At 38.3% G+C, this 141,922-nt stretch overlaps 10 protein-coding genes and 5 pseudogenes across 36 annotated transcripts; 12 read left to right on the forward strand and 3 right to left on the reverse strand.

Moving 5' to 3' along the window:
• Window positions 1-5,086: 5,086 nt before the first annotated feature.
• Window positions 5,087-8,665, forward strand: LOC148918833 (G-type lectin S-receptor-like serine/threonine-protein kinase SD1-1). The gene is made up of 7 exons (XM_089048173.1): window positions 5,087-6,490; window positions 6,672-6,806; window positions 7,032-7,189; window positions 7,265-7,475; window positions 7,592-7,829; window positions 7,902-8,052; window positions 8,154-8,665. Exons 1-7 carry the CDS (start codon window positions 6,310-6,312, stop codon window positions 8,457-8,459), a joined length of 1,380 nt encoding a protein of 459 aa, XP_088904299.1. The 5' UTR covers window positions 5,087-6,309; the 3' UTR covers window positions 8,460-8,665.
• On the forward strand, window positions 5,198-6,179 carry LOC148918834 (G-type lectin S-receptor-like serine/threonine-protein kinase At4g27290 pseudogene; annotated as a pseudogene).
• A 2,107-nt stretch (window positions 8,666-10,772) lies between the features above and the next one.
• LOC103326305 (G-type lectin S-receptor-like serine/threonine-protein kinase At4g27290) lies at window positions 10,773-14,832 on the forward strand. Of its 3 annotated transcripts, none has more exons than XM_089048175.1 (8): window positions 10,773-10,892; window positions 11,502-12,716; window positions 12,865-12,981; window positions 13,204-13,352; window positions 13,434-13,644; window positions 13,768-14,011; window positions 14,112-14,259; window positions 14,345-14,832. In XM_089048175.1, exons 2-8 carry the CDS (start codon window positions 11,633-11,635, stop codon window positions 14,645-14,647), a joined length of 2,256 nt encoding a protein of 751 aa, XP_088904301.1. In that variant the 5' UTR covers window positions 10,773-10,892; window positions 11,502-11,632; the 3' UTR covers window positions 14,648-14,832. The 3 variants fall into 3 exon arrangements, with proteins under 3 accessions (XP_088904301.1, XP_088904300.1, XP_008226742.3); XM_089048174.1 differs by lacking the exon at window positions 10,773-10,892 and adding an exon at window positions 11,037-11,164; XM_008228520.3 differs by lacking the exon at window positions 10,773-10,892 and having other exon boundaries at window positions 11,295-12,716.
• Window positions 14,833-22,827: 7,995 nt separating this feature from the next.
• Window positions 22,828-50,548, forward strand: LOC148918835 (G-type lectin S-receptor-like serine/threonine-protein kinase At4g27290; annotated as a pseudogene).
• A 2,853-nt stretch (window positions 50,549-53,401) lies between these two features.
• Window positions 53,402-58,281, forward strand: LOC148918836 (G-type lectin S-receptor-like serine/threonine-protein kinase At4g27290). 10 transcript variants are annotated; one of them, XM_089049135.1, is made up of 9 exons: window positions 53,417-54,571; window positions 54,748-54,837; window positions 55,135-55,950; window positions 56,138-56,251; window positions 56,484-56,632; window positions 56,723-56,933; window positions 57,048-57,291; window positions 57,389-57,539; window positions 57,626-58,281. In XM_089049135.1, exons 3-9 carry the CDS (start codon window positions 55,137-55,139, stop codon window positions 57,926-57,928), a joined length of 1,986 nt encoding a protein of 661 aa, XP_088905261.1. In that variant the 5' UTR covers window positions 53,417-54,571; window positions 54,748-54,837; window positions 55,135-55,136; the 3' UTR covers window positions 57,929-58,281. The 10 variants fall into 10 exon arrangements, with proteins under 10 accessions (XP_088905256.1, XP_088905254.1, XP_088905255.1 ...); XM_089049134.1 differs by having other exon boundaries at window positions 53,417-54,335; XM_089049136.1 differs by having other exon boundaries at window positions 53,417-54,284.
• Window positions 58,282-60,016: 1,735 nt separating this feature from the next.
• On the forward strand, window positions 60,017-62,574 carry LOC148918837 (uncharacterized; annotated as a pseudogene).
• A 2,351-nt stretch (window positions 62,575-64,925) lies between these two features.
• On the forward strand, window positions 64,926-67,721 carry LOC103326353 (G-type lectin S-receptor-like serine/threonine-protein kinase At4g27290; annotated as a pseudogene). The gene is made up of 5 exons (XR_016125526.1): window positions 64,926-66,319; window positions 66,510-66,623; window positions 66,911-67,059; window positions 67,152-67,362; window positions 67,477-67,721. The product of XR_016125526.1 is annotated as a G-type lectin S-receptor-like serine/threonine-protein kinase At4g27290 (transcript).
• Window positions 67,722-71,523: 3,802 nt separating this feature from the next.
• On the forward strand, window positions 71,524-75,739 carry LOC103326354 (G-type lectin S-receptor-like serine/threonine-protein kinase At4g27290; annotated as a pseudogene). The gene is made up of 9 exons (XR_016125527.1): window positions 71,524-71,727; window positions 71,759-71,921; window positions 72,323-73,654; window positions 73,804-73,917; window positions 74,156-74,306; window positions 74,402-74,604; window positions 74,696-74,959; window positions 75,057-75,207; window positions 75,294-75,739. The product of XR_016125527.1 is annotated as a G-type lectin S-receptor-like serine/threonine-protein kinase At4g27290 (transcript).
• A 2,311-nt stretch (window positions 75,740-78,050) lies between these two features.
• On the forward strand, window positions 78,051-81,493 carry LOC148918838 (G-type lectin S-receptor-like serine/threonine-protein kinase At4g27290). The gene is made up of 7 exons (XM_089049138.1): window positions 78,051-79,468; window positions 79,594-79,716; window positions 79,888-80,021; window positions 80,119-80,329; window positions 80,460-80,697; window positions 80,797-80,947; window positions 81,038-81,493. The coding sequence occupies exons 1-7, from the start codon at window positions 78,181-78,183 to the stop codon at window positions 81,338-81,340; spliced, it is 2,448 nt and encodes an 815-aa protein (XP_088905264.1). The 5' UTR covers window positions 78,051-78,180; the 3' UTR covers window positions 81,341-81,493.
• A 735-nt stretch (window positions 81,494-82,228) lies between these two features.
• Window positions 82,229-85,664, forward strand: LOC107880789 (G-type lectin S-receptor-like serine/threonine-protein kinase SD1-1). Of its 3 annotated transcripts, XM_089049144.1 has the most exons (9): window positions 82,229-82,554; window positions 82,748-82,969; window positions 83,150-83,263; window positions 83,662-83,819; window positions 83,924-84,134; window positions 84,233-84,470; window positions 84,605-84,755; window positions 84,836-85,173; window positions 85,298-85,664. In XM_089049144.1, exons 1-8 carry the CDS (start codon window positions 82,395-82,397, stop codon window positions 85,139-85,141), a joined length of 1,560 nt encoding a protein of 519 aa, XP_088905270.1. In that variant the 5' UTR covers window positions 82,229-82,394; the 3' UTR covers window positions 85,142-85,173; window positions 85,298-85,664. The 3 variants fall into 3 exon arrangements, with proteins under 3 accessions (XP_088905270.1, XP_088905269.1, XP_016648542.2); XM_016793056.2 differs by having other exon boundaries at window positions 82,242-82,969; XM_089049143.1 differs by lacking the exon at window positions 85,298-85,664 and having other exon boundaries at window positions 82,241-82,969; window positions 84,836-85,255.
• Window positions 85,665-87,152: 1,488 nt separating this feature from the next.
• On the forward strand, window positions 87,153-94,651 carry LOC103326355 (G-type lectin S-receptor-like serine/threonine-protein kinase At4g27290). Of its 4 annotated transcripts, none has more exons than XR_016125523.1 (12): window positions 87,153-87,311; window positions 87,498-88,745; window positions 88,988-89,101; window positions 89,916-90,073; window positions 90,172-90,382; window positions 90,509-90,746; window positions 90,882-91,032; window positions 91,107-91,473; window positions 91,757-91,812; window positions 92,205-92,517; window positions 92,618-92,932; window positions 93,012-94,651. XR_016125523.1 is itself a non-coding variant. In XM_089049139.1 (8 exons), exons 2-8 carry the CDS (start codon window positions 87,755-87,757, stop codon window positions 91,428-91,430), a joined length of 2,187 nt encoding a protein of 728 aa, XP_088905265.1. In that variant the 5' UTR covers window positions 87,153-87,311; window positions 87,498-87,754; the 3' UTR covers window positions 91,431-91,556. The 4 variants fall into 4 exon arrangements, 1 of the variants encoding a protein (XP_088905265.1); XR_016125524.1 differs by having other exon boundaries at window positions 92,205-92,298; window positions 92,424-92,517; window positions 92,618-94,651; XR_016125522.1 differs by having other exon boundaries at window positions 92,618-94,651.
• On the reverse strand, window positions 91,855-94,413 carry LOC103326306 (uncharacterized). The gene has a single exon (XM_008228521.3). The coding sequence runs from the start codon at window positions 94,411-94,413 to the stop codon at window positions 92,026-92,028; it is 2,388 nt and encodes a 795-aa protein (XP_008226743.2). The 3' UTR covers window positions 91,855-92,025.
• A 623-nt stretch (window positions 94,652-95,274) lies between the features above and the next one.
• LOC103326308 (G-type lectin S-receptor-like serine/threonine-protein kinase SD1-1) lies at window positions 95,275-99,543 on the reverse strand. Of its 9 annotated transcripts, none has more exons than XR_001677616.2 (8): window positions 98,397-99,540; window positions 98,030-98,146; window positions 97,165-97,322; window positions 96,863-97,073; window positions 96,491-96,728; window positions 96,258-96,408; window positions 95,770-96,179; window positions 95,275-95,654 (listed from the first exon to the last, which is right to left on the reverse strand). XR_001677616.2 is itself a non-coding variant. In XM_089049140.1 (7 exons), the coding sequence occupies exons 1-7, from the start codon at window positions 99,322-99,324 to the stop codon at window positions 95,966-95,968; spliced, it is 1,851 nt and encodes a 616-aa protein (XP_088905266.1). In that variant the 5' UTR covers window positions 99,325-99,543; the 3' UTR covers window positions 95,275-95,965. The 9 variants fall into 9 exon arrangements, 5 of the variants coding, with proteins under 5 accessions (XP_088905266.1, XP_088905267.1, XP_016648821.2 ...); XR_001677614.2 differs by having other exon boundaries at window positions 95,275-95,689; XR_001677617.2 differs by having other exon boundaries at window positions 95,275-95,572; window positions 98,397-99,539.
• Window positions 99,544-114,175: 14,632 nt separating this feature from the next.
• FQR1 (flavodoxin-like quinone reductase 1) lies at window positions 114,176-118,150 on the forward strand. The gene is made up of 4 exons (XM_008228533.3): window positions 114,176-114,334; window positions 116,284-116,377; window positions 117,232-117,494; window positions 117,590-118,150. The coding sequence occupies exons 1-4, from the start codon at window positions 114,312-114,314 to the stop codon at window positions 117,819-117,821; spliced, it is 612 nt and encodes a 203-aa protein (XP_008226755.1). The 5' UTR covers window positions 114,176-114,311; the 3' UTR covers window positions 117,822-118,150.
• Window positions 118,151-121,554: 3,404 nt separating this feature from the next.
• On the reverse strand, window positions 121,555-124,448 carry LOC103326311 (basic helix-loop-helix (bHLH) DNA-binding superfamily protein). The gene is made up of 7 exons (XM_008228534.3): window positions 123,929-124,448; window positions 123,125-123,725; window positions 122,833-122,940; window positions 122,642-122,707; window positions 122,371-122,436; window positions 122,240-122,290; window positions 121,555-122,140 (listed from the first exon to the last, which is right to left on the reverse strand). Exons 1-7 carry the CDS (start codon window positions 124,243-124,245, stop codon window positions 121,988-121,990), a joined length of 1,362 nt encoding a protein of 453 aa, XP_008226756.2. The 5' UTR covers window positions 124,246-124,448; the 3' UTR covers window positions 121,555-121,987.
• Between the last annotated feature and the right edge of the window lie 17,474 nt (window positions 124,449-141,922).

Below are 141,922 nucleotides of genomic sequence, written 5' to 3' on the forward strand. Positions count from 1 at the left end.
AACATAGAAAAAAGCATTCTGCAAGCATTTCATATTGTCTGAGAGGAAAACAAACAACGTTTGCTAGATTCTAAGTCCGAGTGCTAGGGCTTAGAATACAGATAGTTGAATCCTGGGAGGCAGTCACCTGTAGAACTTCAAGCACCGATAAGGGGTGAAATTACTGTCTCTTGGACATTGCATCAAATCTGCAAGCCTCTATCTCAAATTCAAGTCAGTTTTATTTATTGTTTATATATTGTATTTGTGTTACAGATTGTTATAAATTCTATTTATATAATTGTTTTAATCAGTCATTGATAATTGTTTTTCCAACAAACCCATCAACAGCTTGAGTCAACGTCCCCTTTTTGAGATGTATTCCATAACTCTTTAGGCCCTACATCCTGCGAAAGTCAGACATAGTAGGTCTGCGTTTAGGGATTTGCAGACTTGTCGGTCCCGAAACATTGCAGTGATGAGACACGCAACCATCTTGGACAAGTCATCTCCTTCGACCCATTGGTTCCTTGTCTTTACCTCGATTGAGTTGACCATCCATCTCACCACAATTTCCATACAGTCCTCCTCCTACCTTTTCCAACCGGTGGCTTGCAGTGCGACCGATCGATGCCGCCGGCTGAAATTTGCTTCTTTCTTGGCGGGAACAAAAAACTGGACTTCTTAGAAGTAGTTAGGGCTCTTAAGCCATCATCATATCTCCACCCCTCTGCCTCCATTCTCGAATTTGGGCTTTTTGGACATCCTCTGAAGTGACCAAGCCATCCACACCTCGTGCAAAAATCTCTCAAGCCTTCATATTGTAGCCTTATTTTCCCTTTTCCCAAGATTGGGCAAGGCGTAAAAAATCCAAGAGGGAGCGGCTTAGTTGCATCAATGTCAATCCTCAACCTTATGAAGCCTCTAAACCCCACTGTGTCAATATTCTCCACTTCTAGGACGACCCAATCCTTTCACCAAGTTGCCTTGCATTCGTCAAAGTACAAAGGTTTCTTGGCAACCCGTGAGCTTGGACCTAGAAGATTGCCCTGTCTGACATGATTTCATCTTGCGAAATATAGTTGGGCCATGGTTTGATCGTAAAGGTGTTCCCTTTTATGAACCAAGGGTTGCCCTCCATCAATCTTCGAGCATCCTCCTCCTCACCTACAGTAATGGAGTAGACGTTCTTTTTAGCATAAAGAACCTTCACAACACCCATGTTGCCCTATGTTGCTCTCAAGACGTCTTTCACCATAGACTCTGGTGGTTCATGGTCAGCCACCAACAATCCCACCATTGATATCTTGTTTTCTATTCTCTCTTTTATAGATCTGAACTTTCATCTAACCTGATGGAGAACTCATCTAGCATCAGTCCATCTGCTTGTTTCTCAGCCCAATCCATTTGGGAAGAGATTAGAGGAGCACCACTCTGTAACTTGGTCACAGCACACAAAACAGATTTTGATTTATCTGCACATAACTCTCACCAAAGAGCACCCTATGGGGTTTTTGTTTAGAATGAGAATATATGAACAAACTGATGGGTGGAATTGGAGCATTATGGATAGTCGCGTGATGATGATATAAAAAGATAGAAAAAAGAAGAAATGGTTTTCATGTCTGACATTTTCTTTGCTACGGAAGAGAAGGTTCTTGGGAGAAAGAGCGATAGAGGATACACATAAACAAACCCAAATTACAGAAAGTTGAGAGAAAAATAAATAATAATAAAAGAACTTTGAGAAGGTTGAAGAAGGGGCTTGGGAGAAAGAGCGATAGAGGATACACATAAACAAACCCAAATTAGCAGAAAGTTGAGAGAAAAATAAATAATAATAAAAGAAACTTTGGGATTCAATTTTGATCTGCTTCTGCTGGTAATTCTTCTTATTATGCTTCTGCTTTGTTCTCACTTTTGAAAGATAGGAGTTTCACAAAAGTAAAAGGTCTGATTGGATTGATTTCCAAAGATAAAAAATAAAAAAAATAAAAAAAGTTATTTGTACCAATGGTCCCTCAACTATACTCGGAGTTACATTTGGGTCACTCAATTCAAATATTAGTTGTAGAGGTCACGCAATTGGGTGTTATGTTGCACCATTAGTCCCTACCATCAAGTCTCTCTAACGGTAGGGACTAATGGTGCAACACGACACCTAATTGAGTGAACTCTGTAACTATTTTTGGAGTTGAGTGACAAAAATGTAACTCATAGTATAATTGAAGGATCATTGCTACAAATAATCCTAACTTAAAAGTCACATTTTCCCATCAATAATCTAAGAGATGCTTGTCATGTCTTCATTTTAAACAAAAAAAGTCACAGACTTAACAATAGGGACTAATGGTGCAACAAAACACCCAATTGAGTGACCTCTGCAACTAATATTTGAGTTGAGTGACCAAAATATAACTTTGAGTATAGTTGAGGGACCATTGCTACGAATAACCCCCCCAAAAAAAAAAAATCTTTTGATTTCCAAACAAAAAAAAATGTGTGTTTTTATTTCAAAACCCAAAATTTTATATATTCTATCTTTTGATAATGTTTAAAACCAACAAAGGTAATTGAAGAGCATTGAAGTACAGCTTGTTCCAAATGTTGTTTCCAACTCACCTTTGCGTTTTTTTTTTTTGGGTAAGAAGCTCAATCCTTTTGTTATCCAAACCATAACTCTGTTTTCTTTTGGAAAGTGTAACTGTACAAGATTTTGCTTCTTGCCATCAATTAATTCCATTTGTAGTCATAGAACTCATGATTTTGGCAATCTTGTTTGGATTGTTTGTATTGCTTGCAAGGTTTATAATGTCATTGTTTGCAACTATTCTTAGCCATATTGATATGGTTGAAAACTCTTCACCATTTAAGCCAAACAATATCTCTATTCAAGTCACTTGATTCTAATATCAAAAAAGCCTTTGTTGAGCAATTGCTCAGTGAAAATGCTTGAAGGAGGCAACATCCGATAAATTGGAAACACCACAAGTAGCTACTATTGCTTTTGTGTTTTTTGCTTTATTAGTGTCAGTTTGGAATTATGGATGTTTATTTTTATATGTGGGTTTTTGGTTGATTATTATTATTGTTAGTCTGTGAGCTTGTGGAAAGTAATATGTGAACTTGAATTTGTAGTTTCAAGTCATGCGGATGACTTTTACATATATATATATATATAATATCTAACGTTTGCATCTATAAATATTATATGACTTTTGCTTGATATGATGTTGGGATGGTTTGGAGCTTGTCTCACCATGAACAAAGAAAGGAAGAATAAAAGGTAGAGGTCTTGTGGCTAAAGGTTCGGCAATTGACAAACAGACATTTTGTTTTTGCAAACTATGATGGCAATTGCATGTTGTGTTTGCAATTACTTAATGACGATTTGGCAATTTGCATAAGGGAAGTGTTCTTAAAATATAGGCAAGTTTTGGAAAATTTAATACCAATTTTTGGCCTTGGAATTATAATTAAAATAGTTGATAATTAAAATATTATCATTTCAAAGAAAATTTTAAAAATTTTGTCCCAGTCCAAGCATAAACCAAACACAGGATAGTATTATTTTCGTTATCCAGTTTCTTAGTCCGACGCAGCACCAAAGCGTAGGTCAGTACTTAATCCAGCTTAGACCAAGCCAAGCCAATCCACAATAGTCCCAGAATTTAGTCCCGTCTATAACAGTCTGCCGTACCAAACGACCCCAAAGAGTGTTAATGAGCTCTAGTAGTTTCATCCGAAAGGGTTCCTTTCCCCTTATGGATCGGCTCACAAGGACAGATCAACAGCTGACTTTGGATAGCATCCAAGTATCCTCCTCCAGCTTTCATCATTAGGGACTCTTTCCTATAAATATAGAGGCTCTACAGGCACAAGAGGGCTCTCTCTCCAAAATCAAACGCAACGTCTTGTAAACACTTGAACAAACTTCAAAATTTTTTGAAATATCCAATTTGCTGCCTAGATAACCAATTGAAAACTCCTGCGTTTATCTTTTTATTGCTCTGCCATCCCTATGGTATGATTCTTGTTTAAACACTCAATATAGTTCTCTACTAAATAGCTGAAATCTATACTGATTGGATAAGAGAAATCTCTAGTCTTTTCAATATTGTAATTTGTTCTTGAAGAAACAACTAAATGGAGAAATTTTTGGCTTTTATTTTAATATGTTATCATGCTGGGGTTGGATAGAGAAATCTCTAGTTCTTGGAAGTTGTACTTTCTTTACAGCTTACATTAATCATATTCTACATTATTGTCATTTACCATTTGCATCATACATTCTGGCAATTTGCTTTCCTATTTCTTTTATATTTGAACCTGTTGAATATAACTGCTCATTTCTAAATAGACCAACAATAAGGGTTTTAGGTCCAAACAGGGCTTTGTTAGCTCGAAAACAAGGGCTTGCCTTGGCCCGAATCATACTATTTGGCCCAAATTAGCTAAATCTTGACCTAATATAGGGCCATCTTGGGCGCGAAATAGGTTTCTAAACCTAATCAATGGAGCATTAACCTCAACATTGGATTCCTTCTTTTTTGGTCAAGTATCATCTGTATATGTTAAACCAACTGCGCACAATTGAAAGAATATTGAAGTCCTCTTAATTGAGGCATAGAAAAGAACTCATCCAAGCGAATACCCCCACTTGGAGCACAATGGCTTGATCAGAGGTCCAAAACAAGCGCAAGTACATTAAAGAGACACTCTACATCACATATACCAAGTCTATTGGACTAGTCTCATCCCCAATAGTGGCACGCCTACACAACCTACGATCAGGACGTAAGAAACAAGTCGTCAGGGCCCAGCTCGAGCTCGCCCACTCTTTTCAACATGATCCAACTTTCAATTTTATCTGAAATTGAAGGAGTCCTCTCAAGAGGTAGAAATCCAATCGGGCAATGGTGTTGACTTGACTCCTTCCTATTCTCCGAAGCAGATTGACCTGAGGGAGGGAGGCAAAAAAAGGACCAACAGCTCCAGCTGCTTGTATTAAAGCTATCTACAAGATTATTGCTTGATTTTCCTCATTGACAACCCTATGATTTTCTATATGTCCAAGATTTGTTGGGAGCTTTAATGGAGGCATTGAATGCGCCTGAAATATTTGGTTAGCTTACAAGAACAGCAGAGTCAAGAAATTTCCTAAAATATTTCACTTATTTGAAACTTGAATTCTCCTACTCATGCAGAAAGAAGAGCTATGGAAATCTTTACAATGCTCTTTGTCTTTACGTCACTTCTGTTCTCCATTCTAAGTATCTCCAACACCAAAGACATCATCACTCCAAGTGTATCGATCAGATATGGAGAGACCCTTGTTTCCTCCGGTGGAAGCTTCCAATTAGGATTCTTTAGACCTGGCAATTCGAGTAACCAATACTTGGGAATATGGTACAATGAAATATCTCCTCAGACAATTGTATGGGTGGCCAACAGAGAAAATCCACTTACTCATCTCTCAGCAGGAGCTTTGAATATCACTGATCAAGGAGCTCTTGTTCTTTTAAGTGACACAAATAGAAATAGCATTGTTTGGTCATCCAACACTTCAAGAAAATTCATAAGGAAACCAGTTGCTCAGCTCCAAGAAACAGGAAATCTTGTTGTGAAAGATGGAAATGAGCTTGTGTGGCAGAGCTTTGATTATCCAACTGATAATTTGCTACCAGGAATGAAGCTTGGCTGGAACTTGAAAACCGGGCTAAACAAAGTTTTGTCTTCTTGGAAAGATGCAGATGATCCAGCTCCGGGCGAATTCTCATTTTCCATAGATCGTAGTGGATACCCTCAACTGGTGGTTAAGAAAGGTCCTAGAGCACAGTATAGGTTGGGTTCATGGAATGGCCTTGGTTTTACAGGGAGTCCTGAACTTGGATCTGGGAATGAATTATTCAAATTCGACTTCGTGTCGAATGAGAGTGAGGTCTCTTACAGGTTTGAGCTCCTGAAGGATGCATTGCATTCAAGATTACTGCTGAACTTGTCCGGTGGCTTGCAGCGGTTCATGTGGGTTGATAAATCACAGAGCAATAACATAATTTACTCTGCTCCGGTAGATCGGTGTGACACCTATGATTTATGTGGTGCATATGCATTTTCTCTCTGCAAGCTTGGTGCTGATCCTAAATGTTCATGCTTACAAGGTTTTGAACCAAAATCTCCAACATACAAGAGCTCCTTGATCAGAATTCGAAAAACGCATCTTTGGGGTGTGTTCCTAAAACTCCACTGGGTTGTAGTAATGGAGACGGATTTCAGAATTTCACTAGGGCAAAATTACCGGATACATCTTCGTCATGGATCAATAGTACTATGTCCCTCGAGGAATGCAAGAAAATATGTTTGAGAAACTGCTCTTGCACAGCATATGCAAATTTGGATATTAGTGAAGGAGGAAGTGGATGTTTGCTTTGGTTTGGTGACCTCATTGATATAAAAGAATTCGACTCTGGTGGGCAAGACCTTTTTGTCCGGACAGCCCTCTTGGGATTAGGTACTTGGTTTTGTTTCATGTTCTTTCAAGTTAGTTTCTTCCTTACTTTTTTTCTGGTCTTGTTTATAGGATGTTATGTTGAGCACAAGGGAAAGGCTGCACTAATGATTAACAAATTATTTGATTTTAACTTTTAGTTGTAACTTGGAACACATCACTAAATCTACGTGTGATCTTTCAGATGACATCAAGACAAGCAAGCCCTCTGGTGTAAAGAAAAAAGTGGCAATCATAGCCAGCGTTGGGCTGCTAGGCATGGGAATGATAATACTAGGATTGGTTTTTTACAAGCGGAAGAAGAAATTGAAAGCACAAGGTAGAAATTAATTAACATCACCATTTTGTTGATCATGTGTTACACAGAGTTCTCTGTGTTTTCCTTTCTGTGTTTTTTTTTTTTTTTTTTTTTTTTGGGTTGTCATGCTTTTCACTAAGAGTAGGAGAGGACAAAATTCTGGAAGGTGACAGATTTTTTTTTATCCTCCCTTCCTCTTCCTGTTTTGGAAGAATCATGAACTTATTGCTTCATCAACTGTCTCAGGAAAAATGAAAAACATACGTGAAAAGAACTTTGATTTTGAATTCGGAAACGAAGACTTGGAGCTGATAACATTTGATTTGGCCACCGTATCTAGAGCCACTGATAATTTCTCAAACAATAACAAGCTGGGAGAAGGTGGCTTTGGACCAGTATACAAGGTAACAAAAGTATAATGTGATGTATTATTAGTTCAAAAATATATCTCTCAACTGACTGGAAATGATGCTTTCTAGGGCATACTGATAGAGGGGCAAGATATAGCAGTCAAAAGGCTTTCAAAATGTTCGGGGCAAGGAATTAAAGAATTCATGAATGAAGTAATATTGATTGCTAAACTTCAACACAGAAATCTTGTAAAGCTTCTTGGTTGCTGTATTGAGGGAGACGAAAAAATGTTAATTTATGAATACATGCCCAACAAGAGCTTGGACTACTTCATATTTGGTTTGAACCTCCATCAACTATGCTAGCACTCCCATCAGTCTTTTCATAATTCATCTTAAATTTTTTGTTCTAAAATTAAGTGTAGATTAAACTAACTTTTATGATCAATTGGTCAGATGATACAAGAAGTAAATTCCTCGGTTGGGATCAACGCATCAATATCATCGGTGGAATTGCTCGAGGACTTCTTTATCTTCACCAAGATTCTAGACTGAGGATAATCCATAGGGATCTTAAAACCAGCAATGTTTTGCTAGATAAAGATATGAATCCAAAAATATCTGATTTTGGCACGGCTAGAGCATTCGGGGCAGATCAAACTGAGGAAAATACTAATAGAGTGGTTGGAACTTAGTAGGTAGCTCTGAATTTGTCTCATACATTTTACGTTGTTGGTGAACTCGTAACTCCAACTTCATTTTGCAGTGGCTACATGTCTCCTGAGTACGTAGTTGATGGAATCTTCTCAATCAAATCCGATGTCTATAGCTTCGGTGTCATGGTGCTGGAGATAGTGAGTGGGAAGAAGAACAGGGGATTTTATCATCCGGACCACCAGCTTAACCTTCTAGGACATGTAAGCTTTATTAAAGCACAACTTGTTCAAGCTTACTTCGTACGTATTTTTAACATGGGAAGGAAGGAAGAGCATTATAACATAAATTTGATTAATTTCAGGCATGGACTCTATGGATTGAAGGAAGGCCATTGGAAGTACTGGATGAGGTGTTAGATGGCTCGTGTCCTCTACCAGACGTGTCGCGATGCATTCACATAGCTCTGTTGTGTGTGCAGCAACAACCAGAAGATAGACCAAACATGGCATCTGTGGTGCTGATGTTGGGTGGTGAGGGTTCATTGCCTGCGCCCAAACAACCTGGTTTCTTTACTGACAGGAACCCAGTTGAAGCAGATTCTTCATCCATCAACCGTGAATCTCACTCAATAAATGAGATGACTGTAACGCTGTTGGAGGCAAGATAGAACCTCTTTAGCTCAAATACGATATGGACCTAATAATTATATACATTTTGTTTTTTTTTTTTTTTTTTTTGGTGTGGAAATTTGCACAAATACAATATGGACCTAAAAAATTTCTTTTTTACAATTTACCACCTATATTTATTCCAAATGTACCATTTCCGTTGAATTTTATGTTAAGTGAAGTCACATGAATCATATCAAGCAAATGCTATTTTCTACAGATATTTTATCAAAATAGTGAGCAGAAACAAAATTGCCTGTCATTTCATATGAATGCTCATTTTTAGTTTTCAAAGCAAACAAGGGCACATTTGTAACTTACTTGAGAAATTAAAGTACTCATAGTAAAACTTAAGAACTCATATGCGGTGTGCTCGCTTTCTACAGTCGAGTTAGTTCAATTCACCAAAATAGAAATTCGTTTCTTCTTATTTTCGAGCACTTTTTATGATGGGTATGGTCTATTTCTATGATACCATTTTAAAATCATCTGTCTAAATAGAACTATTACAAGCAAATCGATAAATTTATTATTTTCATTAAATACTGAAATGGCCAAACTACTAATTAAATAGCTGAACTAGTTTTTTATTTTATTAGTTTTTTCAGGAATGATGATTATAAAAATGTAAAAAGACTTTCATGAAACGGGAATATCACATTTCTATTTAAACCATGCACTTCTCTTTGTTCACTCAATGTTCTAAGTTCACCTCAACTTCTAATTCAAATTTTTACAATTTCTAAGAAAACCCCGCACTTCCTAAATACACACCCAGCAAAAACAAAAAAAAAAACAAAAACTCATCAACCTCACACCGCAGGTTATAATTGATTCACAACCTTTGACAGTAGCTATACTTGAGGCCTTGTTCTTCGGCGAGAACATTGCGTTCCTTGGAGCTATAGGCCTTGTTCTTGGTGTAATTGGACTTTTACTTCTTGAGGTAAATCTTTTCTTTTCTTCCATGGCGTTGTCAGTTTCATTCCATTGGCTTTTGATTATTCTAGCCAATGCTTGCTTATTGCGATTTCAAATCTTGAATTCATAACTTTAATTGCAAACCAACAACATGTGAATGCACAACTTTTATTTGTTTGACAAAGACTGTTTTCTTCCCCAACGGAAAATGCTTCCCAAGCGTGTTGAATGTTTTGTCATCATCAACTGTTAATTCTTTATGATGTATTGTTAATTTGACATTGTAACGACCCGGTCCTAAATAATTTGGCGAATATTAATTTATTCAAATAAAAGGACCATTTTGCCCCTAGAATATTTTATGAGGTTTAAAGTTGACTTTTTGACCGGAGAATTCGGGGCGGGTCCTGTCAGCTTGGTATCAGAGCAAGCATCAACTACTCGGGTTCCCACGTTTCATCCTCCACAACATGTAGGCAGCCAAGCCAATAGCTCCATCCAAACAAGCAGAGGAAGAGAAGTCTTCTTCTTCCACTAAGAATATCCTTTAATAGCTGTTGTAATGCTTAATCTTCCTCTGAAAGCTAAACGCTTCCATTTGTGATTTGATTCTCTTCTAGCTCTCCCATGAAGAGAAGTCCAAACTCTTTGGGGTGACAAGTATGAAATTTCGGCGACGAAATTTTTATAAGGGGGTAGTCTGTAACGACCTGGTCCTAAATAATTTGGCGAATATTAATTTATTCAAATAAAAGGACCATTTTGCCCCTAGAATATTTTATGAGGTTTAAAGTTGACTTTTTGACCGGAAAATTCGAGGCAGGTCTGTCAGACATTACTCTATAGAGAGACTTTCCTGAATTGGTAATTCTAATAGTTATCATAAGCTCTTCTGTCAGATACAATTGTAAGGCCATAGACAATGTTTTGTTCATTTCTTCATCGTGGATTTTCATGGGGTTGATCTTGATGCTAGAATAGTTTAACTTGTGCAGTTAGGTTTGTGGGGGAACTTCTCACATTACATACCTCAAATGACAGGCCACAAGTCACTATTTGCATACCATTTGTAAAAAGAAGATTAGAGTGTAGTAGGTTTCTTGGATTGAAAGAGATAGTAATCCAGCAATAGGGTGTAGAGAAGTTTGTGTTTTTCTGAAACTTAATATAAAGAGTGTTGGGGTGTGTGTATAGATGTACTGCGATTAAGTATTAAGTTAGATAAGATTAATGATTTAAGTATTGGAGTAAATAAAGAAAAATATGGGGTTTAAATAGAAAAACTCACCGGGGATAGCAGCCGTCATTTTCTTCCCTTTCTACCTTTTTAACTCTTTGCTTTCGATATTTGCAACCGCTCATTTTTAAGAGAAAAGTTGCAACGGGATATTTGTTAGTTGGTTTCAGACCATTGTGGAAACACAGATTACACTGATGATATTTGGATGCCGCAGATGAAAACAACAATGCCGCCACTGTTCTCTGTCTTTGACGATCTGCAAGTGCCAAAAGTTAAGTACCCACCAAATTTTCTCTTCTTTGAATTCTCTTTTGAAATTTCAAAGTCGAACGAACTAAATGGGCAAAGATTCTGAGAGAAAAAGCTCAAAATTCTTTTAGCTAAGGCAGAAGCAATGTGAAGTCTTGGGTTGATTTTCGTCTGATGTGAACTGATAATGACTGGGATTTCTGTACACAAGAAATTTTGTACAAGAAGGAACCCAGCAGTAAAAGAATGGAAAACTTTTAGTCCAAACCGCGTTTTGTATTCAACTGATGACAGGTAGGGCCTCACTATTGATGGACTGACTCATGTAGCAAACTCATGCGTGAATTAACAGTAGTACTATATAGATGAAGCAGGTGGCAAAGAAAAATCTAATTTTGCCTTGTGAATATACCTACCCATTTCACAATTTCCACAATTATTTGACGTTTGGATGAGGCTGGTTATAATATTCTCAATTATCAACCACAAGCATCTTTTCTTTCTAATCTTTAACTTGAAGGAAACCTCTCGCAAGGACAGAGAAAAAATAAAAATTTATTAATGGGTGGTCTTTGTTTTCTGCTTATTAGTACTAATTTGCTCTTTCTGTTTTTCACAATTTCCTCTGCAGTTGACAGCATTAGCCTCTCGCAGTCTATCAGTGACAACAGGACGTTGGTTTCTAGTGATGGAAGCTTTGAGCTTGGTTTCTTCAGTCCTGGTAGCTCCACGAATCGTTACTTGGGAATTTGGTACAAGAACATGAACATCCCAGGTAGAACTGTTGTTTGGGTTGCAAACAGATGCAACCCCATTAATGATTCTTCCGGCATGTTGATGATAAACAGCACAGGCAATCTTGTGCTGTTTGGTCAGAACAAGAGTGTTGTTTGGTCCACAAGCTCAGTTAAACGTGTTGAAAATGCAATGGTACAGCTTTTAGATTCTGGAAATTTGGTAGTAAGAGATGCGAAAGATGGAATTTCAGGACCCTATTTGTGGCAAAGTTTCGACTATCCTTCTGATACATTGTTACCAGGAATGAAGTTGGGATGGGACTTAAGGACGGGTCTGAAACGACACATATCGGCATGGAAAAACTCAGAAGATCCCTGTCCAGGAAATTTCACGTATGGGATTGAAATGGAACGTCAAGCATACCCTGAGGCATATATTCGCAATGGCACTGCGAAAATTTATCGTGCCAGTCCGTTTAATGGCCTCACTTTCTGTGGTTCATCAGAGAAACATCCTGCTCGTTACGGTTTCAGCTTTGTGTACAATGATGATGAAGTGTACTACATGTACAAACCTACCATTAAGTCTATAACCTCAAGAATAGTTTTGAACCAAACCACCAGTTCATGTATTCGGTTTCATTGGAAGAAAGAAGATGAAGCTTGGACTGCCCATTTATCAAGACCTAGAGATGTGTGTGATCATTATGGCTTCTGTGGAGCGAATGGAAATTGTATTGGTGAGAATCCAGTCTGCCAATGTCTAAAGGGATTCAAGCCTAAGTCTCAAGAAAAATGGAATTTGGCGGACTGGTCTCTAGGATGTGTGCGCAATAAACCCTTGAGCTGTCAGAAAACAGATAAAGATGGGTTTCTCAAACTCGTTGGCTTGAAATTGCCAGATACTACGCATTCTTGGGTGAACAAAAGTATGAATCTCAAGGAATGCAGAGCCGAATGCTTGAACAACTGTTCTTGTATGGCTTATAGAAGCTCAGACATCAGAGGAGGTACTGGCTGTGCCATCTGGTTTGGTGATCTAATAGATACCACACAGGCTTTGACTTCTGGGCAGGAAATATATATTCGAATGTCAGCTTCGGAGTTAGGTATGAAACTTTGTAACGTAAAGTTGCTTGTTTATGTCACCAGTGCATTTTGCTTTTATCAAAGTTAAAGAACTGACCAATCTTTTTGAATTTTTTTTGTGGCTGCAATTTAACTGTATTTGCTTTACTACATCATTCAACAATGAAGAAGAAAATGACGGTAAGCTGAAGACTGCATTGATAGTTGTAGCTGTCATAGCAGTGGTGTTTTCTGGAGTGCTGTTAGTTGCCTATTACATTCACCGGAGAAGGAAAAAATTAAAGGGTAGATTAACTCACCCTGACCATCTTTCCAAGTATTTATTTATCCATGTTTTTAAACTCTGTTTTGATGACTATTTGAGAGAAGTTTTATCTAGTTTAAATTTGTTCGAAAGTATATGGTTGAACCAATATGTATTTCATCTGCGGATAAAACCTTTTGTTCACTTACTCCTATTGGCTATAGCTAACATGATGTCCATTTCCCCTGCGTGAGAGAAAACAGAAATAAGAGACAGAAATCAGGACAATGAGGGGGCACCAAAGGAGGACCTGGAGCTCCCGCTCTTCGAATTGGCCACTGTAATTAGTGCCACAGATAACTTTTCAAGCAATAACAAGCTGGGAGAAGGTGGCTTTGGACCAGTTTACAAGGTAAATTTGTAACTTGTATAATAAGGGGCATATTAACTTGCTTTTCAGGGTAGCAGTATTTGAAATAGTGTGAATTTACAGGGGACGCTAGCAGATGGACAAGAAATTGCTGTGAAGAGGCTTTCAAGAAGTTCTGGCCAAGGAATGAACGAGTTCATGACTGAAGTTATACTGATTGCCAAACTTCAGCACCGAAATCTGGTAAAACTTCTTGGTTGCTGCGTTCAAGGAGACGAGAAAATGCTGATCTATGAATACATGCCCAACGGAAGCCTGGACTCATTCATCTTTGGTTTGGACTTTTGAAAACCTTATTAATTTGCTCAAAATTAATGCTTAATAGCTATAAAACAAATTCATATTTAAGCAATTTTCTATAGAGAGTTGAAGTTGGATTTGCATTCAACTTTGCCAGATCAAACGAGTGGAGAACTACTGTTAGATTGGCCTAAACGTTACCACATTATTTGTGGAATTGCTCGTGGTCTCCTCTATCTGCACCAAGATTCCAGGCTAAGGATTATTCATAGAGATCTCAAAGCAAGTAATGTCCTACTTGATAATGAAATGAATCCAAAAATTTCGGACTTTGGCTTGGCTCGAACATTGACTGGGGGAAATCAGACTGGAGGAAATACAAACAGAGTGGTTGGAACATAGTAAGTTTGTCTTTTAATATTTTCTGTAGGTACACTTTTAATCCTGATCAATGGTTTCTGTTGTGATCTCACTTCTCCATGATGTTTCTGTTTTCTACAGCGGTTACATGGCACCCGAGTATGTTATTGACGGTCAATTTTCTGTAAAGTCTGATGTCTTTAGCTTTGGTGTTTTGGTGCTGGAGGTCATTAGTGGAAGGAAAAACAAGGGATTCTACCATCCAACCAGCCCTAACCTTATTGGACATGCAAGTATCAAGAGTAAACTTTCTTCTTGCTGCATATATTCGCCGAATAGATGGTAATTGATGAAGGATTTTTGGCATGTTTCAGGCATGGAGATTATGGAATGAAGGAAGGCATTTAGAACTGATTGATACATATTTAGGAAGTGCATCTACTCTATCAGAAATGTCGCGTTGCATCCATGTTAGTCTCTTGTGTGTGCAGCATCATCCTGAGGACAGGCCAAGCATGGCGTCTGTGGTTATAATGCTGGGAAGTGAGATGGCTTTGGCTCAGCCCAAACAACCTGGTTTCTTCATGGAAAAGGAATCACATGAAGCAGGTCATTCTTCAGAAAAGCAATCATCTTCAGCCAACGAATTATCCATTACGGTTTTGGAGGCTCGATAAGGTTCGATTATATATGTTCTTGCTGCTATCTTGACATGTTCATATATTTCCAAAACATGCAAGTTTGTAGATTCAAGTGGTTCTGTACTTAGTTCAAGCATTGAGGCTAGATAAATACCACAAAGCTATTCATCTCATGCTACGTCTATTTTTCTGTATATATTCGTTCAGTATATTTCCTTCGATCCCTCTCCTTTTCTGTATGAGATTCCATTCCCTCTCCATTTTTTTTCCCTTTGGTGCAAATTGCAACAATTTATAAAGTGATATTCTAAACCATTCTAATATACGGATCCAATTAGATACAAAAGGGCGGGCACATTTTTCATGCTTCATGTCCATAAGAACACAAGAGAAAAGATTGATGATGCTCGATATGCTTCATGTCTTGTATGCGATATATATATATATATATATATCAAGAAAATAAGGTTTTTATTATATCAAGATCTGATTTTTTTTTTTTTCCATCAATAAAGATGTGCTTATTACTATGTAACTTATAAGAGAAATGCTAGCAACTTTCTCTCTAACATTCTATTTTGAACCTTCTCCCTTCTCCTCATGACAAGTGTCACTTTCCTTATACTTAAACTAAAACAATATTATTAATGCATAACACAAGTTAGTTTTTGTTTTCTAAGTTTACCCTTATTAAATGTATTACCTTTTATATTTCCTTCAATTCATCCAAATTTTGTTACAACTTCCTTAACACATTGTTAAAAATTAAATTTTTTTTTTAAAAAACAACATTTAAAAAAATTAAGATAAAGTTTGTTTCATGACATTGTTATTATGAAAGTGATATCATCATTATTTTGTGTTTAACAAAACATACGTCCTCTTTGAGGAAAAGAAAAAAACTTTAGTTTTTATTTTCTTATTTAATTTTTTAACAAGGTAGTAAGAAAGTTGTAAAAACACTAGCTTGTTAGTAATAAAATGAGTTCATACATTCAATAAGAGTAAACTTGGAAAACAAAAACTAGTTTGTGTGATGTATTAATAACAGTGTTTTAAGTCTAAGGAAAGTGATACTTGTTATGATAAAAATGGAAAATATCCAAAAGAGAATATTAGAGAGAGAGTTGCCAGCATTCCCCAACTTATAATCCTAAGTTCCACAATTATGATAATGGGTTATACCTCTCTATAATCTTAGCTTATAGATCTTGGCAAAAACAAAAGAAAAAAAAACAAAGGTCATATGAATCTTCCCAAAAATTGAAAAAATAAAATAAAATCTGACGGAGCATCAAACACAATATAACTTAGTCAGACTATTTATCCAGAATAGTACCAAACGCTTTATAATTTTATGAATAAATAGTCAGTCATCTGCAGAACAGATTAATACTATCCTATAGAAATTAGTTAGCACAGTTCAACGTACCAAACAAACCCTTAAAAACATGTATAGTTTACATTGCAATCAAGGTTAAGAACTAAAATTTAAAATTTTAAAAAAAAGATATTTAAATAACTAAATTTTGGAAAAAAATAACGAGACCCGAATTCCTGAAACCGGAGGCGAATCCCGTCTTTTGCCAACATCACCCGATGTCGGGCCCACTTACTAAAAACCAAGACTTTCTACCAAAAATTTGGCAGAGTCTCCCCTGTAATTATGCACAAACCCAACAAAATTCAACCTGCATAATATACATAATATGAATCCTAACGGCCAGCATGCTTTCAACATTTCACTAAACATACTAAATGGCCTCCGACCTCAAGTAAAAACCTAACATGGGCAATAACAGAGCATCTAATAGAATTAGTTTACAACAACAGTTGAGTAGAAGGAAATTACACAGATCCTAACTAGGAAAGTAAACGGTTCAGCCTCGAACATAGCTTGCAAGTTTCCAAAACCAACTACTGTCTAGGAGGCACAAAACAAAAATATGTGAGTGGACAAAAACAAAGTTTGTATTTAAAACAACATAATAACCCCACCGTGTAAAAATAATGCTCAAGTCATGCAGGTTCACAATTCATAAACCAAAGCTCAAAAACATTAATCTCAAAAATCCATTAAACCCCAAACTCTCCAACCACAACTCCAATCCCAAAACTATCCTGCTCTTACCAACCCACTACATACATACATATATATATATATATACATACATAATTATAAATATAACATATACTTCTCTCACTACTAATGTACCGGGAAAACAATCCAACCAGTTGTTTGGCTAGTGAGAATTTCTAAGCACTATCTTGCGGCTAGGGATGAGCGGTCCAACCGGGGGATGAAACTCTATAGCTCACACACTGGCACTACCAACGACATGTGTAGCTCACAAACTCATAACCAAGTCCTACGTGCGCAGACCACACCATCACACACCGGCACGACCAACGACATATGTGATGATTCCAAGCAATATACATACTCTTCCCATACACCGCGCCAGCAGCAGCGTATGGGAAGTGTCTCACCGACACGCCAGCGACACGTGTAAGACCTACAATCACATGTTCTTCCCTGCGCCCGACGCCAGCGACACGTGTGGGAAGCTTAGTAATCAGGGGATAGTACTAACATAGTGTAATCTTACATTTTCTCTCAACACCCCTTTCATACTCAAATCTCTCCACAATCTCACATCAACAACTCACATATCTCACACATAAACCATATATACAATATAGATAGTATTTCCCAAAATCCACACACATGCTCTCAATACTCAAATATGTTGAACCCACAATATATTGCCAAAGCGCTATACAAACATCAAATTCAGCAACCAAATATATATTATATCACAATTACCACTTAAAATATATGCATAAATCTTTTGTCAATAAAACCATGCGTATGATTGAAAACAAAGTCCACTCACGAGTAATCCCAAACTGCTCGACCCTGAGAAGGTCCTGTCTGCTGAGTACAATCGAACTGAGCACCTATTTCAAGATACGAACCCTGAATTAATATAAAATCCCTTTGAAACGGAAATCCCAAAAGAAAATACTTAAATCCCCAAATTCTCGGTGCGTCTACGTAGAAAGAGGTATCCTAAGGTCCGGTTTCAGGTTTAGAAATCGCTCACAAAAGGACGGTTCTCGCTAACCACAAACTTTGAATTATTGAATCGGAACATCCGGGTCTCCGATTCACGGTCCGCGAATTCCTATACAACTCTAAGAGTGCCTAGAACAACATACCTCAATTTGGAAACGATCCAACTGTCAGAAACTAGGACAACGCACAAAATGCGAAATACATACGTTCGTGAGATCCGCGAAATCCTACGCACTCATGACAACACTGAGGATCTCATCAGGACATTTTGCAACTTCCCACCTTTGCCCACACTCCGCCACCGCGCGTTAGCGGCATGGGTGTGTAGAATAATTTCGGCGACGGAAAACTCCACACCACAGCTCACCCTTTCAATCCTAGATACTACCGAGGCAAGGATCACTTCCTTCAACTACGAGGAGGTCAATTCGTAAGGCAACTGGCGAATTTCACCTTGAAATTCGGCCAACTTGGCACCAGGCTGTTATGCTTGGCGGTGAAATCTACCAATCGCCAACATAGGGTGAGGCCCTCGGCTGTAACCCGATCCCGATCCCACCTCGGCTGGAACCGGCGTCCGAAGACCCTAGGGAGAATCGCCAGCAGGCCGAACACATGGAGGACCTCGAAGTCACTCTTCACGAGGACATCCGGATCGCGAGGTTCGGATCGGCACCTCCTTTTCACAAGAGCTTCGCTCTGATCTTGTTACTTTCCTCCGCCTCAACTCGAAGTCTTTGCTTGGTCTTACAACGATATGCCGGGCATATCACCTGACGTCATCTCCCATAGGCTAAGCATTAATCCTGTCGTCCGACCCGTTGGCGAAGCTTCGTGCTTATGACCCAGAGCGATATGAGGCCATGAAGGCCGAGGCCTATAAAGCGAGCACCATTGGATTCATCAAGGAGGTGGATTATCCCACCTGGCTAGCCAATGTGGTAATGATCGTAAACCAAGGAAGGGTGGCGTGTATGTAGACTACGAATCTCAGCGGGCTGCCCAAAGATAGTTTCCCCCTACCCGTATTGACCCTAGTAGCGCAACTGGCGCCACACCCTCCTCGACTTCATGGATGCTTACTCGGTACAACAGGATCTTCATGCACCACGAGGACCAAGCTCATACATCCTTCATCAGCGGACCGTGGCCTTTACTGCTACAAAGTCATGCCCTTCGGCCTCAAGAATGTCGGGGCTACGTATCAGCGTCTGGTGAACAGCATCTTCGCTCCACTAATTGGCAACACCATGGAGGTTTACGTTGATGACATGCTGGTCAAGAGTCGCACTGCTGACCAGACATCCCAACCTCTCTGCCATGTTCACCATTTTGAAGCAGTATAGGATGCGGCTCAACCCTACCAAGTGTGCTTTTGGAATGGCCTCCGGCAAATTCCTTGGCTTCATGATCAGCCAAAAAGGTATTGAGGCCAACCCAGAGAAGATCCGAGCTATCTTAGACATGCGATACCCAAGGCAGTCAAGGACATTGAGCCTTACACAGCCCTAACCAGATTTATCTCTAAGGCCACTAATCGTTGCGCCCCATTCTTCAAGGCACTTTAGGGTAGCAAATGCGGCATTACCTGGAATGCCGAATGTGAGGCCTTGAACTCAAGGCATACATGGAGGAGCCCTTTATTGTCAACCCGAGTGCGGGGCGTCCTCACCATCTACCTCTCTGTCTCGGCCACGTAGTTAGCTCGGTGCTCATTCGACCACACGAAGGTGCTGAGCATCCGGTGCACTATGTGAGCAAAGGATTACAAGATGTGGAGGCTCGGTACCCAGACATTGAGAAACTTGCTTTAGCATTGGTAGTCTCGGCTAGACGCCTCCGACCATACTTTCAAGCTCACACTATCCATATCTTAACCAACCAACCACTGCGGCAAGTGTTACGAGCGAGACTTCGGGAGGTTAGTTAAGTGGGCCATTGAACAGCGAGTTTGATATCACTACAAACCCTTAGACAAGCGTGGCGACTTCATATCTGAATTCACCGAACCCCATACTATGGCGGTTTCAGCCTACTCTTACCTCAGGCAGCACCTAGACTTGGCTCAGCCCTTATGGACCTATGTAGATGGCTCTTCCAATGCCTAGAGATGTGGAGTGGCCTCGTTCTCATCTCCCCAGACAAGGTTGTCTTTGAGTACGCCCTCACTTCAAATTCCACGCCTCCAAGAATGAGGCGAATAGGAAGCACTTTTAGCCGACCTTCGGCTAGCCAAGGAGATGGGTGCCAAGCAAATCCAAATATTCAGCGACTCGTAGCTTGTTGTCCACCAAGTCAACCAGGACTTCACGGCCAAAGACGTCTCCATGACGACCTACCTCCAACATACCCGTCGCTTGCTTACAAATTTTAATGCTTATCTCATAGGCGGTGCCACGTTGAAACAGACCATGCGATGCGTTAGCAAGGCTAGCCTCGGCGATGGAACAGGCAGAGGTCGCAACATCCACATCAAGTTCTTGGGCGGCCCGGCACACGGGCACCACTCATCGTGTCATCGATCACAGCCCTACATGGATGGACCTATCACTCGTTCTTGCGAACCAGACACTACCTGCGATCCTGCTGAAGCGCGGCGTGTTCGCTATCGTTCCGCTCGATACTTGATCATCAATGGCGCCCTATATAAGCGCGGCTTCAACCTTCCTACCTTGGTGCACCCCAGAGGAAGGTACCCACGTCCTAAGGGAGATTCATGAGGGCATCTGTGGCAACCACTCAGGCGCTCGCTCCCTAACACACAAGGTCATTCGGCAGGGATACTTTTGGCCATTACTTCACACCGATGTCCAAACCTTCACCCAAAAGTGCGATAAGTGTCAGCGATTTGTCAATATCCCTCAACTCCCAGCCGAGCCATTGACAGCCATGGTCAGTCCTTGGCCATTCACACAATGGGGACTTGACCTCATTGAACCTATGCCTGAGGGTAAAGGCCAAGTCAAGTACGCCGTCGTGGCCGTCGACTACTTCACTAAGTGGGCTGAAGCTGAGGCCTTAGCCACCATCACTACAGCTCGCATTGAGGCGTTAAATGCGGCAAAATATCGTATGTCGCTTCGGCATCCCCAACACCATCGTCACGGACAACGGCCGACAATTTGACAATGCCAAGTTCAAACAATTTTGTTCCAACCTCAAGATAAAGCTTTGCTTCGCCTCTCTAGCCCATCCTCAATCTAATGGCCAAGTGGAAGCCGTGAACAAGATCATCAAGAAAACTCTAAAAACCAAGCTTGACAAAGCTCAGGGTTGTTGGCCAGAGTTACTCCTAGAGGTTCTCTGGTCCTACCGCACCACCTTTCGTACCTCAACGGGAGAAACACCGTTCTCCCTTTCCTTTGGTATTGAAGCCGCGGCACCAGTGGAGATTGGTCAGCCCACATACCGAACCTCCACTTATGAGGCCGAAGCCAATGACGAGCAGCTAGCCCTGAACCTCGACTTCATTGATGAGCTTTGTGACCAATCCAACATGCACAATGTCGCGTACAAACAGTGCATCGCTAAGTACTACGACTCCCGAGTCAAGCCCCGTGCTTTCAAACTTGGAGACTGGGTCATGCAAGGTTTCCTTGGCCACCAAGAATCCCACTGAAGGTACCTTGGGCCCAATATGGGAAGGTCCTTATGAGGTTACCAAAGTCTGCTGCCCCGACACTTATCAACTTCGTGATACCAAGGGCAAGACCTTGCCTCATCTTTGGAATGCTGATCACCTCAAGTACTACTATAAGCAAACATACCTAGATCCTTAACTCAACCAATTCTTGTACTTTTTGCCTTCCGGCATATATTAAATGAACGCCCGACCCTGGCTCATTCTCATCAATCACATGGTTCTCATTTTGCTAAGCACAATTGATATCAAATGACAAAAGTCTAATATCATAGCAAATCAAGGTAACCTTGCCCTAGGCAAGGCAAAATGTTCATACATAAACAAATAAACATCAAGTGTTTAAACTAAAAAGCTAGAATACATAAAGAAGGCAACGCCTTCAGGACTCGGTAGATGGAGCGTCCGTGGTAGCTGGCTCGCTCTAGGTCTGGAGCGGCATCAGTGGTGGGACTGGATGAAGGAGGCTCGCCACTCGTGTCAAAGTTAATCTCTACCGAAGGGTTGAACATCACCATCCTCTCCTCCCAATGCAGCTGCATCGCTACCATCTGATCCATGATGTAGCTCCTTAGCTCCTCCAAACCCCGAAATGACTCAACTGTTTCGACTCGGTCAGCAGCTACCTCCTCGGCTCTCGACCGCTTCAGCTCTTCCATCTCCTTGGCCATCGCCGCTTTCTGCAGCACTAGGGTGTTCTTCTCTTGGATGGCCTCATGCGCCTCCGCTATCTTATCCTTGGCCATCTCATTGCGCCTCTTCAACCTCTGGATCTCCTTATCTACCTTAGCCATATTCACGTACATCTCGCCATAAGCCTGCAACACAAAGCATGATCAGTCAAAGGCAAATTCGAATTATATGAACAAATTCTTAAAGTAGGACAACTTACATAGGCCTAGGTAAGGAGCGTCTTCTGGGCCCGATCTGCATAGGAGGTAGTGGGGTCCTCGCGAACCTCTGGTCACTCTTCACGCCTTCCAGAAGACATTTACAAACCTCCTGCCGATGCATGGCAGGTTCACCTCCTTCTTCTGCGACGCAACCTGTAGAAGTCCACCTTCTCCACCCATCGGCGTAAACATCATCCATACCAAAGAGGAGCTTGGCGGCACTGTGGGTCAAAGGGAGGAAGCCTCGGCCCTGTCCCCATCACGCTCCGATGAGTTTCCTCAGCGCTCTCTTCTTTCCTGCACCGGCAGCAGGCCTTCATCATCTCTGGGGACGCCTCCCATAAGACCTGAGCACCTCCCTTTTCCACCCTCTTGGCCCGAGACTCCTCAGTTGCATCTCGGGATCATCAAGATCCATGGCCACCTTCGCGCTTCCCCTTATGATACCTGCCACTGCACATCAAAAGCCAAGTTAGTCTCAACTACGAAAAGAATCATAAGACAAACAACAAAGTGACCAGTACTTACTCCCTTGCAAGAGTCCGGACTCGTCAGGTTCTTCAGGGTGACTAGGTTTTGCGCTCACGCTGGGTCTCCAGACAACAGTGACCTCACTCTCTCAACCTCGTCTTCTCACTCCTTGGAGATCGGTCCCCACTTCACCGAACCTGCACCACAGTTTAGATATCAACTCGGCCATTTATACTTGCACAAGCAAAAAATGAAGACCCAAGAGTCAAAGCACAAGTAAAAACACTACAAAACAACTAGTCTTAAAGGATGGGGCTAAGGACCTATAGACAGGAAGTGGGTTGGAATGTGTCTGGAGACGGTCTTCCCTGGAGGACACTCCCAATCACCATAGGCTAAGCACCATCTGTTCCGCCAAGACTTCTGCGTACTCGACTTATGCCCAATAAAATAACCTCTCTCATTTGCCTTTCGGCAATTGGCTTGTACCCACCAAAGGTTCCCTATTGCTTGGATGGAACCAGTAGGAAGGGATATACAAAACAAAAATTAAATGGGTCGTCTTTGTTTTTCGTTTATGATTGGTTCTAATTTGCTCTGTCTGTTATTCACACATTCCTTCGTAGTTGACAACATTAGTCCCTCCCAGTCTACACGCGATGGAACGACCTTGGCTTCAAGAGGTGGAAGCTTTGAGCTTGGTTTCTTCAGTCCAGGTAGTTCCAAGAATCGTTACTTGGGCATTTGGTACAAGAACATCCCAGTTAGAATTGTTGTTTGGGTTGCAAACAGATGCAACCCCATTAATGATTCTTCCGGCAGGTTGATTATGAACAACACAGGACATCTTGTGTTGTTAGGTCAGAATAAGAGTGTTGTTTGGTGGATAAGCTCAGTTAAACATGCCCCAAGTGCACCAATAAAGCTTTTAGATTCTGGGAATTTAGTACTAAGATATGCAGGAACCTATTTATGGCTAAGCTTTGACTATCCTTCTGATACGTTGTTACCAGGAATGAAGATGGGATGGGACTTGAGGACAGGTATAAAACAGAGTTTATCAGCATGGAAAAATTCAGAAGACTCGTGTCCAGGAGATTTCACCTATGGGATTGAAATAGAACTTAATAAATATCCTGAGGCATATGTTCAGAAAGGCACTGCGAAATACTATCGTACTGGCCAATGGAATGGCCTGAGATTCAATGGTTCACCAGAATTAAGGCCTAATCCACTATATAGGCTCAACTTTGTCTATAATGACAATAAAGTGTACTACATGTACAACCTTCAAAGTAAGTCTGTAATCTCAAGAATAGTTTTACTCGTGATGGCTTTACATGGATTGAAGCAGATCAAACTTGGAGGGCCTATTCATCGGTACCAAGATACTTGTGTGATCATTATGGCCTCTGCGGAGCCAATGGAAAGTGTGTCATTGGTGAGAATCCTGTCTGCCAATGTCTAAAAGGATTCAAGCCCAAGTCTTGAGAAAAATGGAATTTGACAGACTGGTCTCTAGGATGTGTGCGCAATAAACCGTTAAGCTGCCAGGAAAGATATAAAGATGGGTTCGTCAAATTTGTTGGCTTGAAACTGCCAGATACTACACATTCTTGGGGTGAGCAAAAGTATGAATCTTAAGGAATGCAGAACTAAATGCTTGAAAAACTTTTCTGTATGGCTTATACAAGCTCAGATATCAGAGGAGGAGGTACTGTGCCATCTAGTTTGGTGATCTAATAGATATCAGGCAGTTTGTGGCTAATGGACAGGATCTGTATATTCGTATGCCAGCCTCAAAGTTAGGTATGGAACCTTGTAACACGAGCTGCTTGTTAAATACTTTTTATGTGACATGTAATTCGATTGTTGTTTCCAGTGTGTTTCATTGAGAAGCCCATTTTGCTTCTAAGTTAGATAATTGACCTTGATTTTTATTTTATTTTTTTTGCTCACTACTACAAAAAAGGCCAAAGACGACGGGAATTCACCGTCGTGTATTCGGTTTTCAAACCGTCGTGAAATCGACTGCCATCTATTTGAGTTTCAAACTACGACGGCTTTTCACCGTCGTTGTTTATCTGTAAAGACGACGGTTTTTAAAGAAAATCGTCGTTGTTTAGAGGTAAAGATAGTTAATTATCGGAGGAAAGACGCACTGTTTTTAATAAAACCGTCGTGTATTGTATGTAAAGATGACGATTTTTTTATGAAAACCGTCTTGGATTGTTTATAAAGACATCATCTTTACATACAATAGACGACTTTTTTATATATAAAAAGCGTCATCTTTAAGTACAATAGACCACCTTTTTATAAAAAACGTCATCTTTACGTACAATGAGACGACGGTTTTTTATAAAAGCGTCATCTTTACGTAGAATAGACGACCTTCTTTATAAAAAGCGTCATCTTTACGTACAATAGACGATTTTTATAAAAAGCGTCATCTTTACGTACAATAGACGGCGGTTTTATAAAAAGCCTCATCTTTACATACAATAGACGACGGTTTTTATTAAAAAGCGTCATCTTTACGTACAATACGACGATTTTTATATAAAAAGCGTCATCTTTACGTACAATAGACGACGTTTTTATAAAAGTGTCATCTTTACATACAATAGACGACGGTTTTTATAAAAAGCGTCATCTTTACATACAATAGACGACGATTTTTATAAAAATCTTTACGTACAATAATGCTTTTTGATTTACTATGATGCTATACAACGATTTTAACTAGAAAACCAACCATAATGCTTTATCAAAAATAGTTTCTATCATAAAACTTGAAGATTCAATAGTTATTACATAGTTAACCAATCTTTATTCTACAACAAACATAATTCCTAACAAGACCTACGTACTCCTAATCCAAGCATTCCTTATCCAAACATACAAATGATGCACAACTGAAGTCTCCTCCATCATTCCTGTAAATAAATCAAAATGACAAAGAGAGAAAAAAAGAAGAAGCTAAGATTATAAACATAAAAAATTAGGTGGAAGAGAAATTTTACCATTAGTCCATATTTCCATAGAAAACTTGTAAAATGAGCATAAAAAAGACCATCGAGAACCTGCAAATTTTCAACAACAAAAAAACATACGGCTCACATAGAAAACCTGCAAAAGAAAAAGTTATAAATCTGCAAGCTTCCTCCTCATCTCCTGATAACCAAATCAGAAAATCTAAAAAGAAACCAGAAATTAAAAAAAAATATGTAAACAAATCAGACAAATCAATAGAGACAAAATCTGAAATTATGGAGACAAAAAACATACCAAAAACGCAAAGATACTAATCCAGAATTCACTAGCAAAATATAGAAGGGAATTAAGAGATTAGGTGACTTTCAAATCAAACCTTTCAACCAGCTTTGATTCTCAAATACAGAACATCCCTCTACATCTTATGGATTTGCTAAGACCTCAATCTCTCAACTCCTTTATTGATATCGATTTTTTGATGATTTTGTAGAGAGTTTCATGAGAGTGTTTTAGAGAGTGCGGGAGGGTTTGAAGGAGGGAGAGATAAGGTTTTGAGACGGGAAAAATCGGAAAATTTGTGGCGCGAATTCACTTAGCGACCATTTTTAGCGTGTTTTAAAAGACGCACGCTTTTTAAAAAAATTCGTCATCTTTACATATAATAGACGCGGTTTTTTAAAAGCGTCATCTTTACATATAATAGACGACGGTTTTTATAAAAAGCGTCATCTTTACATACAATAGATGACATTTTTATAAAAGCGTCATCTTTACATACAATAGACGCGGTTTTATAAAAAGCGTCATCTTTACATACAATAGACGATTTTTTACCGCTACACTCCTTGACCCTATATGAATACAATGACTGAATTTGATTTTCAATTTAAAATATTTACACTAGTGGATACTACAAAATCTTATGTTATATTTAACGAAAGTATAAATAAACTCTTAATTGTTAGTGAATATTTTTTTTTATGGCATACGCATTTTAAGAAACTAGTTTCAACGATCCAACCGTCAAAATTGTTGGTTTATACTTCGAGATCACATACGCCAAAAATAAGAAAAAATAAACATTCAGAGATCAAGTAACGAGACAAAAAATTTCAACTATAATAAATGAAAAATCATCATTTAACGATTATTTTAACTCCGATTTTGATGATTTTTTACCGCTACACTCCTTGACCCTATATGAATACAATGATTGAATTTGATCTTCGATTTAAAATATTTACACTAGTGGATACCACAAAATCTTATGTCATATTTAACGAAAGTATAAATACACTCTTAATTGTTAGTGAATATATTGTTTTGATGGTGTTTGGGCCAAAAATTGACACATCCAAGGAGGCCCATAACAAACAAAGCTGAGTTAGGCCTCGGACCCAACATAATAGGAAGAGGGAGTCCACAAGAGGAACAAACCCACATGGCAGCCTCAGGATAAAAGTCAGCAATGGCGGAAGTCGTGAGGATGAAAAGTCGACAAAGCGCAGGATGAAAAAGTCGACAATAGCAGCGCCATAGAAGAAGTGACTGAAGGGTTCGTGACATCAAGAAGAACTGAAGATTAAATCCCCCTTATATATGTATATCTGAGAGATTTTTTCCTGTCTTTCTGAGAGAAGGTAATTCTCCCAAGATAGATAAGCGGTTACAATCTCGAGAGAGGATAGCGAGGGGAGCTGTCAGGAAGGGCGGTGAAAAACAGGGAAGTGATCACCTATCTGAGAGCCTATCTGCCAGAATTGAAGAAGAAGAGGAAAAGGGGGGAAAATATCTTTGCCGCCCAATAAAAAAAACACAATCACCCTACTCGCAGAGAAAAGCAGTTTTCTATAAATACAAGAGAGTGAACAGGTAGAGGACACTCAAAAACCAAAAATCAATCAAAAACAAAAACTCAAAATGACTTCAAAACACTTTGAAGCAACCAAAGCTCATTGAGCCAAGACACAAACAAACAACTCAACGAGCTCACTTGAATTCCAAGTGAAAACCACTTTAGATTAGAATTCCCAAGGTTGGACTTAGAAAATAAGTCATTCAAATTTATGATCAGATCTCTAGCCCAGAAGTCCTCAAGAACGACCACTTACGCCTCTTACAGAAGAAGCGCGATTCGCTGAAGCTTCACAAAAGCTTAAAGTACATTGAAGCTCGCAGAATCAACCTTTGGTATCGATTTAAAGTTGAAACTTAGCAATCGAGTTGTCAACATTCCAGTCGGCCGGATATTTCGATCCGGCCGGGCAGTTCGATCCGGCGGACATTTCGTCCGGCCAGCGAGCCTCCCATCCGGCGAAATGGGTTCCAATTGTATCTTCATCTCTCTAGCATGAGTATTTATTGTCATAGTTTTGTAAAAGCGATTACGCAAAAGCGATTCAAATTCCATCGATTACGCTAAAAGCAGTTTAAATTCCATCGATTCAAAAGCAGTTTAAATTCCATCAACCATTCGGCGAGAACAACTTATACTTGAGATAAATTGTTAAAGTCCTCACCGTCTGAGGCAAGAAAAGAACTTACTTAGGAGATATTCCTCACCCAAATTCAATCGTTTGTTTGCGAAATCAGTAACTTAGGCGCAAGTTATCTACTCCAAACTAAGTCTGCTAGAATTTTTATTGCTAGCTTGGCACGCTCGACACCAAAGAAAGCTGACTTGTCGACAGTTTATGGTTCTCAAGCGGTGGGAACTTTGCCCTTCCATCACAGGAGTGAGAACGCAAAAGCGGGCAAACAATTTGGCACGCCTGGGACTTCTCGGTATACATTGTTCTTTACCGGTCCATGAATATTGGAAGCTCTGGCAGAACCCACACCACGACATGGAAATAAACCAAGTGGCCCTCGGGGAAGGATTGGAATCGGAGGAAAGTGATGCGGCATTGACAAAGACATGGCAAGCCAGAAGCGAGGAGGTCGGGGCCGGCTCGAAGGATGAACTCGAGGACTGCGTATTCACGACAAGAGGTCACAACACAAAGGAGCCAAGAGACCCTAGATAATATGGCAGCCATGATGCGATGGCGGTGAGCAGCAATTCGGGAAGGATCGGGAGGTCGCCATGGCGTAATTCCCAATCCTAATGAGGTGGTCGACAAAGAATGGACCTTCCTATGGTCCCCACCGGGATTAGCATGGCCATGTCAAGAGAATCCTCTCGGTGCAGGTGGCGGGATGTCGAGCGGGGAGAAATCAGTGGACACGGAGTGGTTGTTCACGGCCAAGCGTATGGCCCCAATCGGCCGGAAGTTCTGCGCCGAGACAAGTCCGCAGAATCGGCCCGAATCGCGACTTGTTCCGCGGCAAGCGGCCCCACAAGATCTCCTATGGAAATTCACGAACATGCAGCAATATTACCTACAGCCGTAAGGATGGACCCTAATCCGTTTCCTCCACGCAAGAGGAAGGAGAGGCAGAGGGGGAAATTATCCTTATGCCAATAACGTGTAAAGCAGGCGAGGGGGCAAGCGGAGGAACCACCGGACTGGAAGAGGAGGAGCACGGGGAAGAAGTTACGCCTAGACCATATAGGCGGAACCACGATTTGCTCGGCGAACCACGATTTGCTCGGCCCAAAGCGATTTGCTCAACAAGCAGGACAAAACCTCCTCCCGTCAATGCTCTAAATGGCGTGGGGCATTGCAGAGGATGATCAGGAAATGATGGAGCTGAAGCCAGGAGGGGGAAAGGCCCACCTATAGGAAGCCATATCCACCTTACATCGATCAAATACCCTTGTCCCAGGTTTTAAAGTACCAAACTTCACTTTATTCAATGGAGAGGATCCTCATGCTTCATCAGTTGAGCATGTAGGCAGATTTTCCACCCAATGCATAGCCATAGAGAGTAACCCACTGTTAAAGCTAAGACTTTTTGGGAACTCTCTCTGGACAAGCTTTCACTTGGTACACTAACTGCCCGGCAAAATTACATTCGGACTTGGGAGCAAATGGGAGCGTCTTCCATGACTACTATTACGAGATTCACGAAGTCACCATCAAGTGACCTTCTCGCTCTCAAGCAGAGCGAAGATGAACCTGCCCAAGATTTTATAATGTTCAGGAAGCTCAAAATGAAGTGCCGCATCCCCATCGAAGAAAGACACTTCATCCAAATGGCTCAGGCTGCCCTCAAAATTTCTTTGAGGAAAAGATTTGATGGGATGTTCTTTGGAGATCTGGCGGAAGCGCAAAGCAGCAAGTACGAGGAATTGCTCAGAGAGGAACAGCAGAGGAGAAACTCTTCCAAAGGCACGTATTACAAATCCCCTTCTTCCTCAATACATATGATTGAAGTGGAGTCAGAAGAAGATGCAGAGGAATCGGAGGAGAGAGAGGTTGCTGTTGCGGAAATGGCAAAATTAAAGCATCCCATCAGTTGTAAAACCCTTACAAAGCCTCCAAGGGATCAAAAGCCGCCACCATTCACAGGAGGGTTCGTTCCAAACAAACCCATGCGAGAACAAGGTGTATTCTTTCGATCGACCAAAGTAGATGCTTTGTTTGATGAAATGTTGCTACAGAAAGCAATAGAGATGCCTCACTGAATGCCCAAACCAGAAGAACTCAAGGGCGATTGCAGATGGCACAATTCTTGGAATCATTCTACCAATAGTTGTGTTGTTTTCTGAGATGTTATCTGAGAAGGAATATGTTAGCTGAAGTCTAGCGAAAAGCCTCCATCCGTCACCACAGATCCTTTCCCGCCACAAATTAATATGGTCAACCTAAATTGGCGGAGAATGAAAAGGGACGATAAACTCTGAGTGACTCAGTGCAGGCGTAATAGTTTCAAAGAGACTATGGAAAGACCAAAAGCAACCATTTCATTGGAATAGTGCTCGCAGCGGAGTGCAAGTGTGAGGTGGTGGAGGTAACCTGGAAAAGCAGGATCCGCCACTCCAAGTGTTTTGACCGGATTGGAACCACGCCCGTGATAAGGCGAGACAGAAACTACCCAGGCTTGTCAATCCAAAGAAGAATGACTAAGCGGCAGGAAGAAAAATCAATAAGGTTGCCCATAAGTGATAAACCTTGGGCAGCCATCATTGAAGGCGGTGGTATTTTGTCGGAAAGTGGCGTAACAACAATGTAGTTGACGGAACCCAAAGGAGGAGGTTTAGAGCGATCGCACATTCCTCAATAACGAAAACGCATACCGCTTCCAGAGGTCAATTCGCCCAAAAAGGGAAAGAGCGAAATATTTCCCAGGCAGAACAAGCAATCTCTCAACCACGGTTGGAAGAGCAGAATCCTCAAAGAAACCTTCTATCCATTACGCCTCCGCCTCGAGAAAATCTACTTAAAACTCCCGACTGCCAGGAAAAAACCGATCATATTCCAAGAAGGGCAAGTAGAGTGGGTTGAGGAGTATGAAGAGGAGCAATGGATTATGAACCATCTGCGGATGACTGAATGCGCGCCCTGAATGTAAGAACTAGGAGAATGGGCGGAGGAGTATGAGGAGAGAATCAGATGGATTATGACGGAGAATTGGATGCGAAATTGAGGCCTTGGTTGGAGGACTTGTTGAAGGTCTTGACCTAGGCATCAATATGGTGTTCATTCATGCCGAAAAGTTCGGGCGAGAAGGACAGAGAGCACTGGATGGAGACGTATTTTCCCAAGAAAGTTTTGAGTGCAAAGGTTGGCGTAGCGAGAAGAGGGCGAGCGCAAGAAGGCAGTCCCAGATGTATGAACAACTCACAAGTTGGCTACAGATCGCTTTGCTTCTCCAAACCAACCAAAGAAATGGCAAACCACCCTGCACCCTTTGTTTATAACAACAAACTTTGGGGTGTTCCTATTCCCAAAACTATGGTAGATGGAGGTGCAGCCATCAACCTTCGCCTCACGAATCGAGTAAAATGGGCAAGTAAAGGGACTTAATTCCAACCGCCTTTGACCGTCACCAATTTCGCAGGAGGCATCACCAAAACCCTTGGGATCCTAGATGTGGATGTTGTAGTAGGAAGCAAGAAGCTGAAGGTTGCATTCTTTGTGGTAGAAACTACCTCTACCACTTACAATGCATTACTTGGCAGAGACTGGATTCACCAGAGTCTATGTGTTCCTTCCACTCTTCATCAACAGTTAGCTTTATGGAATGAAGAAGGCTACATGGAGATAATAGAGGCCGATCCACGGCCATTTCTACCTTCTGCCATGTGTTGTGAGGCAAGGTATTATCATGATGACCTTGGTCCTTTCACCTTCTTTGGAGTCAACCAGAGCGGCCGCCCCCATGGTGTCACGGCCCAGAGGCTCATTGAAGAAGGTCTAACCAATTCCTTGGAGGATTGGAACAGACCTTTTGTTCTAAATTTCCATAGCACTAATGTCTAGTCCCAATCAACAGAAAAGGATCGAGCTGCAACAATCCGGTCCATTACAAAAAGATTGTTGATATACTGGGAGGAAAAGAAGTTTTTGAGCAGAATTCAGCCATCAATATGGCAGAATTCACTCATGAAAGCACGGAAAGCCAGGAGGAAGAAGAACTACAGGAGGAAGTGCTAGATTTTGCACCAGCCGCACTGGATGACTCTCTGCCAGAGGTAGAAGATCCTTTGCAGGAAATAAACTTAGGAACAGGGGAGGATCCAAGGCCTACCTTTATCAGCGCACTATTGAAAGAGCCACTTAAGAAGGAACTCGTTGCACTTCTGCAAGAGTTCAAAGATTGTTTTGCTTGGCATTATCATGAGATGCCAGGAGTTAGGACAGGGAATTGGTAGAACACAAGCTGCCAATCAAAGAGGGATACCTACCAGTCAAGCGAGGCGGAAGGAGGATGTCCATGGACACAGCTGAAAGTCAAAGAAGAAATAGAAAGGCTGCTCAAGGTAGGATTCATCAGGCCTGCCATCTATCTTGATTGGCTAGCTAACATTGTACCAGTTCTAAAAAGGAAAATCGCTGGCGTCGGAGCGTGGATTACGTAAACCTAAATGAAGCCTCTCCCAAGGATGAGTACCCTATGCCAATGGCGGACATGCTAGTAGATGGAGCTGCCCACAACCAGATGTTATCTTTTATGGATGGCAACGCAGGTTACAATCAGATCATGATGGCAGAAGAAGATATCCACAAGACAGCCTTCATGTGTCCAGGGCATATAGGTGCTTTTGAATACACTGTAATGCCTTTTGGCTTGAGAAATGCAGGGGCTACCTATCAAAGGGCAATGAATTCTATTTTCCATGATATGATTGGACATTCCCTGGAAGTTTATATTGATGATGTTGTGATTAAATCACCAGAGGAGGGAAACCACATGACAGATCTAAGAAGAGCATTCCTAAGAATGAGGCAACATAAACTGAAAATGAACCCAAAGAAATGCGTTTTTGGAGTTCAAGCGGGAAATTTCCTAGGATTCTTGGTCCACCAAAGAGGCATAGAGATCGACAAAAACAAAGCAAGATCCATCATGGAAGCTTTGCCACCTAGGAACAAGAAGGAATTGCAAAGTCTCTTAGGAAAAATTAATTTTTTGAGGAGATTTATATCCAATTCTGCAGGAAAGATCCAGCCTTTCTCTTCTTTGTTAAGATTAAAACAGGAACAAACCTTTAAGTGGGAAGAACAGCACCAACAAGCTTTTGAGGAAATCAAGCATTACCTCTCAAATCCACCAGATTCTGTCCCCACCAAGGAGAGGCAGACCACTCAAGCTCTATATATCTGCATCAGAAGTATCCATTGGAAGTTTATTGGTTCAGGATAACAAGGAAGGAAAGGAACAGGCGGTTTATTACCTAAGCAGAACTCACGTATGGAAAGAAAATATTCTGCAATTGAAAGACTTTGCCTAGCCTTGTACTTCACTGCTGTAAAGCTCAGACATTACATGCTGCCATACACCATCTATATCATTGCCAAAACAGATCTGATCAAATACATGCTAACAAGACCAATGCTGAGGCGAGGTGGAAAATGGACCTTGGCCTGATGACAGAATTTGCCTTGGATATGTTCCTCAGAAAGCCTTCAAAGGACAAGCTGTGGCGAGACTTCCTAGCAGATCATCCCGGAGAGGAGATTGAAAATATGGACTCTCTAGACATAGCAAATGCAGATCTATTGACCAGAGCTCACACCTGCCTCAACAATCCTATCTACTCAGTTCATCTTGCACCTTGGAAGTTATACTTTGATGGATCAAAAACTGATATAACTTCAGGGGCAGGAATTGTCTTGGAAGAACCACTTGGAATCGACACCTACTCTTTCCAATTGGATTTCCAATGCACCAACAACAGGGCAGAATATGAGGCCTTAATCATTGGCTTGGAAATACTGGTAGAACTAGGAATCCAATCTGTGGAAATTCTGGGAGATTCCATGCTAGTTTTGAAACAAATTGCTGGAGAATACAAGTGCCTAAGCCCTTCTTTGGCTGTCTACTTGGTGGACTAGGAATCTTCTGAAATTGAGAAGCCACTTGGGAACATATCCCAAGGGAAGAAAATTTTGCAGCCAATGAATTGGCCCAGGTGGCAACAGGTGTACAAATGCCCCAAGACTGTGTACAAAGAATCATCGAGGGTAGGAAAGAAAAGCCTACCATCTTCGGCCAGAGGGATGGAGATAGATGTCAATTCATCGCCACACAATCACTGAAGATGATTGGAGAAATCCTATCATGACCTATCTACGATATCCAACTTTGCCCTCTGAGAAAGAGTCAGAATCATGGCTTTAAACTACCTTATGTGGAATGAAGATTTGGTCCGAAAGAGCAAGGATGAGGTGCTTTTAAGGTGCCTCGGAAGGAAGAATACATGAAAGTTATGGGGAAACCCATGAAGGAATCATGGAGCACATCAAGGTGGGAGAAAAATGTGCTGGTTAATTAGGAGATATGGCTACTCTGGCCAACCATGATGAAAGATTGCATTAACTATTCCAAGGGGTGTGAATCTTGTCAAAGACACAGTCCAAAGAGCTCCATCGAGTTCCATGAATCAGTGGTAAAACCATGGCCCTTTAGAGGATGGGCAATGGATCTCATTGGTAAGATCTATCCAGCCAGCAAAGACTCGCTTTATCATTGTTGCCACAGACTATTTCACTAAGTGGGTGGAAGCCAAGGCTGTTAAATCTACTACATCTCAAGAGATCATCACTTTCATAGAAGAGCAGATTATCCAAAGATTTGGCATCCCAGAATCAATCACAACTGATAGAGGATCTTCCTTCATATCCAGAGAAATGCTGGACATGGCAGAGGCATTCAAATTCAGACTGCTCCAATCCACTCCTTATTATGCCCAAGCCAATGGACAGGCAGAATCAAGCAACAAAGTGATCATCAACATTATCAGGAAAATGCTTGAGAAGAATCCGAAACAATGGCATGAGAAGCTGTCAGAAACTCAGGCATATAGAACTTCAAAAAGAGAAGCGATGGCATGACTCTATGCGTTAACCTACGGTCATGATGCAATTCGCCTATGGAGATAGCTGTTCAGTCCCTCGTAATTGCTCACCAACATGACTTAGTAGGAGAAAACTACTCCCGGCTATCTTTCTTTGGAACTAGAAGGATTGGATGCAGGCGAATAGACACTCTCAACAAACTCTGGCGGGAAAACAGGTCAGTATCAAGGGCCTACAACAAGAGAGTCGGTGACAAGAGTTTTGAAGAAGGGGAGATAGTCTGGAAGGCAGCTTCGCCTCGGAACCCATGTGGCTGGTTATGGAAAATGGTCACCTACATGGGAAGGCCCTTTCATAATCAACCAGATCCTCGGAATGGGGGCATACAGGTTGCAGGATAGGGATGGAGAAGTTCATACGGCCCCAATCAATGGCAAATGGTTAAAAAAGTTTTATCCAACCATGTGGGATGCGCAGGCTGTACAAACAGACTCGGGATAGACACAAGATTACACTAGAAATCTTTTGGTTCCTTTCAAAATTACCCTTGTTTCTACTTCCGTCTTTTAAGTTTGTCCCTTTTTTGTTGTACTTCCACTTTAAGTTTGTCCTTTGTTTCTATACATGCTTTAAGTTTGTCCTTTGTTTCTATTGTCTTTTAAGTTTGTCCTTTTTGTTGTACTTTTACTGCTTTCCGTTAACTGGGAATTTACCATGCGCCAATTTAATGGCCATGACATTTAAGTCGAAACCGTTCCAAAAACGATTCAAACTTAAGGGGGCATTGTTTGGGCCAAAAATTGACACATCCATTCAAGGCCCATCGAACAAACAAAGCTGAGTTGGGCCTCATGCACCCAACATAATAGGAAGAGAGTCCGAGGAGGGAACAAACCCACATGGCAGCCTCAGGATAAAAGTCGACAATGGCGAAGTCAGCAGGATGAAAAGTCAAAAAAGGCAGCCTCTGGGATGAAAAAGTCAGCAATAGCAATGCCATAGAAGAAGTGGATGAAGGGTTCGTGACATCAAGAAGAACTGAAGATTAAATCCCCCTTATATATGTATATCTGAGAGATTTTTTCCTGTCTTTCAGAGAAGGTAATTCTCCCAAGATAGATAAGCAGTTACAATCTCGGAGAGGATAGCGGAAAGCGAGGAGCTGTGGGGAAGGCTGAAAACAAGGAAGTGATCACCTATCCGAGAGCCTATCTGCAGAATTGAAGAAGAAGAGGAAAAGGGGGAAAATATCTTTGCCCCAATAAAAAAAACACAATCACCCTACTCCAGAGAAGAAAGCAGTTTTCTATAAATACAAGAGGAGTGAACAGGTAGAGGACACTCAAAAACCAAAAATCAATCAAAAACAAAAACTCAAAATGACTTCAAAACATCAGCAACCAAAGCTCATTGAGCCAAGACACAAACAAACAACTCAACCAGAAGCTCACTTGAATTCCAAGTGAAAACCACTTTAGATTAGAATTCCAAGTTCAGACTTAGAAAATAAGTCATTCAAATTTCGCAGCATAGATCTCTAGCCCATCAAGTCCTCAAGAACCCATCGCCCTTACAGTGAAGAAGCCGCATTCGCCCACTGAAGCTTCACAAAGCTTAAAGTACATTGAAGCTCTGCAGAATCAACCTTTGGTATCGATTTAAAGTTGAAACTTAGCAATCAGAGTTGTCAACATTCCAGTCCGGCCGGATATTTCAAATTATCCGGCCGGAATTCCGATGGACATTTCCAAAGTCCAGCAGAGCCTCCCATCCGGCAGAAATGGAGTTCCAATTGTATCTTCATCTCTAGCATGAGTATTTATTGTCATAGTTTTGTAAAGCGTTACGCTTAAAAAGCGATTCAAATTCCATCGCTTCGCTAAAAACAGCTTTAAATTCCATCGATTACGCAAAACAGTTTAAATTCCATCAACCATTACTGGCGAACAGCGACTGTTATATCTTGAGATAAATTGTTAAAGTCCTCACCCGTCTGAGGCAAGAAAAGAACTTACTTGGGAGATATTCCTCACCCAAATTCACAATCGTTTGTTTGCAGAAATCAGTAACTTGGGGCGCAAGTTATCTACTCCAAACTAAGTCTGCTAGAATTTTATTGCTAGCAGTGGCACCTTCGCACACCAAAGAAAGCTGACTTATCGACCAGTTTATGGTTCTCAAGGCAGTGGGAACTTTGCCCTTCCATCACGAGAGTGAACGCATAAAGCGGGCAAGCGGATGGCATACGCATTCTAAGAAACTAGTTTCAATGATCCAACCGTCAAGCGTGTTTGTTTATACTTCGAGATCATATCGCCAAAAATCAAAAAAATAAACATTCAGAGATCAAGTAGCGACACAAAAAATTTGGGCGGTTATAAATGAAAAATCATGATTTAACGGTTATTTTAACTCGATTTTGATGATTTTTTACCGCTACACTCCTTGACCCTATATGAATACAATGGCTGAATTTTATCTTCAATTTAAAATATTTACACTAGTGGATACCACAAAATCTTATGTTATATTTAACGAAAGTATAAATAAACTCTTAACTGTTAGTGAATATTTTTTTTTTGATGGCATACGCATTTTAAGAAACTAATTTCACGATCCAACCGTCAAACTTGTTTGTTTATACTTCGAGATTATATACGCCAAAAATCAGAAAAAATAAACATTCAGAGATCAAGTAACGACACAAAAAATTTGACGGTTATAAATGAAAAATCATGATTTACGGTTATTTTAACTCGATTTTGATGATTTTTTACCGCTACACTCCTTGACCCTATATGAATACAATGATTGAATTTGATCTTCAGTTTAAAATATTTACACTAGTGGATACCACAAAATCTTATGTTATATTTAACGAAAGTATAAATAAACTCTTAATTGTTAGTGAATATATTGTTTTGATGGCATACGCATTCTAAGAAACTAGTTTCAATGATCCAACCGTCAAACTTGTTTGTTTATACTTGAGATCATATCACTCCAAAAATCGGAAAAAATAAACATTCAGAAATCAAGTAACGAGACAAAAAATTTCGATGGTTATAAATGAAAAATCATCATTTAACAGTTATTTTAACTCCGATTTTGATGATTTTTTACCGCTACACTCATTGACCCTATATGAATACAATGACTGAATTTGATCTTCAATTTAAAATATTTACACTAGTGGATACCACAAAATCTTATGTTATATTTAACGAAAGTATAAATAAACTCTTAATTGTTAGTGAATATATTGTTTTGATGGCATAGGCATTCTAAGAAACTAGTTTCAACGATCCAACCGTCAAACTTGTTTGTTTATACTTCGAGATCATATACGCCAAAAATCGAAAAAAATAAACATTTAGAGATCAAGTAACGAGACAAAAAATTTCAATGGTTATAAATGAAAAATCATGAATTAAAAGTTATTTTAACTCCGATTTTGATGATTTTTTACAGCTACACTCCTTGACCCTATATGAATGCAATGGCTGAATTTTTTTTTCAATTTAAAATATTTACACTAGTGGATACCATAAAATCTTATGTTATATTTAACGAAAGTATAGATAAACTCTTAATTGTTGGACGATGATTTTTTTATAAAAAGCGTCATCTTTACGTACAATAGACGGCGGTTTTTTATAAAAGGGTCATCTTTACATACAATAGGACGTCGATTTTTTTATAAAAAGCGTCATCTTTACATACCATAGCGGACGTTTTTATAAAAGCGTCATCTTTATATATAATGACGGCGATTTTTATAAAAATCGTCATCTTTACATACAATAGACGACGGTTTTTATAAAAGCGTCATCTTTACATACAATAGATGACCTTTTTATAAAAAGCGTTATCTTTACATATAATAGACGACGGTTTTTATAAAAAGCGTCATCTTTACATACAATAGACGACGATTTATAAAAGATTCATCTTTACATACAATAGACGACGATTTTTATAAAAAGCATCATCTTTATATACGATAGACGACGGTTTTTATAAAAAGCGTCATCTTTACATATAATAGGCGACGGTTTTTTATAAAAGCGTCATCTTTACATACAATAGGCGACGGTTTTATAAAAAGCGTCATCTTTATACAATAGACGACCTTTTTATATAAAAAGCGTCATCTTTACATACAATAGAGAACTTTTTTTATAAAGCGTCATCTTCACATACAATAGACGACAGTTTTTATAAAAGCGTCATCTTTACATACAATAGACGACGATTTATAAAAAGAGTCATCTTTACATACAATAGGACGGTTTTATAAAAAGCGTCATCTTTACATCATCTTTACATACTAATAGGCGGCGGTTTTTATAAAAAGCGTCATCTTTACATATAATAGGACGGTTTTATCAAAACAACCACGTCTTTACCAAAAAATGACACTTGATTTTTAAAAGCGACACTTGTCATACCGCAATGCGTTTTTTGGTCGATTTTAACTCAAGAAAACCTTTTTAATAAGACGACGCTTTTTTATTTGTGTGCGTCGTTATAAAATAATATTCAACAGACCTCTGGTTTTTAATTATTTAAGTCACTTATCCACGACGGTTTTTTGTTACCGTGTCTTTTAAATACAACGGTGGTTTTTTCTTCTACCGTCGTCTTTTTCTGGTCGCCTTTTCACTTTTTGTAGTAGTGGCTACGCTTTTTTATATATCTTCTCTACTGCTTCATACAACCATGATGAAGAAAGTGGAGGTAAAGTGAAGACAGCAATGACAATAGAAGTTTATGTAGCAGTAGTGTTTTCGGAGTGGTGTTAGTTGGATATTACCTTCACCGAAGCAGGAGAAAATTAAAAGGTAGAGGAACTATTTTACAAAATGTTCGTTGGTGCTGTTTGATTATATTTTGATGAGTTTTTTTTTATAGAAAGTGTTTTAAACCTCTATTGAATTCAATTTGGTTACAAGAGATATGGTTACTCTTACTTATATCTATCGCTAACATGAATCCCATTTCTACTATATGAGAGAAAACAGCTATGGACGAAACAAATCAGAACAATGAAGGGAACCAAAGGAGGACTTGGAGCTCCCGCTCTTCAACCTGACCACAGTAATAGGTGCCACAAATAACTTTTCAAGCGATAACAAGCTCGGAGAAGATGGATTTGGACCCATTTACAGGGTAAACTTGTAACTTGCTTTATAATAAAGCCAAACTAACAAAAAATCAGTTCACCCAGTGTTTCAGAATATTTTGAACATCTGTAAATCTCCGGGGGACACTACCAGATGGACAAGAAATTGCTATGAAGAGGCTTTCAAGAAGTTCTGGCCAAGGATTGAATGAGTTCGAGAATGAAATTATACTGTTTGCCAAGCTCCAGCATCGAAATCTTGTAAAGCTTCTTGGATGCTGCCTTCAAGGAGAGGAGAAAATGCTAATTTATGAATACATGCCCAACACAAGCCTGGACTCCTTTATTTTTGGTTTGGACCGTTAATTGCTTTGAAATCATTCATATACAGTTTTTTAAACAGATTCGTATATAGAAGCTGAAGTTGGATGTGGATTAAACTTGCCAGATCAAATGAGGGAAGAATTACTGTTAGATTGGCCTAAACGTTTCCACATTATTTGCGGAATTGCTCGGGGTCTCCTCTATCTCCATCAGGATTCCAGGCTAAGGATTATTCATAGAGATCTCAAAGCAAGTAATGTTTTACTTGACAACAAAATGAATCCAAAAATTTCAGACTTTGGCTTGGCTAGAACATTAGTTGGAGGAGATCAAACTGGTGGAAATACAAACAGAGTGGGTGGAACATAGTAAGTTTTCCTTTGAATATTTTTCCACGATCTACTATTCATCCCCATCAATGGTTTATTATGTTCTCACTTCATATGATGTTTCTACTTTCTACAGCGGTTACATGGCACCTGAATATGCTATCTATGGGTTGTTTTCTGTCAAATATGATGTCTTTAGCTTTGGTATTTTGGTGTTAAAGGTCATAAGTGGAAGGAAAAATAAGGGATTCTACCATCCAAACCATCATCATAACCTTATTGGACATGTAAGTATCACTAGTAAAATTTCTTCTTGATACATATTCGACCTATGAATAGCAATTAACCACAAAGGAGTTTTGACATGTTTCAAGCATGGATATTATGGAATCAATGGAGGCCTTTAGAACTAATTGATACGCGTTTAGGAAGCTCATATACTCTATCAGAAGTGTTACGTTGTGTTGATGCTCTTTTTCGGAGAGGGTCAACCGAGGGGGAAAAAAAAGTGTTTGCCTTCAGCAGTGGAGAAGGTGAGGACCTTCTGTAAGGATTGAGCCTGTAGAAGACAAAGTGGAGAAGCAATCGTTCTGACACCGGTGTGGTGTAGGCCGAAGGCTCTCCGATGCTTAAGTCTAAGAGTAGTAACTTTAGCAGAGTATGAGTAAAGGTAAAAAGTAGTTACCCTTTTACTAGGCATGCTCTATTTATAAGGAAGTGAAAGTGGGAGGTTCGTGCAGATTTTCGATGTGGGACTTTGTGCAAATCACTTGGTGGTGGCACGTGTCGTGGAGATTAGGATTGGCGGCTTGAGAGCTTCGTAGTTGGGAGTTTTGGCAGTGTCCGCACCTTGAAGAGTGTCTTCCTTCGCAAGGGAGAAGGCGTGTCTGCCTTTGGTGCTAGTTGTTTTGAGGCTGGATATGCTCGGTTGATTATGGTGTAAACAGTAGTCTCCCAAGTTCTAGGTTAGGAACTTGTTAGATTTTTGTGTAATCATGACCGAGCATTCTAGGTTCAATGGGAGCCATAGGGCATTCCCTAGTCTCCCAAGTTGGCAAGCTAGAAGTTGCGTGAACACTTGAAAAGTATTGCAACTGTGTGAGCTTCTAAATTGTTGGTAGCTGGACCTGGGCATCTAGCAAAGAGAAAGTTAAGGATCGGGCCTTTGAAATCGGTTTCTTAGTGCTTTTGGCAAGAAAGTGTGATTCTTTTTCTAGGTCTTTGGTCGGAGAATTGTAAGGGCCTTGGTGTGGGGTTATAGCCAAAGCACATGCCTTGCAGTTTTTTTTTTTTTTTTTTTTGGGCAGCTTGAGGCTTCTTAGTAAAGAGTGTATGGCCCTTGCGTTCGCAAGGGACAAGATGGGCCTAGAATAAGGGCTAAGCTTCGCAAAGCTTACGAAGAAAGAGAATTTTGGGTTTTGGGCCGCTGGGGCATGTCAAGGTTTGATTCTTTTGAACTTGGGCTTCGCACATGTGAGGGCTAGGTGTTTAAGGGGGTTATAAATTGTCTTCACAAACCTAGCGCTCGGCAGGGGCATTCTAAAGGGCATTCGGTGAGAAACCAAAGATGAGAGTTTAAGAGCTAGGGTGTGGAATTGTGAGGAGAGTATAAAGGCTTCGGCAAGTAGAGGCTGGCGCCGTGTGCAAGTGTCCTCAACAAGTGATTTCCAAAAGCTTCACATTTGGTGAGCTCTCCTTTCCTTCGGCAAGGGTGTTGGGTTCCAAGGCATCACCAAGGCAAGGCTGAGCTGGACTTTGTGGGCTGACCGATCGGCAAGGTTCCATGAGTTGGGTCTTTGGTGTGAGCTCCGTGTTGAGGTGGTCCCTTTTTCCAAGTTCAGCCAGGGGCTGATTGAAAGTGTTTAGATCTTGTAGTGCTTGGTGTCGGGTCTCTTTGAGCTGCGGCAAGAACCCTGGTTTGGAAAAGGAGACTTCGTGTTATTGGTTAGAGGCACGGAGCCGGATCTGAGTTAGAGCTTCAGCCTTGCAAGCGCTATGTTCAAGAGGGAAGACCGCCTCCTGACAAGTTCCGTGCTAAGGTTAGAGCTTGATATTATGGAATCAAGGGAGGCCGTCAGACATTTGGTGAGAGTTGGGCCTCAGATTTGGGTTTAGGCTAGTGGGAATTTTGTAACCTTCTAATTGAATCTGCATGGTCCTTGCCGTTCCGCAAGGACATTTCTAACTAGTCCTGCCTGCTTGTTGTGTCGACAAGGCTAGTCTGATGATAAATGTGGTTGACTTTGATTTGTTGCAGCCGGGTCTTTGGAGCCTGGGAGTTGAGTCTTGAAGGCAGTGTTCGAGTTGGGCCCTAAGGGCAAATTTGGAATCCTTGAGGCTGGGCCCGTCGTGGTGTTGGGTTTTGGCAAAGTAGGCAAGGCTTTATCCGTGCGTGCCCCGGGTGGTTTAGCTCAAGTAAGCTTGGAGCCGAAGCTCCATAGGCCTTGCCGTTCGGCAAGGTCCTTCCAAAGTATTTGGCCTAGGTTATCTTTTTTTCTTTTCTACTTTTTTTTTTTTTTAAATCTGAAATTTGAATTTCTAATGGTTGCAGGTACAAGGGATATTGGGTGGGAAGGTGAAAGGGTGCTAGGGTTTCTCGTGTACCCTTAGGACTTTATAAATAGGAGCTTGGGGTTACAAAGGCTTCACACTTGGAGAATTTTGAGAGAAATTTCCAGAAAGTGAGAAGGAGAAAAGAGATTTCCGGCAAGATTTTGGTGGTGGTGCCTATGGCCAAGGTAATTTCCGGCGTCATTCCGTGGTGGTGCAAAAACAAGGTTAGACCTCATTTCCCTTGAACTTTTGAATTGAAATTCTGTTTTTGGTATGAACATATTGAAGATTAGGATGAACACCTTAAATATGAGTATGAATATGATGAACACCTTGAACCTTGAGATGGACTTGTTGAATGTATGCGTCTAGATCAAAAAGCATGTAGATGCCATCCAATTTTGTGTTCTTGTGTTTGGATCCTCCTTACATGTGCATTAGTTCCTTTTTCTTGTTTCTGCATGTTGTAGATGTCTGAAAGTTCTGATAAAGAAAGTCCTGACCCCTTGCCTTTGGTGGGGATGATACTAAGAGTGAAGAGGCCAGTGAATATGTTTGTTCTGAAGATGAGAGTTCCCAAACAGAGGGTTTGGTAGAAGGTCTTGTAGAAGCTAGGATGGTAGTTCATGAGAGTGAGAGGAGTGAACCACCAGTAAACTTTGGGTCAGAGTCATATAACGAGATGCTGAGGAATTATAAAGTGTTAGTGGCCATAGCTGATCGGGTTCTAGCTATGCCTCGTTCACTGTGAGGTAGGCTCGAGCAACCTGTGCATCACCATCGAGTGGTCAGTGGGTATAGTCGTGGCTTCAGCTTGAGGGGTGGACATCCGGTTGGTGTCCCTTTGGCTAGGCGGAATATTTTTGTATAAAGTTGGTGAGCTTCGGACAAATTATAGTGTTCCACCTTATGGGTTTGAGGTTACCCACAGAGTCGATGTGGTCGATACCCTCTGAGGGTTCGTGATGATTTTTACAGACATGTATCAAGATGGCTTCGCATCACCGTTGTATACTTGGGTGCAGATGATGTTAGCTGCTAGGTATGCGCCAGGGCAGTATAATCTCAACTTTGGCTTCTTCTTCATGGGGTGTACATAGCTTGGTGGTTGGTTGGGTTGGGGGAGCCGACATTTGAGCAGTTTATGTATCTCTACTCGATCTCCAAGCAACAAGGAAGTTTTGGCTGGGTGCAAGCCAATTGTCGAAAGGCAAAGGAGAAGGGTTACTTCATTGGTCACAAGCCTTCTACTCAGAAGTCTTGGAGAAACAGTGGTGCCCGCCTATGGTAATTGGGAGTGTCCGCCTGAAGACCGTCTCCCGACATCGTTCCAACCCACTTCCAGTCTATAGGTCCTAGCCCCATCCTTTAAGACTGATTATTGTTTTGTAGTGTTTGTACTGGTTTAGACTCTTGGGTCTCTATTTTGCTTGTGCAAGTGTAAATGGCTAAGTTGTATCTAACCTTTGGTGCAGGTTCAGTGAAGTGAGGGCCGATCTCCAAGGAGCAAGAAAAGGAAGTTGAGAAGGTGAGATCACTGTTGTCGGAGACCGAGCGCGAGTACAAAAACCTAGTCACCCAGAGGAATTTGTTTGAGTACAGCCTTTTGCAAGGGAGTAAGTACTTGGGTCAAATTAGTTCTTTGCCTTTCGATTTCTTTTGTAGTTGTAACTAACTTAGCTTTTGATGTGCAGTGGCAAGGTATCATAAAGGGAAGCAAAAAGTAGCTATGGATCTAGATGATGCCGAGATGCGAACGGCTTATGGAGTCTCGAGCGCAGATGGCTAGGAAGGGTTGCAAGCGATCGAAGCGCGTCCAGAGATGATGATGAAGGCACCTTGATGTCTTTGGGAAAGAAGAGAGCCTTGGAGGAAGCTCACCGGAGTGTGATGGGAACAGTGAGGCTTCTCCTTTAACTTGCATGCGCCGGCTCCCATTCGGTATAGAGGACGTTTATGTCAAAGGGGTAGAGAAGATGGACTTCTCCAGTGCTGCATCGGCAGTAAGAATGAGGTGAACTTGGCCATGCATCGGCAGGAGGTTCCCTGGTGAACGCCTTCTGGAAGCGTGAAGTGTGACCCAGAGGTTCTAGCGAGGACACATGCCACTTTCTATGCAAATCAGGCCCAGAATACGTTTCTTACCCATGCCTATGTGAGTTGTCTTGCTTTATGAATTTGTTCTTATCATTCGAGTTTGTCTTTGACTAATGATGCCTTGTGTTGCAGGCATATGCCAAGATGTACGTGAACATGGCCAAGGCAGATAAGGAGATCCAGAGGTTGAAAAGGCGCAACTAGATGGCGAAGGACAAGATAGCGGAGGCGCAGGATGCCATCCGAGAGAAGAATGCCCCGCTGCTTTGTATGCAGGCCAGCGTGGAGGAGCCGGGCGGTCGAGGGTCGAGGAGGTGGCTGCTGCGGCCGGCGAAATGGAGAAGAAGGCCAAAGAGATAGCTACTGCTGCCAAAGCGATCGAGTCGTTTCGTGGTTCGTGAGGAGTTGCGGAGTTACATCATGGATCATATGGTGGCTATGCAGCACGTTGGGAGCAAAGGTTAGCGAGGTTCAACCCTTCGGTGGAGATTAACTTTGATACGAGTGGCAAGCCTCCTTCACCTAGTCCTAGCACCGATGCCACTCCAGAGCCGAGCCGGGGCCAGCTACGACGGATGCCACTTCTACCGAGTCTTTAAAGCGTTGCCTTCTTTATGTACTGTAGTTATTTATTTAAAACACTTTATGTTTCTTTATGTTATGTATGAACATTTTGCCTTGCCTAAGGCAAGGTTATTTAGATTTGCTATGATATTAGACTTGTGTTGTCATTTGATATCAGTTGTGCTAGCAAAATGATAATCATGTGATTGATGAGAAGTAGCCAGCGTCAGGCATTTCATTAAGTAGGTGCCAAAGGGTAGAAGGTACAGAGTCATGGCTCAAAACCATAGTGTAAGAAAATATAATGTCCTAGGGTCTAGGTATGTTTACTTATAGAAGTACTTGAGATGATCAGCATTCTAAGGATGTGGCAAGGTCTTGCCCTTGGGATCGCTGGTCGATACACTCGGTGGTCAAGCACTTTGGTAACCTCATAAGGACCTTCCCATGTAGGGCCTAAGGTCCTTTAGTAGCATTCTTGGTGGGCAAGAAAACCTTGCGCATGACCCAATCCCCAATCTTGAAAGCACTGAGTCCGACCCGGAGTCATAGTATAGCGATGCACTGTTTTGTACTGACGTTGCATGTTGGATTGGTCACGGTTCATCAATGAAGTCAAGGTTGATGCTAATCGCTCGTCATTAGCCCGGCCTTATAAGTGGAGGTTCTGTATGTGGGCTGGCCAATCTCCACTTTGGTGCCACGGCTTCAGATCAAAGGAAAGAAGAGCAGTGTTTCTCCTCTTGAGGTACGAAAGGTGGTGCCGTATGACCAGAGAACTTATGGGAGTAGCTCGCCAGAACCCTTAGCTTTGTCAAGCTTGATCTTTAGAGTTTTCTTGATGATCTTGTTCACGACTTCAACCTGGCCATTGGGTGAGGATGGGCTGGGGAGGCGAAGCAAAGACATATCTTGAGGTTGGAACAAAATTGTTTGAACTTTGCATTGTCAAATTGTCGACCATTGTCTGTAACGATGGTGTTAAGGATGCCGAAGCGACATACGATATTTTGCTAAACAAAAGTTTCTATGCGGGCTGCAATAATGGTGGCTAAGGCCTCAACTTCAGCCCACTTGGTGAAATAGTCTACCGCCACAACGACATACTTGACTTGGTCCTTTCCCTCAGGCATAGGTCCAATGAGGTCAAGTCCCCATTGGGCAAATGGCCAAGAGCTGACCATGGCTATCAATGGTTTAGCCGGAAGTTGTGGGATGTTGGCAAATCACGACACTTATCGCGGGTGAAGGCTTGCGCATCCGTATGAAGTAATGACGGCCAAAAGTATCCTGTCGAATGGACTTGTGTGCTAGAGAGCGAGCGCCTGAGTGGTTGCCACAAATGTCCTCATGAATCTCCTTTAGGATATAGGTACCTTCCTCCGGTCAGGCAGAAGGTAGGGGAGGCTGAAGCCACGCTTGTATAGGGCATCATTGATGATTAGGTATCGAGCGGAGCGATTCTGAACACGCCGGTGCTTCCAAGATCGGCAGGTAGTGTTTGGTTTTGCAAGAGCTGAATGATGGGGTCAATCCATGTAGGGCTGTGATCAATGGTGCAAATGAGTGGTGCCTGTGTGCTGGGCTGATCCAAGAACTCAATGTGGATGTTGCGACCTATGCCCTACTCCAAGGCCGAGGCTAGCCTAGCCAGAGCATCAGCATGGCTATTCTCTGAGCGTGGCACTTGGCTTATAAGATGAGAGTCGAAAGTTCCAAGCAAATGACGAAGGTAGGCTGTCATAGAGATGTCCTTCGCCGTGAAGTCCTGGTTAACTTGATGGACAACGAGTTATGAGTCGCTGAATATCTGAATTTGCTTAGCGCATATCTCCTTGGCCAGCCTAAGGCCAGCTAAGAGTGCTTCGTATTCGGCCTCATTGTTGGAGGCGTGAAATTTGAAGCGGAGGGCATACTCAAGGACAACCTTGTCTAGGAGTTAAGAATGAAGCCGACCCCACATCCTTGGGCATTAGATAAGCCATCCACATATAAGGTCCACAAGGGCTGGGTCAGGTCGAGGTTGCCATTATTGGCGGCTCGAAGGAACACTGGTTGGTTATGACAGGTAGAGGTCAAAGCTTGGGGATCTGTGAATTCTGATATGAAGTCAGCAATAACTGGCCTTGGAGTTCCGATATGTTAGGCATATCGTTGTAAGACTAGCAAAGACTTCAAAGTAGAAGGGCATCTGAAGCGGTGAAGGATCAAAGAAAAGGATTACGGGCCTAGGTGGCTGGGCTACACTTGGAATTGAAGTACTCACCTTGAATCGCGTGGGCCGCTTCATCATTTCGGCATATGTGTTCCAAGGTTCGTGGGACCAGTACCGAAGTTGGACTCTGATGCCACTCTTGAAGGCGTCGAAGGCACGGTCATCGGTCTCGGGCAGCGAGTATTCATGGCTGAACCTAGTCGCATACTCCCGAAGGGCTCTTCCTCACCTGCCGGCATGTACAGGTCGTCCGCGGAGTATAGGCGATCGATTGGATCATGAAATGGTCCGTGAAGGCTTGCTTCGCAAGTGAGTTGATGGTGCAGGGGTTCAACTCGCAGAACCAATTAGGCAGCGCCATCGAGGGTCGAGGGAAGAGGAGGCATATGCCTTCGCTCAATGAGGCCCTTACACAGGCGGTGGAAAGAATGTATGTGGGTGAGAGGATCCTCTGCTGCAGTAGAAGGCGCGCGGAGCGGCGGATGTCTTTCTCGTGGTAATTAAAGATGCATTCGGTAAAGGGCCCAGGTCGTGGTTTTGCCCGGAGGGGTTGGTGGTTGCGCTGTTGTTCGCTCTCCAGAGCCGAACCTTCTCGAAAGAAGCCTCATGGCCGGGTCGGCATGAGGGAGGGCTCAGGTCTTGAAGGCCTGAGGTGTGGGTGGCAGGGGAAGGTTCCCACTCTTCGAACGCCTATAAATGATAAGACTCGTAGTCTTCAATAGTCGCCCTAATTCTCTGAGTCACTGCACCTTCTCCACGGTAGGTGGGTGGGTTTTGGTGGGGGCCTAGGTGTGTCACCTTTTGGGTCTTGGAGATTAACGAGGATAGGAATAAGGTTTGGTGACGGTCCAAGATACGGTCCTTGCAATCCCTGTAAACTCTCATTGGTTCATGGGGCCGGTCCTTGGAGGGCGGATGCGAAGGAGTCGCGACTTGGTTGTCTCTGATAGAGGGGCATTTACCCTTGCTGGGTTTAGGCTGGATTGGGGCACCTTGTGGTGAGAGGGCCGGCTGGTTTGGTACGCCAGTTCCTGGGTAAGGCCACGTTGGGAGCCACGGGCTGATTCATCTCCTAGTTACGCTTCACGTGCGATAGTCATGTTCGAGCTCAATGTTCTTGGCATGAAGATGGTCATATTTCTAGGACATCTTGGTGACACTGGCGCGGAGGCTCTCCACCCACTTGAGATTGGCATCCGCAAGGTTTCCTCTACGAGGTACCACCGTGAGGGGTATGGTGCTGAGTCCAGTGGCTATCCTCGGTAGGCATAGCTGAATGTGGAGTGAAGAAGAGGCGACGAGGCCGGATATAAGAAAGAACCAGCTGGGCTAATAGAGGAAAATGGGATTCAAGTATCGATTCCCACAGACGGCCAAACCTTGATGCTTGCTTTTGGAAGGGTCAACTTAGGAAGAAAAAAAAGGTTTGCCTTCAGCAAGTGGAGAAGGTGAGGACCTTCTCAGTAAGGGTTGAGCTTGCAGTAAGACAAAGTGGAGAAACAATCATTAAGCTTTAGACACCGGTGTGGTACCGGCCGAAGGTTCTTCGATGCTTAAGTCGCCTAAGAGTAGTAACTTTAGCAAAAGTAAAGGTAAGAAAGTAGTTACCCTTTTACTAGGTACTGTTCCCTATTTATAGAAGTGAAAGTGAGAGGTTTGTGTAAATTTATGTGGGACTTTGTGCAAATCGCGTGGTGGTGGCACGTGTCATGGAGATTAGGTTTGGCAGCTTGAAAGCTTCGCAGTATCGCACCTTGAAGAGTGTCTTCCTTGGCAGGAGAAGGCGTGTCTACCTTAGTGCTAGTTGTTTTGCGGCTGGATATGCTTGGTTGATTATGGTGTAAACACGTTGCATCCATGTTAGTCTTTTATGCGTGCAACATCATCCTGAGGATAGACCAACCATGGCATCTGTGCTTATAATGTTGGGAAGTGAGATTCCCTTGGCTCAGCCCAAGCAACCTGGTTTCTTTATAGAAACGGAATCACTTGAAGCAGGCGTTCCTCCAAGTAATCAATGGTCAACAAACAATATATCGATTACACTTCTGGAGGCTCGTTAAGGATCAATTAATTTGTGGTATATAGGTTCATACTGCTTGGCTCAATTGTTGTGCATACTTCCAAAACAAGTCACTTTGTTCATAGATCGGTGTCAGTTTTTGAACACTTAAATTAAAGCATGAATATGTGAATTCTTTTTTTTATGGAATTTGGTTAATATCCCTAATTCCATAAATCTCATGAACTCATGAAATAAATTGATTGACGTGAGTATATGTGTGAACTTTTAGTCACAACATGTGAGTAACATGCTCTGGGTTTTTTTTTTTTATATAAACGATATTTTACTTTAGTCTAATTTAAAGATACCGGCTTCAGAAAAACCAAAGTCTAGAGTCAATGCGATAATAATAAGGTAGAGAAAAGAATTGAAAAGAAATGAACTGTGTGACCTGCTTTATCAGCCATGGCGTACATTTATGACTGAGTTTGAGGTTAGATATAAAATTAAAAAATATTTTGTTAAAGGACTTTAGCATATTGACATTAACTGCATTCTCTCAATCACAACAACAACAACAACAACAACAACAAAAACTTACATGTAACACGGATATCATTGTTTTGCTATTTCTGACTAATAACATAATGACACGTGGAAAAGCCTGAAGAAACTGGCTCCAATTAAAATTGTTGATTAGGTAGGTGGATTATAATTGCATATGTACAGCCATTAAGGGAGTGCATTTTCCAGAAGCTTGTCGGCTTGTAAAGACAAAAAAAGAAACACCCATCGCAATCCACAAATGATCAAAATCCATTGTCTATTTGATTTAAAGAAATTTTTATAATTCATTCTTGTCATGGTTTAATATGCTTTAGTACAATATTTCTTGAAAAGACAAAATAGTACAAATAAAGATAATAATTTACCATACGTGAGATAATAGAAGTCCTACTCTCTTTTGAAAATATTTTTCACCACCTTTGACCTTGTTGCATTACCGCCATCTCACTTAAGTTGTTGCATGTGTTCTACCTTTGGTTAAATTTGTGATAACTATAAGTAACTATGTACAATGCTAAATGGACCACATTAGTTTAGAATAAAATGTGGTTTAGGTCAGCTACGTACTTTTAGCATTCTCATACCATGATAATAGGTGGAGAGCCCATGACATTACCTAATGTCATTCAATACTTGAATTTCCTATTTCATATACTACTTTTGACATTTCGAAATATGAAGTGATTGGCAATCTAAAAAGGTTATTATGTTAGTATTTTTATATAAGCGATAGTTTAAATTATCATAAATTATCTAATATACAGAGAGGGGACTCGAACTTGGGTGCAACCCTTAATCTTTTGTTTTAAAATTTAATTAGCAATATTAAGAGAGGGGGGAATCAAACAAAGGACCTCGGATGTAGAATCTTTTAACCAATTTATATACCTCTTCCACTTAAATTTAAATTTGCATTATGTACAAGTTGAACAATTAGAATGTCATTTTGGTACAGTAGCATTTCATTTCTTTCACGTACATAACAATTAGGGCCTATTAGTGCTTTTAGAATGGCTACAAGCGCATGTTTATCTCGACAACCAAAAGTGTTTCGGACAAAGTGTTTGACAGAAAAGTTTAGAAGTGATTTTGGCTCATGGAAGTGCTTTCGGAGAAGCGAGTGCTTTTTCAGAAGCACTTGGATTCTTATGAAGATTTCGGCATATTTAGGAGTGCTTCGAAAGGCTAAAAGCGCTTACGTTTGGCATAAAAGTTTAGAAGTGTTTATAGATCATAGCGCTTTCGGAGAAGCACTGCTATGTCCTTCTTCAAGAAGCACTCCCAAGTGTTTTTTCATAAAGCACTTGGATTTTTTATGAAAATTCAAGATTTTCATAATAAAAGTGCTTATGAGCAGAAGTATTTCCTAAAGAAGCAGTTACAAACGACCCAACATCTTTATAATAAAAACGCTTTTTCTAGAATGCTTATGAGCATAAATGCTTCCTAGAGAAGCAGTCCCAAACGGTCCCTTAGTCATATCTTATTTTTTATTCTCTTCTCAAAGCAACAACAATTAATACATTAGAGGTATATTGCATAATTAGCTTTTGTATAGAGAAAATTTTCATAGGTCTTTTATTTTATTAAAAGGATACTGCTTGCCTCCCTTCCAAGATACTCTTCTCCTTTCTATAAATTACGGTTTAACACATATGCCAAAATAATTCATCAAAAATACAAAAATAAAAACTTCCACACACATATCAAATTTCCATTGGCAAAATTGTAGGAGTTACTACTTACAAGAGAATGATGAGAAATTTTTGTATGTTTCAGATACAATAGTTGTTGTACCATTCAATATACATGGGACATGTGGAAATATTTTATTTTTATGTCCTATATGTATTGGAGAATATCTCCACATATCTCATATGTATTGGATTGGATGGTACTTGGAACATACATAAATTATTTATTCTGGAAAGATCACTAAAATGAGCAGTTTTTTATTTTCGGTCTGAAAAATGAGTCGTAAATAGGAAGAAAAAGGAAGAAGCCAAAAAGTTTTAAAGTGGAAAATGGAAGAGGGGAGCCCAAGTACTTATTTGTTGTTTCGTACAATCAAAGGAGAGAATGTTAATTTTCGTTCAGAGTGTTAAAAGTTTGTATAGGAAAAGTACATTTTCTTTTAGTCCCACATTGGAAGGGAGTCATTTTCTTCCATGGTTTATAAACACCAACACTTTCGAAATACTAAATTCTATCTTTTGAAATTTTTAACGTCAAACAAATTCAAATAGGCCAAGATTGAGCCAAAAAGCTCTCAAATTTCTTTTAGATTAGGCAGTACCAATGTAAATCTTGGGTTCATTTTCGTCCAAGATGGAAACTTCTACTCCAAAACGCATTTTGTGTTCGGCATTGATGGACTAGCGTAGCGAATTGATGTATGAATTGACAGTACTACGCAGATAAAGAAGAGGAAGCAACAAAAAATCTACTTTTGACTTGTCAAAAACCAACCACTTCGCAATTTCCACTATTATTTGACGTTTGAATGAGGATGGATATAATCTTCTCAATTATCAACCACAACCATCTTTTCTTTCTAATTATGTATTTAACTTGCAGGAGACCATTAGGTAGGGGACATCATTAGCCCCTCGAGGTCTATCCGGGACAACACGACCTTGGTTTCAAGTGACGGAAGCTTTGAGCTTGGTTTCTTCAGTCCAGGTATTTCCACGAATCGTTATTTGGGGATTTGGTACAAGAATATCCCAGTTAGAATTGGGCTGTTCCATATTTGTAATCTCTGTGCTTCCTCCTTAAATAGACAAGTAGGGAGCTTCCATTCAGCTGCTACCTCATCTTGCCAGCCACCTAGAATTACAACAACATACTGTAAGTCACACCTAGAGCTATTACAAATCAATTCCAACAATCCCATTGACTTTGGGGTTACAAACTATTTGGAATGGGAACTGAAAACACGTGAAAAACCAAGCCGAAATGCGTGAAAAAGTCTTTGTAGAACCTTTGCTCCAGACTTAGCCTCCTTACATCCTTTGGGGAGCCAATTTTCCCAAGAAAAAGCTCTCCACATACAAAAGGGGAAGAGGGCCGGTTTATTGTTTCCGATGATGAGGTGGTCCCGGAACCCTCTTTTAATTCTCTTTTCAAATTTGAAAGTCAAATGAGTTCAAAGTCTGGAAGAAAGAAAAAGGAAAATTGGACCGAAAAACTCAAATTTCTTTGTCAGGCTTTTTATTTCCCGAGACTCCTTTGTTGATTGTGTGACCTTAATTACCAGAACTGTTAGCTGGAGAATGAACCGCAAGACGCAACCTGTGAATGTGAAAGGAGGGAAATTCTTTCTTCACTGAAACAAATTTTTGGTCTTTCAATTGCTGATTGGTGGGGCCCGAGACCAAGCATTGATGCGCTCATTTGGCCAACTGGTATGTACCATATCTCTACACAGTTACGTGATCTATCGATCAAGACAGAAGGTAACAAAAAAAGTTTCAATTTTGACCTGCAATTTTTCCACCATCGTTTGATGTTTGAATGAGGATGGCATTGGCTGCTTAGCAGTCATTTGGGTTATCAGTCTTGCAATTTTTCCACCTGCAATTCCAGCATATAATGTTCTTTTCTTGATAAATACATCAGCATTTTGTAAAGATCAGAAGTTGCCAGTGTTTTCATACGTACTACTTACCAGTCAATTGTCGTGTCCTTCACGGTACGTGCAGGGTCTTCTCAGTTAACAGTCACAAGGGTGTTCTCTAATTCTATCCTTAACTTGAAAGGAACCAGTAGGAAGGGAGATCCAGAACAAAAACTAAATGGGTCATCTTTGTTTTTCGTTTATGATCGGTACTAATTTGCTCCTTCTGTTATTCACACTTTCCTTTGCAGTTGACAGCATTAGTCCCTCCCAGTCTATCCGTGATGGAACGACCTTGGTTTCAAAAGGTGGAAGCTTTGAGCTTGGTTTCTTCAGTCCAGGTAGTTCCGAGAATCGTTACTTGGGAATTTGGTACAAGAACATCCCAGTTAGAACTGTTGTGTGGGTTGCAAACAGATGCAACCCCATTAATGATTCTTCCGGCATCTTGATGATAAACAGTACAGGACATCTTGTGCTGTTAGGTCAGAATAAGAGTGTTGTTTGGTGGATAAACTCAGCTAAACATGCCCCAAGTGCAACAGTAGAGCTTTTAGATTCTGGGAATTTAGTACTAAGAGATGCAGGAACCTATTTGTGGCAAAGCTTTGACTATCCTTCTGATACGTTGTTGCCAGGAATGAAGATGGGATGGGACTTGAGGACAGGTATAAAACGGAATTTCTCAGCATGGAAAAATTCAGAAGACCCGTGTCCAGGAGATTTCGCTTATGGGATTGAAATGGAACGTGATACTTATCCTGAGGCATATCTTCGGAAAGGCACTGCAAAATACTATCGTACTGGCCCATGGAATGGCCTGAGATTCAGCGGTTCACCAGAATTAAGGCCTAATCCACTTTATAGTTTCGAATTTGTCTATAATGATGTTGAAGTGTACTACATGTACAACCTTCAAAATAAGTCTGTAATCTCAAGAATAGTTTTGAACCAAACCACCAGTACTCGTGATCGCTTTACGTGGATTGAAGCAGATCAAACTTGGAGGGCCTATTCATCAGTACCAAGAGACTTGTGTGATAATTATGGCCTCTGCGGAGCCAATGGAAAGTGTATCATTGGTGAGAATCCAGTCTGCCAATGTCTAAAAGGATTCAAGCCTATGTCTCAAGAAAAATGGAATTTGATGGACTGGTCTCTAGGATGTGTGCGCAATAAACCATTAAGCTGCCAGGAAAGATATAAAGATGGATTTGTCAAATTTGTTGGCTTGAAACTGCCAGATACTACACATTCTTGGGTGAACAAAAGTATGAATCTCAAGGAATGCAGAACCAAATGCTTGAACAATTGTTCCTGTATGGCTTATACAAGTTCGGATATCAGAGGAGGAGGTACTGGCTGCGCCATCTGGTTTGATGATCTAGTAGATATCAGGCAGTTTCCAGCTGCTGGGCAGGATCTGTATATTCGAATGTCGGCTTCAGAATTAGGTATGGAACTTTGTAACATTGGCTGCTTAAATACTTTTTATGTGACATGTAGCTTGATTTTTGATTCCATGTTGTTCTGATAGAAATCCATTTTTCTTCAAAGTTAAATCATTGACCTGATATTTCCTTCATTGCTTGCTGCAATTTTTATTCATCTTCTCTACTGCATCATACAAACATGATGAAGAAAGTGGTGGTAAAGTGAAGACAGCAATGATAATTGCAGTTTCCGTAGCAGTAGTGTTTTCTGTAGTGCTGTTAGTTGGATATTACCTTCACCGAAACAGGAGAAAATTCAAAGGTACATTAACTACCTTGACCATCTTTGCAAAAAATTTGTGGGTGTTGTTTGATTGTATTTTGATGAATATTTGACAGAAAGGGATTTAAAGTTGTATGGAGTTTAATTTCGTGAAAAGAGATGGTTAAATTAATACATAGTCCGTTTGAAAATATAAGTTTTTGTTTCCTTTACTCTTACTTGTAAGCCATCACTGACATCAACCCCATTTCTACTACATGTGGGAAAACAGAGATAGGTGAAACAAATATGAACAATGGAGGGGAACCAGAGGAGGATCTGGAGCTCCCGCTCTTTGACCTGCCCACGGTAGCTAGTGCCACAGATAACTTTTCAAGCGATAACAAGCTCGGAGAAGGTGGATTTGGACCCGTTTACAGGGTAAATTTGTAACTTGTATTTTAAGGGCCAAACTAACAAAAAAACTACATCCAGAGTTTCACAATATTTTGAAATACTGTAAATTTCCAGGGTACACTACCAGATGGACAAGAAATTGCTGTGAAGAGGCTTTCAAGAAGTTCTGGCCAAGGATTGAATGAGTTCAAGAATGAAGTTATACTGATTGCAAAGCTTCAGCATCGAAATCTTGTAAAGCTTCTTGGATGCTGCGTTCAAGGAGAGGAGAAAATGCTGATTTATGAATACATGCCCAACAGAAGCCTGGACTCCTTTATTTTTGGTTTGGACCTTTGGTACCTTATGAATTTAGGCAGAATCAATTGCTTTAAAATAATTCATATGTAGGTTTTTAAACAGTTTTGACCTGAAGTTGGATTTGGATTAAACTTGCCAGATAGTGTGAGAGGAGAACTACTGTTAGATTGGCCAAAACGTTTCCACATTATTTGCGGAGTTGCTCGGGGTCTTCTCTATCTCCATCAGGATTCCAGGCTAAGGATTATTCATCGAGATCTCAAAGCAAGTAATGTTTTACTTGATAATGAAATGAATCCAAAAATTTCAGACTTTGGCTTGGCTAGAACTTTAATTGGAGGAGATCAGTCTGGTGGAAATACAAACAGAGTAGTTGGAACATAGTAAGTTTTTCTTATAATATTTTGCATGATCAAGTTTTCTTCCTCATCAATGGTTTATTATGTTCTCACTTGCATATGATGTTTCTACTTTCAACAGCGGTTATATGGCACCTGAATATGCTATTGATGGGCTGTTTTCTGTCAAATCGGATGTATTTAGCTTTGGTATTTTGGTGCTGGAGGTCATAAGTGGAAGGAAAAATAAGGGATTCTACCATCCAAACCACAGTCATAACCTTATTGGACATGTAAGAATCAGCAGTATAATTTCTTCTTTATACATATTAGGCCTGTGAATGGCAATTGACTACAGAGGAGTTTTGACATGTTTCAGGCATGGAGATTGTGGAATCAAGGAAGGCCTTTAGAACTGATTGATACGTGTTTAGAAAGCTCATGTACTCTATCGGTCGTGTTACGTTGCATCCATGTTAGTCTCTTATGCGTGCAACATCATCCCGAGGATAGACCAAGCATGGCATCTGTGGTTATCATGCTGGGAAGTGAGATTGCATTGGCTCAGCCCAAACAACCTGGTTTCTTCATAGAAAAGGAATCGCATGAATTAGGCTCTTCTTCAGGTAATCAAACATCTTCAACAAACGAAATATCAATTACACTTTTGGAGGGCCGTTAAGAATCGATTATCGATTACTCTTTTGGAGGGCCGTTAGGAATCAATTAATTTGTGGCATACTTTCAAAACAAGTAACTTAGGGACCCTTTCATAACCATTCCAATTTTAGCTTTTAGTTTTCATTTTTTGTGCTAGAGTATAGAGGAAAAAGAGGGAGAATGAAAATGAGAATGAAAGTGAAGACGGAATTTTCTTAATATCCCAAGTTCCATGGATCTCATAAACAGACTTGTGTTAGTATTTTTCCATCTGTTATTCTTTCCAACAGGCCCAATAAAAGGACTTAGGCCCATCCAATGACGAATATTCAGGCTTTAGCCTACGTTAGTTATGGAATTTAGCATTTATTTTCATTCTTTTTTTTATTATTCACCTTGGTTGGTTTATATATATATATATATATATATATATATATCTACAAATAATATTCTACTTTAATATAATCTAAATTACGGAAAGAGGAATTCGAATTTGGATGCAAAGTGGGAAGTACATTCCGCTCTAACCAATTTGGCTAAGCCTATTTATGCACATTGATTGGCATGTTAATCTTTTAGAAACAGAAATTATTTCATTTTGCTCAAAACTAATGAAATAAATTGATCGACGTGAGTATATGTGAACATTTGGTCCAACGTAAGTAACATGCTCTGATCCCATATTAAAATGTGAAGATTCGAGCTTTAGAAAAACCAAAGTGTAAAGTCAATGTTATAATAATAAGGCAGAGAAAGGCAAGTTTTAATTTTTTTTTGTTTTAAATGACAAATGAAAAGAAATGAATTTATTTGATGACTCGTGACCTGCTTTATCAGCCATGGCGTCCATTTAAGACTTTGAGGTTAGATTTAAATTTATAAAATGTTTTGCTAAAGGACTTTATCATATTGACGTTGACCTAAAATCTTTCAACTACAGAAGCTTTTTGGCTTGTAAAGACTGACGAAGAAACACCCATCGCAATCCACAAATTATCAAAATCTATTGTCTATTTGATAGTTTTAATATCCTTGTGTAAAATATATCTAGAAAGGACAAAGTATAAAACTTGGAGTTAAACATATTTGTCATGTAGTAAAAATAAAAGATAATATCGCTATAATTACCATGCTTGGGGGCACCTGGTGAGATAATAGAAACTATTCTCTTTTGAAAATATTTGTCACCACGATCGACCTTGGTGCATTTTGCCATCTCACCAAAGTAAATATATCTACAACCTGCATTTTCAAAATCCACAATTTGCAATTTCAAATAAATACTAACTCATTGATCATCAACAATCTGCAAATACTAACTCAAGTAAGCCTTACAAACAAAAATAATGAGGTCTCATTATTACCTTCACTTAGGCTCAGTGGCAGATCCACGTTGGGACAACAGGGGTCGACCGACCCCTTGGAAGGTTGGAAAAATGGCACAGGACTCCATTGAAGCCCCCTTGGATGCACGCCATCTGCTCGATGAAAGTCGGAGAAGAGGAAGACATCTGCGCTGCAGCTGCGCCTTGTCGCGCTGCAGTAATTTTTAAAACGCCTTGCCAAGCGCGTCGTTTGGCAAAGGCTCGATCAATTTTTTTAAATGACACGGCCTCAAAGCAGCGTCGTTTTGAGGCAGTTAAAACAAAAACAAAAAAACAGAACAACCTAGCCTTGCGAATCTGCACAGCAGCCCCAAACCCTTCATTTCCAATTTCACACTTTCTCTCCCCACCCTCTCAAACCCTAACCTCTCCCCCAACCTCCCAACCTCCAACAACCTCCATCATCAACTCTTCGTTGGGCCACCAATCACCGCCGTTCGACGCCGTCCTCCTCCCTCCTCCATTGTTTTCAACTACAAGTAAGCTTAGCTATGAAATTTATGGAAAATGTCTAATATATATTGTTGTTGTTGTTGATATTAAAATTTATTGTTGTTGTTGATATGAAATTTATGGAAAATGTTTAATTTATTGCTATATGATTATTGAATTTATGCTTTATTGAGTTAATGCTTGAAATTTATGGATATGAATAATATTGATATTTTTTGTATGTAATGAAATTTATGGATATGATATGAATCATAGTGATAATCATATTAATGTAGATTGATTGAGTTTATGCTTGATTGAAAATGTGAATTGATTGAGTATATTGAATATTAATTGATATTTGATATGATAATTTAGTATATTGAATATTGATTGATATGGGTTTATGGAGTATATTGAATTTTGAGAGTGGGTTATTGACATTTTCATATTCATATGATAATTTGGGTAAAAATTAATGATTGATTGAATTAATTGATTTGTAGATTTATGGAACGATTCTTTAAAAGAAAATTATCTACGGATAGTCCTTCTCCGTCTAATCCGGGTAGTTCAAATGCAAGACCAATTGAAGTAGATGAGATCTTAGCTAATCTTCAGGCAGACCCTGGACTAAGAACTCGAATGGTGGATTATAGTCCTAATATTCGAGATGAGATTCGAAGAGCATATCTACAAAAGGGACCTTGTCAACCTAGAAGTTATAAATTCCCACAAACTAATCAATCAGGAATTAATAGACGCTTCATTGCTAATTGGTTTGATGATCATGATTGGTTGGAATATAGTATTGCTAAAGATGCTGCATTTTGTCTTCATTGTTATCTCTTCAAATCAAATTTTGATCAAGTGGGTGGTGATGCATTCACTGGGGTAGGCTTCAATAATTGGAAGAAGGCGAAAGAAAGATTTAATCTTCATGTTGGACCGGTTGGTAGTGTTCACAACCAAGCTAGAGAAGTTGCTTACAATTTGATGCATCAAACTACACACATTGAAACAATTGTCATCAAGCAAACAAGCCAAGCTCGCACGGCTTATCGCACTTGCTTGAATGCATCACTTAAGTGCACTAGGTATTTGTTGCGACAAAGGTCTTTCTTTTCGTGGTCATGATGAAAGTGCACAATCAAGTAATAGAGGGAATTATTTAGAGCTCTTGCAATTTCTTGCGGATCATGATGAAAAAGTTAAGGCCGTTGTGTTGGAAAATGCTCCAGGAAATTTGAAGTTAATAGCTCCTTCAATTCAAAAAGATCTTGTCAATTCTTGTGCTAAAGAAACCATTGGTCTTATCTTGAGTGATGTAAAAGATAGATATTTTTCCATAATGGTGGATGAAGCACGTGATGTTTCAATAAAGGAGCAAATGGCGATGGTGCTTCGTTATGTGAATGACAAAGGACAAATAATTGAAAGGTTTGTGGGGGTTCAACATGTGACCGATACTACTTCAAGTGCACTAAAGGAAGCCATTGATGAATTCTTTTCTTCTGCGAATTTGAGCTTTTCCAAGCTACGAGGACAAGGTTATGATGGAGCTAGTAATATGAGAGGTGAGTTCAATGGCCTTAAGACAAAGATTTTGAGAGAACAACCTTGTGCATTTTATGTTCATTGTTTTGCTCATCAACTTCAACTAGCTCTTGTTGCGGTAGCAAAGAAAAACATTGATGTCAACTCTTTTTTCACAACGGCTAATAGTTTGGTCAATGTTGTTGGAGCATCTTGTAAGCGTCGGGATGCACTTAGAGCACAATACCAAGAAGAGCTTGTGAAGAAGATTGTCTTATAACGGGGTGGGGCTTAAATCAAGAAACTACTCTCAAACGTGCCGGCGATACACGATGGAACTCACATTATGATACGTTGATTAGTATCATTTCTATGTTCCCATCTGTGGTGAATGTGCTTCAAATGATTGTTGATGATAATCCTAATGATAGTTCGGGTGAAGCCTATAAGTTATGGAGAGAAATACAATCTTTTGAGTTTGTGTTTCACTTATTTTTAATGAAAGCTATATTGGGAATAACAAACACTTTGTCTCTAGCATTGCAAAAGAAAGATCAAGACATTGTGAGTGCAATGAGTTTAGTGACAACATGCAAGGAAAACCTGCAGTTCATGAGGGATAATGAGTTTGAAGAATTGGTTGAGCAAGCATCTTTGTTTTGTTACAAACATGATATATAGTTCCTACCATGGATGAGGAATATGTAATTCCAGGGAGGTCACGGCGTAATACTCCAATGAAGACAAATTATCATCGTTATCGTGTGGAGATGTTTATTCATGTAATTGATGGACAACTTGTGGAACTAAATGATCGCTTCAACGAGGTAAGTACTGAGTTACTTACTTGTTTGGCATGCTTGAGTCCGAAAAATAACTTTGTAGCTTTTGACAAACAAAAGCTAGTTCGTCTTGCTCAATTTTATCCTTATGATTTTTCGGATAGAGACTTATTGATGCTTGAAGATCAACTTGGTGTTTATGTTCATTATATGCGTTCGAGTATTGATTTTTCTCAATTGGAAGGGATTAGTAGTCTTGCGGAAAAAATGGTGGAGAAAGGAATGTATGAAATATTTCCTTATGTGTATTTGCTTCTTACATTGACTTTGGTTTTACCGGTTGCAACTGCTTCAGTGGAGAGGGCATTTTCCGCCATGAATATTATTAAAAATCCACTTCGCAACAGAATGGAGATCAATGGTTGAATGATAGCTTGATTGTTTACATTGAGAGAGATGTTTTTGCTTTTATTGATAACGAAACTATAATGCAACGTTTTCAGAATATGAAAACTCGTCGTGGACAATTGTAACTTGTATTATTGGTTTTGTTATGAATTATGAATGGAAGTACTATCTTTCTATCCTTTTAGCATTATTTTCTTTATAGAAAAATTTCAGAACTTTTACACTAAGCCCCCTTGGCCACATAATCCTGGATCCGCCACTGCTTAGGCTTACAAACCAAAATAATAAAAACATAACAGAAATATAAATGAGCTACTACTCAAAGTCGTCAACTTCAAATATTGGCAGCAACATCACTTGTGGAATCATTTGCACTAGGGGTGAGCACGATCTGGTTCAATTCGGTTCGGTTCGATTCAAGTGAATTTTAAAAATAATAATTGGCCGATTCGGTTCTAATTGGTTTCGTTCTGGTTCTGATCGATTTCGCTTTTTGAACAACCGAATTTTATTTTATTTTTTTATTTTTTTTATTTTTTTAAATATAAATTATTTTTTGGATTTGAAAATTAATAAATGATCAAATTCATACAATGAGAAATATTTTGAAGTTGAACTTGGAAAAAAAATTAATTATAAAATTAAAAATATAGCATTAGATCTAAAACATTTGTAAATATATATATATATATATATAACTGGTTTGGTCTGGTTTGGTGTGGTGTGAAACCGAAACTGGAACTAGTTCAATCCAATTCCAGTCTGATTTGTTGACTTTTTTGGTCAAGCAATTTTTTTCCCCTTTTTCATCTGGTCCGGTTCTATGTTCTGGTTTTCCGGTCCCGATGCCCACTCCTAATTTGCACTACGTGGCAGTGTGATGTAATCTCAACAAAACATACATAATGTGAAATAAAAAGGAAGAGGTTATTGAACAACTTAAAAAAAGGAAAGAAAAAAAAACCATTACAACAAGAAGTTATAATCTCTACAAATGCACACTTACTAGATTCCATTTTCACCAAAGTCTAATAAAACTCAAGATCATCTTCAGTAGGCTTCTTGTTGAAGTAAAAGCCTCACACTTAAGCCAATCATTAGAGCAAATAAGGGCCTCAACTGTTGTCGAGCTTTAGAAAAATATATTTGAAGTTTGAATCACTCCTTCAAGCTAGTACATGAGGACGTGTGTGTCTAATATGCACACAAATTAATCAAAGATATGTCCATTAGAAAGAACCAACCCAAAGCATGGTGCATCAAAACAAAAGCTAAATAACCATAAAGTATGATAGGCAGTCCCACATCGCCTGCACGCATTCACTTCAGCTATTTTGTGTTTTATAAATATCTTCACCCACCCAACAAGGTTTTACACAGACTTGAAGGCCAACAAGTTTGACTGCGTTGGCCTGGAATGTCTAGTCCATAACTAAACTACTTTTGCATTGATTTTTACCAAATTTGGCCTTGCCAAAAGCCTAGTTTAGATTTTTTTATTAATGCCTAAATTGGTATTAAAATCTCTAAATATTACTTTGTTCTGAAAAAAGGCATGGGATGCATAGGCCCGAAATTGTTAAGCCTGCGGGTAGGGCTTGGGGTTAGCATATTTCATTCATATAGGGCTGGCTCGCCCTAGCTTGTATACTTCTTAAGGCCAAGAAAGGTTGGACTGGCCTGGCCCGGCCCATTTTATAGGCCTACTTTTGGATGTCCAGCTGCTCATATCAATGGATTCCAGCCAATTGGTTAGGAAGCTTTTCTGACTGTATGCTCCTATGGATCTCGTGTACTTTAAACTTCATGATTGTATTCCAAGCTGAGCACAACATCTTTATGCACCCATTAATACTCGGAATAGGAAATCATGCACCTAGAATTACAACAACATATTGGAAGTCACACCTAGAGCTATTACAAATCAATCCCCCCCTTCAAAAAAACTAATTCATAACCTCCAAGACTGCTCACAAGCTTCCCAACAATCTCAATTCACTTTAGGGTTACAAAATTATTTGAAATGGGAGCTGAAAACACGTGGAAAACTAAGTCAAAACGCGTGGAAAAGTCTGCTGTAGAACCTTTGCTCCAGACTTAGTCAATGATTGGTGGGGCCCGAGACCAAGCATTGATACGCTCATTTGCATACTGGTTTGTACCATATCTCTACACAGTTATGTGATCTATCGATCAAGATAGAATGTAACAAAAGAAGTTTCTGTCTTGAACTGCAATTTTTCCACCATCGTTTGATGTTTGAATAAGGATGGCATTGGCTGCTTACCAGTCATTTGGGTTATCAGTCTTGCACTCATAGCATACTATTACTGAGAACCACATATGCTATGATATTGGCTATGTGAATTCCAGCATATAATTTTCTTTTCTTGATAAACACGTCAGAATTTTGTAAAGATCAGAATATTCTCTTATAGTTTTCATATTTTAGCATACTACTTACCAGTCAATTGTCGTGTCCTTCACGTTACGTGCAGGGTCTTCTCAGTTAACAGTCACAAGGGTGTTCTCTAATTCTATCCTTAACTTGAAAGGAACCAGTAGGAAGGGAGATCCAGAACAAAAACTAAATGGGTCATCTTTGTTTTTCGTTTATGATCGGTACTAATTTGCTCCTTCTGTTATTCACACTTTCCTTTGCAGTTGACAGCATTAGTCCCTCCCAGTCTATCCGTGATGGAACGACCTTGGTTTCAAAAGGTGGAAGCTTTGAGCTTGGTTTCTTCAGTCCAGGTAGTTCCGAGAATCGTTACTTGGGAATTTGGTACAAGAACATCCCAGTTAGAACTGTTGTGTGGGTTGCAAACAGATGCAACCCCATTAATGATTCTTCCGGCATCTTGATGATAAACAGTACAGGACATCTTGTGCTGTTAGGTCAGAATAAGAGTGTTGTTTGGTGGATAAACTCAGCTAAACATGCCCCAAGTGCAACAGTAGAGCTTTTAGATTCTGGGAATTTAGTACTAAGAGATGCAGGAACCTATTTGTGGCAAAGCTTTGACTATCCTTCTGATACGTTGTTACCAGGAATGAAGATGGGATGGGACTTGAGGACAGGTATAAAACGGAATTTCTCAGCATGGAAAAATTCAGAAGACCCGTGTCCAGGAGATTTCACTTGTGGGATTGAAATGGAACGTGATACTTATCCTGAGGCATATGTTCGGAAAGGCACTGCAAAATACTATCGTACTGGCCCATGGAATGGCCTGAGATTCAGCGGTTCACCAGAATTAAGGCCTAATCCACTTTATAGTTTCGAATTTGTCTATAATGATGTACAATGAAGTGTACTACATGTACAACCTTCAAAATAAGTCTGTAATCTCAAGAACAGTTTTGAACCAAACCACCAGTACTCGTGATCGCTTTACGTGGATTGAAGCAGATCAAACTTGGAGGGCCTATTCATCAGTACCAAGAGACTTGTGTGATAATTATGGCCTCTGCGGAGCCAATGGAAGTGTATCATTGGTGAGAATCCAGTCTGCCAATGTCTAAAAGGATTCAAGCCTATGTCTCAAGAAAAATGGAATTTGATGGACTGGTCTCTAGGATGCGTGCGCAATAAACCATTAAGCTGCCAGGAAAGATATAAAGATGGGTTTGTCAAATTTGTTGCCTTGAAACTGCCAGATACTACACATTCTTGGGTGAACAAAAGTATGAATCTCAAGGAATGCAGAACCAAATGCTTGAACAATTGTTCCTGTATGGCTTATACAAGTTCGGATATCAGAGGAGGAGGTACTGGCTGCGCCATCTGGTTTGATGATCTAATAGATATCAGGCAGTTTCCAGCTGCTGGGCAGGATCTGTATATTCGAATGTCGGCTTCAGAATTAGGTATGGAACTTTGTAACATTGGCTGCTTGTTAAATACTTTTTATGTGACATGTAGCTTGATTTTTGATTCCATGTTGTTCTGATAGAAATCCATTTTTCTTCAAAGTTAAATCATTGACCTGATATTTCCTTCATTGCTTGCTGCAATTTTTATTCATCTTCTCTACTGCATCATACAAACATGATGAAGAAAGTGGTGGTAAAGTGAAGACAGCAATGATAATTGCAGTTTCCGTAGCAGTAATGTTTTCTGTAGTGCTGTTAGTTGGATATTACCTTCACCGAAACAGGAGAAAATTAAAAGGTACATTAACTACCTTGACCATCTTTGCAAAAAATTTGTGGGTGTTGTTTGATTGTATTTTGATGAATATTTGACAGAAAGGGATTTAAAGTTGTATGGAGTTTAATTTCATGAAAAGAGATGGTTAAATTAATACATAGTCCGTTTGAAAATAGTCCTCTCTGCTTTTCTGCAGAGAGAAGGAGAACTCTTTTTTGTTTTATTCTTTTTCCTTTACTCATACTTGCATATATAAGTTTTTGCCATCACTGACATCAACCCCATTTCTACTACATGTGGGAAAACAGAGATAGGTGAAACAAATATGAACAATGGAGGGGAACCAGAGGAGGATCTGGAGCTCCCGCTCTTTGACCTGCCCACAGTAGCTAGTGCCACAGATAACTTTTCAAGCGATAACAAGCTCGGAGAAGGTGGATTTGGACCCGTTTACAGGGTAAATTTGTAACTTGTATTTTAAGGGCCAAACTAAGAAAAAATAACTACATCCAGAGTTTCACAATATTTTGAAATACTGAAAATTTCCAGGGTACACTACCAGATGGACAAGAAATTGCTGTGAAGAGGCTTTCAAGAAGTTCTGGCCAAGGATTGAATGAGTTCAAGAATGAAGTTATACTGATTGCAAAGCTTCAGCATCGAAATCTTGTAAAGCTTCTTGGATGCTGCGTTCAAGGAGAGGAGAAAATGCTGATTTATGAATACATGCCCAACAGAAGCCTGGACTCCTTTATTTTTGGTTTGGACCTTTGGTACCTTATGAATTTAGGCAGAATCAATTGCTTTAAAATAATTCATATGTAGGTTTTTAAACAGTTTTGACCTGAAGTTGGATTTGGATTAAACTTGCCAGATAGTGTGAGAGGAGAACTACTGTTAGATTGGCCTAAACGTTTCCACATTATTTGCGGAGTTGCTCGGGGTCTTCTCTATCTCCATCAGGATTCCAGGCTAAGGATTATTCATCGAGATCTCAAAGCAAGTAATGTTTTACTTGATAATGAAATGAATCCAAAAATTTCAGACTTTGGCTTGGCTAGAACTTTAATTGGAGGAGATCAGTCTGGTGGAAACACAAACAGAGTAGTTGGAACATAGTAAGTTTTTCTTATAATATTTTGCATGATCAAGTTTTCTTCCTCATCAATGGTTTATTATGTTCTCACTTGCATATGATGTTTCTACTTTCAACAGCGGTTATATGGCACCTGAATATGCTATTGATGGGCTGTTTTCTGTCAAATCGGATGTATTTAGCTTTGGTATTTTGGTGCTCGAGGTCATAAGTGGAAGGAAAAATAAGGGATTCTACCATCCAAACCACAGTCATAACCTTATTGGACATGTAAGAATCAGCAGTATAATTTCTTCTTTATACATATTAGGCCTGTGAATGGCAATTGACTACAGAGGAGTTTTGACATGTTTCAGGCATGGAGATTGTGGAATCAAGGAAGGCCTTTAGAACTGATTGATACGTGTTTAGAAAGCTCATGTACTCTATCGGTCGTGTTACGTTGCATCCATGTTAGTCTCTTATGCGTGCAACATCATCCCGAGGATAGACCAAGCATGGCATCTGTGGTTATCATGCTGGGAAGTGAGATTGCATTGGCTCAGCCCAAACAACCTGGTTTCTATATAGAAAAGGAATCACATGAAATAGGCTCTTCTTCAGGTAATCAAAAATCTTCAACAAACGAAATATCGATTACACTTTTGGAGGGCCGTTAAGAATCGATTAATTTGTGGTATACTTTCAAAACAAGTAACCTAGAGACAGTTTGATAACCATTTAAATTTTAGTTTTTAGTTTTTATTATTTTGTGCTAGAGTATAGAAGAAAAAGTGGGAGAATGAAAATGAGAATGAGAGTGAATATGGAATTTTCTTAATATCCCAAGTTCCATGGATCTCATAAACAGACTTGTGTTAGTATTTTTCCATCTGTTATTCTTTCCAACAGGCCCAATAAAAGGACATAGGCCCATCCAATGACGAAGGTTCTGGCTTTAGCCAACGTGAGCTATGGAACTTAGCATTTATGTTCATTCTTTTTTATATTATTCACATTGGTTGGTTTATATATATATAATATTCCACTTTAATATAATCTAAATTACGGAAAAGGGGAGTCGAACTCAGGTGCAATGTAGGAAGTACATTCGCTTTAACCAATTTGGCTAAGCCCATTTATGCACATTGGTTGGCATGTTAATCTTTTAGAAACAGAATTTATTTCATTTTGCTCAAAACTAATGAAATAAATTGATTGACGTGAGTATATGTGAACATTTGGTCCAACGTGAGTAACATGCTCTGATTCCATATTAAAATGTGAAGATTTAAGCTTCAGAAAAACCAAAGTGTAAAGTCAATGTTATAATAATAAGGCAGAGAAAGGCAAGTCTCTTTTTTTTCTTTTTTTGGCTTGTAAAGACTGACGAAGAAACACCCATCGCAATTCACAAATTATCAAAATCCATTGTCTATTTGATAGTTTTAATATCCTTGTGTAAAATATATCTAGAAGGGACAAAGTATAAAACTTGGAGTTAAACATATTTGTCATGTAGTAAAAATAAAAGATAATATCGCTATAATTACCATGCGTGGGGGCACCTGGTGAGATAATAGAAACTATTCTCTTTTGAAAATATTTGTCACCACGTTCGACCTTAGTGCATTTTGCCATCTCACCCAAAGTAAATATATCTACAACCTGCATTTTCAAAATCCACAATTTGCAATTTCAAATAAATACTAACTCATTGATCATCAACAACCTACATTTTCAAAATCCCAAATACTCATTGATCATCAACAATCTGCAAATACTAACTCAAGTAAGCCTTACAAACAAAAATAATGAGGTCTCATTATTACCTTCACTTAGGCTTACAAACCAAAATAATAAAAACATAACAGAAATATCAATGGGCTACTACTCAAAGTCGTGAACTTCAAATATTGGCAGCAACATCACTTGTGGAATCATTTGCACAAAGGGTGGGCACGGTCTGGTTCGGGTCGATTCGATTCAAGTGAAATTTTAAAAAAAAAAATTGGCCAATTCAGTTCTAATCGGTTTTGGTCTGGTTCTGACCGATTTCGATTTTGAACAACCGAATTTTTTTTAATTTTATTTAAATACAAATTATAATAAATAAATTATTTTTTGAGTTTGAAAATTAACAAATGATCCAATTCATACAGTGAGAAATATTTTGAAGTTGAACTTGGAAAAGCCTCATTCTAACGCATTAAAAGTTATTTCACCCTACTTACCTTCACCTCAACCTTAAAAGCATCGTCTTCTAAATCATTATATAATGTCATTCAATACTTGAATTTCCTATTTTATATAATGTCATTCAATAACATGTGTTTAAGAAATTGTTGGTGACCCTTACAATTACCTATGGTTTGAAAGGTGGAGAAACACCATTACTAAAGGCTTTAGCAATGTTTCTTGTCACATTAGGTCATGGTTTCACTAATAGAATTGTACAAGAAAGGTTCTAGCGTTCGGCGCAAACTATGTCAAGGTAGTTTGAGATAATATTATAAGCTATATATCGAATGGCTACTGATCCTATAAGCCCTAGTAATTTTGAATTCAAGAGAGTTTCAAAGAAAATTAAAGATGATAATCTATATTGGCCATACTTTAAAGATTGCATAAGGGCAATTGAACACATATATAGTTGTTGTGTCTAAAAACACATATATTGGTGAAAATGCATCACTGTCCAGGATATCATGGTTGTATGTGATTTTAATATGTGATTTACATTTTCTTGGGCTCGATGGGAGGGCGCCACTCATAATACACGTATTTATTAAGGCCTTAACAATACTAGCATTGAAACTTCCACATCCACCTACTGGTTAGTAATCAAAATGTTATTTATTTCAAGCTGGATATGTTTCTTTCTATCAAATATGGAAAATAATACTAATATTGTTATTGATTCACATGTATAGGTAAATATTATTCGGGTGATGATGGCTATCAACAAATGAAATGATATTTAGGCCTTTTTAATGGTGAGCGATATCATCTTCCTAATTTTCGACGAGAAAACCAAACAAGAAGGAGAAATAAATTTTTAATCATATACATTCATCTCTAAGATGTGCAATTGAAAGAACATTTGGAGCATGGTGTGGTGTTGAGCTTCTTGCTGCTTATGCCAAAAGCTTGGCTCATCCAAGGATGGTTGTTGTGTAGTTCTTTTTGTGTTGTTTGGGCTTCGGCCCCCTTTTTACCCAAAAAAAAAAAAAAAATTTGGCTTTTGGAAAAACCGATGGAGAATGGTATGTCAAATTTATAATTTTACTTTGGAAAAACATGTACAAGTCGTTGTCGCTTTAATGGCTTTCCATAACTTCATAAGAATTCATTCCATGACAGATGTTGAGTTCCAACCATATGATGATGAAGAGCTACTTCCCCCAACACATGAGGCAGAGACTATTGTAAAAGAAAAATTAACTCATGCACAAGAGATGTATGATTGAGAGAAGTGCAAATCTTCTTATGTCTTCTTGATATTTGTGTCTTTTTATTTTTAGACGGCTTATTTGTGTCATTTAACAATATATTTTCTCATCATAAAGAAACATTTATACATATAGTTTTTTAAAAGAAAATTTTGGCATGATTTAGAGCTATATATATTTTTTATTTTTGTTTAAGAATGCTCAAAATTTAATATTATATGATTGGTTTTTCAATTTTAATATGTTTGATGATGAAAATTTACAACAAAAAAACACTTTTTCTTTAGGTAGCCAAACACCATAAAATAAATAATATCAAAATCACTTATGTGCCAGTATAAAAGCACTTATATGCAATAAATTGATTATATGTAAAATCGATACTAGCATGAAGTGATTCAGCTAAAATCACTTCTACAGAAATACTCCCATTCTCAAGCCCCCCATGAACCAAACGCTACGCTCCCCAGGCGCAGCTTAATTAGCTTTTATACAAAGAAATTCGAAAAGTCTTTTATTTGATTAATTTCTTTAGGAACGAACGATGGCTAAAATGAGCGGTAACTGGGAGAAAAGGGAAGAAGCCAGAAAGTTTAAGGTAGAAAAGGGAAGAAGCCAGAAAGTTTAAGGTAGAAAAGGGAAGAGGGTGGCATTGGCGAGCCCAAGTACTTATTTGTTATTCCTTACAAGCGGAGGAGAGAATGTGGAACGGAGATTACAGTGATGATATTTAGAGGTCGCAACAACAATGCCGTCACTTTCTCTGTCTTTAACAATCTTCAACTGCCAACAGTAAGTACCCAGAACCCAGATTTTCTCTTCTGTTAGTTCTCTTTTGAAATTTTAAAGTAACGAATTCAAATAGGCCAAGATTTTGAGCCAAAAAGCTCTCAAATTTCGTTTGGATTAGGCAGTAACAATGTAAAATCTGGGGCTGATTTTCGTCCAAGATGGAAACTTTTACTCCAAAATGCATTTTGTATTCAGTTGTTGACAGGTAGGGCCTCACCATTGATGGATTATGTAGATCAAGCAGAGGAAAATCTACTTTTGACTTGTCAAAAACCAACCATTTTCAAATTTCCACAATTCTTTGAAGTTTGGTTGAGGATGCATATAATCCTATCAATTCTGAACCACAATGTCTAGGATTGGGTTTATTTATAAATTTGTATTATATCTTTAACTTGCAGGAAACCATTAGGCAGGGGACATCAAGGAAAAAAAAAGGGAAAATTTAGAGTTTAATGGGTGAACTTTATTTTGTGCTTATCAGTACTAATCTGCTCTTTCTGTTATTCACAATTTCCGTTGCAGTTGACAGCATTAGCCCCTTGCAGTCTATCCGTGACAACACGACCTTGGTTTCAAGTGATGGAAGCTTTGAGCTTGGTTTCTTCAGTCCAGGCAGTTCCACGAATCGTTACTAGGGGATTTGGTACAAGAACATCCCAGTTAGAACTGTTGTTTGGGTTGCAGACAGATGCAACTATTCTTCCGGCATGTTGATGATAACAGCACAGGCAATCTTGTGCTGTTGGGTCAGAACAAGAGTGTTGCTTGGTCGACAAGCGCAGTTCAACACATCCAAAGTGCAATGGTACAGCTTTTAAATTCTGGAAATTTGGTAGTAAGAGATGTGAAAGATGGAAATACAGGAACTTATTTGTGGCAAAGCTTCGACTATCCTTCTGTTACATTGTTACCAGGAATGAAGTTGGGATGGGACTTGAGGACGGGTCTAAAACAGAGTTTATCAGCATGGAAAAATTCAGAAGACCCTTGTCCAGGATATTTCACTTTTGGGATTGAAATGGGACATGATACATATCCTGAGGCATATATTTGGAAAGGCACTGCAAAATACTATCGTAGTGACCCATGGAATGGCCTGAGATTCAGTGGTGCACCAGAATTAAGGCCTAATCCACTTTATCATTTCGACTTTGTCTACAATGACGAGGATGTGTACTACATGTACAACCTTCAAAATAAGTCTGTAATCTCAAGACTAGTTTTGAACCAAACCACCAGTACTCGTGATTGCTTTACATGGATTGAAGCAGATCAAACTTGGAGGGCCTATTCATCAGTACCAAGAGACTTGTGTGATAATTATGGCCTCTGTGGAGCCAATGGAAATTGTATCATTGGTGAGAATCTAGTCTGCCAATGCCTAAAAGAATTCAAGCCTAAGTCTCAAGAAAAATGGAATTTGATAGACTGGTCTCTAGGATGTGTGCGCAATAAACCGTTGAGCTGCCAGAAAAGATATAAACATGGGTTTGTCAAATTTAATGGCCTGAAACTGCCAGAGGCTACACATTCTTGGGTGAGCAAAAGTATGAATCTCAAGGAATGCAGAACTAAATGCTTGAAAAATTGTTCCTGTATGGCTTATACAAGCTCAGATATCAGAGGAGGAGGTACCGGATGTGCCATCTGGTTTGGTGATCTAATAGATGTCAGGCAGTTTACAGCTGCTGGACAGGATCTGTATATTCGGATGCCAGCTTCACAGTTAGGTATGGAACTTGGTAACATGAGCTGCTTGTTAAATACTTTATATTTTGCTTCTATCTAAGTTAAATAATTGACCTTGATTTTTCCTATTTTTTAGCTGAATTTTCTGTTTATCGTCCCATCTCTACTGCATCATACAACCATGATGAAGAAAATGGCAGTAAACTGAAGACGGCAGTGGCAAATGCAGTTTCTGTAGCAATAGTGCTCTCTGGAGTGCTGTTCATTGGATATTACCTTCACCGAAGCAGGAGAAAATTAAAAGGTAGATTAACTACCCTACCCTGGCCATCTTTGCAAAATGTTCATGGCTGTTTTTTTATTGTATTTTGTTGAGTATTTGATAGAGGGATTTAAAATTCAATCGAGTTTAATTTGGTTAGAAGAGATATGGTGAAACTAGTATGTATTCCATCTGCATATATAAGTTTTTGTTTGCTTACTCTTACTTATAGGCTATCGCTAACATGAAGCCCATTTCTAATATATATGAAATAAAACAGAAATAGGCAAAACAAATCAGAACAATGAAAAGGGGAACCAAAGGAGGACCTGGAGCTCCCGCTCTTCGACCTAACCATAGTAATAGGAGCCACAAATAACTTTTCAAGCAATAACAAGCTCAGAGAAGGTGGATTTGGACCTGTTTTCAAGGTAAACTTGTAACTTGCTTTATAATAAGGGCCAAACTAACAAAGAATCACTTCATCCAGAGTTTCGGAATATTTTGAAATGCTGTAAATTTCCAGGGGACACTACATGGACAAGAAATTGCTGTGAAGAGGCTTTCAAGAAGTTCTGGCCAAGGATTGAATGAGTTCAAGAATGAAGTTATTCTGATTGCCAAGCTTCAGCATCGAAATCTTGTAAAGCTACTTGGATGCTGCGTTCAAGGAGAGGAGAAAATGCTGATTTATGAATACATGCCTAATGGAATTATTTTCGGTTTGGACTTTTGGAACCTTATTTAGGCCAAATTAATTGCTTAATTGTTTTAAAATAATTCATATATAGGTTTTTAAACAGTTTTGTAAATATTACTGAAGTTGGATTTGTGTGCGAGATCAAGTGAGAGGAGGACTACTGTTAGATTGGCCTAAACGTTTCCACATTATCTGCGGAATTGCTCGGGGTCTCCTCTATCTCCATCAAGATTCCAGGCTAAGAATTATTCATAGAGATCTCAAAGCAAGTAATGTTTTACTTGATAATGAAATGAATCCAAAAATTTCAGATTTTGGCTTGGCTAGAACTTTAATTGGAGGAGATCAGACTGGTGGAAATACAAACAGAGTGGTTGGAACATAGTAAGTTTTTCTTATAATATTTTGCACGATATAATTTTCATCCCCATCAATGGTTTATTATGTTCTCACTTGCATATGATGTTTCTACTTTCAACAGCGGTTACATGGCACCTGAATATGCTATTGATGGGCTGTTTTCTGTCAAATCGGATGTATTTAGCTTTGGTATTTTGGTGCTGGAGGTCATAAGTGGAAGGAAAAATAAGGGATTGTACCATCCAAACCACAGCCATAGCCTTATTGGACATGTAAGTATCAGGCGTATACTTTCTTCTTCAGACATATTAGACATGTGAATGGCCATTCACCACACAGGAGTTTTGACATGTTTCAGGCATGGGGATTATGGAATCAAGAAAGGCCTTTAGAACTGATTGATACATGTTTAGAAAGTTCATGTACTCTATCTGAAGTGTTATGTCGCATCCATGTTAGTCTCTTGTGTGTGCAACATCATCCCGAGGATAGACCAAGCATGTCATCTGTGGTTATAATGCTGGGAAGTGAGATTGCATTGGCTCAGCCCAAACAATCTGGTTTCTTTATAGAGAAGGAATCACATGAAGCAGGCTCTTCTTCAGGTAATCAATCATCTTCAAGAAACGAAATATCAATTACACTTTTGGAGGTTCGTTAACGATTGATTAGTTCGCGGTAACTTAGTTTATAGATCAAAGTGGTGTCCTTTATTGAAAAATATATAGGTTGAGTGATAAAAACCTTTTAGCTATCCATGTACATGCTACCAGCTATTTTTCAAACGTACACTTTGTGAACGAAGCAGTAAGGTCATCTTAAAACATGACTAAAATTTTAAATTGGAATTAGAATCTTATAGTATCCAACTTAAAATCAATTAAAATACTAAAGTACAATACACAATGAGTGACGTAAGAGCACATGTGACCATTGAACCCAAAACGTGAATAACGGACCCTGGTACCATAGTAAAGCCAAAGTCTGAAGTCAATGTGATAATGAGGCATAGAAAGGCTTCTTCTTCTTTTATTTTTTATTTATTTTTTAAATGAAAAGAAATGCATTTATTTGATGACCTGTGAGCGTGACCTGCGTTTTCAGCCATGGCGTACATTTATGACTTTGAGGTTATATATATATATATAACCTAAAACATTTCAGCCTCTGGGTCACTGAAAAGCTGAAGAAAAGAAACTGGATCCAATTAAATTTGTTAACTAATTTCTAGTTTATGATTGCATATGTACCGCCATTAAGGGGTGTGTTTTCCAGAAGGTTGTTGACTTGTAGAGAAAGACAAAGAAACACCCATCGCAATCCACAAATTATCAAAATCCATTGTCCATTTGATTTAGATTTTTACAAGTCATTGTTCTCATAGCTTTTTGAATCAAGAAAAAATAACAGGCGTAATGAAAGGTCTCTGGAAATCTAGAAATTACATAGGCATGTGATGCATTTTTCCACAAGCTTTTTGACTCAAGGAAAAAACAACAGGCTTAATGAAACCATTGACAATCCAAGTTTCTAAAGTGCATCACACGATAATTTCCAGAAGGAAAATAATTTCCGAAAGGAAAATACTTATCGATATCATTTGATCATTCAATTGAGTTATTGAAATTTTTACATTGGCAAATTGTTTAATTTTTGTAGGATGGTTTTGATCATCGCAGTCAAATAAAATTATTGAGGATATATATATATATATATATATATATATATGCACAAATTTTTCCTTTCGCAATTTTATCGAGTTAGTCTTGCACATGTATTAGACGTAGCGTAGTGTCTTTTTGGAAGAAGAGGCTGATGACAGCAAAACCTTCATTCTAGAATAGCTCGGTTTGGTTGGATCCTAGTATTTTCTGAGTTAAATTAACCTAGGTCCGGATGACACCTAAATGCTGGAACACTTGTTTGCTCATGAAAGCGATCGGACGAGTGACGTGGTCATCGGACCAAGAGTTTTTCTTCTTCTAGAATGACATATTAGTGGTTTGAAAACTCACACAGAATAGTCCAAGTGGGTTATTGATATTAAAGATAAAAATACCAAAAAAAAGTCGTCATGTTGATGAGTTGCTTTTGGTGATAAAATAACCTTTTTTAACCTACCTTTATTAAGCTTGAGACACTTCAGCAGCAAAGTAGTTCGACAAACAATTGAATTTGATTTTTATTATTTAGGTTGAGAGTAAGCCTGAAAACATAATAAAATGAACTAGAACTGTGCGTCCAAACTCCTTTAATAGAGACACTATAAAGGTGCTGTGATAGTTTAAATTTGAGACCGTTGATCTACAAGTGAGTCTTTTTCACTAAACTGAACCCCATCAGCACTTTCGATTTTAAGTTTTAAGTATCACATTTTGGACTAAAGACTACACCAATAAATGAAATCCAACCTAAAGAAAATTGAATTAAAATAAGATTTTCTTGCTGGATCCGAGGGACGAGTATCCTGTTATAAGAACTTTACATCTAACTATATTGGAGTTGTTGATGCATAAAAGTGTCAGCCAACCACCTTATAAAAAAGTGTCAAGATCTAAAGTAAACCTTGACCAAGAGCATTACTCTAGTCAATAATATTGGCATGGAAAAAGCGGACGCCTTGTTTTTTCCTAACTAGTCTGCTGCATAGCCCCCAATTACATCCCTTACTGCAATTTGAAAGCCATCCGCGGCTACAGCAAAGCTTTCAACTTCCAACCACAAGGTGTGGTTTAGAAATTGTCATATTCAGCTAGCGAGTTATCTGATGCCTCAATGGCAGAGATTCGAAATTCGTTAAAAGTATTTTGTAGTCATGGACAAGTCGAATTCTGAGCGGAGATTAATTTTACCCTTCGGATATGAGGACATCTCGTGGTATTTACCAGAAAAAAAACCTTTCAACTTCCGGCTAAAAAATATATTTCAAGGAACGTTCTCTTTTAATTTTCAATACAAAATCTTAATTGTAAGAAAATGATTAAGAATTTTTTTAAAATACAAGCCATAATCTAACTACAATAAGAAAGATTTCTCACACCTGCTATCTCATTGTAAGAGAAAGTTAAAGAAATGAAGTGCGCTTTTAATGCTAGGTTGGAAAGGGACCAAATTTGTCTGCTACAGACAAGTCAACTGCGTGCAGTTCCGGGTCTTTGGGTTCTTCTTAATGCTCCACCAAATAGTATCAATACTTCAACTTGTAAGCAGTAAGCTTGATACTGAGAAAGCTAGAATAGATTTCAATGGAGCTCATCTGTTTCTTGGTTTTCAATATCTGCTTACTCTTTTCTCTGAGCAGAATTTCATCAGCTGCTGATACCCTTACTTCATCTCAGTCCCTCAGTGATGGCAAGTCATTGGTTTCTTCTCCGGGTGGAATATTTGAGCTGGGTTTTTTCAGTCCAGGCATTTCCAAGAGCCGCTACTTGGGAATTTGGTACAAGAACATCCCAACTCCAACTGTTGTTTGGGTTGCAAACAGGCAAACTCCAATCAATGGTTCCACTGGCAGCTTGATGATCAACAGCACAGGCAATCTTGTCCTTGTCAACAACAACAACAACCAGACTGTTTGGTCTACAAATTCATCAAAACAGTCCCAGAGCCAGCGCCCTGTCCTGCAGCTCCTGGACAATGGCAATCTTGTCCTCAGAGATGAGAAAGATGCAAACTCAGAAAAGTACTTGTGGCAGAGTTTTGACTACCCATCTGATACTTTGTTGCCAGGAATGAAGCTTGGGTGGGACTTGAGGACCAGACTTAATCGACGTTTAACGGCATGGAAAAGTTCAGATGACCCTTCTCCAGGGGACTTCATCTGGGAAATGGAGCTGCATGAGTATCCTGAGCCAGTTATGTGGAAAGAGTCCAAAGAGTACTTGAGAAGTGGCCCATGGAATGGTGTTTTGTTCAGTGGTAAACCAGCCAACGCACTTCCTGCATTGAACTTCAGTTTCATCTCCAATGAGGATGAGGTTTACTTGACAATCGACATGGTGAATAAGTCTGTACTTGGAAGGATGATCATGAACCAAACCACGTCGACGCCGTATCGACAGGAGTGGATTTGGTCGGAAGCAGACCGGAATTGGACAATTTATGCAACGTTTCCAAGAGACCCTTGTGATAGTTATGGCCACTGTGGTGGTAATGGCAATTGTGTTCTTAGTTCATCCCCAATTTGTCAATGTTTGGATAGGTTCAGTCCTAGATCACCGGAGAACTGGAACTTAAATGAGTATTCACAAGGCTGTGAGCGCAGGAAGCCATTGAACTGCAAGAATGATGGATTCGCCGCGTATCGCGGGTTGAAATTGCCCGATACTACGCATAGTTGGGTAGATAAAAGCATGAATCTCAAGGAATGCAGGACCAAATGCTTATCTAATTGTTCTTGTTCTGCTTATACAAACTTGGATGTGAGAGGAGGAGGCAGTGGTTGTGCCATCTGGTTCGATGATCTTGTCGATATCAAGCAAATGCCAGGTGGTGACCAGGATATATATATCAAGATATCTGCCTCAGAACTAGGTATGAACTTATGGATGTTCCAATTTGATCTTTATGAATTAGAATGTCCCTTTTCTGTTATGTGTAAGTTTTGTCTTGATTTTAACTATGTCTGCATACTGTGTCCAACAAAATCATACATGAAGGAGGGAAAGATGAGAAGTGGAAGATAGCTGTGATTATTGCTTCTGCCTCTGCCCTTATTCTTGGGATGCTCTTAGTTGGCTATTGTTGCATTCTCAAAGCCAGAGGCAGGAAAAATGTCAAAGGTAAGATTACCTACTCTAACCGCCTTTGCAGTGATAGAATTAGAGCCATATTTATCTTCAAAAACTTGCAGGAAGATTTTCCTACTAATTGTAATAGAATCACTAGTTCATTATCTTGAACAAGAGTAGCTATAATGACTGATAGTGTTTACTTTTTATTCGTTTTATAAGGTAAAGACATTGAAGAACAGAAAGATGAAGATCTGGAGCTTCCATTGTTCGACTTGACAACAATAGAGAGTGCCACAAATTTCTTTTCAGTCAACAATAAGCTTGGTGAAGGCGGTTTCGGACCTGTATACAAGGTAGTTTTTAATCTGCTAGTATAAGAACCATAGTTTGAGGAAGCACTTGCTTCATTTGGGACATCACCATCTTTCTGCAAATCTGAATAATCTTCAGGGTAGACTCGTAGATGGTCAAGAAATTGCAGTCAAGAGACTTTCAAGAAGTTCTGGACAAGGAATAAAGGAGTTCAAAAATGAAGTAATACTGATTGCCAAACTTCAACACCGAAATCTTGTAAAGCTTCTTGGTTGCTGCATTCAGGGAGAGGAGAAATTGCTGATCTATGAATACATGCCCAACAAAAGCTTGGACTACTTCCTTTTTGGTTTGTTCCCTTAAAATTCTGAATCTAGTTGGACTTTGTTTTTGGTTTGATCCCTTGAAATTCTGATAGTGTAGTGGGACTAGCCTACTGTACAATACTCCTCTGACAGTTCAAGTTTAAAACTTTCCAGATGAAACACGACGTAAATTGTTAGATTGGCCTCAGCGCTTCCAAATTATCTGTGGGATTGCTAGGGGGCTTCTCTATCTTCATCAAGATTCCAGACTGAGGATTATACACAGAGATCTCAAAGCAAGTAATGTTTTACTTGATAGAGACTTGAACCCGAAGATCTCAGATTTTGGTCTTGCTAGAACTTTTGGTGGAGATCAAACTGAAGGAAATACAAACAGAGTGGTTGGAACATAGTAAGTATTTCTGGCATTTTCTTTGCATTCTATACAATTCTCCTTTTGTTTGTAATTTAACATTGCTTAATTTGTTTCAATGATCTTCTCTATATCTAGTGGTTACATGGCACCTGAATATGCAACTGAAGGGCAATTCTCAGTGAAATCTGATGTCTTTAGCTTTGGTATTTTACTGCTGGAGATAATAAGTGGAAAGAAAAGTAAAGGGTTCTATCATTTGAACCACCGCCTGAATCTTATTGGAAATGTAAGTTAAACCAGTAAGTTCAAGCCCACGATTTCTTTTTTCTTATGTATGTTAAAACAATGAATGACAAATATGTTCAACATGTTTTAGGCATGGAGATTGTGGAAAGAAGGAAGGCCATTAGAGCTGATTGACGAAGGGTTTGGGAATTCGTGCACTCTATCAGACGTACTGCGATGCATCCATGTCAGTCTGTTATGTGTGCAACTACAGCCTGAGGACAGGCCAACCATGTCATCTGTAGTTCAGATGTTATGTAGTGAAAGTGCCTTGCCTGAGCCCAAAGAACCAGGATTTGTTCCAGAAAAGGATTTACTCAACGGAGAGTTTCCCCTAATTAACAACGAACCATCTTCTAATGGTTTAACCATTACACAACTCGAGCCTCGTTGAGGATCATTAGATCATATAAATTTATGCAGTGTTGTTTGTCATACATTGTATATATGTTTAAGTCTTCCAATGCCCAAGTTACAATAATCCTTCTTGTCAAATTTTAACTGTTACAATGTACTCAATGTTGAAATAATCAGTGTCTTATTCCCACTACTTGTCCATAATCAAACCAAAACTGGATTTTTGCCCAATTTACCCTGCCCCAACCATACAAGCAGTTCTGTGCTGCAAATGTAATGTGGACATACAAAGTTGTTTCAATGGTTTATGGTGATAAATCTAAAAAGTTAGTGCCTATAACTATCTCCAATTGCAAATGCAAGACACTTTCTGTAGCTTATCACTCAGCTCAAGACTCCAGAAGACATGCCAAAACTCTTGGCACTTCGTTCTCGATTTCAGGCAGGTAGCGTAGCTTGCAGCATATTACAGCACATCATTTGTCAGCAATGAGACCCCTGCAAATATTTGTTTTAAGTACAAGGCCAGAAGGAGAGGGGAGGTTTATTTGAAACTTGACTCCCTTGCACATATTATACAATACTTTACTTGCCACTTGACTATAACAAAGGAAAAAAAATTAAAATTTCAGATTGTGTAATTATGTTCTTGACATTTCAGTTGCTGGGATGCCAATCTTAACGTTTCAACATCGCTGCTTTCTTTGACATTCGTTCTAGTTGCCTTTGAATATTTTGGATGACTTTCTTTGGCATCCAGTTCAAACAATATTTGCTTTTACTCTTCCAATTTTTTTTATAATTTTTGGGTCCAATAGCCCCTGGAATTCCACATGCAGCAACCACATTAATCAAATCACATGTTGGCAAACTGCCCCACCAACTTCTAGCTCCTTTTTTCAGGCAAAGAAATCTGGTTTCATCATTAAGTGGGTCAAAAAGTCAACTAACTTGTGGTTGAGGTCTATGCCTTTGAGCTCCTTCATAATGTCTCCATCTAGCTATCATCTTCATCTGCAACTTGTTCAAATTAAAGACTTTACAGTTGTGAATTGTAATTAGTAGGCATACTAGTCCAAGACTAGAAAAAAATGGACAAAATTCTTTCATTCATTTCCATTGGAATTTATGTGTTCTTCATTTTCTGCAGAACCTCAACTGCAGCTGACACCTTGATTTTCAAACATGGCAGCTTTCAATTGGGTTTCTTAAACACTGGGGTTTACCGGCGTCAATTAGCATCAACTTCAGGTGATTACTGTGACAACGATGGCCTTTGTGGCGCCAATGGAATGTGTGACATCAGTAATTCACAAGTCTGCATTTGTTTAAAAGGGTTCCAAAAGACCAGACAAATGGAACTTGGGAGAATATACAGAAGGTTGTGTGCGGCCTGAACTTTTGAAATGCCAAATTAAAGTTGGGTTTATGAAATATGCTGCAGTGAAATTGCCAGATATCACAAATTCTTGGGTTAATCAAAGTATGAGCCTCATGGAATGCAGAGCAAGTTGCTTGAGCAACTGTTCTTGTATGGCTTACTCAAGCTCCGGTATCAAAGGAGAAGGCAGTGGCTGCACCATCTGGTTTGGTGATCTTATCAACATTAGAAAGCTTTTGGCTGGTGGGCAGGATCTGTATATTCGAATGCCTGCTTCGGAACTGAGTATGTGCAACAGGTTTTTCTTTTGTCCTCAATGAATAATTAGGTTCTCCATTATGTATTTATTTAATCACATTGCCTGCTGAATCCATTATATTATTTCCCCTGCTTTATGTTCTTCACATATTTTTCATTTTAGCTGTGATTTAACAATAACTGTTTTTCCCTGTTGAAACTACAAAGACGCGAATTGCCGAAAGACAAAGATCGCAGTGATAGTTGTATCCATTGCTTCCATTGTTTCTGGGATGCTCTTAGCTGTTTGTTGCATTTGCCGTAAGAGTTCAAAGTTCAAAGGTAATATTTCTTCTATAACCACCTTCTTTGCTTTTTTCTTTTCTCAATTAGATACTGTAAAGAGGGGAGTTACTTCTCCATTCTGCAATGCAATATCCTGAGCAAGAATACTTTGATGTGTTCTCATTTAGTTTCAACTCTCTACGCTTAAGAAAACCATAAGTAAACACACTGAGATTTTGACACATTGACAGCATCTGATGTGATTCTGAATTCTGAGGCAGGTATGGTGAAACTAATGGATATGGAATGACTTGCATTACAAATAATGATTAAAAGAAACAAAAAAGGCAAAAGAAAAAAAAAACTACCTGGGAGTGTTGTTGACATAAGCTTAATATGGGCAAGAAGTTTCTTTCCAATTTGTGGTAACTTATATCTAGCATTCTTCTTATTAGAGAAAATGGGGAATCATGGAACAATGAGTAAGAACTATGAAGGACAGAAAGAAGACCTGGAGGTACCATTATTTAGTCTGTCCACAATAGCCACTGCTACTGACAACTTTTCATTCAACAAGAAGCTTGGAGAAGGTGGTTTTGGACCAGTATACAAGGTAAATTTCCTATGTGTGAGCAAAAGAACTTTAAGCCTCACTGGAGCAGTTTTTCTTTTTCTTTCTTTAAACTCTGTAATCCTTTTGCTAATGAGAAATTTCAGGGTAGACTAGTAGATGGGCAAGAAATTGCAGTGAAGAGGCTCTCACAAAGTTCAGGGCAAGGATCAAACGAGTTCAAAACCGAAGTACGACTAATAGCCAAACTTCAGCACCGAAATCTTGTGAGGCTTCTAGGTTGTTGCATTGAGGGTGAAGAGAAGTTGCTGATTTATGAGCACATGCCCAACAAAAGCTTGGACTTCTACATCTTTGGTTCGGATCGGACCCTTTTTATATCTTACTATATACTTTTTATATCAGTTTTACTTATGAGATCTCAAATTGGAGTAACATGAATTAAAACTTGCTAGATCAAACTCAAGGTAGACTGTTGTATTGGTCAAAACGCTTCCACATTATCTGTGGGATTGCCAGGGGTCTTCTCTATCTGCATCAAGATTCAAGATTGAGGATTATTCATAGAGATCTTAAAGCAAGTAATGTTTTACTTGACAAGGAGATGAACCCAAAAATATCCGACTTTGGCTTAGCTAAAACTTTTGGAGGAGATCAGAATGAAGGAGTTACAAGAAATGTTGTTGGAACCTAGTAAGTATGCAGAACATCTCTGCTTATGATCTGTTAGTTTCTTAACTAGTGTGTTTTGCTTCTTGCTCCATTACATCTCTCCTTATTATCTACTAACTTTTAAATTAATTTGTTATGTCTCTTAAATACTACAGTGGTTATATGGCACCGGAATACGCCATTGATGGCCAATTCTCTGTAAAATCAGACGTTTTTAGCTTTGGCATTTTGTTGTTGGAGATAATAAGTGGGAAGAGAAGTAGAGGATTTTATGATCCGGATGAACACCTTAACCTCATTGGACATGTGAGCATTCTCCATCAAATTCTTCATTTACCTGTGTTTGATGTTGTGGCTAATAAAAATATATATCATGTGCCTCTTAGGCATGGAGATTGTGGAAAGAAGGGAGGTCTCTAGAGTTGATTGATGAAAGCTTAAGCGACTCATGCGCTCTATCAGAAGTCTTGCACTGCATACACATTAGTCTTTTATGTGTGCAACAGCTTCCTGAAGACAGGCCAACCATGTCATCTGTGATTCTGATGTTAGGTGATGGGGGTGCCTTGCCTCAACCCAAAAGGCCAGGTTTCTTTGGTGGAAGATATTCATCTGAAGCAGATTCTTCGTCAATTAAGAACGAAATATCTTCACCCTTTGACTCTACAATAACCGTGCTGGAGGCTCGATAAGATTTAATCTTGTACCATGTAAATTTTTCGAGGTATTATTGATAACAGTGTTGCAGTGCAATTTTACTGCAGAAACAGTCAAATTATATTAACACATGGAATATTTTTTTTGAATGCACCTTGGAGTAAAAGTAACATTATAGCTTCCACTTTCAGGCTCATGTTCTGTTTGAAGCTTGATAGGTGGAGTTTCTCCAAGCACCTGTCTAAAAAGCTTGGCAGGAATGGATCATGTTGCGGATTTGGGTGCATTAAACAGTTTTGGGCCTTCAATGTCCTAACATTCTTCAATGATGTGTTTCTCAAAGCTCGTGATTGGCATAGAATGATCATGAGCAAGGAAGGATGGGCCATCAATATTAGCTCTCCGTCCCAGTCAGTGGATACAAATTTCATCTGCACAGCCACACATGTAATGGAGCCTAACAAGAACAGCTGTAGAGATCCTACTTATATAAGAGCATCCACAGTTAGGAGTGTAAATTCGGGAGTGTAAAGCTACTTTTACATCCCCTTTACACCTCCGAAGTGTAAATATATTTTTCCTCCAATAGGGGTGTAAATTTGGGGTGTAGCCATAGGTCCGTCTTTTATCTGACTTTTCTTCATTTTTCTTTTCTTTTCTCGGATGGGTCCGCCTACAAGGATGTAAAAATATATGTAAATATACATTTTATTTTACATCCCCATGGTGGTGATGTATATTTATATCCATTTACATCTCTTCATTAGAGACGATTCTGGTGACTCGGGATGTATATTTAACATACACCTCCATATACACCCCACTGTGAATACTCCTATAATAGAATCACTAATAACTCAGCTAAAGCAGAAAGAAATGAAAACAGAAAATATCCATTTTGTTATGAAGGTTAAACCAATTGCAATGAATGGCATACATTCTATGCATATCAAAGATTTGATGCAGAAAAAATATATGAAACGTTGTTTATCAAACATTCCATGCATAGATCTTTCTACTGTCCAAGCTAAGTCACTCCTTTGGTAATTTTTTTTTTCAAGGGCTAAATATCAAAACTTTACCTGCTACAATGCACTCGATATTGAAGTTACCTGTACTTACCAAAACTAGATATTTATCCAATTCACCTTGTCTCAACCAGCTAGCCTGATGTTGTGCTGCAAATATATTGTGGACTTACAGCAGTTGTTTTAAGGGATACAATGATCAATCTAAAAAGTTAATGTCTAATGTTTTCACATGTCATTGTCTTATTGGCCGGAATAGTAAAAAATGATATCCCTGTTGTATGAGAGTTTCTCACATCTAACAAACATAAGTTAGATCAATTTGTTAGGACATGTACCCACTCTTTTACTCCCGAATTCAATATCCCACATCATAGATTAGAACAATTTAAACTAGGGTGGTGATTTTCCCACACTTTTTTTGTCCATTTACACTAAAGGGAGTGTAAGTGAATTAAAAAGGAGTGTATAAAAATCAGCTCCCTTTAAACTATGACTTATATAAAAAAAACAAGTTAATGCCTATGGTTACCAATGATCTTTGAACTTACATTTTAATCCTCGGTTATTCATATAACTGTTCAACTCCATCGCACACGTTTAATCATTACAAATTTATAAATAAACTCAATCCTAGACATGTATTTATAAAAAAACCCAAACACTATTTAAACATAGAAATACATCCAAAATTAACCCCAAAATCAACAACTGTATATTTTTTTGGTGTGTTTATAAATGAGTTTTTAGTGTGTATAATGATGGGTTTTAGATATGTTTAAAAAGTGTTTTGGATGTTGAGATTTTTTATAATTTCAATCCATATTTTGGATGTTTTAGTGAAACTCCCTTTAATCATTCAATCAACCCCGTAGAGTTTTTATCAAGTTCATAAATGAGTTAGGAATTTCGTCCCCACATCATTTTATCCCTTTTATTTCTGACTTTCTCCCTATCACAGATTCGCAGTAGGCTCTATGTGATGTGACTACCCAATAAAATCAAATAGGGCCCGCGTGTCTACTATGGCCACTTCACTTTCATCTTCTTTTTCGGTCCAAATGCACTTGTGTGTACCCTATAGGACTTCGCGCCATGACCCCCCAAACTTCTCCATCTCCTTCACCCCAACAATCTTCTTGGGTCTTCTCTTCTCCTGGAAAAGAAGGAATTGCAGGTCTCCCTCTCTCTCTCTCTCTCTCTCTCTCTCTTTATTTATTTGGGTTACAACTTCGGCTTTCTTCCTATTATTGTCTGAGTTGAGGCTCCAGAATCTGATGGACTTACTTTACTCTTTCCAGTTTCATTTTAAGTAGTATTACGCATGTATATTTACAAAGAATATAATTTTTCCAATTCCCAGGCTGGCCCGTCACCCGCTAAACTTCGGTCTGTAGGACCAAGCCGTGTTTTTTTTCATCTTTGTGGGCCACAAAAGTCAACAAATCTGTGGATGGCGGTCAATGGCATTATGCCCCCTTCTTCTGGATACAATACTACATCATCTTTGTACGTATCTACCCATCTAAGAATCTTGAACTTGTAAAGATTTTACTTAGTAGTAGGCTGGCAGGCAGGCAGGCATAGATGATGTAGAACTCCAAGACTAGAAAGAAAACAATGGGCAGTATTTTTTCGTTCATGTTGATTGGAATTTATGTGTCCCTCTTTTTCATCAAAACCTCAACTGCAGCTGATGCCATTACTCAATCCCAATCCCTTAGAGATCGTAACACCTTGATCTCCAAACATGGCAGTTTTGAATTGGGGTTTTTCAGTCAACCAGCTCCTGACTCCAAAAACAGCTTCTTGGGAATTTGGTACAAGAGTTCTGTTTCATTAGTCACAAATGTCACTTGGGTTGCAAACCAGCAAAACCCCATTAATGGTTCATCTGGGATTTTGATGATAAACAGCACGGGCAGTGTTGTCCTTCTAAGCCAATATCAGACTGTTGTTTGGTCAATAAATTTGTCCAGACAACCCAGGAATCCGATTTTGCAGCTCTTGGATTCTGGCAATCTTGTCCTAAGAGAAGCCAAAGATGGAAACTCAGAAAACTACTTGTGGCAAAGCTTTGACTCTCACTCTGATAAGTTGTTTCAGGGTATGAAGATTGAATGGAACGTAAAGACTAGGGCTTGCAGGAGTCTATTGGCGTCAAGGGTAGAGCATGACACATCAACTTCAGGAGACTACTGTGACAGTAATGGACGTTGTGGACCCAATGGAATATGTACCATTACTAAATCCCCAGTTTGTAGTTGCTTCAAAGGCTTCGAGCCCAAAGCACTAGGAAAATGGAACTTTGGAGAATACCAAGAAGGTTGTGTGCGCACTGTACCTTTGAGCTGCCAAAATAAACATGAGTTTATCAAATATCCTGGGGTAAAGTTGCCAGACATCACAAATTCCTGGGTCAACCAAACTTTGAGTCTCAGGGAATGCAGGGAAATTTGCTTGAACAACTGTTCTTGTATGGCTTACGCAAGCTCCAGTGTCAAAGGAGGAGTCAGTGGCTGCACCATCTGGTTTGGTAATCTGATGAACATCAGAGAGCTCTTGGATGGTGGACAGGATCTGTATATTCAAATGCCTGCTTCAGGATTAAGTATGTGCAACAGATTTTCTTTTTCTCCTCAGTAAATAATTAGGTGCGCTACTAATGTTAAATCATTAATCATTTTCTTCCTAGGGGCTCAATCATTAAGCCAATAGTTGTGAATTGCCTGATGAAACCATAATTTTCTGTAAACTTTTGATCATTTCACTTGTTTTATGTTCTGCTCATATTTGTCATTCTAGCTGTCATTTAACAGTAGTTCTCTTGCTCTGTTGAAATTAACTATGAAGAGGCTAATTGGCCTAAGACAAAGATAGCCGTGATAGTTGTAGCTGTTGCTTCAGTTGTTTCCGGGACACTCTTAGCTGTTTATTTCATTCGCAGAAAGAGGAGAAAGTTCAGAGGTACTAGTTCTTCTATGACCTTCAACTTTGTAAAACTATTGCCATTTTACCTTAGTGTTATTCAATAAAATATTATAAAGAGAGGTTGCTACACCCATTCTGCAATGCAGTATTCTGAGCAAGAATATTTTTTTTATGTGTTTTCATTAATCTCAACTTTCAATGCTTTAGAAATGAATTCCACTATTGAACATTGTCACCAGCCAAAAATACCGAGCCGCTGTCTGAATTGTGAGGCTGCCTTGATGAAACTAATACACACTTCATGAATTTCAATCACACAATGATCAAACAATAAAAAAAGGCCACCCAGGACTTCTTTTCATATAGAAGACTAGATGTTGGTTCTTGTTATTCTAGTTTGTGTTGACTTCAAATCAAGCATTTTTCTTAATTGATAATTATATAATATTTCTGGGTTCCATCCTACGTCTGCATCAAGTGCTGCTCATTTGACTTTACCAATGATCTCTTTTCTTAAGATGGTGTATTTAGCTTCCAACCATAGCATGGTGTACTGAATCATGCGCTATCCACTCCCCATGACATTTGCTTCAGGGCAGATTAAACTCATTACTCATGTGGATTTAGATTCCTTAAGTTTGCAGTTATTTGTTGTATAGGCTCTGTTACCTGAGTGGAACAGTGACCCTTTTAAGAGAATGAATGAGTACAGGATAGGAAAACACAAAAGATACACTGCTTTTATATTTTAATTATATGGTCATTTGATTTGTAATTACTCTAAATGTATTCATATTTTGCTTCTCATTCATCATACTTGGGAAGTAGTTGATCTTCTTTATTTTTTTAGAGAAAATTAGGAAGAATGGAATGATGGGTCAGGACAATGAAGGACAGGAAGCCAACCTGGAGCTACCAGTATTTAGTCTGCCAACAATAGTCACCGCCACTGATAACTTTTCATTCACCAGGAAGCTTGGAGAAGGTGGTTTTGGACCTGTATACAAGGTAAGTTTCCTAGATGTAAGCATAAGAACTGTAAAGAACAATGAAGCAGTTTTTTTTTCCTGAAACTTTGTAATCCTTTTCCTAATGAGAATTTTCAGGGTAGACTAGAAGATGGGCAAGAAATTGCTGTGAAGAGGCTCTCGCGAAGTTCAGGACAAGGGCCAAATGAGTTCAAAAATGAAGTACTACTAATAGCCAAACTTCAGCACCGGAATCTTGTAAGGCTTCTAGGCTGTTGCATTGACGGAGAAGAGAAATTGCTCATCTATGAATATCTTCCCAACAAAAGCTTGGACTTCTACATTTTTGGTTAGGATCCTTAAAACTTACTATACACTGTTAAAAATAGTTTTACTAGTCCTTTTTAGGTTCTAAAACTCTTCAGCTTGCTCATTTGGGATTTCAAATTGGAGTAACTTCAATTAAAACTTGCAGATAAAACTCAAGGTAGATTGTTAGATTGGTCACAACGGTTCCACATTATAAGTGGGATCGCTAGGGGACTAATCTATCTTCATCAAGATTCCAGACTGAGGATTATCCATAGAGATCTTAAAGCAAGTAATGTATTACTTGATAAGGACATGAACCCAAAAATCTCAGATTTCGGCTTGGCTAGAACATTTGGAGGAGATCAGACTGAAGGAGTTACAAGAAACGTGGTTGGGACCTAGTAAGTATCCATTATAACTCTCCTTATTACATACTATTTTCGAAGTTCAAGTGATTTGTTTCTTCTCCTATAGCATTTTAATTATCATCTAATAGTTTCTTAACTAATGTGTTTTGTTTCTTGTTAATACCACAGTGGTTATATGGCACCAGAATATGCCATTGATGGTCAATTCTCTGTTAAATCAGACGTTTTTAGCTTTGGAATTTTAATGTTGGAGATAGTAAGCGGGAAGAGAAGTAGAGGATTTTATGATCCGGATGACAACCTTAACCTCATCGGACATGTGAGTAGTTTCCATCAAAGACCTCATATACGTGTGTTTGATCTTGTGACTAACAAACATATTATGTGCCTTAGGCATGGAGATTGTGGAAAGGAAGGAGGTCTTTAGAGTTGATTGATGAAAGCTTAAGGGACTCATGCACTCTATCCGAACTCTTGCGTTGCATACATGTTAGTCTTTTATGTGTGCAACAGCTTCCTGTAGACCGGCCAACCATGTCATCTGTGATTCTGATGTTAGGTGATGAGTTCCCCTTGCCTCAACCCAAAAAACCAGGTTTCTTTGGTGGAAAATATTCGTCTGAAGCAGATTCTTCTTCAAGTAAGAACTTAACATCTTCAACTAACGAACCATCTTCAACCTATGACTCTACCATAACGTTGCCTGAGGCTCGATGAGATGCAATTAATTGCAAATCTTGCACCATGTAATTTATTCGAGGTATTATTCATTGCTGTGTTGACGTGCAATTTTCCCACAGAAACAGTCAAATTATATAAAAATTGAAATAGTTTTTCAATGAACATTGGAAAACTTGTAGCTACTAGAGTAAAAGAAGGGAAAAGATAAGTGGCCAGTGATTATATATGTGATACTGTTACACCAAAATAGCTTCCAGGCTGATGATGGTCTAATGCAGGCTTGAATGTTTTGGAGTTTCTGCAAGCATGGTCAAAAAAGTACTAATGCTAGATGCTATGGATTTTTTTAATTCTTTTGGCAGGAATGGATCATGTTGAAATTTTGGGACCATTAAACAGAACATTGGGCCTTCAAATGGTGGGTTTCTCAGAGCTTGTCATTGTCATCCACAAAGAATAATGAGCAAAGATGAGGCCATCAATTTCAGTCAAAAATTTCTCACAACGCTACTCAAATTGAGATTTCAACTGCACACCCAACAGCCCAAATATGTAATGGACACCCAGACTCTAAAACAAATAACAACAGACAGTCTTGCTGAATGCTGAGCCTAACAGGAACAGCTACTTGTTAAAAAAATAACATCTTTTTCCCTCTCCTCGAGTTTTTTCTCACATCAGCCCTATGGATAAATAATCTTAATGTGAGCACAACTGTATCTCTAGAACAGCTTTCATTGTCTGCTCTTAAGATATACTCATTACCACCACCACCACCATCCGAGCCGCTAACTATTATGAATTCTGCAGGACTTCCATAAGGAATTGTGACAAATGTGTTTGGCGAAAACTTCTCCGTAACTACAACACCACTTCCACTAGGTCCTCCACTGCCCTTAATGCTGTAAGCTCCCCTCTTAATGGCCAATGTAGCAGGTTCCCAAATGTCAAGATATCCAGCGAACTGAAATATTTTAAATGAAGCCTGACCCTTATAAAGAATCTTCTCTATCTGGCCTTGCATTTCAGTATCACAAGTGATCTTCTTGTGCTCATTGGCAAACACCTTTACGAGCTCTCCCTTGCGCTTCCTGTTATCCAGAGGCTGGACTTCGATAGCAAGGTATGTATCAACATCATCAGCAGTTACAAGATAGTTTGGTTGCTTTGCTCCATCAATGTAATTGACAGATCCATCTTGCATGTGGCGCACCCACTCAAAGTTACAACTGGTTGTTCCGTTGATAGAGTACCCGCTAGCTTGAAGTTCATGCCCCGGAAAAGCTTCACCCGAAATTTGGAGGCCCTCTATAGCTGGTAATGGATCATCATCTGCAGCCTCTGAATATGAAGATGAACCACCCTCTTCGAGAACCGGCGGTAGATAATGAGGATACGGGGAGCTGGAATCGTTAAGCGGGGATGTGTAAGGAGAGTTCCCTGCACTCCAATTGGATGAGGTTTCTCTGTCATTCTGGTTTCCCTCTGCATATTGATCATCCATCTCTCTGTGTGTGTTCCCAACTGGATCACGAAAGGTGACCTGTCTATTGCTTGTCCCTCCACTATAATGATTTACTCGCTGTGTATCACCTTGAGTAACAGCAAGATTAACAGGAACATCTTGATCTTGGCCTGCTGAAGTCCTGCTTGGAACAGGTGAATACCTTCCCAATCCCAAGTCATTGGTTTCCACATTGTTGGGGGCACCACCACCGAAACCACTCTGAGCATGATGATCCCAATCCGCGGTTGTCTGAGTATCAGAAGCAGAAGCTGGCACTCTTCCAACATTGGAAGAATATGTTGGCTGATTCTGAGCAACCATTTCAAGCCCATTTCTGCTCACATTTAGCAATGCTCCACCACCAATGGACTGAGATGGTGGTGAAGGAGGCGCAGCAATGCTAATGTTATTAGGCTGCTGATTCGAATCTGGTCGCCAAGGCGTTAACTGATACTGCAACTCCTTCAATTTGGACTCAGTAAGAAGCAACTTCTCCTGCAAATGCCTAAACAGAACCTTGACATTGCCAACAATGGACTGTGCATCAGGAACCGGAGGCTGCAATGAGTACTCAGCCAGAATTGGCAGCAAAGAGGAAATAAACGTCGATCTCTCCTGCTGTGCATCCTGCACGGCATAAGCGAGCCGAATGTTTTCCTCAATAATGTCCTGTCTGTAAGACAGAGCCTTTGATGCAGCATCAGCAAGGTCCTGCTGCTGCTGATCAAATGCCAAACGCATATAAGCAATGCGCTTCTCCAGCACATACTTTTCGTTTCGAATTTGCGCTTCTTTGATCGAATAATCCGCCAAATGCTTTCGCAATTGTATAATCTCTTGTTCATGTTCATGAACCTTAACAACCAGATCCTTCTTCCACAGGCTGTTGCTGGGGTTGTTTCTTTCAGTCAATGGCATCAACCCATGTCCAGAAAAATTGACACGCTGAGGATCATATTCCCCTTCGGTGCTCGACCTTCCCGGAGAAAGCGACGTCGTTGTGGACGGTGAAGACAACCGAGAGATGCCACTGCTGGCGTTTTCTGCAGCTGCCTGATTACCAGAAACTCGAACGACCTTCATGGCTCCATTGATCTCGCTGCTACCCAATTGGGTTTCTCGGGTTTCTGATTCTGTATGAGTCTGCGCGGGATTTGCAATCCTATCGATTTGATTGTCGACATGGGCAACTGGCTGATGAGCTTGATCATGAGATCCATGGAGGTGCTGGGCCCATGGATCAACAGAAGGCGGCATTTGGGTGGGCATGGATTCCTGGAGCTTGTATCTGTGGAGCTCGAGCATCTTGTGTTCGAGCTGGGTCCTCAATCGGATGTTCTCTTCAACCTGTTGCTTGATTGTGGCCTCTGCAGCTTCCATGGCTTTCATGACCTGAAGCAAGTTTCCGTCTTGATTGCTGGTGCTGTTGTTTGAAGAACGAATTGGGTCAGCGCCTGCAATCGTCAAACCTGAGAATTTCTCAGCAATTTTCCAATCGTGACCGTTCTCCATTTTCTCTCTGCTCTTTTCTTTTTTTCGGAGAGGGATTTGGGGCTTTCTGGTCTTCTTCCTCACTTCATTTCATTTGATTTCTGTTATTTTGCTGCTGCAACTTGTGCCCTGCCTCAGCCTGCCTGCCTGCTTCTGTTGTGTATTTGGGAATTAGGGCAGAGATGTAAAATGATTTTGAATTGGAGTGTGATTTTGATAAGTTATTGAATAAAAGAATGAAGGCTTTGAAGCTTTGAAATTTGGAATGTGACAAAGAAATTGACCAAGTCGTGTATTTGCCTCATATGAAATGAAGACATGGAATATCTGGATTTATTACATGGCTTGGTTTGGTTGACCCACTAATCATTTTTAAATTTCATCTCTTTAATATCGAGTGTTATGATTAGTCATCCCACTAATCTCATATTTATTTTTCATTTCTTTATTTAGTATATCAACTATATAGTCTACCATATTATAATCCTTACTATTAAATTTTATTTGTTTCCTTTTTCTGATTTAAAAAAAAATATATTATCTGGGTTGGCAACCAAATATTTATGCATGCTGCAACTTCAGCTTTGTAAAGTTTAGTTGCTATTAACCAATTGAGTGTTAGTTAGATTGGTCCAGATCTTTGGCGTGCTTCCAGTGATCGTGGATTCAATTCCCATCCGTGTGTGTGAGTTTCCCCCTCTTCCTCTTCCTAATTTTGGCAACAACAAAAAAACAAAGGTTTTGCTGCTATAAAAATTATAGAAAACACCTTGACAAAGTGGAAATAATTATTTTTTCTTGTGTCTTAAGAGTTTATGATTGTTATATAGCATGACATACATCATGACCTCTATTTAATTTAATGAAGCATTGGAATCATCATGGGAATAAAATCAAATACTAATCAAAACAAACTACATTGTGACAAATTAAAACAAAAACAAAAAAACAGAAAACAAAACAAAAGAAATGTTTGGGTACATGCTTGAAGAAGCCCATGATACAATTTCCAAATGCACCTAAAGGGCCATAATGGTCATAGCATTCTTGGCACCGAAGCAAAGCAAAGACATTTCAAGTTTGAGTTTGCCACATTTCTTGTGTACAGCTCAAGGAAGTAATTGGTCAAGAGTCAAGACCTGTCTTTTTAAGCTCCAGCTGCCAAGCTTCATTCAATTTCCTGGTAAAAATGTATCAGAAGGATAGTCAAAGCTCTGTCACAAATAGTTCCCTGAATTCCCATCTTTCTATCTTGAAGCTGTCTGTCAACAAAAAATCAGGCTGCCTGTTTGAACATCTGGTTACATTGTTACTTTGAGTTCAAAATCTTTGCTTATACTTATGGAGTACAAAATGAGTATATGAATTGAATAATACCTTGTATAAATCAGATAGTTCCTTCAGATCAAACAAAATTAGCATGGTACTAGATGTACAATTAGCGAATCTTATCGAGGCAACAACACTGTTATCGAAGATTCATTAGTTGAAGATGTTTCGTTTCTCACACCGAAAGTCGAAGACGTTTGGTTCTTACTTGAAGAAGAACCTGCTTCAGAGGATGGATGTTTTCCTAAAAAGAAAGCTGGCTTTTTGGGTTGAGGCAAGTCGCTCTCACCACCTAACATCAGAACCACAGTAGACATGGTTGGCCTGTCTTCAGGAAGCTGTTGCACACATAAAAGACTAACATGTACGCAACGCAAGACTTCCGAGAGAGTGCATGAATCACTTAAGCATTTATCAATCATTTCTAAGGACCTTCCCTCTTTCCATAATCGCCATGCCTAAAGGCACATGTAACATGTTTGACAGTCACAAAATGAAACACAAGTAAACTGAGAAACTCAATAGTTGATACTTACATGTCCAATGAGGTTGAGGTTGTGATTGCGATCATAAAACCCTCTACTTCTCTTTCCACTTAGTGTCTCCAACAATAAAACACCAAAGCTAAAAACATCGGATTTTACGGAGAATTGACCATCAATGGCGTATTCTGGTGCCATATAACCACTGCAGTACGTCACAAGAAACAAAAACTTTAATGATTCAGAAAGTAGTAGATAATAGGCAAGGATGCATAGGGGATACTTACTAGGTTCCAACAACTTTCTTTGTAACTCCTTCAGTCTGATCTCCTCCAAATATTCTAGCCATGCCAAAGTCTGAGATTTTTGGGTTCATCTCTTTATCAAGTAACACATTGCTTGCTTTAAGATCCCTATGAATAATCCTCAGTCTGGAATCTTGATGCAGATAGAGAAGACCCCTTGCAATCCCACAGATAATGTGGAAGCGTTGAGACCAATCTAACAGTCTACCTTGAGTTTGATCTGGCAAGTTTTAATTCATCACTCTAATTTGAATTCTCAGAAGTACAAATTCAAGCGTCTTAGAACCAAAAGTACAATGTTTGTAGTGCGATATCTAATTCCAACAGTATTAGTAAGTTACAAAGGATCCATACCAAAAATGTAAGAGTCCAAGCTTTTGTTGGGCATATATTCATAAATGAGCAATCTTTCTTCTCCCTGAATGCAGTAGCCAAGAAGCTTTACAAGATTTCGGTGCTGAAGCTTGGCTATTAGTATAACTTCATTTTTGAATTCAGCGATTCCTTGCCTAGAACTTTGGGAGAGCCTCTTCACCGCAATCTCTTGCCCATCTACTAGTCTACCCTGAAAATTCTCTTTAGCAAAAGCATTATGAAGTTTTGAACAAAACAACTGCTTCATTGATGTTTACAGGATCACAAAATTAGAAATTTACCTTGTACACGGATCCAAAACCACCTTCTCCAAGCTTCATGTTGAACGAAAAGTTATCAGTGGCTGTGATTAATGTTGGCAAGCTAAAGGATGGTAGCTCCAGGTCTTCCTTCTGTCCTTCATTGTTCTGACCCATCATTCCATCATTCCGCAGTTTCTCTAACACAAAGAATAAAAACAAAGAAGATCAGCTTCTCATCAGGTACAATAAATCAGTAATAGACTCTTAAATAAAATTGAAAAGCGTTGAAGGAATTGACTTGATACATGTAAACTTATTACACGTCAATTGACCTTTAATGAAAATACAGATCCAGTGAATCTTTTGCCTTCTTCTTACCCTACATCAAGCATCTTCCTCAATTGGTAGTTAAATGATTTTTCTCGGCTCTATCAATATGAAATATATACTAAGGCCTGTGCTGATCATTTGATTTCATCAATCTTATTTATTTCCTGAAGTCTTATTCTTTTTCTGGTTTTAGTGCAGATTAAGTTAATATACTCACGTCAACAGATGTTCCCTTTAACTTTGCAACTTTTGTTGAATTCATTCTAGTGCTAAAACAAGAGCTTCAGTTACAATTGCAATGGAACTTCCAGACTTGAATTAAGCTCTATCTCATAGCATTCCTGAGGACTTTTTATATCATTATGTGCAATGTAAAAAATTTCTTCGGTTGGTGACAATATTTATTAATACTTTTGCTAAAGCATTAGAAGTTGAGATTAAATGAGAACACATCAAAGCACCTCTTGTTCGGGATATTCCATTGCAGAATGTAGGCAGAGTCTCTTTACTGTACCAATTGGGAACAAAAAGACTATATGGACTAATGGGAATATGTTTTAGAGAAGAATATTACCTTTGAGCTTTCTCCTCCTTCTGTGAATACAATAGACAGCTAAGAACGCCCCGGAAACAATGGATACTGCGGCTACAGCTATCACTATTATCTTCGTCTTACGCGGACGGTCTGTGTCTTCATAGGTTATTTCAAAAGGGCAAAGCAACTGGAGTTATATCACAGCTTCAACTAAAAATACGGGAACTATAAAGCAGGGGACATAATCAAAGTTTTTAGAGCAGCTAATGGACTCATCAGGCAATACAAAACAACTGATACAAGATCTAGCAAAACAAGAGAAGTTTACATAATTATTTAGGCCCTAGGCTAAACAAAAATGATTACTAAAATGGTACACATAAAGTTAAAAGATTAAATCACACACCTGATTCCGAAGCAGGCATTCGAACATATAGATCCTGCCCTTCATCAAGAAGCTTCCTAAGGCTGATAAGATCACCAAACCAGATAGTGCAGCTACTGACCCCTTTGACATTAGAGATTGCATAAGCCGTACAAGAACAGTTGTTCAAGCAACTTGCCCTGCATTCTTTGAGGCTCATACTTTGGTTGACCCAAGAATGTGTTGTATCTGGCAGCTTCACCCCACCATATTTCTTAAACCCATCTCCATTTTGGCACACGAATGGTGTAATACGCTCACAACCTCCGGAGTTGTCTGCATAGTTCCAATTTCCAGGATCTTTGGGTTGAAACCCTTTTAAACAGCTGCAAACTTCTGAGTTGCTAATGTCACACATCCCATAGGGGCCACAACGGCCATAATTGTCACAGACGTCACTTGAACTCGAAGCCAATAGACTCCGGTAAAGACCGGCCTTCTCGTCCCACTGCAAGCTTTGCCACAAGTAGTTCCTTGAATTCCCATCTCGGGCTTCTCTTAGGACAAGATTGCCAGAATCCAAGAGCTGCAAAATCGGATTCCGGGGTTGCTTGGACAAAGCTATTGACCAAACAACAGTGCTGTTTTGACTTAGAAGGACAACATTTCCGGAGCTGTTGATCATCAGAAGGCCTGATGAACCATTGATGGGGTTGTGCTGATTTGCAACCCAAGTAACAGTTGTGGCTGATGAGACTGATGAATTCTTGCACCAAATCCCCAAGAAGCGGTTCTTGGTGTCACAAGCTGTTGGACTGAAAAAACCCAACTGAAAGCTGCCATGTTTGGAAACCAAGGTTTTGCCATCTCTAAGGGTTTGGGATTGAGTTATGGCATCAGCTGCATTTGAGGTTGTGAAGAAAGAGACAGACACATAAATTCCAATGAACATGAAACAAGAAATGGTCATGGTTTTATGCCCACTGCCGACCGCTAACTTTTAACTACCACCGTGCAAATTATACAAAGTTCAGATTAGATTACATTTCGTCGAATCAAAAACAAAAATATTAGATTAGATTTTGATGGAGTGAACCAGAGACCATGAACCATAAGCCAGGTGAGTTTTCTTTGTCCATTTTTGGGCCCCACTAGTTGAGCTAAAATTGGATTTGGGGCATCAAGGCATGTCACAAGTGTAATTATTCTGGTTGTCCTTTGAATTTAAGATGAAACAAAGGGTAGGTTGCCCTTGTCATCTTAAATTGAATTTGTCAGTTGCACGTGTCAGAACAGGAGGAAACAGAGAATACACATATATTATGGTCTGTATCCAACGGCTGTGGTTCATCAGGATTCGATGATCATGTGGCTTCCAAATATACGTGGTCAATTGAAAATACGTCATTTGGCGTCAATTCTAAAGATTTGCCTTTGTTAAAAATTGAAATTAGTCGTATGTGTTCAATTATCTTAAGAAAATTAGGTGACATGTTGCTGTCATAGACGTCCATGAAACGTGAATGTCATAGTGTTTCCACTGGCTTTTTATCCCATTCAAAGAAAGTCTCTTCATTTCTTTGAAGATTGGGCAAAAAAAAAGGAAAAATATATATTTCGTGGTGGTAGTTGTAACTTTTACCAACTGGCTTGTGGAAAGATTTTATCAGTCATTCCCATGAAATCAATCATCAATTACTATGTTCTGTTATGGTGTTTTAGTGATTGGTTTGGCTTTGTTGTCTTTTTTTCTTCTTTTTTTTTTTTTTTTTTTTTTTTGGGTCGTAATCAATCAATGTTCATTCAAATCCTAAAAATGGGAGAGAAACACACAGAAAACGCAAGAGTTGAGAAGACCAAATACAAGAACAAGACACCACAAACACAAAAAGATTAGACTAGAACTAGCACAATCTAGTATAATAATCTTCCCCGTCACAAAATCAAAATAAATTACAACATAAAGTCATCATTACTGTAAAGGAAACAGAGACCACACCATCACAACCACAAAGGAGGGATACACACCCACCTCACAGGTCAACATTGCCTCTTGTTTAAGTTGTCTGAGGTCTTTGGCTTTTGTTTCTTATGTTTTGTTGGAAATTGCATGCCTTGTGTTTGTACTCTTGTTGAGGTTTGCCGTCAGTTTGGTTTCCTCATTTATTGCTTACCTTCATTTATTGGTTTCCTCATTTATTGCTTACCTTCAAAACGTGAATATGCATATAGGAAGTCATTGCTAGCCCTGGTGGCATATTGTCTTTATTTTGTTAGATGAGGCCTTAGATTTACATCTCATCGATGACCAGTAATATTGTGTTGTTCGATAAAAAGGAACTCGACAGTAACATTCATAAATATCACATTTTCATTCATTGCCAATTAATTTTGGATTGAATGCTCTCATGTATTACGTTATCAAAGCATAGTTTGTAGATAAACAAAAAAAAAAAAGGTTTTGTGTGTGTGTGTGTGTGTGTGTGTGTGTGTGTATTGGCTCTTGTGGTTGATGGTCTTTGTGCATGAATTACATATAAAAAATAAATAAATAACTAGTGTATTTTAGATAGGTGTACGGTGAATATATCTTTCTTGTGTTGAAGAATATAAATCCCACATCGGAAACTTGACTAAATAAAATATAAGATATAATGAATGGTTCCATTACTAATATTATCGAGACCTTTTGCGATAAAACCTCACACTTACTGGGCTTTGTAGGTAGTTAAGTTGGGGACAATATCGGTGTAGTTAGTAATGGGCCACTGGCATGTCTCTCTGAATTTAACATGGTATCAGAGGATAAAACGATAGGAAATAAACACGTGCAAGAAATTCTTCTTTAAAGCTCACACGAATCAGTTGATCCATCATTCAGTTATTTGTTTATAGAATGGTCACACAAATAATTTCTTTACTTGCCCTTCTAGATGTTTCATTCATCATGTCTTCAATTAACTTCTAAGCATAAAAGACCCCCCAAAAAACAAGAAAGAAATGGAGATCCTTCTTGCCTCAACTCTTGAGTTCAAGTGATGTTATTGCCTAGAAAAAAACACTGTTGTTTAGCCAGCAAACCCAACAACAGTTGTACAAACTTTTAGATTCTGAAAATCTAGTACTAAGAGATGAAAAATATGACAATTCAGACAAGTATTTGTGGCACACCTTAATTTGACTATCTTTCTGATACATCGTTATTAGGAAATTGAATGTAGCTTTGGCAGCTAGGACTTAAATCGTTGAGCTGCCAAGATAGAGATATAGATGTGTTTCTCAAATTTGTTGGCTTGAAATTGCTGGATGCTAGAGTCAAACAATATGGGTAGAATATTTTTTAGGTTGTATTTCATTCTCCAAAAGAATGCATTTATAGTACAAGGATGTAACCCTAGTAGGGTCAAACTAGGAAACAAGATAAAAACCTAATTACACAATATATGTACAAAAAGGAAATAAATATAATCATAATAAACTAGGAAATAAATATCCTAATTAAGCTAGGATCTCGCTAACACTTCCCCTCAAGTCGGAGCAAAGATGTCACACATACCCAACTTGTCAAGCGAGTTGAGAAAGACCGTAGTAGACACAACTTTTATAAGAACATCTGCCAGTTGATACTCGGCTGATATAAACGGAAAAGAAATAATTTCAGCATCCAACTTCTCTTTAACAAAATTTCGATCAACCTCCACGTGCTTTGTATGATCATGTTGCACAGGGTTATGCATAATTGCAGCTTTATTATCACAATACAAATCCATAGGTTTCTAGGGTCCAAACCCAAAATCTCTCAACAATCTTCTCAACCATAGTAACTCGCACACACCTTGAGCCATCTCAAGGTACTCAAGCTCGGCACTAGACCTAGACACCACCTTTTGCTTTTTACTCCTCCAAGTAACAAAATTACCACCAACAAATGTGAAATACCCAGACGTAGAACATCTATCAGTAACTGAACCATCCCAATCAGCATCTGTATACCCTTCCACATATGTATGACCATTCTTGCAAAACATTAACCCCTTTCCATGAGTTACTTTCAGATACCTTAAGATGCCCATCACAACACCCATGTGATCTTCACTAGGAGAATGCATAAACTGACTTACTACACTCACTGCATATGCAATATCAGGACTTGTATGAGATAAATAAATCAATTTCCCCACAAGTCGTTGATAACGCTCTTTATCTGTAGGCACTTGATTAGGATATAACCCCAACTTATGATTCTGTTCACTATGGGTATCAATTGGTTTACAATCTAACATTCCAGTCTTTGCAAGTAAATCCAAAATATACTTTCTTTGAGACAGAAAGATACCACGTTTAGATCTGGCAACTTCAATCCCAAGAAAGTACTTCAAATCACCCAATGACTTCATCTCAAACTCAGAAGCCAGATACTCATGAAGATTTTGCATTTCTGCTTGATCATCTCCAGTCACAATCATATCATCAATATAAATAATTAAAGCTATCAATTTACCTTTATGATGCTTTAGAAACGAAGTATGGTCTGAGTTACTCTGCACATACCCAAATTTCTTCCTAGATGCTGCAAATCTCCATAACCACGCTCTTGGAGACTGCTTCAATCTATATAAAGACTTTCGCAGCTTACACACAATACCCTCCTTAGAGGTTACAGGAATGCCATGAGGGAGATCCATGTAAATCTCCTCCTTGAGGTCAACATGTAGAAACGCATTTTTAACATCGAATTGTAATAAGGGTCAATGATTAGCAGCCAGGGACAATAGTACACGCACAGTATTAAGCTTTGTCATTGGAGCAAAGGTCTCCAAATAATCAACTCCATAGATCTGAGTATAACCATTTGCTACCAATCTAGCCTTGTAACGGTCAATGGAACCATAAGCTTTATGCTTTAAAGTAAACACCCATCTGCATCCAACAGCTTTCTTCCCTCATGGCAACGGAACTAAATCTCATGTTTTATTCTTGTTCAAGACATCCATTTCAACATTCATGGCATCCATCCATTTGGGGTTACATAAAGCATCATGCAACTTAGTTGGCACACATACACTAGATAATTGACACAAATATAATGCATATAATTTAGACAAACGATGAGTTGACACATAATGGCTAATGGGATATTTAGACTTGGAATGTATCTTAGGAGAATATTGTACTTTAGGTTTCCTACGAGTGGTTCGTAGGGGTAACTGATAAGTTGACACAGATAGATCATTAGAAATTACCTCACTTGATTCACTATCACGAGTAGATTGAGGCACTAGTAGGGCAGAGGGGGTTATTGCATCGAACTCATCCATACAAGAATCACTATCATTATTTTCATATATAGGCGACTGGTCACTTGCTTCAGTGTGACCAGTCATTTCGACATCGAGATCACCTACTTCATCTCTAGATATGGGTGACTGGTTGAGTTCCAAAGGGCGATTAGTCGTTTCTTCATAGGGACCACAAGTTTCATCTTTAAATATGGGTGACTGGTCACTTTCTTCAATGCGACATGTCATTTCCTTCCTGAAAGCAGTGTCTTTAAACACATCATTCTCTAATCCAAGACTCTCCAATTCACTCCTCCTCTCCCCCTGAATTGGAGAGGAGAGAGAGACATAATAGGGCACTTCTTCATGAAAAGTTACATCCAAAGTAACATGCACCTTTTGGGTAGGTGAATGATAGCACTTATAACCTTTCTGAGTAGAAGAGTAACCAATAAAGACACATCGCATAGCACAAAGATCAAGTTTACTCTGTTGATGAGATTAGACATGAACATACGCAACACACCCAAAAACTTTAGGGGGCAACTTGGAGACTGAGACAGGGAAAACATAGTCACTAAACACATCATGTGGAGTCTTGAAATCAAGAACCCGGCTAGGAGTACGATTAATCAAATAGGCAGCAGATAAAACAACATGCCCCCAAAGATGATGGGGAACATACATGTCCAATATAAGGGAACGGGCAACTTCAAGTAACTGACGATTCTTGCGTTTAGACACACCATTCTGCCGAGGAGTAAATGGGGTTGTCGTTTGGTGAATAATACCTTGAGCACGGAAGAAAGATGTCAAAGTGTTATTCACATATTCGCCTCCATTATCAATCCATAATACTTTGACCTGAGCATGAAATTGAGTAGACACCATAATATAGAACTCTAGAAGGATGGAAGCAACATTATGTTTATTTTTCAGCAAGAAAACCCAAGTAAGTCGGGTACAATCATCAATAAATATAACGAACCAACGAAATCCATTCGAAGTAACTCGAGCCGGACCCCACACATCAGAATGCACTAAATCAAAAGGTTTTGCAGCTTTACTGTCACTCAAAGGAAACACAGTGCGATGACTCTTGGTCAAAATACATGTCTCACACTTAAAACTGGATTCATCACAAGAGCGGAATAAAGATGGAAACAGACGCTTAAGGTAGCCAAATGACGGGTGTCCCAAGCGACGATGCCATAGCCAAATTTGATGTTTGTCTTTGACATTGTAACTTTGAACAGATTAACGACACGATCACGAATGCAGAAGTCAATATCAAATAATATAACCTCCTTATCCGTTTACCATGCCCAATCATCTCGTGAGTCTTGAGATCCTGAAAAGAGCAATGCGTAGGATAGAAAATAGCAGAAACATTAAGTGTATCAAGTAATTGACTAACAGATAACAAGTTACAATGGATATTGGGAACTAATAACGCAAGAGAAAAGGACAGAGTAGGAGTGAGAGAGATTGTGCCATCACCAGTAATTAGATAAGGCAAGCCATTAGCACTAGTTATGTATGGGTCACGGGTGTTACTAGACAACTCATCAAAAAATTTAGCATCATAAGTCACATGATCAGAAGCACCAGTGTCAATTATCCAAGTGTTGGAGCCAGTACCTGGAATAGAATAAAAAAACACACAAATTTGCAGAGGCAGCAGCAATAGCACCAACAATGGAGTTATCACCCATGATTACAGCAGAAACGAATAGATCACGACAGAGTATATAACGGAACACTACAGAGGCACAAATACGGCAGATGCATGAACACAACACAACACAACACAACACACAAACCTAGGTAGAGAAAAAAAATACGGGGATAGAACACGGATGGGCACAACACACAGGTCACCAGAAAAGTTAGCTCTGATGCCAAGTCAAACAATATGGGTAGAATATTTTTTATGTTGTATTTCATTCTCCAAAAGAATGTATTTATAGTCATTCTCCTAGGAAATAAGTAAACTAGGAAATAAATATCCTAATTAAGCTAGGATCTTGTAACAGCTAGTACACATTATTGGTTGAATGGACATGTACATTTGAAGTTCAATAATATACCATGAAAGCAAAAGCCTCATCTATGCTGCACTTTGCTGATGAATTTAAGAAATTGGTATGTGTTAGAGTTTGAGGTGCTTTGAGTTGAAAGTTCTCTGAGTGTTCTTTTATCATGAATTGAAAGATTAGAGAACACTCTACTCAAGTGTTAGTCCTCCATTTAGATTACTTTGGGCCCGTAATTTTTGTTTTCGGGTCAAGCTTGGGCTTGACTCTTTCAAGCTTGAACAAGGTTGCGGGAATGGCCTAAACTGGACTGAAATTGAGCCTCATTGCTAAAGCCCAAGAACACCAACCTATGCTCTCATGAATCATATACGCTTTCATTATTTATCAAAATGTTGAGTTTAGGAAGATATGGGCTTAGCTTTGGCTAGAGCGGATATACTCCCTACTCTGCACCCGAATTGAAATATCTCTCCCTATATTTTAGATTATATTAATAGTATAATATCGTTTGTATAAAAAATAAAAATTAAATGTTGAGTTTACTTATTAATAAGTTTGGTCTTAAAAGTAACCACTCTGAACTGAATGCCTCTGAGAAACATATATTTCAGAGACCTTTGTTGAAGTATAGAGTTCATGCATACATACTTGTTATTAGGGGTGGCATTTTAAACCGAAAAACTGAAAAATCGCAAAAACCAACAAACAATTTACTGTAATGAAATCGCAATTGCGGTAAACCGAACCGCATTTGCAATATTAAGAACCGAACCGCATTTGAGATATTTGATTTTCAAAACTTGCGGTTACCACAAACCGTAAAGTATAGCCGCATGGATGATGAGGTTGAATTTTACAAGGAAATGAAACATATGACAACTTGTAAGTAATTAGTTTATTTATGCTTCTTCTTATAATAAAATTACTAAACTATGTTGTTTTATTTGTAGATAACATTGGTGCTCAAACAACACAACGGGGTTCTTCAAATCCACTCACCACCAACACTTGAGTTTGTAACATTAATGCATTGCATTTTCCTTTTAATTTGTAACTTTAATTCACTTTGAATTGGATTTTTCTTTTTGGTTGTAACTTTAATTCATTTTGCTTTGTATTTTCCTTTTGGTTTGGAACTTTAAAGGATTTGGAATTAGAATGCTTGAGAAGTTTAACTTTAATTGGAATGCTTGGAATTGTAACTTTAATTTTCTTCTTGAGAAGTTAAGAAGATTGTGAATTTATATATGCTTGAGAAATTGAGGTTGTGTATTTATTTATTTAGATTGTAAATTTACATTTTTGTGAATGCTTGAGAACTTGTGGTTTTAAACCGCTAATTCGGGGTAACGACCGCATTTTGAGGTTTACCGCGGTAAACCGCAAAACGCGATCGGTTTGCGGTTTCAAAAATCATCAAACCGTAAATAGTCGGTCGGTTTGCGGTTTGAGTAAAAATTGCGATTACCGAACCGCAACCACCCCTACTTGTTATAATAGCTGGGATGGACCCGCAGTGAGGTCACTGGAGTCAAACAACCCCATGGAAGCCATGAAAATAGGCTTGGAGGTCCACTTGAGCTGGATGTGTGCCCCTTGAATTGCCCTCCAAGTGCTTGATGTTTTGCCTGAGAGGAAGAGTGAGGAAGCTACGCGCAGGAGGAAGAAGAAGCAACGCAACGCAATTCTGTTTTTTTAAACACCCTAGGCAAAACGATGTCATTTTGGCCCAGGAAAATTTTTAAAATAAAAAACCCTTCCGTATCCCTCCATTCTCCCACGTCTGTTTCCTAAGCATAGAGTCCTAGGTTCGACCCCTACTTGGTGCATTTTCTTTTTAATCTTTTTAACTTGTTTTGTTGTTGGAATCAACCAGTCAACTTTGTTCCATTTATTATTATTTCTTCCTCCCAAATTCCAATGATTGGCTTAGAAATTAAATTCATGAATGATGAGCTTTACTTGTAATTTTATCTAAGGATGACCACAATATGGTTTTATCACCACTATTTAACACTTAAAAATTTCTCCACACAAACAAAAAACAAAAAACAAAACAAAAAACTTGTTTTTCTTCATTGTAATTAGAACAAAATGTAGTAACCAACATATTGGAACTAGATGTGCAGGCAAAATATCTTACCCAATAAAATTTTGGCTTGTTTTTCTAATAGTGCTAAAACCAATATTACAAAAATGTCTAAACAATAAAATTGTCTAAACAATAAAATTTTGGCTTGAAATTTTACGAATTGAAATTACTCAAAAACATACATTAAACAAATGACAAATTCAAATCATTCAAAGTATATTTTTCCAAGAAAGGAATAAAATTTGGAAGAGAAAAAATAGATAGAAAAATAACTCATTCTTAAATTTTCTTTGGAACATTTGCCCTATAACCTTACGATGTTCAGATCCTGAGTCCATCATTGATAACAGCCCTGGTTACTGTTACCAATATAAACCTGGTAAGAATGGTCTAAAAGAGGTGCCCATTAGAAATGGTCAAATAATATGATTGATCCAAATAAAATAGTTGGGTTCTCTTCTCAATTTCAATCTATGTGAAGCTGGGCCATTTCTTTATCAGAGACCACTGGAATGCTAAATCAGAACAATAAATAAAGCCCAAACTGAAAACGACTTTGTATACTGAATGAGCTCAGGAATGAACATATTCTGATAGCCGAACTTGAGGATCAAAACCTTGTAAGGGAAGAGAAAATGCTGATTTATGAATATATGCCCAACAAAGGCCTTGAATCCTTCATATTTGGTTTGATCCATTGCCACAAAACCTTAAACATTTAATCTAATTAGAGAAATTAACAATCCTTAATTTGATAACATGTTAATCTTCTAAATTTGTTGTCTAAATTAATATGTGGAACTGCTAGAGGGGGCTTGGTTTAGGTATGGACACTGTTGATAGGAAAAAGGTCTCTCTCTAAGCAGATTCCTCATCAAGCAAGAGTGAAGTCTCTTTTACCAATGAAATTTCTGTTTTTTTTTTTTTAAATATGGAGTTCAAAGAGATTCTTGGTTTTGCAAGTCAGCCCTTTTCACTAGACTAGACCCCGTTGGAATGAAATGATTGTTTTACTGCTAGACAATAGCAAATACTTGTGATCTGTTACATATGGTACCCGATATTTCCAAAGCCAATTATGGATAACTCCAAATGATTAACTCATTTAAAGCTGTTAATCCCCTTAATTAGAAATAAACTTTCTACTGAAATTGGATGGATCATGGATGCAAAATGATCATGAGCTTCAGAGAAAGTTGGTCAAGAGACTGGAAAAAGTGCAGCAGAGAAGCTTATCCAGGACTTACCTGTGGCTGTAAGGGATATCATTGTGATGGACAAATGCTTTCATACATATCATATCATGTCTTTGTTCCAAAAAGGCTTATCATATCAATTTGAGGTAGCTTGGACATGTGGTCACAGCTTCTGTCCAATTCCTGTTCTAAGTGCTTTTAAGCTGCTGCTAATTGCAGTGGATGATTGAACCCAAATGATTTAAGAGTAAAAATATGTAACTTTGAGGACAAGGAAGGTGAGCTGCCCTCCCCTACAACATTATGGGCAAGACAAGGTTCAGAATTCTTGAAGCAAAAGCCAATTTCTTCTTTATTTTTTTTATTTACTGGTGGACCTATTCAAGGAATTATGAATAATAATGATAATAAAAAGAGGCATAAATGTTTCTGATAATCTAAGGGAAACCCATGCTTGCTTTTCTCATCAATGTTTGAAAAGTTAGTTTTGTTTGTAGGGCAAGAGAAGCCCATCAAAGTTGAGATATGTTCATGGATGACTACAAATTCTGCTTTTTACAATAGTATAATGGAATGGTCGATGTCAAACAAATAAAATACTTGGACTCGATCAATTCCCCAGTTGCTTTCTCCAATATGATGTTTATAAAATATTTACATTGCATTTTGTTTCTTCTGTTTAATTGACTAAGAAATTACCAATAATAGCTTCACTGGGTATGAAGTTTGAGGTTTCTCCTTCCAGCTTGAGCTTTTATCTGATCAATAGTCCCTGTGTTTTAGCATGTTGGTCAATTTAGTCCATGTGTTTTTAATTTGACCGATTTGATTCTTATGTTTAGTAATGTTAGCCAATATAACACATCCATTAAAATTGTCATCAAATAAACATGATAATCCTTCTTTTTCTTTTCTTCTTCTTTGGAAAATATAAATTTCGGCTAAATTGACTAAATTAAAAATACAGGTACTAAATTAACCAACGGACTAAAACACGGACGAATTTTAGCATTTATGCCTTCAAAAATTGAGGGTAAAAAGATTGGCACAAAACAAAAGCAAAAGAAGTTGTGAGTTGGTATTAATCAACTGCCGGCTGTCTGTTTTATATGCAACTTGCTTTCACTTGATTTATTTTATGGGAGGAATTTAAGGAAATTCGTTATTTACTTCAAGGAGCAGCCATACATCATCATCAGCGCAAGGGGAGGCACTAAAATTCATGTGAACCCTGCTTTGACCCGATCAGATTAATCAACCGCTTTTGGCAGACTGCCATGTCATGGCTTTGAACCAATTGGGATTTGGGGATATGCAATTTTGACATTTTAAAAAAACAGCTGGAAGTTGGATTTTCTTGACCAAAATATATTTTTCCACAACACCCTCTATCATGGACTTAGATGATAATAAAATAGGGAGCTTCATATTTGAGGAGTTGTTTCTGGGACCCACTGTGTAATATAATTTAACGATTAAAATAATTGGTGTTTTAAATTTTTTTCTTCTACAAAATTTTTTGTTTATTTATTTTCTATCACATTTATATGTTTAATAATTAAGGGTTTGTCTTATTTTTTTCAAGAGTAGTTTATTGATAAAGACTTAAAAAATAAATAATGTAAGTCTACCCAACAGATATGTGCTCCTTGAATAAACTTATTAGAGAAATAAACATAATTGGTGCTAAAATGTGATTTTTTGTGAATATAAAAAGTTTAATAATGTCGAGAGACATAATAGGGTGGGGAGGGGGGAGGTGGATCGAGGGTGGGTCTTGGTTGGTGGGCGAGGTGCATCAGAGAGAGTGGTAGGGGTTGTGCTGGAGGTGGCTAGTGGGTCGTTGTCGGGGGAGGAGGTGGTCGTACGGTTGATGGAGGTGGGGGTTTTTATTTTCTAAATTTTTATATATTTTTTTATTTTTCTTTGAAATTATGAATTTACCCCTTAAATATACGGAATTTTGGAAGGACATCCAAAAAATTGACGACAAGTCTCAATTGAACCCATCTGACGACCAATAACGGCATGATAATAAACCTCGCAGCCACAAGGATAATGGTTCCTAAAGCTAAGAACTTTGAATTGGGTTATTCCCAAATTTGAAGATTTTAATTGATCATTCCACATCACATGCAGCCTCATAGCATAACATATGATATGCCCAATTACTTGGAAGAGTTGAAAGTCCTTAATTTAGCCCACCCACAAAACTCTTCAACAAAAAAAAACTTAGAGAATAAATTAATAACTATGGTATAGTTTAGGGGGCAAGCCACATTTTAGCCATGATTTTATTAGATACTTAACCTTCATTATAAGTCTATTAAGCTTTATTAGCTCAACCAATATGAAACTAGTTTTTTTTTTTTTTTTTATATATAAAATAGAAAAGATTGTATTTTATTAAACCGAAGGGAATATTACATGATAAGAATTAGCATGTTAATAGCGGTCTTGTTAAAACCTTCCCAGAGAAAACAAAACCCATGTTATTGACTAAACAAAAAAGTCAAACAACTTATACGAAACAGACAAACCTAAAACCCACCCACAAAACTCTTAAAACAGCATACCATCACTATATAGGTATTGTCAAAGAAGTTCTCCTATGATCTAGAGAAAGCATCATAGTTCTTTGTACATATTCAAAAACGTACTATGTGTATTAGAATAGATCCACCCAATCACCCAACCACAAAACCATTGAAACACATCATATCACTACGCATGTACTGTCAAAAATAGCATCCTATGATCTAAAAAAAACATCATAGTTCTTCGTACATAGTCAAAAACATACTATGTGTATCAGAATAGATCCAGCCAATCATCCAACCACAAAACCATTGAAACACATCATATCAGTACGCATGTACTGTCAAAAAAAGCATCCTATGATCTAAAGAAAACATCATAGTTCTTTGTACAGAGTCAAAAACGCATTATGAGCATCATAACAGATCCAATCAAACCTCTAACCACCACCTCCAATTTTCTTAATCCAGAACCCCAGTTGACAAGGTAGACCAAGATTGGCCTCTTAGCCTGAAGAAATTTTCGAAGAAAGATCTTCATAGTACGAACATTCATCGGTTGTTAAGCCCACAAAGATTCCATAGGAGAAATATTTGGCAGACCTTGGAGACCCCTCGATGCTGGTCTCCTCCGCCTTGTCAACAAAATCCTCGATACAAAAACTACGCTTACTAGAAAAAGTCATGCCACTAACAATCAGATGCCTAACACCAGTTTCCACACACTTCTGATTCCCGCATACTTGTCCTCCTCTTGAGCAGAAGAGGCAGTGGTCACCTCCATAGCGTTAAGACGTAGACCCCTCATCAATGACTGCCTCATTGGGAACCTATAAAGGAAGCCTGTGTAGCTACCTCACGGAGAATAAAAGAGCCAAAAAAGTCGTACCCAATAACCAAGAAGAACCTAGAGAGACAATCAGATAAAACTGAGAGAGTTGGCGCAGAGAATGAGTAAAGAAAATTGGAGAAATCCTAACCTTAGCCATCAAGGCTCTTCTCACGTAAACGAGAGAGCGACCCCTTTCTAAAATGTTTTAATATGAAACTAGTTCTTAACAAAGATGACAAATGAGTGAGTCACTATTTCATCATTCAAGTTACAAACTCCATTGCTGCCATTGAATTTAGAATTTTGGTGCACAAATTTTCACATAAAAAATTGATTATGAATGAAACTATTGCTCTCATGCTGACCTTTGTATGAAACTATTGGATTATGAAAGAAATCTCTTTTCCTCTAAATAAAAAATAAAAAATTCATTAAAGGTTTGTCTAATATTTTCAAGAGTGATTTATTGATAAATACTTGAAAAATAGACAGCGTAAGTCTACTCAACAAATATATCTCTCGATTCGAATGAACGTATTTGAGAAATAAATAAAAATGGTGCAAAAATGCGATTTTGGTGAATATAAAAGGGTTAATAACGTTGAGAGATTCAATGAGTGAATTTATTAGATACTTAACCTTCATTATAAGTCTTTTAAGCTTTATTAGAGGAAAGTGAAACTAGCTCTTATCTTAACAAAGATGACAAATGAGTGAGTCATTATTTCATCATTGAAGTTACAAACTCAATTGCAACCATTGAATCTAGAATTTTGGGGCAGACTTTCGCATATAAATTTAAGGTCTTTCCTTCCAAGTTTGACAAATCTTAATGAAATGATTTTCTTCTTTAATTATCTGGCATACCAACTTTTTTTTTTTTTTTTGGGTCAAAGGCATGCCAACTTGGTATGACCTGTACTGTATGTAACCTTGAACAAATTACTTAACAGATTGGAGTCCGGGTTGGTAGGTAGGTAGGTTACTTCTGTAATTTCAGTGATTTCGCTAGTTTGGGTCAGCATGCAGCGTCTTATACGTCATCATCCTTTTTGTCCCCATTATTTTTGAAAAGTCATATTCCATCAACTTCCTTTGTCTTTTTTTGGCCATTAACTTCCTTTTCCATATAATACTTAAATAAGGTAAAAATTAATCGAAAATGCAGGTTAGATTAGTTGATCAGAGCACTAAACTCGCTTTCTTTGTATTTAAATTTGAGTCTACAAAAGTATATATCATCGGTTTAATTTAAATTTTTTTCATCTGTTAAAAACGTCGTTCACTTGGTCATGTTATTTAATAATCAAAATTAGTTCATAAAAAGTACTAATAATTAAAATTAGAATACAAGCTTCTTCTGTTTTCTTCTTCTTTGTTTTTTTTTCTTATTCTCTTCTTGCATGATAGAAATCAACCTCTAATGCTTGAGCTCACCCCACATATCACTTCACCTCACATATTAACATTTTCCCTTTGTCTTGTCCTCTTGTATATTCCCTCCAATAAGCCAAAACTAATTACAAAAGTCAATAAATAAGTGGAATACTAATTAAAATCCTTAAGAAAATGACATCCTTCTAGAGCCTTTGCTTGAAACGATCATGATGATGAGCATGACACCACTCTAGCATCATTATTCTTATTTTTTTTCTAGTGATAACAAGGAAAATAAAAGGAAAAAACAAAAACAAAAATAGAAAGCAAATTTTCTTGAGCCCAATATCCCCAAAAGATCACAAGTTAGAATTTTTTTCAAAAAAAATACAGATAGAAACGGCACCGTTTATCCGTGTCAGCAAATTAATCAAAACAATCAGCCACCATGAGATTAAAAAATACAGAAAACTAATCCGATATTCAACTATAAAATGGGCTCTGGCTCTTCCGCTAGTGCTGCAATCAAAATCTTCAACGTTCCCTACACTTAGCTCACAAACCACAGCAAATAGTAAAATCACCGACTCCGGAGGACTGCATTTATGGCTACCAAAGTGTATATTGTGTACGTACCAATTCTTTGCTTCTACTTTTGTTTTCAATTCTAATTTACTATGAACTGCGAATGTGTTCTTCTATGATCGGGCCTTTTGTTTTGATTTTTTTTTACTTGGGTAATGATCATTTTTAGTCTGTTAGAGCTTCAAGCTATTAAAAATTTAAGTTAGTTGCTGCTTTATCTGAATATGGTTGGTCGAAATTTTGAAGTAGAAGGAAATAAATTGATTTATCTTTGTTGGATCTTTGTGTTTTGCACTTTTTATTGAATTGGGTATTTCTTTATAGTTAACAAAGGTTTAAAGATTGAATCTTTGTATTTTTGTTTCTGAAAATTATATTTTTAGGAAGATTTTTGTGATGGTGAGGCAGAGGCTGTGGCTTTCTGTGTTTAGAATTGGGAAATTTATGCATCTCTGATAATTTTCTGTGTTTAGATTATTTCTTTATGTGAATTACACTCTAGCATCGCATATAAGTGAGAAATAACAGAATGACTGTTGGTTTTCTTCCATTGATCCATGTAGGATTACCCCCAAAATCTGATTTTGTGCTGTAGAAAACTATGATGATTGTGTTTTGCTTATGGCCATGGTGTGGTTTTATAACGATGTTGAGTATATTAATGGAGAAAAAAAAATTTGTTTAACGTGTTCATCCTGTTGTGGAATTTGTGAGTCTGGAAACCACTTGGGCTAGGAATTGAAAGGTAGGAAAATTCAGTCAAGTAAAAGCAAACGGTGAATAGGAGAGGGGATTGGAGGGAAAGGCAGAGTTGATTGGCATTTCTTTGAAAGTCACTACAGTCAGTGTTGATTGAAATTTTAGTAAGAAGCGAAGTAAAGTCACTTCAGTTGGTGTCATTTCCATGATTGTACAAAACTGCTTTAATCTGTTTTGATGGTTATGTATGGAGTGCAGTGATAGGTGTAGTACAGAATTCCTAATGGAACTTATGAAGCTACTTTCTCACATTTTGTGGTGTGCTTGATTGACTGCATCATTCTCTTCCCGAATGATTTCTGGACTCAATTCATGTTTCTTTACACATTTAGTTTCTTTTGTCTTAGTAGAACCTCAATATAAACTTGCAATTATTTTATACTTGGGTAGTTCTTCCTATGCCCCATTTAATGTCTCAAAAATTAAAAAGAAAAATGGCATTGCAAGTTTGTTTGGAAATAGGTTGTTAGTAAGAGTACATACAGCTATTCTCAACATTTTCTATTAAATGGAAAGTTCCTGCAGTAATGCTTACAGCTTCTCATGTAGTTAAAGGCACCTGTCAATCCACATCCTTCTTGATTGTGTGGGGGCTTCTATGGTTGATTTTAAAACCTTATGAGTTTTTGTTTTGTTGTGACATGAACTTCGTCACATGCCTGTGGGTTGGCACATAGTGTGTCCAAGATAGTTGATCTTGATTCTGGAGGTAGTTGTATCATAATTTAGTAACTAGTGGGGCATGTAATGGTTTTAGACTACTGTTGAAGTTGGTTGAATGGTTTAACGGCGAACTTAGAATTTCCTCATTACAGAGGATCAAGCTTCATATCTGAATATGGATGGGTATGAATGCATATTAAGATTCTCAAAATTGTGACAATATATCTGAAAATTTGGAAGAATTTCTGTTTAGTGAAATAATGAAATAATTGGCTATGGAAACGCTGACAGAATCCAGCAGTTCAATTAGAGGTTGCTTTTGTGAAAAATATTATTCCCAGTAATTTGTAAAGAAGGATGGTGAGTTGGGGACTGAATGTAAGTCGGTCACAGTTGCACATTCATGCATTGATATGTTTTCACTTGATCTCTCTCTTTTCTTAACCCATAGAAAGAATTTTTAAAAAGAAAAACAGTAAGCTTTACATTCAATTGATTCTCAAGGATGCTGTTATATTTCTTCTACATAAAAACAACCCTCTTTATCAAAATCGTTTATTGATTTTACAGGTACTACTCCATGTACGGACATGTAGGGAGACTAGCAGAAGAAATTAAGAAAGGAGCTTCATCTGTTGAAGGTGTAGAAGCCACCCTATGGCAGGTGAGTGTGCATTTTCTTTGATCCATGTATTGCAATCTGTAACATTTCATGAAATTTCAGCCTGTGTTTAATTCGAGCTTGAGCTTTAAACGTGAGAATGTTTATTTTGAGCAACAAGCCATTGTAGAAAAACATCAAACTTATCTTTTTGCATAAGGGCGTATAAACATGAGATTATTGAAAACGTTAAACCTAGCCCTATTACTAAGGTTTCGAGGTTGTCACCTTGCTTGATGGTTAGTCAGCGCTCAATAGTCATGAGAATTATTTCCCAAGGCATGCCTCAACATTTGAGGCCTAGTTTTGAACTTTAAAGCGGACCATCATTTAAATACCCCATTGAACATCAGTGCTAGAGATTTCATATGCTCACTTAGAATTGTCAGATCAGTGTCCTTCTGTTCTGTTAAAAGTCGAATGCTTCTCCTTGACTGATTGTCCTAGTATCAGGGTTGCTTGTCTATATTTGATGAACTTGTATATTGTTCACCATCATATGCTTTGTATTTTTCTTACTTACTCTCTCTCTCTTTCTTCGTTCTGCCTCAATAACATCGTGCCAGGTATGCTAATTATTATATTATAGCTTCAAGATTGGCAATACTTGTGTGTACTGTGTAGTCTTCTCTAGTTTTATTTTTAATTTTGTTTGTGCCTCTGAGAAATCATGATTTTAGTTTGCTCATTTGTTTGCGTGGATATGAAGATCCTGGTTCTTGGTACGGGAGAGCTTTCCTTTTTTTTGGAGGGGTTCAATTAGAGCTGATTCTCTTCTATTTCATGATTAACTGGTCTTCTAAATCTGGTGAACTTGAATGCACAATAAGACTGAGTAAAATGGACTTATGAAACAGGTCCCTGAGACACTGTCAGAGGACGTGCTTGGGAAAATGAGTGCACCACCAAAGAGTGATGTAGCAATCATCTCGCCCAATGAACTTGCTGATGCAGATGGATTCATTTTTGGCTTTCCAACAAGATTTGGTATGATGGCTGCTCAATTTAAAGCATTTTTGGACGCAACTGGCGGTCTATGGAGAACACAACAGCTTGCTGGCAAACCTGCTGGGATCTTTTACAGCACTGGATCTCAAGGTGGTGGACAAGAGACCACTGCGTAAGTTTTGATGTCACATCTAATCAACTAAAAGAACTTTAAAAAAAATGTCTGTATCTTAGTTGGAGATAGTAATGATATTGTGACTTTTATAGATTGACTGCCATCACTCAGCTGGTTCATCATGGAATGATCTTTGTACCCATTGGATACACATTTGGAGCTGGCATGTTTGAAATGGAGAATATCAAAGGTGGAAGTCCTTATGGTGCCGGAACTTTTGCCGGGGATGGATCAAGACAGCCAACTCAGCTTGAGCTGGAGCAAGCATTCCACCAAGGGAAGTATATTGCCACCATCACAAAGAAGCTCAAGGGAGCTGCTTAATACTACATGCACAAAGATACTCAAATGGAAAGCCTGATCAATTCTTTCTCCCTACAATTTCAGTTTCCATTTCTATTTGTCTGCAAGTATAATTCTTGCTTTATCTGTTATATGTTTTCTATGTGTTTTTATGCAATACAATTATTATTCACAATGAAAAACTTTAGTTTGCTCATGATACTAGCCTGTGAACGTTTGCCTTTTGCTTTACTTTTTCTCATCATTAATCAATCTGTGTAATTACTACTTTCAACAATGTAAAAGGGATGGAATGCTTCAAATTTGGGCAGGATATGCACAATAAGATCAGGACCATGTTATTTGATTGATTTTTCAAGTTTCCTCATAAAGTGTTCTGGTTGTGTTATTTACGATTGATCTCGAGGGTGGACGACATCTGCAACTTCTCTTTCTGTGTTTTTTTTTTTTCTTTCTTGTACCTTGTTTTGGGACATCTCATTCTAGTGGCAACATTGATATATATTAGAGGATTTGGGCCCTCTGCTATCAATTAACTTGCACGCTTTGCAGTTGCCTAGTCCTTTCATGTGTGAGTTTGTCAGTTACTGAGTTTCTGAATTTGGTTTCCGTTTCTTTTCGAAAATGGTAAACAAAGATATGGCCCAACAAAACAGTACTAAGAAAAACACAGAGGAGTGAAGAATATATTAACCGAAGAAAGATACAAAAGGCAAAGCCCTACAGAAAAATACAAAGGGCAAAGCTCAACAGAAGAGCCAAAACAAAAGAGCCTTAAAGAAACAAAGGAAATCAGACTAAACCGACAAAACAGGCCCAGAAACCAGACCTAACAGATCATCCAGCTAACGGCGGCTAACAGAAAAATGACTTGCAATCAATACGACCTAAAAGCTTAGATATATTCAAACCCAAAAAAAAAAAAACTTAGATACAGTGACAAATGGAGATTAACAAAACGTTACATGATCATATTCAACGAGGTTTCTTCATGTTGGGCTATCTTGGGTTGGTTTGGTATTTTCCACGACCAAACCAATCCTATCGGTCTGGTTTTTTGTAAAGTTTTTAGCCCAATCGCTAGATGCTTGCTCTTATTCCAAAATATATCCCAAACCTTTCTCATCCATTGCATGTTCATGTTGAAACAAGATTAGTTGGTTGATTGAACTTGTATAATATCCATAGGAAAGCCTTGTAATTGTGGCCATTCATTCATATTGGCTTCTGCAGCTAGTGGGATAACCTCACATTTGGCTGGTAAAGACTCAATCTCTAGACCTTTTGTCCTCCTCCTCGTTTCGTGAGGACCTTTTGCAATAGTAAGAATTGTGTTTAGCCCAAGCAGAAAGAATCTAACTATGTTGGTATCAAGAGCTCGTTTGGTTCGCGGATTAGAAGATTCGAAACTTGAGCAGCAATATTTCCTTCCCCCTCTCATGTACGTATGCAAGACGTGGAGAGCATGCATCACTGCTGATGCATTTCTTACTTTTGAAGAAGAAGTAAAGCTTCAATGCTAATAAACAATGACTGCTAAGTTCTAACAGAGAAATGATTGTTAGGGGATAAAAGTAGTTACCAAGAAAGAAACTCTGGCATTAGTAATAAGACATTGGAAAGCAACAAAATTTAAGAATTGGTAATTAACTTCTAAGAGAAGACAAAATTAAGTAGCTGGTAAAGTAAGCTATAAGATACTACAATATCTCACATTATCACATAGGCTATAGTAGCATGAATGATAATGATCATTGCTTAAATTTTTTTTATTTTAGGCGATGATCACTTTTGTTTATTTATGTTTCTCACTAAAGTTGATGTTACTAGATGAATTTTTAAAAGATACGGTTTTTTTGCACTTTTGCCATAGTTTAAACTTTAAAATGGGAGGAGGATTTCTCTCACACAAACTATCAAGGTGCCATAGGATTTAAACATTAGATCATTGGTCTGCAAATCTTAGTCATTTTCAACTGTACTAGACTCCATTGACGACATTGTCCAAGTTTTAATTTACACTTTAACCTAGATCATTCAATGGTTCTTTTGTAATTCAATTTCCTACAGTACTCAATCACAAGGTGCCAATCCCAAGGTAAAGTAGGTGCCAAGATTATCCCAATCAAGTAGATCTAATTTTAAAGTTTTGATAACTAATCAGATGTTCGAAAAGGTCATCTACAAAAGTTATTCCTTTGATCCCACTTCCATTGTGACAAAATTACTCACAAATTATTCTTGTCATCGATATTAGCATTGCAATCTTTCAGCAAAACCAAGTATTATATTTTGAACTTTTGTGAATTCTTCGGGTAATTTCTTATCATTTCTACATTATTATGTCATGTGTAATGGCCCGGGCCATTTTCCTTTTCAGAACTTGGGTTATTCGTAAAAGTTCCCTGTAAAAATTCTTCTTCTTGTCTTCTGGTAAGCTGTGCTGAACTGATCATCTTTGTACTCATTTCTTACAAAGAAAATTATAATAATAACTGGTTTCTTACCAAAGTTTGATGACTATTTATCCTCAACCTTATTTCTATTTTTTTTTCCTAAAAAAAAAAAGAAGAAAAAAGGATATTGAATCATGGCTAGTTTTTACCCCAAAAAAAAAAAAAAATCAATCAATTATGCCTAGTTAGTCCAATCATTACTGTCGTGTTACGCACTTAAAACAAGAACAATAACAGTTTACCATATCCAAATGGTAGCAAAACTAAGAGGAAAAACCTCTAATTCTATAACTATATAATCATAAATATCAAAGCCAGGAAATTTTAAAAAATTAAAATTAAAATGATATTTACTTCATATATCGTTTAAATAGGTTTTTTGTGTCAGAAGCAAGTTACTCGTGTTCGATGTTAACACGAGATTAGTTAATTACTCATGCTAGAAGATTGTCTCATTTTTGGATTTGTGTCATGTAGTAAACCTAACATTGCTCACTTCATTCAAATGAGGAGAAGACAATGATTAAAACTCTACAACGAGTTAATGTAGTAGAAATATGCACTTACAAGTTTTTCTTTTCATTGGAAAAGATATTGTATTGAACAAATATGATTAAATGTGTAGTACGATGGATAATTAGAATAGTCAATACACAACTCAAACGTGACGATCAAGAACAAGAAGCATAATCTTAATTAAAAGATTATTATTATGTTGCTTTACGTCTTAATGTGTTTATTTATTCCATTTAGAAATATATACATATAAAACATCATGATACATATAAGCCGATGACAATCTCAAAAAAAAGGAATAATAATAATAATTTTAAAGCCCACTACATAAGATGCAAGGAGAAGGAGGGGACCATTCATAATTTCCAGAAGACCATAGCCAGTATAGAAAATATGTCTATAGATGGAGAAAGAAGAAAGCTTTGGCCTCTCTTTACCTTCCAATGGAAGCCCCTCAATGTGACCATTCGAAAAGCACAGATCATGACCCATAGCATCTTTAAAATTAAAATAAATAAAAATATATTTCAATTTCCTAATTTAAAAAACAAAAAGAAATCCAATAAAAAAAAAATTGAAATAAACTTGAAAAAGGAGGAGGAGGTGTGGGCCATCTTCTGACTTCCACTAACATATTCCCAGCACATAAACAAATCCAAAAGTGAGATCTCCAATCAAATGCCATCCCCACACAAACTCACTCACTCACTCCTATTCTAAAATCCAATTATTCCTTCCAAATTTTCTCCATCTTTCTTTTTGTGTTAAACTAATAAAGATAGTGCCAGCAACAAGGAATAAAAGCCCTTTATCTTTCTATTAAAATCAGCTGTTATAATTAACAAGAAATTAATTTTCCTCTAAAACTAATCAGCTCTAATCAGCATCTGTTCTTATTCTTAATCCACCTCTAATCATATAATTCTTCAATTATTACAACAATTAATATGCTCCCAATTGGTCCCAATACGGCCAAATCTGCATCATTTTGCCTGTAGCTGACCCAACAATGTCATGTTCTTTAGAGGGTCCTCACTGCCTTTTCTATGCCCCCTCACCAGTTTTATTACTTCTTTTCCATCCCGGACCAGATCACATATGTGGGCATATCTCTGTTTCCTCTCTGCTTTTTTTTTCATTCATCTTATCGTTCCCAACTTGGCTAGGGTTTTGACAAGACACATACACATATATTTCCACCACTTCCACTTTGCTCTATCTGAAAGTTCCTCCAAATGTAGGCGTCCAAAAATCAACTGTTGTCCCATGTGTGACCGGGAATGTGCTCGAAACCGGTACCAAACACAGTCCTCGGCTTCTAAGATCTTGCTTCGGACCTTGATCTGGGTCCTTGGATTTATCAGAATTCTGCATAAACAAAATAAAAAATCAGCAAATGCAGGCATTGGAATCAGCGTACGGGTATTATTGTTTTGAATTCCAGAGGAAGGAGAATATGTTACACACCTGCTGGTGTTGTATGGCAGCTCCACTTTTCATGTATGGGGTGCTTAAAACCTGATATTATAAGGAAGACATAAATTAGCATATATTTGTTTGTGCCATAGGAAATGGCTTGCATTGTTTATGGCACTTACATTAACTTGTTCGTGGAGAAACTTGATATATTCAATGGCTTCAGAGAGCACTGAGGCTGTATCAGTCTGACACAACAAAACATGATTTAAAATCATCATATAGCACAGGCAATTTTGTTTCCTTTCAAAAAAAAAGGAAAAAAATGAAAGAAAGAGGAAAGTGCTCTTTTTGAATTGAGAAAGAGAATGGTATCTCACTCTACTAGCTATACGTATAGCTAGCTCTTTGTGAAAGTAAAGGAGATAGATAGCGTTTAGGAGCTAAATTTACCTTTCCGAAAGGTGAAACCAATTGTTGGAGGGCAGTGATTCTGTCCCCCATCTTCTCTTTCCTCACCTACAACCAAAGCTACAAGTTCTCATCTATGTCTATGATAAAAGAAAAAGCTTAAAACACAACTCATTCTCTTGTCACCAAAAATAAATAAATGGAAAGAGAAAGGCTTATTGGTCTTATTGTACCTTAAAAGCTGGCAAGGGTGATGAGGTTTCATTCCGAGGCCTTTTGGATGCTGTTTCACTCCCACTTTTCTTCCCCACTGCACCCGATTCCTGAACTTCAGATATATTCTGTTCAACCCAATATTTAGATATTGTTAAATAAACTTCAATCGTGGTAATCAAAACCCTAATCATGATCATGAAGAAGAAACTCGGTAATCCTAGAATTGTAAGCTACGATATACAATGTTGGCTCATTCCTTAACAGCTTAAACTTTAAGGATCCAGTGGTTTTCTCTAACAATATAATTACCTTGGGTTTTTCTTCGAATCGTGCCGTGGGAAACTGCTGCTGCAACGATGGGAAAAAGCTCGGGCGGACATCTTTCATGGCGGCCTCATGAGGTGCATTCCAAAAGGTAGCATTATTAGAAAATTGTAAATGGCTCTGAGGAGGTTGTTTGGGAGGTGATGTTCTTAGAAATTGAGGCACTTTAGACCAAGAAGGCAATAGCTGATCACTAGAGTTAACCCCATAATTTGCTTGATAAGGAAAATTCATAGGGGCTGAGTTAGGTTGCTGATTATCATGATGAGGCCCCAATAGTCCTTGCAATATGGTTGAGGGGCTTCCATACAAAGCTGCTCCTGAATCCATCTGAAAGCTAGAGGGCAAGCCTTGGCACGTCACCGTGCTGTCGCCGGAGCTGTACTGAGGACTAAACTGCGTTTGATCTAAAGAGAAACCACGGTTCATTTGCTTAAACTCGTTGTTAGAAGAGTCTCCACAACCACCAGCAAACAACTTGTCCCTCCATTGGAGTTGTTGGTCATTTTCTTGATGAAAGTTCGTGTTAGAATTCATGTTTTCTTGTAGTATTGAACGGAAACTGGTCTCCGCCTTCTCCCCACGACTGTTTATACACATCAAATCATACAATTTCACATTTAAATTCCATGAAAACATATATAGAAAGATTTATAATTTTTTTTAAAAGTGAAGGATTAATTCCCTTATAGGGTTTTAACTTTTATATATTCATGACCATGATCAAGTTGTATATATATATAATTGTTCATATCCGAAAAAATAAAATAGAAATAATCTTGGACTTACAATAAGGCATGGTTCCAATCTGTCGCCTGGGAGGAAAGCCCTAAACCCATCATATGCAAGCTGGGGTCTCCGCCGCTTCCCGTGGCTGAGTCAGGGCCTTCTTCCAGCTTGTGAACACTGTGGAAGACCATTGAAGAAGTACCCGAAACAGACCCGGAATCCATAGAAGACCTTGCCTTGAGGTCAACCATATCTGGTTGCCATCCAAAGCTTCCCAAGCTATTGAGGGTTGAAGCTGGCGGTGATGTCCCGGTCTCGAACCGGGTTCTTGCTGATGAATCCCACCAGTTCCCAGTGGTCTGAAATTCATCTGCCATGGCTCTTAAGCTTGGTGCAGAAAACCAAATTAATTAAACAGTTGGTAGACTGCTAGACTGTTCTTTTGGGCTCGTTGTCTTCAACCTCTTGGACTCTACCGCTCTTTGTGGAATCTACAAAGCTGTGCTGCTGTGGTCTCATAAAATGATGGTGAAAAGCGGCTCGCTGCATCTCAGTATTTATATATATTTATATTAGGTGAAGTTCAACCGTTTGGGTGAAGGAATGAAAGAAGTAACCGGAATGTGGTTGACATTTCAGGGGTGATTAGACAAATGAAAGGACAATATCAATTTCAATTTCTTTTTCATTATTTTCTTTTGTCTTTTATTGCTTTATGTATTTCAATTTTTTTTCCTTTTTGTACTAAAATGTTTTCATATATCCAACGAAATTATTATTGTTATTACCTCCAATGATAATTACGAGATATAGTGTGCAACAAAACAGTATCGTAAGAAGGAATTTATAGCACAAATGATTAAGAGCGATTACTCTTGCATGCAACTGAAATCTTGTGTTCGAATCCATTTCTCCCTCAATATCACTTCATATTGATCTGTACTATAAATAAAGAAGCATGAATTGTTCTCGCAAGGCCTTGTTATCCACAATAGTGGCACCACAAAAAGAGGTATCAGCATCAGTATAGTAGCACAAACCGAAGTACCACTACATATATGTACCGTATTAAGTTAGAATTAATGGTGGTGGGTAATGATTTTTACCCACATATCAATCATATAAAAAAAAATGAAGCTTTTTTCTTATGTACTAGCCCGTACATTCATAGGTACTACATATTGATCGACCACCTCGTCCTGATGCACCATTGGCTAATGAGCAAATAGTTCCATTCCAGCCTTCTAGGATTTGATGGTCCATAATTATTTAAGCAAAACCCTTCTGAGCTATAAAGCTTCACCTAGAGAGTGCATGCTTTTGCTGAAAAAAAGAAAGGCCTTCTGGGTTTGGACGGATCCATACCACTTTTAACCTACAATCATCCTAGTCACCTCTTTAAACTATGTAAACAAAAAGTAAGGCTTTGCTTCAATTTACTTCGGGCCCGTTTGATTATACCTTTGTTCCCCATTTTAATTAAAGAGAAGAAGGAAGAATAGTGAGAACTAAAACCCAATAATCAAGAATAATAATAACTTTTTTTTTACACAAATGGTAGGAGAATTACAAGATACCTTTTCTTTTCTTCTTACTTTTTAGTTTTGTGTTGTCCATATTTTTCCGCTTATCTTCCTCACGTCTTTCTCGTTTTTAACTAGAAATAGAAAAATGTAAACATTATCAAATAAGTCCTAATCACAGAGAGAAAAAGAAGAGGAGCGAGAGTGACCCCATTTTTTGATAAGGAAATAAAGAGTTCACAAAGCAAAATCGCTGAGGGCAACTCACAAACAAGTAGTCCCAAAAAACTGCTCTAGAAGCAGCCGGAGGGAGATGATCCAGATCCATTCATATGTGTCGTGAAGGTGTGAGGTGACCAATAGCTGCCAGAGTCCGCCACAGAATTCGCCTCCCGGAGGATATGAGCAAAGGTGGTATTTGTTTTATAAAAAAGGAATTTTCAATTCAACCCAAAAAACACGTCTGACTTTGTACTTAATTTTGTATTTTCTACTGACGAAGGATTGGCAACCAAATTTGTTAGCAGTAGGGGGTCAAACTGTCGCATCAGCTGAAGATTATGGCTTGAGAAGTCCACGGTTTAGCTAGTGACTGCTAATTAAGTAAGTTATTTTGTGGAAAACTGACTCATTTAATATGACGAATTCCATTTCTTCTCAGGGAATTACTTTTGTGGAATTATTTACCATTATTTTATGACTTCCGTTGGAACTGGAATAGAATGTTTGCGTGTGTTTTAAGTTTATTATTTTAACTATAGTCAAGCGTAAGATCATGCAAGTTGACTTCCATATAAATCTTGGCCAATGAAATTTGGAAATTGATTTGTGTAGTTAAATTTCTACGCTCAATATGTTTTTTTCTTCATAATGTCAATTTTTGGGAAATTTAATTATGAATTTTACATTTAAAAAATATAATATTTTAACTAAATACAACTTGTGCAGTACATGTGGTGGTATATATATAGTTTTCTTCATAATATCAAGCGATATTGGGAGTCAGGGAATTCAAACCTACGACCTCAGGTGCCCGAGAAACTGCTTTTAACCATCATTGTTTTTTTTTTCCTTCCTTTTTTGTTGGGATTTAATTTAATAATTATATAGAATTCAAACATTCATATTTTGTGAAATTTATTTTTTCGAAATTGAAATTTAAAAATTATTGATTAATTATTGTAATTTGGGAGGAAGTCTAATATTGAGAGTGCTAGTGAAATTAATTATGTACATAATTACATACTAATAATCCAATATATTAATTAAGTCTTCATTAAAATATTTTTAATTTTTTAATTAAACAAAATTAAATCGATTTGCTTTGTTCGCCAATGGTGAAGAGAAAGATTAAAACCTCACAAATCTTCCAATATTGGTAATAAACTATCAATTTACTTTGTAATTACTGGTAGTAGTATTTAATTTATTCACATATTATAATTCTATTTTCCAAGTTAGTGAATTAGATTTCTCTATATATAAAAGTTAAAGAAAAAAGGTAGTAAATTAGATAATTATTTCTAAAATTGACGTGTAATGCACATATGATGAAAACATGTTACATTTTGACTAACAAGAAAGGCGGGCCGCGGGGATGAAGAGGCGGCAGGGGGTGGGGATTAGATTAGATTTTTAATATTATTATGACTTTCGGAAACCAGAGTCAACGAGTGGGGCCCAGAAGGCGTGCAAGCGTGCGAAGACACATGGGACCCACTTTTTCAAAATTCCAGCCACCCTAAGAGTCAGAGCCCTGAAAATGACCGGATTGTATATTCTTCTCCCATCCTAATCATTTGGCCTACCCAAACACACACATGACACATAATATGCACCCACCATCTCCATCCATCTCGTCTTCATCACCAAAAAAATATCCCCCCTAATCTTAATCATCACATTAAACTCACTCCTCATTTTGTTTTTTTGTTTTTTTGTCTCTGTGTGTTTGTGTGTGAGAGAGACAAAATTAAACTGTACATATCAACATGGTGATCAAACAAGTGGTGCAATTTCAGTGGTTTTGGAATGGCCCCGACTGTACGCAGAGAATAAATATAGAAGGACTTACACCACTTGCTCTCTTGAAATGGAAGTGGTATCATGGTTTTAGGGTTAACAAACGGGACATGATGAAATCATACGTTTAACCAATGAGGGGGCTTGTGAAGACCAAATTTGTGAAAGTTTTGGTCATATTTACAGTTTAATTGATGAGCTTCAGTTAATCAATCACACATGACCGTTCTTTAGAAATTCTTAATTTTGTAAGCGCGATTACTAAAACGGAGAATTTACATAATTCATCCAAGTGGGACTAAAAAGTATTCTATCATAATCTCCAAAATATCCCTCTCCTCCTCTCGACCTAATTCTCGTTAGAAAGTCCCCAATGCGGCATTTAGACGTTCAAATTTATGCTATCAATCATTTAAAGAAGTATAAAAGGAGAAGGATGAATAACCTTTTGGACTCTTACTTTTAACTTAGTCAAATTTCAATAGATTATTCACGACTTTTCCTAATTGATCAATTAATATTTAATGTGTTTTCACATTGTAGTCAACCCTTTGTGAATTTCTTCCATTACACATTTGTCAATTTCGTGCTCAACACGAGCCCCTAATGTTCATTGCTGTGCTGACTGACAAAAGTCTCTCTCTCTCTCTCTCTCTCTCTCTCTCTCTCTCTCATGTTTTCTAAAGTAGCTTTCTACTTAAATACGCTAACTACTCCAGTAAAATTATGTTCAAATTTGTAGGTGATGAGATATCTATCACCAAAAAACAAAAAAAACAAAAAAAACAAAAAAAACAAAAACTCTGGTGTGATCACTTTGCGATCCATGCAACTCCACGAAAATTCGAGTTTGGGTTTGAATGCTTGAATCTTTAAAAAGAGACATACCAAAAGTATTCGCGATGATAATGAATATGTCTACTTAATGCGAGGGTTTTTAGGCTACAATGTATGTATAATGAAAAATGCATCAGATAACAAATTAATCAATCATGAGATTGAGATCTCATTAAAGCAATTATGTATTCCAGAGTTTAAACAATAATACTAGAGGCACTAAATATTATTCTTTGTTTTTTACACTATTACCTAAATTTTAATTACTAATTTTGACAGCACGTGATATGAACAAATGGAATAGTGACGCACTATCTCCCATTAACTTTTTTTGTCACGCTCCAAAATTAGGTTAATAATAGCATCATGTACCTTAAGACACACGAGAGTACAATATCTAATTCAAAGACATTGTATTCCCACGTCGCTTAGAATCCACAAGGTCTTTTAAATAAAAATAAAAAACTGAATTTAATGAATCAAAGTACAATTAACCAACAGAAGTTTAAATAACTTTTTACATCAAACAAGGTTCACAAGCAAAACTCAAAGAGTTCCAAGTAATTATACAAAAACAAACCAACTCTTGTCAACTCCTCATCTATTCGTTGAGTAATTATTCACAGGTTTTTGAATGTAAATATGCGTGACTCCCTCCTTGTCTTTGAAGGAATATTTTGTTACCAAATCCTATGCTCTTGTTTTTGTAAAATTTTAGTATGAAGATTTCAATTGATTTTTGGAGAAACTTTTCTTTAAACAATAATTTTTGTCTAACTCAAGACTTTCTCTAAGAAATTGTCTTCAGATCATATGGTCATTATAATTGCAAAACTTCCTTCACTTTAAAGCATGATAATTACAAATAATCGTCATTTGATATTAACCTTTACTTCAGTAGAACCGATTTGAAAGTCACATATGCGATTTGGAGACAACAAGTGAAAGAACTCCTCCTCTCCTCTCATTAGAGTTTAAGAAGTAGCTAGGACAATTTTATTTCTTATAGGAACATAATTGTCTCCTTGTTTGGAAAGAAACCATTCGTTCTTATTAACATATCACAATTTGACACATGTTCGATAATAAGAAGGAAGATCAAGGTAAGGAACTAATGACATGTTTACTAACAGAAAATGGGAGACACTTCTATTCAAGGTCATTCCAGTGTTTACTAACACTTTGAGAATAAAAAAACAAGAGTGAGACCCGCATAAAATTCGCAATCACAATCCTGATTATGAGTGAGACTCCATAGTAAAAGGGTAGTGGTATTGTGATTCCTGGTAATTAGGAGTCTTCAACAATCATTCTAATTCATACTTACTCCAATTTCAAGTTAGTAAACATGCCAACATAATTTTTTTTCGCCAATTAGAAATTTGTATTAGATACAGGTAGTGCAATTTCATGTTCGGAGGAGCTCATTGGTTGTCCAATGTGAAAATAAAAGAAAATGATGTCATATCGCAGTAAGCTTGAGGTGTGCAAGCTGACAAATTGAAAGATGCTTACTCAGGGGATTGAGACACAAAGTAGTGACATCCTTCGTATGAGAGAGAGAGAGAGAGAGAGAGAGAGAGAGAGAGAGACCGTGAAGTTGAAGTAGTAGGATGATGAGCTGACCATGTTTGTGGGGTCTTTTGGTTTCGGGTCACATTTGATTGACGGAGACAGCAAATACAAAGCACATGACATGAGCATTGAGCATTGAGCATTGAGCATTGAGCAGCATGCAAATACAAGAAAACTTTGCGCAAATTTAAACTATGCTGCCTCACCTTTGTAACTTTATTTTAGGTCCATTAATTTTTGTCAATCCAAAGCTGCTTTAATCTGACTAATTTTCTCATCTTTCATACTTTTGTACTAATATTTTATATATTTTTTTTTAGGTCAACCACACAAGTTAATAGAGTGATGCACGCACCGCGTACACGCCCTCCATTCTCAATGGGTAGGTCTAGTTTGTGGAAGACATTCACCAAACTTATAATTAGTCTTCTTTTTATTCCAAACTAGATTAACTGATTGGAGCTTAGCTTAATTCACTAATTAATCAGCTAGCTAAATGTTAATGCAACTTCAGTTTTTTGATGTGATGTATTCTAGTAGTGATCATCGATCCAATGGGGCCATGCGTTTTGCTAAGTCACAAGTCAATATGTTATTTAACCATTTCACAAGTCAACGGGCATGATTTTGGAGGTTGACTAAGGGGGTGGACAAACTTTCAGGATCAGGAGCAATTTGGATGGTTCAGATGAATGGGTTTTGACTTTTGATTTAACTGATTTGCATGTTAGAAAAGATAACCCTATTCATATTATACTTTCTGTGGTTTTATATATGTATGTACATATATTGAGGAATTTCTCAAATAAACTTATTTGAGGGACATCCTTGTATGGCTCACTCTGCATTGTATTTCATTAATCCAAATCATCTATTTTGTAGACATTTATTCAAAGATCATCTCTACAACTTGTAAAAAAATAAAAGATCATCTCTATAAAAAAAAAAAATCACTTGAATCCGATATCATTTGACCACTCAATTGAATTATTGAAATTTTAGTACTTTCTTGAAGCACCGTGTTCATTGATTTTGTATGGCACAATTAGATGTCAAAATAGTTTCTGATTTGTCTAAGTTTTTGCAAGGATGATATATGAACGTAGACTTAAAAAAAATAAATGGTTTAGATTGTTGAAAAAAATTTGTAGGAGACCCTAAAGAGTGTCTCTCAAATAAAATTATTTGTGGAATCCCTAAAAAAGGACTGTATATATTTTCTTTTTACCTAGCTAAAAACTTCAAACTAGTTCTCTACATGTGAACACTTATGCACTAATATAAAAATGGAGTTAATAAGGAGATGAAATTTGTAAGATGATTCTATTTGAATCCGAACTCAGTCATGCTTCAAATTTTTTGTAAATTTTTAATTACACTATTCATCTTTATTAAAAAGCTATAAAAGAACAAAAATTAATTTTATAAAATCTTTCCATTTCCCTTTCTCTCATCTCCTTCTGGTGGATCATAGCCAACTAGCCACGACGGCGGGCAAAGATGCCTCAATGATGCCATATCCGTCTTTTTCTTTATCATTGAGGATATGTCAGAGATATTTTAAATAATGTCAACGGAAATGGCTCCTCCTCCTCCTATATTCATTGTGGAGTGGCCATACCCTAGCCAGATATGGATTGTCTCTCAAGACTGATGTGTTATGATTTGAGGATTCCCCTAACTTCATTTAGGATCAATGTTCCCTTTAAAGATTGTAACTCTTCTTGAACTACGTCAGTATATGTTGTTTCTTTTTAACCCAAAAAAATGTTGGTTACTTCTTAATAACGGTAAAAGGAACCAAGACTCTAAGAATGTGAAGGTAAAATGTCTCATATTATAAAGTTAGAAAACCTTGCAAAGACGTATAAAGAGTCGGACTACTCTTCTCATAACCAATTGATTTTGGGGTGAAAACCTCATCAACATCCTTCAATCTCGAGCAGAATAAAAACACATATGTTATCCATTTTCATATTCTATTTTCCGCTTACTAAGCCACCATGACGACCCACCCATCACACATAATCTTCCCTAAAGAGACCAACTAAGAATTCCACTTTGTTCATCTAGACTGTACAATTTGTATAATACTAGCCGAAAGACTGTTTGCCAACTTTCTAAAAGTTGGCTCTCCAAAGGACAAAGTTTTATGGATATGTATAAATATAACAGATATTTATACATATAAAAACTGAAAAAGAATTCAAGGCAGCCGTAGACCCGCCTAGGCCATACTTTCTTATTCAAGTAAGATACAAAAATGCCTTAGTGGAAAATAATATAAATTAAGTGCATTGTCATAATGATCATTAGTAGTTTGATTAAGTTTTAAACGTGTGATATTTAGCAAATGTGAAAATATCCCCTCTTTTTAAACTTGTCTAAGTTCTTGTCATCCTCACCAACCTTGCCTAAACTCTCTATATTATTTTTTTTGGGTTGGTAATTGTAGGTAAGCCATGCTAGAGCAAGGGGCCTTCTCCTCCTTCACATTAGTCTTGTAGGTTTTTACTTGTGCGCCTTATGCGACCATCTCTCTTTTCATTGACTTTGTTTTTGAATTTTGTGGGGTTTGAAAATTTCAGTGGCATTTGAAACAGAAAGAAAGAAAGAAAGAAAAAGAGTTTGTTGTTGGTTCAATGGGTTGATGATCATGAATTAATAATTTGACTAGTGGGCTGATGATGCTTTGTCACCAAAACGAGTCTTCCCCCACCTGGTGGGATTGACAAGGATCTTGACCCTCTTCGATGAAACATTCCCTTGGTCATTATTGGTCCCCCGTCTGTATTTGCGAGCCTTCTTCTTATAATCCTACAATATTTGAGGACATGGGTTGAAAGTTGGAATGCTGATTTATAGCTTGTCCTCTTATGCTTCTCTTTCCAAAAACAATATAAAAAAACTTCAACCATTCTATTATTTCTCTCTTGTCCTCTGGTTGTGGTTGATGCTCTATGGAAATTTCTTATTCTTGACAACTTTAAGTGAGTAGTAGGAAGTGATGACATGCATCTCACTCAAAAAGAGAGAGGAAAAATTCTGCAAATTATGTTATCAGGAGTCTAGTTTCTCCTCTGCTCTGTGGAATATTAAATCCAAGTCTACTTTCCAATAATACCACTTTTATATTGTAACACATGTTTTGTCATATATCTACCAGCTAAGCATTGCTATATATATATATATATATGGAAGAAATCAAGTTTCACCCAGAAAAAACGAACTCACTTAATGTTCTTAAACTCTCTTGAGTGGGTTAGTATATGTCTAGTGATGTACATTAATGATTGGGAGGAACACCTTTATTTTTTATTTTTTTTATTTATTTTTTTTAAAGTGAATAGTGGGAGGTGCTTCTCCCCATAAGTGATTCTGGTCTTTCCAAAATTACTTTCATACAGGTGTTGCATGATTGTCGTCAACTCGTGTTGTGAGATGTTTGGTCGAGTCCTATAACGAGCTAAACTCTCGTTTTGTGTTAACTGTTGAGACATGCACTCTCAAACGAGCACTAATTGTATATGCTTAAGTTAAAATTAAACACAAAAGTACATTGTTAGAACCAACAATTATATTAATAAGAGTATTTGTATCATAGACTCATTCAGCTCCTAATTACCCGATAATCAGGTGCACACAGCATGACCTCAGATTGGCGTCATTGAAATTTATAGGATATTTTTTGGGCTGGCCCTTATTTTTAGGAGATGTTTTTGGCTTGCAAAAGCGATGAGGGAAACTGTATGCGAGCTTTCAGATATAATTTTAAAGGCCTCATCATGATGAAAATACGAAGAGAAGGGCTTTAGATATGGACCTTTCTTCAGCTGTCATGATGGATACTGATGAAGGGGCGCTCTTCCCTTCTGCCTTATCTTTGATTTCTGTTCAAACTAGTTTTCAAACTCCAACTTGTTGTCGTCTACATTTTCCCAGCAAAATCACATGACCATCATTATTTTCTCTTTATCTTTTTCACTTTAATGTCTAAACGTCGCCCTCATCTCTTCCTTTGGGCTTGCCATGGGCTGTAAAATATACCCACTTCCCAGATTGAGTTTAGGTGAAGCTTCACACCCATGGCTATGGCTACAAAGTTGTATCTTCTGGATCATTATGAGCGCAAGACCCAAGTGGCAGCCACTAGCACACTCAAGGATTGATATGCAAATACCATTTCTCGAACTATTAACAAATGAAAAAGAAAAATAACTTACTATATAAAATTTATAAATTCATGAAAACAGTTTTTTTTTCTTTTCTCTTTCCTTTTGCCTTGTTAAAATATTTTAAAATTTATAATTGAAGGGCTTGTTTGGCAACCTTTTGGGCTCAGTTTGATAACCATTTCAATTTCAGTTTTTAGTTTTCATTTTTTCTGCTAGAGTATATTGAGAAAGAAGGAGAATGGAAGTGAGAATAAGAGTGAAGATGGGATTGAGAGGGAGGATGGGAGGAAGAGTTATAAAAGTGAAAACAAAAAGCAAAAAATTGATATCTATTTGAAATTGTTTTCACTTTTATTACTCCTCCCCTCTCATCCTCTCTCTGAATCTCATCATCACTCTCATTTTCTTCTATACTCTAACACAAAAGATGAAAACTCAAAACTAAAATTGAAATGGTTATGAAACGGGCATTTGCTTTTTGTTTTCACATTTCTTATTAGAAATACAAAAGAAATACATGGAGCAAAAGAGAGATATGAAAGAGGATGGAGGGAGCATGTGGGAGGGATGAGGGAGAAATGAAGATGGAAAAAATTTAAAAGTGTTTTTTAATTTTAATTTTATGTAAATTCCATACACATTTCTTCAACATCATCTCTCCCAACTCCCTTCCTCTACCCTTCTTCATCTCTCATTTTCTCCCTTATATTCTCTCTATCTCTAACCAAAAACCAAAAACGAATCCCAAGTTAATATCAACAAGCTAATGTGTTTTTATTTATTAAAGGAAGTCAACAAGCCAATTATCTGTCCATAGAGTTAACCCATCTTATCTTTACAATGTGATTGAAACTTTTGCAATATCACATCAACCCATCTAAGTCATATCCTATTCACATTTGCAAGGAGCTTATAGTTCAAGGGGTTAAAGAGTGTAAAGAATGTTTGGTTGAAAGGTTTTGTTGCATTGACAATAGTAAAGTACATCAAAATGTATACTACCAATATTACAAAGTCACCGTAGCGTGATCCTCAATCCTAGGGATTGATTTGGAATTGTCTACCTATATCAAGTAAACTACTCTATGTATGGCTATAATTAACATATTACAGTAATAACATATCAATTAGAATATATTATTCTAATAAGGAGTCTAGATCTTTTGTCCCCATTTGGTCTGTCCTTTATCTAACTTTTTGACACATGTCCTTTGAATTAACCCTAACATAACAATGTTAGATTTTAATAAAATTAAAACTAATAAAAACTATTTGAGGAACATCAAAAGACCCATACCCAACAACCACCAAAACTCCCACCCACCCAGTACTGTCAGCCACCCTATCCTGCCAGCGACGACCCCTTCTCCTCCCCACGACCAACAAAGCTTCATTCTCTATGTCTCCTTTTTCTTTCCTCTTTTTTTTTCGTCGGGCACTTAAGCTCTTGGCTAAAATCAGGCAACCCAATAGTACTAGTGTGGTGAAGAATCCTGCTTCCATAGTCACTAGAGTTTGGTCCTCCAACCAATGGTGAACCCACATAGGTGTAAGGAGGTGCAGCTGCACCTTCCATCACCAGAATAGACCTTGGAGGTGGTGAGTTTGCACCTCCGGTCTACGTTGGAGCTGCCTACCAACTACTTATTGAAATGCCTCAGTGAAGCTTCTATTTTTGCTGCTGCGATGTTGTGCTGATGCCTACGCGTGTCTCCAAATTTTTTTTAACCTCTTGGCCAAAACGATGTCATTTTGGACCATGAAAAAATTTAAAAATTACAACAAAAAAACCAAAAAAAAGAGAAGAAAGAAAGAAAGAAAGACGAAACATGCTCAAGCCTTACCCTCCACTCCATGGCAATCAATCAGTATACAAAGGAGTCCAAGTTCTTGCAACTTGCAAGATATCAATAGTAAATCATAATACTACAGACCCAATCCAACGTGAAGAGGCTCTCACGCCACTGCATCACTGCTTGCTTTTTTTTTTTTTTTTTAGTAGCAAATTCAAAGAGACTGCACCACATATGACTTGAGGTATGCATTTTGATTTAAATGTTTAATTGATTATTTTATATGCTTTTTTTTATATATTTAATTGATATTTATTTTCATTAGGTTAAATTATAAGGGATTTTATTGTTTACATTTTTTTTAATGAGCTTTTAGCTTTTGAATGTTGCACCTCCTCTGAAAAATTCATAGATCCACAAGTGCCTCCAACTATACAAATCATAGGCAAGTTTTCACTGTAGGCTCTAGCGATCGCATTGAGAATACTGAGCTCGCCCACGGTGAAATGTGACACGCCGACTCCACGAGTGGCGTAGCGGCATTGAGCTCGTTACAGCAGGCAATGTTCGTGGCCCGAGCTCTACGATGAGGTGGTCGAGGAGGGTCAAGTTAAAGTCACCGGGCAAAGTGAAGACATCGGTGACGCCGATTTGGACTGGTCGGCCAAGAAGGTGGCGACCCAGAGTGGCCTCGGACGAGTTGAGCACGATGGAGTTGCCATAACGGGGTCATTTGGCCCACTTCATTCCTTGCAGGCTTACAAACTTAAAGCACTCCGATTTTGGTGTCCAGGGATTGTTGAGTGACTTTGATCACACTTAGAAACCTTCAAAACAAAAAGAAAAATGGAGACTTTGGACTTGAAAAATAAAATGAAACTTTTGTTGAAATACTAGACTATAATCTGCTTCTAGATTTGGATTTTGGTATAGGGAGCTCAGGGTTTGAAAATGAATGAAGAACACAGAGAGAATTTGAGAGAAGAGAGCAAAATTGATAGATGCAAAATGTGAGTCTGTTATCTCTCTCTTACATTGCCCCACACAACATGCACACTACATGCTTGATATAAAACCATCAGGAATCAGAATATTCCTCTCTTACATCAGCTCAATCTAATCATCCAATCTCTACCCTATGAGATAGAGACACATAGCAACTACACACACTCTCACTACAACTTAATATCCTAGCCGTCCATTGAACTATAATCCAAAGGCTCATAGTTAATTACACAGCTAAGCAAGTTTAATGAACCTAAATGAACATTTCAGCTAAATGCACTTATATTTCAACACTCCCTTCTAAGTGTTTAGCTGAAATAACACCAAGCTTCTTCCTCAAATACTCGAACCGATCTCTAGCTAGAGCTTTGGTAAATATATCTGCGGTCTGCTCTTCTGTCTTGCAATACAGTAAATCAATTTCTTCATTCTGCAAGGCATCTCGGATAAAATGAAATCTCTTATTGATATGCCTTTTCTTGTGATGATGCACAGGATTCTTTGCTATAGCAATAGCTGAGGTATTATCACATAGAATTGATGTTGAACTGATCTGTTCTTCACCAAAATCTAAGAGAACAAACCTTAACCACATTGCTTGTGCAGTTGCTTCAGCTGCACTCATATATTCAGCTTCTGCAGTGGAGAGAGCTACACTGCTTTGCTTGACTGATGCCCAAGAAAAAACACCAGAACAAAGATGAAATGCATATCCTGAGGTGTTCTTCATATTGTCCTCACTTCCTGACCAATCACTATCACAATAGCCAATTAGCACAGCTTCCTTTCCTCTTTCATAGACTATGCCATAATCCAGTGTACCTTGAATGTACCTAAGCACTCTCTTAACAGTTCCCATGTGTTTTCTGGTAGGACCATGCATGAATCTAGCTAAGAGACTGGCTACAAACATAATATCAGGGCTTGTTGCTGTCAGATACAACAAGCTTCCCACTACCTGCCTGTATAAACTTTAATCTGCCAATTCACTACCATCCTGTTTAGACAGTTTCTCATTTACTGCAAGAGGAGTAGCAATTGACTTGCAATCCTTGAAACCAAACCTATCCAAGAGTTTCTTTGCATATTTCTTCTGATGCAAGAAAATATAAGATTCAGTCTGTATCACTCCTAACCCCAGAAAATGATCTAACAGACCAAGATTTGTCATTTCATATTGCTTCATCATTTCAGTCTTGAAATCCAACAATAGCTCTCTAGAACTTCCAGTATAGATGATGTCATCTACATAAAGTGAAACAATAAGAATTCCACTCTCTGCAGACTTCACATACAGAGTTGCCTCACTAAGACTTCTCTTGAAACCAATCTTCTCAAAGTAAGATTTAATCTCTTCATACCAAGCTCTTGGAGCTTGTTTAAGACTATACAAAGCCTTTTTCAGTCTATAAACCTCATCTTCCCTGTTCTTAACCACAAAACCAGGTGGTTGATCAACATAAACCTCTTCATGTAACACTCCATTCAGAAAAGCCGATTTAACATCCAACTGAAACAACTTCCATCCTTTCTGTGCAGCCAAGACTACTAAAATTCGAATTGTGTCAAGCCTTGCCACAGGTGCAAAGGTCTCTTTGAAGTCTATCCCAGGCTTTTGAGAGTAGCTTTTTGCCACCAGCCTTGCTTTATTCTTCTGAACAGAACCATCCAAGTTTAACTTGGTTTTATACACCCATTTAACTCCAATGACTGGTTTATCTATTGGTCTATCAACCAAATCCCAAGTGTCATTCTTCTCTATCATGTGAATCTCATTTTCCATTTCTTTCTACCAAGAGTCATCCTTGACAGCTTCTTCAAACGACTCAAGCTCAATGATGCACACATTGCATCTTTCATAGACTTCAGCTATACTTTTGAACTTTCTAGGAGTATAGTACTCCTGAGGACCTGTGACAGCCTCAGTGTGTTCTGTTTCATTTTCTTCAGCCATTTCTGCTTGAACTTCATGCGACTCATCAATCTCTTTTCCATTCTCATTGACAACATCAGTCAGTGAAACTGAAACACAGGACTCCTTTTGTGCATTCCAGTTCCAACTACCTTCCTCATTAAAAATAACATCTCTAGAAATAATCACTTTGCCTGATTCAATATTGTATAACTTGTAACCTTTTTCACAGTTACCATAACCAAGAAACACACACTTAGTGCTAGTTTGATCAAGCTTATGTCTCTGCTGCTTTGGAATCAGAGCATAACACAAGGAACCAAACACTCTTAGATGCTTGATCCCTGGTTTTCTTCCACTATAAGCTTCAAAGGGTGTTTTCTTCTCTAAAGCTTTAGTAGGACATCTATTCAATACATATGCAGCAATGTTAACTGCTTCAGCCCAAAATTCCAGAGGCATTTTCTTCTCAAACATCATACATTTTGCCATTTCAACAATTGATCTATTCTTCCTTTCAGCTACACCATTCTACTGTGGAGAATGAGCAACTGTCAGTTGCCTTTCCATTCCCATGTCATCACAAAACTTGCTGAATTTTGTAGAAGTATACTCACCCCCTCTATCACTTCTTAATTTTTTTTTTCAGTTTATAGCCACTTTGCAATTCAACCATAGCTTTAAACTTTTTAAACACACTAAATACTTCAGACTTGTATCTCAGAAAATAGATCCAACACATTCTAGTGCTATCATCTATGAATGTAAGGAAATACCTATTTCCTGACTTTGTAGTAGTTTGCATTGGTCCACAAACATCCATGTGTACCAATTCAAGTGGACTCGCAGCTCTGCTTGTTGCTTCTTTTGGAAAAGGTTCCCTGCAATGTTTTCCAAAAGTGCACCCTTCACACACATGACTTGTGGCTTTAATCTCTGGCAGTCCTAACACCATTCCTTCATTTTGCAGTAATTTTAAACTGTTGAAGTTTAAATGCCCCATCCTCCTATGCCAAATCAAAACTGATTGACATACATTTGCTCTTAGTGATACTTGTAATTCTGTGTGCGGATTCAAAGGAAAACTTCTATTTCCTTTCATCTGTACTCTAGCCACCAGAGTAGACAGTGCGTCATCATCATAGACATCTGCTTTGCTATCTCCAAAAATCATAAAGTATTCATGTTCCATCATCTGTCCAACACTAAGCAAATTCTCCTTGAGACCAGATACAAGCATCACTTCTTTGATATATCTTTTTCCCATCTTTGTGTCAACTACCAAACTTCCTTTTCCCAAGACATCAACCAACTGTCATGTTCCCGTTGCAACCTTTGCCATTATGCTTTTATCAATGTCAACCAAAACATCCTCCCTGCCAGTCATGTGGTTACTACAACCACTGTCCAAGTATCACACATCTTCCATAGGCCTTTTATCAGATGCATTGTTGACAAAAAAACATAGTTGGTGCAGTAGGAGCTTGAGTTGCATAGTTCAGCTGTTGCTGTGTAGGTTTCTTGCTGTAGCAGTCTTTTGCAATATGTCCCAACTTGTCACATTTGTAACACTTTGGTTTTCCTTTAAATCTACATTCTCCATAATGCAATTTTCCACAATGCTTACATGGATTCTTAGCACCATCAGTGGATTTGTTTTCCCACTTCTTGTCTCTTGTCTTCCAACTCTATTGATCTTTAACACTCTGCTTTCCTGTAAGTTTATCAGTTTTAGAATTCAAACTGAGACTAGCAAATGCTTTCTCAGTTTTAGGCTCAGTGTGTCTCTCCAATCTTTGTGCAAAACCTTTCAATGAGGCAACAACCTCTTGAACTTCAATTGTATCTATATCCCTCGAATGCTCAATCACAGAACATATAGGATCATACATAGCAGGCAAACTAATCAACAATTTCTGCACTACTCTTCCTTTAGGTAATTATTCTCCATAACTTGTCATTTGATTTATAAGATCAAACAGTTTTGCAAGATAAGCAGACAAAGATTCATCATCTCTCATCCTAGTATATTGAAAATCTCTTCGTAAACTTTGTAATTTTACACCTCTCACCTGTTTGTCTCCATGAAATTCTCGCATCAAGAGATTCCAGGCTCCCTTCGAGGTTTCTTCATGAGCAATCCTAGGAAAAATTTCCTCAGAAACTGCTCCTTAGATCAATCCAAGAGCTTTAGCATCTTTCATAAGTGCCTCTGTGAGAGATATCTTCTCAGCACTACTTGAGTCTTCCTTGTCTTTCTTCTTCTCATCAGATCCAGCAGCTCCCTTCGAAACTGATATCTCTACCCCTTTCTCAACAAATTCCCAAAGCCCATGAGACTTGAAGATGATTTTCATCCGTATGCTCCAGAACTCATAGTTTTCACCATTGAAGATCGGGGCTCTCAGCTCACCACCTCCAGATCCAGCCATATTAGACTCGACCACAGAGAAATCGCAGCTTCCATAATCGATTCAAGCTCAGGACTAGCTCAATCGTACTTCACAGATTTCACGCCCAGTTTAGACGAAGGAACCTGGCTTTGAGGCCATGTTGAAATACTAGACTATAATCTGCTTCTAGATTTGGATTTTGGTATAGGGAGCTCAGGGTTTGAAAATGAATGAAGAACACAGAAAGAATTTGAGAGAAGAAAGCAAAATTGATAGATGCAAAATGTGAGTTTGTTATCTCTCGCTTACATTGCCCCATACAACACGCACACTACATGCTTGATATAAAACCGTTAGGAATAAGAATATTCCTCTCTTACATCAGCTCAATCTAACCATCCAATCTCTACCCTATGAGATAGAGACACATAGCAACTACACACACTCTCACTACAACTTAATATCCTAGCCGTCCATTAAACTATAATCCAAAGGCTCACAGTTAATTACACAGCTAAGCAAGTTTAATGAACCTAAATGAACATTTCAGCTAAACGCACTTATATTTCAACAACTTTCTGATGACAATTGTCGTGTTGCGAGAAATGGGACTTTTTATTTTTGATTTTTGGTTGATGGTGAGAAGGGAGATGGGTTTTTAGGGTGGTGGCTGATGGGATTGGATGGATGGTGGGAAAGAGATGGGTCGCTGCTAGCGGGGTGGGGAGGGCTAACGAGATTGGGTGGGTGAGAGAGTTTTGGTGGCTATTCGGTCTGGGTCTTTTGATTTTCCTCAAATACTAGTTTTTATTAGTTTTA

This window comes from Prunus mume, linkage group LG3 (assembly GCF_029339155.1).
Source record: "Prunus mume cultivar Tortuosa linkage group LG3, ASM2933915v1, whole genome shotgun sequence".
NCBI lineage: Eukaryota > Viridiplantae > Streptophyta > Magnoliopsida > Rosales > Rosaceae > Prunus > Prunus mume.

Coding starts and splice junctions, on each gene's coding strand:
- LOC107880789 (XM_089049144.1), top strand. CDS start 82,395: ATGGACAAAATTCTTTCATTCATTTCCATTGGAATTTATGTGTTCTTC. Junction 83,264..83,661: donor TAAGAGTTCAAAGTTCAAAG/GTAATATTTCTT, acceptor TCTTCTTATTAG/AGAAAATGGGGAATCATGGA. Junction 84,756..84,835: donor ACCTTAACCTCATTGGACAT/GTGAGCATTCTC, acceptor TGTGCCTCTTAG/GCATGGAGATTGTGGAAAGA.
- LOC148918838 (XM_089049138.1), top strand. CDS start 78,181: ATGGAGCTCATCTGTTTCTTGGTTTTCAATATCTGCTTACTCTTTTCT. Junction 79,469..79,593: donor GATATCTGCCTCAGAACTAG/GTATGAACTTAT, acceptor TCATACATGAAG/GAGGGAAAGATGAGAAGTGG. Junction 80,948..81,037: donor GCCTGAATCTTATTGGAAAT/GTAAGTTAAACC, acceptor AACATGTTTTAG/GCATGGAGATTGTGGAAAGA.
- LOC148918833 (XM_089048173.1), top strand. CDS start 6,310: ATGTCCCTCGAGGAATGCAAGAAAATATGTTTGAGAAACTGCTCTTGC. Junction 6,807..7,031: donor GAAGAAATTGAAAGCACAAG/GTAGAAATTAAT, acceptor CAACTGTCTCAG/GAAAAATGAAAAACATACGT. Junction 7,476..7,591: donor CTTGGACTACTTCATATTTG/GTTTGAACCTCC, acceptor TCAATTGGTCAG/ATGATACAAGAAGTAAATTC.
- LOC103326305 (XM_008228520.3), top strand. CDS start 11,432: ATGGGTGGTCTTTGTTTTCTGCTTATTAGTACTAATTTGCTCTTTCTG. Junction 12,982..13,203: donor GAGAAGGAAAAAATTAAAGG/GTAGATTAACTC, acceptor GAGAGAAAACAG/AAATAAGAGACAGAAATCAG. Junction 13,353..13,433: donor GCTTTGGACCAGTTTACAAG/GTAAATTTGTAA, acceptor GTGAATTTACAG/GGGACGCTAGCAGATGGACA.
- LOC103326311 (XM_008228534.3), bottom strand. CDS start 124,245: ATGGCAGATGAATTTCAGACCACTGGGAACTGGTGGGATTCATCAGCA. Junction 122,708..122,832: donor CACCCTTGCCAGCTTTTAAG/GTACAATAAGAC, acceptor CTTTGGTTGTAG/GTGAGGAAAGAGAAGATGGG. Junction 122,291..122,370: donor TTCTCCACGAACAAGTTAAT/GTAAGTGCCATA, acceptor TTATAATATCAG/GTTTTAAGCACCCCATACAT.
- LOC103326306 (XM_008228521.3), bottom strand. CDS start 94,413: ATGGAGAACGGTCACGATTGGAAAATTGCTGAGAAATTCTCAGGTTTG.
- LOC103326355 (XM_089049139.1), top strand. CDS start 87,755: ATGGGCAGTATTTTTTCGTTCATGTTGATTGGAATTTATGTGTCCCTC. Junction 90,074..90,171: donor GTTTTGGACCTGTATACAAG/GTAAGTTTCCTA, acceptor GAGAATTTTCAG/GGTAGACTAGAAGATGGGCA. Junction 91,033..91,106: donor ACCTTAACCTCATCGGACAT/GTGAGTAGTTTC, acceptor TATGTGCCTTAG/GCATGGAGATTGTGGAAAGG.
- FQR1 (XM_008228533.3), top strand. CDS start 114,312: ATGGCTACCAAAGTGTATATTGT. Junction 114,335..116,283: donor GCTACCAAAGTGTATATTGT/GTACGTACCAAT, acceptor TTGATTTTACAG/GTACTACTCCATGTACGGAC. Junction 117,495..117,589: donor GGTGGACAAGAGACCACTGC/GTAAGTTTTGAT, acceptor TGACTTTTATAG/ATTGACTGCCATCACTCAGC.
- LOC148918836 (XM_089049130.1), top strand. CDS start 54,675: ATGGGTCATCTTTGTTTTTCGTTTATGATCGGTACTAATTTGCTCCTT. Junction 55,951..56,137: donor AATGTCGGCTTCAGAATTAG/GTATGGAACTTT, acceptor AACATGATGAAG/AAAGTGGTGGTAAAGTGAAG. Junction 57,292..57,388: donor AACAGAGTAGTTGGAACATA/GTAAGTTTTTCT, acceptor TACTTTCAACAG/CGGTTATATGGCACCTGAAT.
- LOC103326308 (XM_016793334.2), bottom strand. CDS start 99,324: ATGACCATTTCTTGTTTCATGTTCATTGGAATTTATGTGTCTGTCTCT. Junction 96,729..96,862: donor CTTGGACTCTTACATTTTTG/GTATGGATCCTT, acceptor AAAACTTGCCAG/ATCAAACTCAAGGTAGACTG. Junction 96,180..96,257: donor ACCTCAACCTCATTGGACAT/GTAAGTATCAAC, acceptor ATGTGCCTTTAG/GCATGGCGATTATGGAAAGA.